This window comes from Magnolia sinica, chromosome 19 (assembly GCF_029962835.1).
Source record: "Magnolia sinica isolate HGM2019 chromosome 19, MsV1, whole genome shotgun sequence".
NCBI classification, from domain to species: Eukaryota; Viridiplantae; Streptophyta; class Magnoliopsida; order Magnoliales; family Magnoliaceae; genus Magnolia; species Magnolia sinica.
The window spans coordinates 15,330,046-15,474,224 of NC_080591.1; the positions used below are offsets into that span (position 1 = coordinate 15,330,046).

At 38.4% G+C, this 144,179-nt stretch overlaps 2 protein-coding genes across 5 annotated transcripts; both read left to right on the forward strand.

Moving 5' to 3' along the window:
* Window positions 1-2,511: 2,511 nt before the first annotated feature.
* Window positions 2,512-68,178, forward strand: LOC131234460 (uncharacterized). 4 transcript variants are annotated; one of them, XM_058231355.1, is made up of 14 exons: window positions 2,512-2,966; window positions 4,153-4,242; window positions 9,366-9,427; window positions 16,820-16,914; window positions 19,297-19,386; window positions 24,059-24,181; window positions 39,563-39,640; window positions 54,649-54,734; window positions 54,936-54,984; window positions 55,260-55,316; window positions 55,389-55,519; window positions 56,671-56,754; window positions 64,278-64,347; window positions 67,122-68,178. In XM_058231355.1, exons 1-14 carry the CDS (start codon window positions 2,716-2,718, stop codon window positions 67,587-67,589), a joined length of 1,734 nt encoding a protein of 577 aa, XP_058087338.1. In that variant the 5' UTR covers window positions 2,512-2,715; the 3' UTR covers window positions 67,590-68,178. The 4 variants fall into 4 exon arrangements, with proteins under 4 accessions (XP_058087338.1, XP_058087337.1, XP_058087339.1 ...); XM_058231354.1 differs by having other exon boundaries at window positions 2,521-2,966; window positions 67,116-68,178; XM_058231356.1 differs by lacking the exon at window positions 2,512-2,966 and adding an exon at window positions 3,756-3,832 and having other exon boundaries at window positions 67,116-68,178.
* Window positions 68,179-78,135: 9,957 nt separating this feature from the next.
* Window positions 78,136-130,892, forward strand: LOC131234802 (uncharacterized). Its single transcript, XM_058231770.1, has 15 exons — window positions 78,136-78,426; window positions 79,616-79,705; window positions 88,547-88,614; window positions 91,927-91,944; window positions 95,262-95,338; window positions 97,695-97,784; window positions 105,017-105,139; window positions 112,148-112,225; window positions 119,300-119,385; window positions 119,587-119,635; window positions 119,911-119,967; window positions 120,040-120,170; window positions 121,329-121,412; window positions 127,279-127,348; window positions 130,112-130,892. Exons 1-15 carry the CDS (start codon window positions 78,176-78,178, stop codon window positions 130,583-130,585), a joined length of 1,746 nt encoding a protein of 581 aa, XP_058087753.1. The 5' UTR covers window positions 78,136-78,175; the 3' UTR covers window positions 130,586-130,892.
* The last annotated feature ends 13,287 nt before the right edge of the window (window positions 130,893-144,179 follow it).

Consider the following 144,179-nt stretch of genomic DNA (forward strand, 5'->3'; position numbering starts at 1 on the left):
TTTTTAATGGTGCCGGTGGACCTAATCATGGGCCACCTCAATGTGTATATTGTATATCTATGCTGTCTATCCCTTTCCAACTCATTTACTACAACAATCCAAAAACATGAAATATAAATCTTAGGCCGACTACATGACGCAAGGAAGGACGTGATGAGGTTAATCACTGTCTTCCTCAAGGATAATTACTTTGAATATACAAAGCTTCCTTACACTCCTCACAAAAACTTCTTGAATCCATGAGGAAAAAACAAGAAAATAAAATTAATATTTATGAAAATTTGTAAATTGATTGATGATTGAAATAAATAAGTTTACAACCCTTTAAATAGGAATATCAAGCCTTGGAAGAAGTTTCGGAATTAAACTACAACTAAAACTCCATAAAATTCGTAACCTACTATAAATAGTAAATTTACTATTTATAGTAAATGTGCTATGTGGGTTAACAACATTATTCTCTTAAATTTTATAAACAATTTTCATGTTGGACGCCACTCCTGAAGCTTAAAGGATAAAGAGTTATAATCAAACTAAAACTTACTATAAATAATAACAATGGAAATAAAATAGATTTTCAACCATTGATCTAATGGAATCTCGCAAATTCGGCATGGGCAACTTGGCATAGCTGGGTTGCTTGGCTGAATTAGCTTTTCTTACGCCAAAATCATATATGATATGTCGAGTAACTCATTCCGGTTTGCAAGATACACCCATTGTAAAATTCTGATAGTTTGAATAATCTCTGCCTCTGATCGGGCTTTCCATAGTCCATCTTGGACATGAAAGTGTCCGCTACACTCTCTACATCACTATGTCACACGAAACAATGGTCATGGACTATTAAATTTTTTTTTTTGGGTCACAAAGGTTTTGTGTGAACTTATCCACAATAAATTGGACGGCAAATAGACATTACATACGCTTGAAGTGGATGTTCAATTATCACTGTTTCGTGTGGTGTGGTTCACTCTAGATTTATATCTACTTTATTTTCAAAGAATCGAGCTAAAATTATCTGAAAAAACCAGATGACTGGCATAGATATACAATGTATGGCCATGGTCCGGTCCCACTGACACTACTGGATGTTGGGTCGCACCAAATTAGGTTATTAAATAAGGCATTGGAATGTAACATTTCTTGTTAATCATCATCAGTATATCGTAAACATTTCTTCTGCTTTATTAAATTGCCATGTTCAAATCAGCGGAGAAGGCGTGACCAATCAAAATACAGGACCATGAAATCCCTGTTCCTATGAAAGAGACTAGCCGAGCTCGACGTCCCCGTGGTTTATTTTATTTTATTATTATTATTCTTTATAAACCAAGTACTTAAAATCGAGGGTTAAACATGATGTACGGAGTGGATTTCAGATACACTACTTAGAGCATGGGATTAGATGGGTTTACGTGGGATGGAATTACCAAAATGTAATGATTACACTGCATCAAGGATTGTCCTGTGATCCCATGACTTAAAGGCCATCTCACTCCATGTCTGGAAACAGATCGGCAACTCATCTTGTCACTACTGGTCATGCTTTGTAGGCTCCATCATGATATATGTGTTCCATCCATGCCGTCCACCCATTCTTCCATGTCATTCTATGGTATGCATCAAAAATGTGTTTGATCCAAATCACGAGTGGACCGCACAGTTGGCCCTAGGGGGTTTTTAATGGTGTACTTCAATCACTACTGTTTTCCCATGATGTGGTCCACCTGAGATTTATATCTATTACATTTTTGGGATCATGCCCTAAAATTATATTTTAAAATGGATGAATGGCAGGGATAAAACACATACATCATGGTGGGGATCCACATAACACCGACCACTAGCCACATGAAACACAGAGTAGGATGGTAGAACCTTTCCAAAGCTCTGATTCGAAGAAGGGGCTTCACAGCCCATAACTTACGATGAGTCCCAGACAGAACATCGCAACCATTGATGGGATCTTATAAACCCACTCTCACCTAATCCCATTTAAACCCATGCCCCAAACACCCCTGATGGATTTTCCCACCCACTGACGCATAAGCAGATGGTAGCTATTCGATAGTACTCTGTGGGCCAAACCATGATAGCTATGCGCTAGTACTATTTGGGCCACACCATGATATATGTGTTTTATCCATGCCGTCCATCCATTTTTTAAAATCATTTTAGTGCACCATATAAAAAACGAGGTAGATCCAAATCTCAAGTGGACCACGCTACAGGAAACAGTCGTGATTGAACACACACCATTAAAAACTTCCTAGGGCACACGAAAGTTTTGAATGAAGCTGATATTTGTCTTTGCCCTTCATCAGGTCTTCGTGACCTAATCAACATTTTAGATGGCAGGTAAACATTACAGTGGGCCGTAGGAAGTTTTTAACAGTGGGCGTTCAATCAACACTATTTTCTAGTCATGGCGTGGTCCATATGAGATTTGAATCGGTCTCATTTTCTAGATCATGAACTAAAATAATCTGAAAAAATGGATGGTCGGCGTGGATAAAACACATATATCGTGGTGGGGCCCACATAGCACTGTCCAGTAGCCACGTGCACGTCTGTCAAGGAGGTTTTGTAGAGGATTCCGGTCCTCTGCCGACGCTCACATCTTTCCTGTCCACCGCACCCACCACACCCATCCCGCCCATTTTTTTTACCCGCGTCTCTCTCTCTCTCTCTCACGTTTTCCAGAACCCTGCAATGGAGTTTACCGAATCTCCGTACGCCTCCGCTACTGATCTCGCATTGCAAGCGGCATCAATTATACCGATTTCCCACTATCTACTGGGATTTATGCTATTCCTTGGGATATTCTTCTACAATTTCCTGGAAATTCATCTCTTCCGAGATCTGATTCGTGGATTTAGGGGAGATGCTGTGTCTTTGACCTTCAATCCTTGCTCAGAGATCTACCATGGCGTTGTTTCCAAGTGCCGGGTTCTTCACGGCAGGTGAATTCCATTGAATTTCATTTTTTTAAATAAATTTTAAATTTTTTAGGGAATTGATATCTACACCCAGCTTGATTGATTTTGCGGATACCCGTTTCCGTTTCGGACATTTGAATGGTACAAAAACGTACTATTTCAATTCCCAAAATGGGAAATCGGCCTTTGCATGTCAATCAGGCTGGGTGTAAATATTTGGTCTCTTTTCAACTTAAGGACTTTACAGGCATCCAAACGACCCCAATAAAACATCTATACATGTTTGAACACAATGGTTAATATACACTCATGATATGTGGGGCCCACCGTAATGTGTATAGTAGATCCAATCTATTCATCATGTGCTTCCCTTGATGCTCTACAAAAACAGCTTGTCCATTATCAAATGGACCACATGAGGGAAGGATGGGACGTCCACCGTTAAAAACTTCTAGATTGCATTTGGGGCCCACTGTGATGGGTGGAAGACATCCAATCCGTTTAGTGTGTGCATGCTTTAATGCTCTCTTAGGGGCCTAAAAAAAATTCTAGTCTTTCTTATGTGATTTGTGGATTTTGGAAGGTTCACCGCCCAAGCTCTATGGTATAAATACCTACTTTATTCATTGTAAACACTTTACAGGCTACCCAAACACACAATCTGTTCACCTGTAAACAGATTACCACATAAAAGCCAAACAGAATAGCATGTAAACCGATTTAAGGTGTAATGTGTTTACAACTAAAAAAATTACAGGCATCCAAATGACCCCGTTTTCTTTCTTCTTTTTTTTTTTTGTTTGGAAATTTGACAATTTTTACTGAGAAATGCGGAGGATGTTTGTGGGAAGAGCATGCGGGTGTGAGATTGAGAGGCCGTTCATCATCAGGTGGGTGCCGCTGTGAACATTCTCTGACTAAAAGATGGGGCTGGATTGCTCATTAGGTGGGCCGAACATTTACCATAATGGATGGTTGGAATAAATGGCTGGTGGTCTATTAGTGATTTTCATGTGTGGTCCGCCTGATGAATGGACTGGCACGATCTCTTGGGTGGGGTTCGTTTACAGCTTGGCCTGCCTGAGGAACGGTCCAATCACTTATGCCATGCTTGTAATTTCCTCAGCAGTGCTTTCTTTTTAACCTTTTTTTTTGGGTAGAGAATGTTGATGTGGTTAATGGTTAATTTCATTTTGGAAATTGAATGCAGGTTTTTGCCAACTCTTTGGCTTTCGAGTCCTCATCTTCAGACGGCTTTTCTTTCTATATTTGGGCGGGCTCCTGTTTGCGGTTACAAGAGGTGAGTTTTGCAGTTTTTATTTTTATTTTCTATTGGTCTTCTGATAATTTCTTTTCATTTCTTTCAATTGTTGAAGTGGCAAAATGCAGGAAAGGTTAGTTTGAGTAAGTCACTCATATTTTGGATTGAGTTATGCTGCAATGCTGAGCCTGATTCTCACCCAGACAGGGTCCATCTTTCAATGACCAAATTGTTTGTCTGGTGGGTCCCTTCCAGAGAGGGCGACGGACTGAAAATCTCTGACATCGAACAATCCCTGCAATCTGATCTTTGGACTTCTCACTGTTTCATACAACTCTGGTTATAATTTGCATACTGACTATTGTTATTATTTTTTTAGATCATTCATTTGGATTTTGTTATGATGGAATTGGGAGTTGATCATCAATAAACCGGGAAATGAACCAAGCCCCCAGTTACGGAAGCAATACCACTGTGTGGGTAGTTGATTGCGTAAATATAATGTGAAATAATCATTTTGTCACCATAGATTTGGATACGTGGAAATAAATAAACAAGTAGACACAAGTTTAATGTGGTTTGTCATAATGCTACTACATTCACATCAAAGCACCAACAAATCATTATCAAATGAGGAGAATACATTATTCAATGATAAAAAAAAAAACAAATCCTCTCACTTCTCTTGACCTTACAACCAGGAGAACCTTTGGGAAAACAACCCCATCTATACTTTTTGCATTACAAAAAGTACGAGAAGAAACACATTGGAGAAAAGCTCTCACCTTGAATAGGAGTGGTAGTGGTGGGTCAGTTTGGGGTCAGCCATGCCCAAGCTGCTTGCCAAACAAGCCAAGAATTCTAGCCCAAACCCAATCAACAAGCCATTACCCTGTGGCCCGGTTGGCCGACCCACCCAAAATTCAACCCAAGCCCAAGCCAAGCCAACCTAATCCATTTAACTGTAATTGGGTCAGGCTCAACTAACCGAAGCAGGCCCACCATGACCCAACTTAGGTTTAAGAATGATATATGAAGATAAGGAACAACTAAACTCATCCTTTGAACATATTGTTCCTTAACTGCTCAACATTTTGTACCGTGAAGCATGGTTGGTGTCGCTCCTTTGATATTTTATTTAAGATATTAGTCTACTCTAATGTCAACAGCCCCAACAACCCACATATACTAAAATCCAAAATATATCATTTGTCCAAAATATTACAGTCCAAAAATTCCAAAATAAACATGCAAAATAGAAAGCAGAACGATCATCGGGCTCTCTAAGCATGATGCAAAAGAAGCATATACAAATGAATGGGATGCGTCAGAATCGAACAACACTCGAGTGGGGGTAGAAAAGAAAACAAAGGTACCTTCCATGACTGCTCCGGATGACTGAGGGTCGGCTTGGGTCATCGCTAATGCTCGAGCTTGACTGGCCTCTCCTGCTGTGGCGGATGTGGCACAAACTGCTGGTGCTGCGGTGGACATGGCACAGACTGCTGGTGTTGCAGCCTAAACTGCTGCTGCTGAACTAGCACCCTCGGTGTTTGGTATTGTTGCTGCCTGGGCAGCTCAAACTGCTTCTCCCTCGGCGGCTGGGGTGGTTGCCCACGCTGCTGGGGTGTGACAGTTGGTCTTATAGCTATCCTACAAAATTTCCCTCTTAGTTTGAGTAGTACACTGCGATCACAGAAAACTCCAGAGGCACAACTCCTATTCTTCGCCCCGCTTGAATTCTATGGGCACATCTTTCTCAATCTCTCTACCCTCATGAAGTATCGAGCCAAGATATAAAAAGTGGTCATTTTAGGAAGCTTCTTGGTCAGCAATCTTAACTAATTCCTTGTTCCCACTCCTATTGTTACTAAAATTGCACTCTATGTACTCTGTTTTAGTCCCACTAATTTTAAATCCTTTAGATTCTAAAGCACCCCTCCATAAATCTAGCTTTGAATTATTATTATTTTTTCGATTTACATTAGAATTTTTTGAAAAGTTTGGAACTTAGAAAAAAACTTTTTCCAACTAATGATTGTAATGATGCATGAAGAGTATTTTCATGCTATGGATGTATAGATTTCACCCATGCATTGATTAAATGCTTTTTTCCAACATTCTTTTATTTTTAGTTATTTTTTTGAGCATTTTATGAATTTTTTATTTTTTTGAAAATAATTTTAGGGAAATGAATCGTATGATAGATCTAGATAAATCTATGTTTATCTACCATTTTCTGCGGGATTGAAATTATTTTTGCATTTTCAATCCATTTTCAGGCATTCATTTTTTTTTTTTTTTAAATTTTTAAAATCTTTTTTCTTTCCAAAATTTCTTTGGGGGAATGATTAGATTTATGTTGTTTAAACATAAATCTAAGTTCTTTAAACATAGATTTACATTTTATAAGCTGTAATTTTATTTTTAACGTATTCTATGCCAAATATATATATATATATATATATATATATATATATATATATATATATATATATATATATATATATATATATATATATAAAATGATAGAAAGAAGACAACGGTTGGCATACGTTTTGTTCTTCCCACATACTTTGCAATGTCTAATAATATTCGGCTACACTTATTTGCTTGCTAAAGTGCAAAGATATTATGAAGTAACTCGTATATATGAGTGAAAATATTCTCACCTGAATACATTTCTTTTAAATTTTCCCATACTTCTTTTGAGGTTTTGAAAAAGAAAACATTTGCACTTGATGGGGACATCACATTACGGACGCTCCTTTGATATGCCCCGAGCCCTAGTGTCCTTGTGGCTAGGTGAGTACCCGTTCGACTCCCGAGGAGCCGAAGATCCCACGTAGCATGTGGGTTGCGTGGAGTATGTTTTTAGACTATTGGATCGTGAGGACTTTACGATTAGATTGTTGGATGCGACTTGATTGTGGCCCGCCATGATCGTGGGCATCTTCAGAGTTCATCGGATAGTCTTGATTTCTTAGGATTATAGTGATTTTTGTTTTGAGCACTTAGTTTACTTTTTAAGATTTTATTTACATGTTTTATTGGTTTTGATGCTTTTATAGGGAGTATTTGTAATTTACAATATGGGGTTAAAAGAAAACATGTTTTTCATTAATGATCTTTTTGTAAAAGACCAACTTTTAGACTATAAAGCCTTAGACGTCCAACCCTAGCCTTTTTTTAAAAATAAAAATAAAAATGTGATGTTAATGAAAAAGCTGCAAGTTCTCTTCTCTTTCTCTTTTGTTAATGGAGAATGTGGTGTGAAACCCCATTCGGTGTGAATCAGAATGAAAATGACCTTGGTGTGAAGCCTTGTTTGTCCATCTCTTCTCTCTTCTTGAGCTCCAAAGGTATTTTCTCTCATCTCTTCTCTCTTTTCCTCTTAAATCTTCTTCTCCTCGATCTTTTTTCCTTTTCTTCCTAAACCCCAGCATCCTCAACTCATCCATAACCCAAACCATCCCAATCTATACCCGAACAAAAAGTCTAGCCGTACGTGTGAATCCGTACGTCCGTACAGACTGTTTTTGTGGACCCCACTTCAGCCCTTTTATTACATCCTTTCTTATTCTTCTTTCTTCAATCAAACTCTAACCTAAAACCCTAGATTCCCCTTTCAAATAAACCCTAATTTCAGATTCCCCAAATTTCCAAACCCTAACCCTAATGTTCTTAAACTTAGAATCCTTTAAAATCCCTTTAGGACTCAGGTGATTCCCTTTAAAATAGTACTACCCTCATGTTTTGGATGGAATTTCTTAATTCCATTGGGCACATTTCGAATTAACATCTCACTAGTTCCTTCTACGAGCATGTGGTAGCCTAGGATTACATGTAATTGCTTATTTGATTAATTGTTTGGTTTATGATGAGGTTGCTGAAATTTCATACTTTTGTTGCTCATGTTTTTAAAATGAAAATCTGATTTCATCTATCATCCTAGGTTAGAAAACCATCCTGCATCAGCACTAATATGCAGTTCCATGCTATTCCATAATAGGGCTCTATTTTGAGCATCTTCTACCACCCGATCTTCATAATCTGTTGAATTTTCAACAGGCTTGGGGAAAGTCAGATACTTTATTACCGTTATTGAATACCTTGCTTCTACTGATGTGTCACGTTGTAAATAATTCACACTGTTAAGTTTGGTCAACGTAATTTGAAGATTCTTAGCATCATTCTTGACATCCATATTTAGGTGAGAAAGAAAAATCAAACACATAGGGAAGAGCTTGAATTTAAACTTACATAACACTTTCCTCAAGAGAGCATATATCAATGGTCGCCACCACACATGAACAAACTGATTGATAACAGATACGAAAAATGGTCGACATTCATTCATGACTTCTACACATACACTTGATCATCAAATCTGGTCATAGATGACTTGTACACGCACACTTAACCTTTAAATCTTGCCATAAATGCACGATGGTTGTATACATAAGTGGGCCTCAAGTACATTCGTGAGACAACTACACAACTCACTGTATGGTGGTTGAACAAGGAGAAAAAAATGATTTGTGTAAATCAGACCTCAAATGATTTAAGATTTCACCTTGGAGAAATAAAAGAAGGAAGAGAAGAGAAAGAAAGTGAAAGAAAGGAGAAGAATCAAGGTACTAGATCAAATTCGTGTTGATACCATGTTCTTGAGAGAGAGAGAGGGAGAGGGTCCCCTAAGTCCTAACGTCTTTATTTTATTATTAGGGCTTCCATAATAAAAGCAAAAGCACAAAAATATCCCTCTATACTTAAGTTGTTACATAAGCAAATAACATGGGCCCAAAACTCTATTTTAACACATATTTCAGCCCAATAATAATGAGAGACCACACGTGAGACTATCACAGTCCACCTGCGAGATCATCACTGTCCATCAACAAATATGTAGGTAAAATATGTTTTTTGTATTCAAAGTTCTACAAGTAGAACCAAGTAGGTGGACCTGATCTGAGTTGGCGCTTGGTATTCATCTTCTGTTTTTAATATGATGTGGCTTCTTACAACTTTTTAATCTCCCTCGTTACAATTTTTTTTTTAGAATAGTTTCTTTGTATTTCTTACATTGAGACCTTAAAGTTTGCTGAGTTGGGGATACCTGTTTTATATGTGCCGACTTCTGAGTATTTATTGTGTCCCAGGCATGTCTTCCATGCATCAGATGGTGGAACTATCGCTTTGGATTGGCTCGTGTTTTCCAATGGTAAAAGTTAAACATATTTTGCCTTAAATAGAATTTGACAATGTTTCACTTTGCAATAACATTGTTGTAAATTTGCATTGACCATTTATTTACTCATAGATAGTTATTGTTTAAATGAATGGATTTCACTGTTTCACAATGCTTGGGACCTCCCATTGACCACTGATTGTGATGCCATAACATGTGAGACTTGTTGCATTTTCTGCCATCCATCATCATCATCATCATCTTATCCCAACTAATTGGGGTTCACTACACGTATCCTGTTCTGCCATTCAACACTATCAAGGACCATATCTTCGGTTAAACTAGAAGTCATCAAGGCTTTGCTTACTACCTCCATCCATGTCTTTTTGGGCTTCCCTTTTCCCTTTTAGAGCCATTCAACTTGAACCAAGTTGGGTTTGATTCCATGCCTCAGTGGTAGATAGAGTGCATTTCAACATTGGGGTCACAAGTTTGAGCCCATATATTACCTAAAAAGAAGAAGAAAAAAAATCGAACCGAGTCACTCCTCAATGGTGCAGTCCTTTGTTTCTGTTGCACATCGCCAAACCATCCAAGTCTACTATCCCTCATCTTGTTACCTATTGGTGCTACTATTAAATTCCCTCAAATGCGTTCGTTTCTAATTTTATCATTCCTTGACTCTCAACTCATCCATCTTAACATCCTCATTTCCGCTAAGCTCATCCTATGAACATGTTGTTTCTTGACTGCCCATATATGAGGAATATATGCAGTCGGTTTCCAGCTTCATGTCTGACCCTATTGGTAGCAGTATTTTCTTTTTTCAGACCTTGGGGTGGTATAGCTGCCTTCACGATACTATGAGAATATGTTATTCCTTGATGGGACGTGTCCTCTTTATGTGCTGCTATCATTTCTTTCCTACATACATTTGTATATATCATGAACCTTACAATTGATATAGACGTCTATTGTTGTTGCTGTACTTCAGTTAGAGGCCATCATCAGGATATATTTTTGAAGTGCCCTCCTCTTCAGTAACTACTAGCCTGTAAGGATGTGGAGCCATTTATTAAAGATGAACAAAATTGTGATTGTTTTAGATGTGGGGATGGATTGAGAAAGGAGGAAAGAGAAGAAAAAGAGGAGAGAGAAAGATAGAAAGAGAATGAGGATTGGGGTTCACACATCCCTACCTCTCTCAAGTCTATTAAATTGTGATTGTTTTAGATGTGTGGACGGATTAGGAAAGGAGGAAATAGAAGAAGAAAAAGAGAAGAAAGGAGAGAAAGAATGAGAGAAAGAGAATGAGGATTAGGGTTCACACATCCCCTACCTCTCTCAAGTCTATTAACATGGTTTTCAACATTTACAAGAATGATATTAATAATGAAAACGAAAATACCCATTACGTCACAAATCTAGATGGGCCTAAAATCGACCATATAATAGTCCACATTCACATTCGATAACACTCCCCCTCAAGTTGGAGCAAATATATCATGAATGCCCAGCTTGATAAAGAGACGATCTAGGTGACTACTACACAAAGCTTTCATAAATATATCTACCACTTGATCTTGGAACTTGACGAACAAGATGCAAATTTCCTTAGTTGCAACTTTCTCCCGAATGAAGTGGCAATCAACTTCGATGTGCTTGGTCCTTTCATGATAGACATGTTTGTTGGGAAAATACGAGGTTGTTTAATTGTCACAATACAACTTCATAGGAACCTTAACTATAAACCCAAGTTCACCCATTAATGTTTTTAACCAAATAATCTCCTATGTTGCATGGCCCATTGCTAGATATTTTACTTGAACACTTTAATGGGCCACACCACTTTACTTCTTAATCTTCCACGTAACAAGATTATCACTTGCAAAAGTACAATAGCCAGATGTAGATTTCCTATCAGCTGGAAAATTGGACCAATCTGCTTAAGAATATCTTTCTACTTGTTCCGCTTGTATAGGATACCATGACTAGATGCTCCCTTTAAATACTCTAGGACATGAAGCACAACCTCCATATGAGGAACATGGGGAGCCTGCATAAACTGACTAGCCATGTTGACAGGATATGTAATATCAGGTTGGGTAATTATTAGTTAAATTAAAATTTTCCACAAGTCGACTATATCTCCCAAGGTCATCAATTAATTCACCAGGATCCAAGTTTCTGATTTGTATCCATTAGACTTTCGGTAGGCTTGGCTCCTAGAAGATCTGTCTCATCCAGTAAATCCATTACATATTTTCGTTGTGACAAGTTGATGCCTACTTTGGACCTGGCTACTTAAATGCCCAAGAAATATTGAAGATGTCCCAAGTCTTTCGTATAGAAATGCTGTTGTAAGAATTTCTTGAATTTTTCAATACCTGTACCATCACTGCTTGTGATAATGATGTTGTCTACATATGCAACTAATACAATAATGCCTATGTTACTTTGCCAAACAAAAGCAATGTAGATTTGCATAGAGGTGAAAAAGAGAAGAAAGAAAGAGAAAAGAAGAAAGAAAGAGAGAAGAAAAGATGGGTTAGGGTTACATGTTCCCACTCCCTTTCTCTTATATGTAAGTAATAAAAAGCAAATATGACAAAAATGCCCCTGATACAATAAACATTATGTCCAACATATCCCAAGCCAAGATTAAAAACACTAAGCAATAAGTGGGCTGTAGGCCTATACTCATAACCGTTAACAGTCTCCCCCAAGTTAGAGCATAGATGTCTTGCATGTCTAGCTTGGAAACAAGTTTGTTGAACTAAGATTTTCCAAGAGCCTTGGTGAATAAATATGTGAATTGATCATAAGATGAAATATAAGGTGTGTGGATATGCCCCTAAGATATCTGGTCTCAAATGAAATGACAATCAACTTCTATCTTGTCTCAAATGAAATGACAATCAACTTTTATATTCTTTGTTCTCTCCTAAAACACAGGATTATTGGCGTTATCTATCACAACTTGATTGTCGCAATGTAAAGACATTGGAACCTCAACTTTGAATCCCAATTCTTCGAGAAGAGTTTTCAACCATGTAAGTTCACAAGTCGTATGTGCCATTGACCTATATTTAGCTTCAACACTTGATCTAGCAACTACGTTCTATTTCTTACTTTTCCACGCAACTACATTACCATCTAGGAAGGTGCAATAATCTGTAGTCAACCTTCTATCATGTTTTGACCTTGCATGATCTGCATTTGAATAACCGTCTATCTGAAGATGATCATCAGGTCTAAATAGGATACCCTTTTCAGGAGAACATTTCAAATACCTGAGGATCCTCATAACTACTGCTAGGTTTGGTGTCCTTGGACTTTGCATGAACTAACTTACCACATTGACTGAAAATGCAAAATCAAGCCTGGTGATGGTCAAATAGATGTGTTTACTAACAAGTCTCTTACACATACCAGGGTCTTTTAACAATTTTCCTTCTTCAGCTTCTAATTTGAGATAGGAGTCCATTGGTGTATCAACCGGTTTAGCACGCAACATCTCTGTCTCTTTCAACAAGTTATAAGTATATTTTCTCTGACATAGATTTATTTTAACTTTTGATCTTGTCAGTTCAATGCCTAGAAACTATCTAAGAAGACCAAGATTTTTGATTTGAAACTGAGTTTGAAGATATGCCTTAAGCTTTTTAATACCCTATAAGTCATCATCATTCACTATAATGTTATTGACATACATAGCTAGTAGTATATAGCCAAAGGTTATTTGCTTTGAGAAGATTGAATGATCTACTTTACTCATTTTTAAGCCCTTGGTGATTGCTTCAACCCATATATAGGGTTGTTTAACCTAGATACTTTAGACGGCTCACCCTAAGCAACATACCTAGGAGGTTGCTCCATATAGACTTCTTTGTGTTGGTCTCCATGCAGGAATGCATTCTTCATATCCCGCTAAAAGAGAGGCCAATCATGATTTGCAGCTACTAAGATAATAACTTGAATCAAATTAAGCTTAGCCACTTGGGATATTTATCCAGATAATCTACCCTATAAACCTTAGTATATCCCTTAGTGACTAACTTGGCTTTCTATGATTAATTGACCCATCAGGCATGAACTTGACTGTGTACACCCATCTCCACTTAACTGGAGTCTTACCTAAAGGGATCTCAGACAGCTTTTCAGTATCATAGGAGTACATGGCTTCCATCTCTCATCCATAGCTCGTTTCCAATTTTCATTGGATAATGTCTCTTGGATTGACTTAGGAATGCATATAACAAACAAAGTAAGGGAAAACTCTCGATAACTTGTCGACAAATCGGTAAAGTTGACAAAGTTAAAAATAGGATGAGTAACACAAGAATGTTTACTTCGGACCACAATAGGAAGATCATCAACAACCTCAGGGGACTAAGAAGAAATAAGAACCCCAGTAGGTGCAGTAGCTGAGTGTGTGGACTAAAGAGGAATAGGTTGTAATGCTTGGTCTTTTCTCCATTTTTTGTAATAAGTCAGTATGAAATCATTCTGAGGTGACAGTGGCATCCTAACATCAAATTCTGAAAGAAATACCTTTGGTAAGGGAGCTTCCATAGATGCGGCTTCAATAATATGCTCATCCTCAATGTAGAATAGAACACATTAAAAGAAGGTTACATCAGCAGTCTTAAAATGCTTCTTCAGAGGGGGGAATAGCACTGATAACCCTTTTGAGCATGACAATATCCCAGAAAAATATACTTAGCGGAACAAGACAAGAGTTTATCTCAACTGGACCCAAATATATGAGCCAAGCAAGGACGACCAAACACTGCGAGGAATGGGAAAAGTTGGTTGATCAGGAAACAACATAGAGAATGTTGTTTTGCCATCTAAAACTGATGAAGGCATCCTATTGATCAAATGACACATAGTAAGAACTGCATCACCCTAGAAGATCCGTGAAACATTCATTCCTAGTAACAAGGCTCAAGTCATTTCCACTAGATGTCTATTCTTGCACTCGACCACCCTATTTTGTTGGGGGTGTATAAGCAGAAGAGGTCTGATGGATAATGCCCTGACTTTGTAAATAGGCTTGAAAATCCTTTGAAACGAAGTCTAAGACAATATTTAACCTAAACATGCACAATTTCACACCAAATTGATTCTTAATTTGAATACTTGAAATACTTCTAACCTATGCTTTATTAGATATAACCAGTCTTTTAAATAGCTACGCTATGTTGCGCATCACTTATGCTACGTAGCATAGCATAGCCTTAACGCTATGTACCTCATGAAAATAGCTAAATTCGCATGTAGCCAACGCTACATGATAATTTGTATACACAACACGTTATGTAGACTATGCTACATAGCTCACATTACAAGTTATCAATCAATGTTGCCAATGATTTGTTACATTTTTCTATTTTGAATAAAAAATAGTTAATTTCAATGCTTTTTGTAAAAATAATATAAATAACAATATTAAATTAGTTTCATTGCTCTTTCTTTACCTTTATACTTAATGATTACTCTTTCCTGTTACTTTAGGTTGCGTTTGGTTGTACCAAATATCATGAAATTTTGTTAATTTCATTATTAATCAGCCTTATTTGGTGAATATCATGAAATTGGAGCAACCAAGTGCAACCTTGATTAAAAATCTAGAAGTAGTGTGTAGCTTATGCAGCTTCCACTTCACGCCTTAGAGGGGTGAACACTACGCTACATGCTATTTGCTGTTTAAAACACTAGATATAACCATGCCATCCTAAAGTAATCATCAATAAAGAGAACAAATTATCTAAAACCTAACAAACTAGGAACTTGAGCCAATCCCCACACATCACTATGGACTAATTTAAATGGAAGATCACTTTATGAATCAATTTTAGATGGAAAATGAATTTTATGATGTTTTACTTAGCTCGCATATTTAATAGTCCAACTTTGACATCTTGGAAGAGATGGGATAAGTTCTGGAGAGGGATGTCCCAAACGATGATGCCATTGAATTACCAAACGTGAAGGAAGCATTGTTGCGCCTACTGGTTCTCTTTCCAAGAAGTACAAACCATTCTTCTCACGACCTCCACCAATAGTCCTACCCGTCTTGAGGTCATGAAACACATAATAAGAAGAAAAGAAGGATATGGAACAATTCAAGAACCTTGTTAGTTTACTTACAGATAAAAGGTTACATGGAAACTTGGGTGCATATAGAACTGATGATACGGAGACTGATGCATTAGGATGAGCAATACCAACTCCAATAACATTAGATAATGTACCATCAACTAAAGTAATCAACATATTTGATGAAACACAATCAAAAGAAGAAAAGAGATTATGATTACCTGAGATATGGTTAGACTCCCCAAAGCCGATGATCCAAGAGGAGGCAGAAGATGATAAAAGACATGCTTTGCCTGATTGAGCCAAAGTGGCTGTAGAGCTAGTGAGAGCATTGGTGGATGTAGAGCCACTAGAAGACAGAAAATGCGCATGTTCCTCTCGTGATAATGAGACAATGATGTGATCCCCACTATGATTAAATGATGCAAGAGTAGCGGGTCTACCATCGGAAGAAGCATCCTCTACTATAAGGGCTCAATTATTCCTTGTGGGTTTTTCATGAAGATCCTAACAATAGTTCACAATATGATTTTCCAAGCCACAATGAGTACACGTACGGTCTCCTCGACGACCACAAGCGCCTCTACTTCTCCCTTTGGAATCTACCTCCTCTACCACCATGGAAAGCACCACGCCCAGCATGTCCACCACGACATCCACGTGAACTAGAATAATTGGATAAAGAGGCCAATGCAGATTTATCAGATGCATTAACATGAACACTATCGAATTCGCTTGCCAATGAGACTCTCTGAAGCCCTGCATAAACCTCAAAAAAGAATATTAGAAGTTTATTTGGGATGTTCTCTTGCACATGAGGGAAGGGTTGGGATTAGCTACAGATCTTTGCTAGATCAGCCTTAGGAATGAAACCACTTGAGGAAGGAGCTGCCTTCAATTTTACCCTCCACCAAGGGTTGGGATTAGCTACAGATCTTTGCTAGATCAGCCTTAGGAATGAAACCACTTGAGGAAGGAGCTGCCTTCAATTTTACCCTCCACCAAGAGTGCTTGCTGATTATACTTGATACCTATTAGGCAATTAACTTGTTTGCTGATTTCTAATAGATGAGAGACAAATATACTTGACACCCAACGTTATGTGCACATTTTGGCTTTTTGGTGGTTATTACATTTAAACTTCTTAGAAGCATGGAGGCTGTTCTATGTGGATGATGATTTAGATGGTTCTGAGGATCTATTGTGTTTTCATTATATTGTACACTCCATAGCAAGCGAAAGAGACTTCATGCCTTTCTTGTATCTGAGAAATATTGCCAGAAATTGAGACAAAATGACTACAGTAATTGCTTTGTGCAGGTTCTATGGTTTCAAGAGGTCCTTCCTTATCTCAAGATGATACAACCCCTATTGTGGTGGTGATCCCTGGACTGACAAGTGACTCTGATGCTTCTGTAAGTTTCATCTTTGATCTTGCCATTGGAATTGTGTCCTCATCCTGCTGCCCTCCTGCATAGATGCCTGTTAGTTGCTTCTAAGAAGCTACAGGTCCAAGTTTAAAAACATAATAAAGTAATTAAGAACTTGCTAATCTGTGTCAACTCAGTGAAGGATCAGGTCAAGTTAAGATGTTATGTGGGTTTGTAAAATCCAAACTACTTTTCAGTACTCAGGAGACTTGGTTTATCACTTGGATAATTTGATTGAGTACTCATAGATATCAAGTACCGAAAGTACAAAAAACGTGAGGTTTTATACTTGAATCAATTGAACACTCTCAATCCACTTGGCTCAAATACTCCCAGATCCTGGTAATCCAAGTCTCTATGAAGATTAGAGTTGCAGTTCCATCATCTTCTCAATAAAGAAAACATTATCTGAGAACTCATCAAAGTCGTGTTATTTTACACCTCTTTAGGGCCTGTTTGATTTTCCATGATACACGTAAATCCTGGTAAATAAGTAATTATTACTTTTTCACCTCGTTTGAAAAGTTGAGAGTAATTCCACCTTGAAAATCGATACAAAAGTGTTGACTTAAATCTGTGGGCCCCACCGTAATGTATATGATATATCCACACTGTTCATCTATTTTATTAGAACATTTTGGGGGATGAGCCAAAAAATGAGGCAGATCCAACACTTAAATGGCCTACATGAAAGGAAACAGTGGCGTTAATTCGTCTACCGTTGAAAGTTATTTCCTTCACTGGGCCCACATTGAGGTTTTTTCATCATCTAACCCGTTCATAGGGTCACACAGATATGGATAAGTGGAAAACACAAATATCAGCTTGATCCAAAACTGTTAAGGGCCCCAAGAAGTTTTTAATGGTAGACATTCAATTCCCACTGTTTCATGTGGTGTGGTCCTCTTGAGCTTTAGATCTGTCCCATTTTTTTGCTCATGCCCTAAATTCAGCTGGCATAACAAATGAATGGTGTGGATAAGTCACATACATCATGGTGGTCCCCACATTGATTTTGTAAATTTCTCGATTTAAGTGTTAAAAAGTAAGTTGTCACATCTGCATTGGGAAAGATGTGGTAATTACCTAGGTAAATAATTATTACCCATTTACATGAGAATTACAGCTGAGCCAAAAAATCAAACAGGCCCTTAACTTTTCTCATCAGACTGTTTGGGCTTGCTGCAACCCATATGGGGCGTTCTTAGTGTTAAGTTAAACTCAAGCTGAATATATTTCTTTCAGACCTTGAGGTTGAATCATGTACTTCTCATTGAATTCTTGAGGAAGAAATTCACTCTACTCAACAGCAGGAATGCATATTGAACCATTATTTAGTAGATTGCCAGTTCCTCAGCATCAGTTCAATGATCATTGCTTATATTCTGCATGATTTAGTGAGCTTTTTACGTTACAATTACTACGTCAGTTAGACTTGTTTGGAACACCCCTCATCCAATTGATATGGGCAAGCTGTCAATGGGCCAGGCTTGGGTCTTCCAAGGCCAGCCTATGGAATGGAAGCTGGGCCAAGTCCGGGCCCAGCTGAGGTCAATATGGACAGGCTGAAGCATGGCCGTGCTAATGATGGACTGCCTGGGCCCTAGCCTGGCCCGGAGCCAGCCAAGCCTGGTCCGAAGACAGGTGACACAGAAACATGGACTTGCGCCCAATGGTATGATGAATGGGCTGTTGAGATTGGTGATTGGACATGCCACATCTCACTTAAGAAATTTGGGGATGTTAGCTAAGTTTTGTAACAAACAGATGTGTCCTTATCTTGCAGGCTCTACATGAATTTTTCATTGTACCCTGAAATGATTAGTGTATTGACACTATGATCAGCTTCTCAGAATTGAATTTAAGCATGCAAATTTTATCAAAGAAAACAGTAGAAACACGCTTACTCGACCGTTACATTTCACATTATCCTAAGACACTAGAACAGCTGATACTACAGAAGAACCTCACAGTCTACTTGAATAATGGAAGCGCACTTGGATTACTTTCAACAACATGCTTTGCCATTTTGTTGTGAACTTCATCTATTTCATTGAGTAGTTTTTATTAAATGTTCACAATTTTTTTTTTCTTTCTTTAAAAGAGACAATTCAGTGGAGTTGTGGAGTACTTTATCATGCTATTGGAATCTTATTCAGTATATAAACAAGCTCTCTACACTCAGCATAGTAATTAGAGATTGAACTGAAATTGTCTGAGATGATTTCCCTTTTGTGGTCCAAACCTTATGCCTATACTAGTTAAACACTTTGGTTGGTCTCAAGATATGCTCGTGATAGTTTTAAAAATTAATTGGTTTATCCTAGTAGGTTGTTTACTCCATTAACATTCTAATATGAGTTGCAGTATATAAAGCATCTTGCGTTCAAGATAGCAAAACGTGGATGGAAGGTTGTTGTCAGCAACCATCGAGGATTGGGCGGCATTTCCATGACTGTGAGTTTCTTTCGATGAATGCTATGCTTATAATAAATGATCATGAAGAGAAATTGCTTTCGAACATGATTTCTTGGGTCAGTGGTGAAATGAATATTAATCCTTGTGTAGCTTCTAACATAAGTGGAATAGATTCCTGCCTTCTGGAGTGATCACTTATCCTTACATAAAGCAAATAAGATTTGAGAATTTGAATATCGTAATGTTTCTCTCTCTTTGAAGGGTCTCTCAAGATGAACTTGCCGCTTGCCAATTGTAACACTGAAAACATTATTGAAAATCTTGGCGATGGAAGTAAAATGATCATATCAGCAGAACTATATTTATGTTTCTTGTGTTCTGTTTTGTATTTCCATTTAGTATTCATGTTTGTAACTGCGCTTGAATGATACTGTTCCGGTTTAGGTCTCCGAAGATTCATTCCTGATGTTGTATTGAGCAAACATGCTCCTTCGAATCTATTTGGATCTTGATAAAGGCATCAAGCTTTAGAGGTTTTTTTATTTTTTTATTTTATTTTTTATTTTTATTTTTAAATCACTGCGTAACGCAATAAAATTCTGATGTTGAAAAGGAGGCATCATTATCCCTAACTGTTTCCTGTGACTCTTCAAAATGCGATCACCTATACTATGAAATATGATGAAACTCCTCTTTTAGATCAGTCCTTCACATCTCTTTAGTTTTTTTTTTTTTGGCTCATCTGTGTGTGCGCCTGCTGCACGCATGTGCTCACCCACGTGTGCATGGACATGTGTTTGCACATGTGTGTGTGTGTGTGCGTGTGTGCTTGACACGAACATGTGGACATGGACAGAACATATCAAATGATGTAGCATAACAAACGAGAGCAAATGAATGTAAGATGTCACAAGTCATAACTCATAAAAAAATGTAGCAGGATGTATGGACATCATCATATAAATACCAGTGCATAGTATGGATATGATAAGAATATGATTAAAATCATAACCAAACTCATGGACTGGGAAGCCAAAGCATTAGGAGTAAGGTGGGCATGGTTGGGGTCTCCATTCATGGCTCAGTGGTAGACTCACAAGAGTTTCAACTCTGAGACCAGGGATCGAGTTCCCGTGTGGTGTGAGTGTGCAGGGTGTGGGTGTGTGCGTTAAAAAAAAAAGGTGGGCATGGTTAATCCTTCTCTACCATTCGAACACATGTCTGCGACAGGCTTTCTGTGAATGTTAGGAGAAATGTCTGACTTGTTTTTATTTCAAAATAAAACATCTTCTAGCAGCTCCTTGTTATCAGTAAATGCTAATGTGGGAAAACTGTTGTTGAGTGAATGCATGCAACTTTCAAGTATGCACGCAAACACACTCATACATGTACAATAGTGAATGTAAATTGAATATTTTTTTGAATTAAATCCCTTTTAAAGTTTTGGTATACTTTTACGATTCAGTTTGAATTTGCCTATAGTCATGGGCAATGTTTTCCATATCGTGATCGCATGATGTATCACACCCTTGATATACAAATACATATCGGTTATTGCATGGGATATATCGGTTATATCGCGTAATGTATCGTTGTTGTTGGGAAACATGGGGAAACATTGGGAAATTGGTTAAATTTTTCAATGAAACTTCATGGATTGTTAAAAAAGACATCAATACACACTTAGAAATCAAAATATCACAAAAAAGTGCACATAAGAGGTTTCCTTTATAGTTTATATAGTCTTGATCTATACGTTCTTTGACTGAACTGATGCAAGTATAGTCAAAAGTCAATTCATTAATTTACTAATGTAAGAAGACATGTATGGAAACACAAGCAATACATTCAAAAGCAAAAGAAGAAGTTGAAAACTAGAAATATACCTGTGAATGATGTGTGTGACTTTGGATTAAACCCACATAGAGTTGCGCATATATTAGGAGCAGAATTTTGAAAATCAAATACTCTAAAATGGGGGCCAATTGACCGCTGATTGAATTGGAATTTTGAATTTTTTAAATTAAAAATTCCCAAATTATCAAGAATCGCTACATTAGATTACATACATGTTTGATTTCATGTTTGGACAGTAAGATTGCAACTGATTTGGGAGAAATTGGGGAAATTTCTTTTTTCTCCAATTATCCGCAAATCAATCCATCTCCCCCAAATCTCGAAACCGAAGTTTCAATTCCATGATTTTTCATGCATGACATAAAGAATCTTGGATTTCTAACAATTTGACATTGATTTCACATGATTTTACAGGAAAAGAAAAAAAAAAAGAAAAAAAGAAAAAGAAAAAAGGATCGAAACTTGAAAATGGTCACCGGATAAAAAACAACTCAAAATCGGCTTAGTTCTTGATTCTGACTCGAAATTTGTGTTTTTCTTTTAGGGATTTAAGAGGAAGGTTGAAATCCACAATAGATCTAGTTAGAAGTGAGTAATCAAGAAAATAATGGTTTTTTTTTTTTTTTTTTGAATTTTCTAAAGTAAGCCCTGGACTTCCCATGTTTTTATGTCGTATCGGTCGATATCGAGAATTTTATAAAACAGACATTGCGATATTTCGCGGTATCTTCAATACTATGTGATACGCTGTGATATCATGTGATGCGAAGAATTTCAGATACTACTTTGGGGTTTCATATTGCCTAGGTGGGATATATATCGTGGGATATATCAACTGATATCATCAATACTGGAAACACTGGTGATGGGCAATGTTTTCAGTTTCAGTATCAACAGATATATTGCACCCTTGGGAAATGGAAACATATCGGGTATCGCATGGGAAATATTAAATCTACCGTGTAATGTATTGTTGTTTTTGGAAAACTTTGGGAAATTGGTCGAATTTTTCAATGAAACTTCAGGGGATGTTAAAAAAGACATCATTACACACTTAGAACTCAAAAGATTACAAAAATAAAATACACAATAAGTTTATTTATTTATTTATTTATAGGATACAAAAGTATGCATTGTCAGATAGAAGCGATACAACTGTATTAAAAATCAGCTCATATAACATAATAAATAAAGAAGTGTTGCTGATGTTAAGATCAGTATACACTCATAAACACAAAATATTAGGCATACATAACATCTGGTCAATCTAATTGTTTTCAAATGAAATTATCTTTAATTAATTTCAATAATTTTTAATTAAATAATATTTCAAAAAGTTTGCCAATTTGTAGATAAGCCTCCAAGCATTCTAATTTGAATTTTCAACCTCTAATTGCAAGTTAAATGGGTGAAAGGGAGGGAATTTTGGATTCCATAGTTTGCCTCAATTTTCCCAAATTTGAAGATTAAAGGTCAAAACCCTTGGTTGAGTATGCAAAACATGCAAATTCATGAATTATGAACTTCATTCCAGTAATTCCAAGGAATTTAAATAATAAAAAACTGTTCAAATTCACAAAAAATCACCAAGTTGGGTTCTGGTACCGCATGCTCTCTGATTTCGATTTCTGACGCTAAATCCCCTTTCCTCTCCAAACAAATTGTAAAGAGTGGTTGAAATTTCCTAAGGAATGTAATGAAAGAAAAAATTTTGAGAAAGAAAACAGATTTTGTGTGTGTGGGATTTTTAGTGATTTTTCCAATATTTTCGCAAAGGGGCTGACACACTTAAGGTATCATTGATTCATTGCAATACATTACTTGTGTTACATTGTGATACATGATGCCTTGTGTTACATAGCGATGCATTGCGATACATTACTTGTGTTACATTGTGATACATGATACCTTGTGTTACATAGCGATACATTGCGATACATTACAATACATAGCGATACATTACTATATATTGCTATATATCCACCAATACTGGGATACAGATAATATTGGCTGATATTGTCAATACTGCAATCATTGGTCATAGGTACATGGGTGACAATGCAGATTCCTTTGTCTGACCCGCCATCACTCATGGCATTTTCAGCATATTGCAATCTCTGACTGTAATTTGATGAAGTATTTTTCTTCTTTTATTTATAGTGTCCTTATAAATCAAGGTTAGAGAGTCTACATGCTTCCTTACACTGCTTGTTAAAGCCATGTACCCAATTGTTCCATTATGTTGTACATCAATATTGTTTCAGTGTAATCATCAGCCTTTCTTAGAAGGTTTGACTAAATCCTGAACCTTCAAGATGTCCTCTGTAAATTCCTCACCATCCGATGAGAAAGTAAGGGATCATAAGAGATGCACCTCATTAAAGCTGATTTGTTGCTTCTTATCAAGATTTTTGTGGACTGCTTGCGACTTGCAATGTTTTGTGAGATAATTGTAGAAAATATCTTCCGTTCAAAAAAAAAAAGAAGTCTACTTGGGAATTTCACATATCCGATGGTTTTTCTTTGTTGCAACCAGGAAAAAAAGGTTTTTGGGTCTGTTTTTTTTTTACTAATGAACTACTTATACAGGTTTCCTGGCATAGTATGTTCCAACTTCCAACATTTGTTAGGATAAATCTAGACATTAGATTTCTGTGCACGTGGTATCACACTAAGTGAGCCTCCTTAAGTGACCCAACCTGCTATTGAAATTTCAGTCAAAATAGGTTATTTTTCCCCGACAAGGAATTCCTAGATGTGGATAACTTTATCCTGGTCAATTTTGAGGTTTGTTAATAAAAAAAGATGCTTTCTTTCTTATGTGTAAGAACTTACCATTTTTCATTTTGGGCAGTCTGATCGCTTTTATAATGCTGGATGGACAGAGGATTTACGAAAAGTTGTTAATCATCTTCATCAAGAACATCCACAGGCTCCTCTATTTGCTGTTGGGACGAGCATTGGGGCTAATATTCTGGTACTGAAGAAACTGCCATGACTGAGTGTTGCATGTTTTTTGTTCAAGACAAATGGCATGAATTATTAATGAAATGGTCTGAAGCTTATTTGAGAAGTGCTACTGTGATAGTGATCTATGCCTTTCTAAGTCAGAAGTTTCAAAATGCAGTAACATAAATTTCTTTCTCTAGGGTTAAAACAAGGTAACTGTTTGTTGACAAATGGTACAATGGTAATTATTTCAACTCAGAATTGTCATAAATTTTCACTCTTTTTTATGAAAAAAAATAATTGTTCTATAGGTGGAATCCCACTCAGGGATCTGGAATCAGTGTCTAGAATTGCTCTACAACTGGCTGGTTTTCTACAGCATAATTAAGCTTCCATTTTGTTCCTCGTCCCTCCATGATGATATAATGATCGAGTCCATTGTGACCCAGGCCTTACCCAATCATAGTTTGGTCTCCAAGGAAAGTCTGCATTTTTATTGTCTTGAACTTTAACTGAAAATTCCTTCAACATAGGTACTGATACAGTGACACGTAGCTTTATTTAGCTGATGGCTCTGGTCAAGACCATAGTTTCCGCTGCATATCCTTTTAATGATCTGATGGATCTGAATAGAAAACATAGAATAAATCTTGCACTGACAAACCAACTGAACTCCATTAAGACAATTTGCAACTTGGACGAAGATACATTTGTGCCGGAGTCTGAGTCAGCTGCACTGACAAACCCGATATTGGTACATCTAGGGCTGTCAATGGACCAGGCTGGTCTGTCAGGCTTTCGAGCCTGGCCCGCTTCAGGCCGGGCTTGGGCCTAAGCCCGTTTATTAATCAGGCCTAGGTTCGTATCATGTCTAAAGAGCCCGTTGGACCAGCCCATTTGTGGTTACAAGGGCATTTTGTCGAATAATATGCATGGTGGGGCATGCTTAATGAACAAACCAGGTCTTGCACAAAAGTGGGTGGCTATGCTCCGGCCAACTCGGGCTCTGACTGTGCATAATTATTATGGCCAGGATTGGGCTTGTTTTCCTTTGGCCCGTCATGTGCCCGGGCTGGGTTTGGACAGACCTTGGCCAGGTTGGAGCCTGGCCTGCTCACAGCCCTGGGTACATTAGTGCATTTATGTGGTTAAATTGAATATATTTCTATTGTTAGTTCATAACAGTATAGAACATAAGTCTTCATAAATACAAATACTTGTAATCCATATAAAATTGTAAGAGACCAGAGTTCCTTCCCTTTTGTGCACTGATACTTGTAATCTTTTTACTTTTCCTTCCTTTCTTTTTTTTTTTTTTTTTTTTAAAAAAAAAAAAAAAAAAAAAAACCTTTTGTTATGAGTGACACTAAGTCAATATCACAAAAGTGAGCTTTTGGTTGTGAGAAGGACAAGAGAGGTGGTGTATTTGGTGCCGTGTTAGGGTATAGGGCTGGTCAATTAATTAACTAACACCTACTTTGGCTTACTGCTATGTGTTGGAAAACATTCTAAAAGTCTATGGGGCCTGGTGATCAAAAGAGTATGTGGAAGATTGTCGGTGTTGAAAGGGAAATATATCTCTTGAGGAGGACCCATTACTCTTAAGCAAAGACCCCTTTTCTGCCATGCCCATATACTGTATTCTGACGTTTCATTGGCTGGCAAATGTCATTATCAAATTGGAAAGGGACTTCTTGTTGCATGGGTTGGAAGATGACTGTTTAATTGGGGAGGTGTGTAGAGCAATGAAGGGGCTTGGTTGTCTATCAAGAGGTCAGAGACTCAAGAGTGTTTGAAGTTTTTGATGGGGTTGGTGAGTAGTTTGATTGGTTGTTAATTTAGGAATTTGAGGAAGCAGGAAGAGGTTCAGTCTATGGGGATCTGGGCTATTTAAGGATTAAGGTTTAGCTAGGATGGGTGGGATAGAAAGGTAATGGAAATGGGAAAGAATGGTAGAGTCTCAAATCAAGTCCTTCAATGAGCATCATTGTGTGTGTGGTGGGAGGGATTGGCTGTGAGAAGTTAATGTGCTTCCTAGAGTTGTTGAGTTTGTTTTTTGGTGGGGAGAAATGAAATCCTTACCATTGATAATTAATGCAACAGGAAGAAGCCCATCATCAATGGCACTGTTTATGCTTGAGCGATGAAGAGACGATTGATCACCTATTCCTCCATCGCCCTTTTGTATTTGTTGTTTGGCGTGGTTTTTTGGCATTTCGATATGGCTGGAGCTATGCCAGTGTTAGTGGCTCATCTTTTCGATGAGTGGAAGGGAAGTCATGCAGAGTGCAGAGGGGAAAGTTGTGGGACCTATGTTTTCTAGCGATCTTGTGGTCAATATGGAAAGAGAGTAACAATAGCACATTTAATAATTGTTCACACATTCTCCCTCTCACAAATGGTTTATTTGTAACAGATGATTACAAGAGATATGAACACCATAAATGAGAACGAGAGATAAAAACACAAAAAATGATAATGAAAGATAAATATCCTCCAAGTATGGTGCTTCATAGGTATATACGGAACTGTGTTGACACATTCATACTAATAACACTCCCCCTCAAGTTGGAGCATGGATGTCATGTATGCCTAGCTTGCCCAAGTATCATGAAGATGAGTACACATCAAATTACTAGTAGATTATTGCTTTTCCGATAATCATGGGATGGATAATCTATGGTCGACGCCATGACATTGTCGTTGGATTATCGCTTTCCTAGGCAACATGGGATGGATCATCTATAGCAGGTGCGACAACATTAATGTTAGATTATCGTTTTCCTTGTCAACATAGGATGTATAATCTATAGCAAACACCCGGATATCACTGTTAGTTCTGCCTTATCGAAATGGGATGGAGCATCTATGGCAAACACCAACTTGAGTATTAAAATTATAGTTTTCCCCCTGTCATCATGGCATGGATCATCTACAACTGGCGTCACGACATCATTGTTAGAGTATTGCTTACCCTATCAACATGGGATGGTTCATATACTACATATCTCATGACTTATGACATCAAGATTATCACTCTCCCAATTATGATGGGATGGATTATCTACATAGATGACATTGATTACACTATTACTGTTAGGTTGTTGCTTTCCCAGTCACTGTGGGAGGGATCATCTACAATGGGTGCCACTGACATCAAACCCTAAGAGGATGGCACCATCTGGACAATGTTTGGATGAAGAATGGATGATGTTTCTTTAAATGATGTCTGGATTGCAGTGTTGGCGTGGACATCATGGCATTGTGATGATGGTGGCATTGAGATGATAGTATTTTGATGTTGCGGAGATGAAGATGGTGGTGTTAGCATGGTGATGAAGATGATAGCCGGTCTCAACAGTGATCAGGCAAGTGCTAAGTGGTTAAGGGAAGTTGGTAAAGGAGAGGATGCCTTACTGGGAAAGTGGCGTGGCTCAAATATGGCTTGAGGGTAGACAAGTGGAGAAATAATTCATATGGAAGTTATGGAGTGTCAGGCGTCTGGAAAGCTATCAACTAGAATGCAATGGCTTTTTAGTCTCTTTATTAATTTGGAGATATGAAACTATCAACAAATTAGATTCAGGGAAGGTAAGTGGTCTATCAACTTTCCTTTATGGAGCAGGTTTGGTGCCCATTACAGCTGGTCAAGTAAGGAGATGAGAGTGTTTGAGGTTTATGACAGGGTTGGCAATAGGGTTGTTTGGCTACGTCTATTTAGGAGTTTGAGAAAGGAGGAAGAGGTTCAGTCAATGGGGCCCTTGGATCTTTTTGAAGATTAAAGTTTTGTTAGGATGGGCGGGATATGAGGGTGTGGAAGGTTGATGTTTGCTGGGCAGCTGATTGTGGAACTTTTTCCAATTTACAAGCCAACTCCGAATTGCTAGGAGAAAGACTAAGATGATGAAGAGATGATTGACACACTAAGATTCATTAAAAAGACAGTAGGAAATGAAATATTTATACTAGAACATAGATCAACAATGCCACAAAACATAAACTAATCTCCATGGAGCACTTGTTGGAATGTGTGGTCAGCTAGAATAGGCATTCTCTTTCTTTTAGTTTTAACTCTAGTTAAATATAACAAATTTTATCAGTTTTTTTTTTTGATAATGAAATTTTATTCAAGAAAGAAAGCCTAAGAAGGGGATCTAAGGTAGATTACTGGCGAAGACCAATACAAAATAGAAAGGGTACACTTATTAAGGGCCTATATGCTTGAGGCCCAAGTTCAACACAATACATATAATTTTACCCTTGTACAAACCTCCAGCACTAACCCACTTCGATTCCGGAAGCACTGATCATCTCTCCCCATAGTGCCCACATGACTGCTAGAAGAGCTAACCTTCATATCAACCTTTCCTTTTTTCCCAACGCCCCCACCCCCTTGCCAAGCTAGAGATAGTCTTTCAATGGACCTTGACATCACCCAAAATACTTTGAAAGCTTCAAAGAATCTCCCCCACACCTCTCTGGTGAAGGAGCCATTGATAAATAGATGATTAATCGACTCTGCGTTCTACATGCACATCACACAAATATTGGGTATCATTGTCTTCCTCTTTTGAATATTATCTATATGAGCACCTTATTCGTACGCACCAACCAACAAAAGCTGTAACTTGAGGGGTGTCATAATACCAAACCTGAAAGTGTTACCAATGCTCTCCCTAGAGAAAGACCTTTGTATCAACCTAAAGAAAGACCAAACTGAAATCCAACCCGACTTTTCCTTTGTCCACACTAACACATCCCTCTCACACAAAGAATGATGATAATATTGAAGCCGTGCCAAAAGCCGAATGAACTTGTTTGCTTCCTATCTATCAAGTTCCTTAGGTATGGAGGAGGCCAAATCACATTATCCTTGGAAAGTGAAAGCAATGAGCAACGTGTGAATTGGTTCCGAAGATAATCTTGCTAACCTCAGAAACTCTTCATGGTATGCCCTTTCTCCAATCCACACATCCTTCCAAAAACAAATCCTCTTCTTGTCACCTAGTGAAAGTCCAATCGCTCCTTAAACTTGTTTGCTAAACCTAGCAACTACTTTCCATAACACTGAAGCCCTATAGGGATGATTCTTTTATCCATCACCCCTATTCCTTAACCTAATTTTTCCTGGCGATCGCTTCCCTTTAAAGCTACCTTCTTCCATACCGAACCTCCACACCCACTTGCCTAACGATGCAAGATTCATGTGCTCCAACTTCCTTATACTTGCTCCTCTTTCCCCATATAATTTATGCACGTCTCTTTTGTTTCATCAAATGAAACTTCTACTTCTCTTCTACGCCTTGCCACAAAATATCTTGTTTCAATCTCTCCAGCCTATCCAAAATAGTCTCTGGACACCTAAAAAGAGATAAAGGTGGCAAATTTGATATGACTTCTTTAAAAAGCGTTGATCTACCTACCAATGAAAGATGCCGAGTCTTCTACCTTGACAATTTCTTTTTTACCCTTTCAAATTATCTCATTGTATAGATGCTTTCCAAGTTTGTTAATGTATAAAGGAAGGCCTACAAATGATGATGGAAAAGACCTAGCGCGACACCCAAATACCTTTGCTAACTCTGCCACCTCCTCCTTGGACATGAGAACCCCTAACATCTCGCTTTTTAGGATATTAACATTTAATTCTAAAACCATTTCAAAACATTTCATGATTTTTCTCAAATTAGTCACCTGTTCTATTGCATTATAAAAAAGGATGTTATCATTGACAGACTAGAGGTGAGAGATCTGGAACACTGCATTCTCCACCCTGAACTCATTGAGAAGACATAGAAAGAGCTTTTTACAACATCTTGCTAAGCACTTCCTCTACCACTATGAACAAGAAGTGCAACAACAACTACCCCCACCACAGGCCTCTCGAAGCCTTGAAGAAACTTTTCGAAGACTCATTAACCAACACTAAGAATTTGGCCAACCGAACACATTCTAGAATCCATGTCCTCCATCTCTGCTTGAATCCCAAATGCCCCGGCATATAGTAGAGAAAATCCCAATCAACATGGTTATGTGCTTTCTTTATGTCAAGCTGGCAAGCTATGTCCTCTTTTCCTTTCCTGTGACGTGAATTGATGCATTCATGGGCTATTAACGCTATATCCAAAATGTGTCTTCCGGTAATGAACGCATGTTTAACACTAGAAATTGCTCTTGCTGGAACCATCTAAAATCTAGATGCCAAGATTTTGTAAGGCCCTTGATAAGGCCGATTGGTCTAAAATCCACTAAACTTTTAACACTTTTTTTGGGATGCTTGCTATGAAGGAAGCCCCTAACTTTGATGCTAAATGACCACTTTCAAGGAACTTCGATGCTATAAAGTCGTCCTTTAAAAACTCTCATAATACCTGAAAGAATGTCATGGGAAATCCATCTGGCCCTGGGGCTTTATCCCAGCCCAACGCTTCTATCGCCACTCTGACTTCCCTGTCCGAAATCGGTTTTCTAAAGTCTCGGCTTCCGCTGTGGATAATTGGTTAAGTGATAAGTTGTCGAGCCTTAGTCGCATATGTGTCTTGCTTGTGAGCAGATTCTTGTAGAATTGGATAATGACATCACAAACCAGAGATTTTTCTTCAAACCTTGGTCTGTCCACCAAAATATTTTAAATCTTACTAGCCCTGGGAGCACTAGCTATGCCTGAAAATGTTTTGTATCTTGTCACTTTCTTTGAGCTATGTTGCTCTTGCTTGCTCCCTCCACTTAGTCTCTTCTTCCTTCAAGCAATTTGTATAATTTAACAAGAGCTTGATCCTTGTGGCTTTTTCCTCCTCTAATAGCTCCTCCCTCCTTAAGATCGAGCGCTTGTATTGCTCAAAGAATAATCTACCTCTAAATTTCACCTCCCTAGCACCTTTTCCTTCCAATTGTTGATCCTGCCTTTAAAATTTTGATTTTCTAGAATAATTTGAAGCCTGCACGTCCCTTCACCCTAAGGGCCTGTTTGGGAGCTTGTAAATGGAGGTAAATAAAGTCCATTTCACAGTTACACTCAAGTCAAGTGTAAATGGAGTCTTCAGTTGTGTTTGGTAGCTGTAAATGACACACACCAAAATCCAAATATTCTGTTTGGATGGGAGTAAAAGGGAGGAATTGTAATGCATTGGAATTATTCAATTTATTCACAATAACATATGTGATATTGCAAATCAGCTTTAATATCCCAAATTAGTGTACGTATGTGATGTTTGACATAATGATTGTAATAAGCCCATTGGAATATATACTTCGGAAAAAAATGAGGAAATTTCTAGCCTCGGGTGGGCCACAGATGTAAGGATAAAAAAAAGCACGTTGCCAATATTTTTTAACCTTCCATTTAGCTGGCCAATGTTTAGACGGTTTGAATCATTCTATTGGTGTGACTTTAGTGATGCACCCGATAATTAGATTGCTTCAGGGTATCATCAGCGTGCCTAGTGTATGGTGGTTTAGGAACGTAGCGACACCTTTGTTTACTTGTGCAACTCTCTAAGGGAGCCAAAAAAGGCATTTTACACCAATTGCTCTCAAATCTCTCCTATTCCCTAGGATTTCAATTCAACCCCATTTACTCCCAATTCTATTTACTCCCATCCAAATGCACCTCTTACCTCATTTACTCCCAATTCCTCCTATTTACTCCCATTTACTCCCATCCAAATGACCCCTAAAGGAATTCGACCATTTCTTCACTAGGTTTGAAAACCCCTCCACTTCTAGCCATGGCAACTCAAACCTAAACAGTCTTAGACCTCAATCATTTTCGTCTACCTCTAGAGTAATCGGTCAATGATTGGATAATTGCCTCGCGAGACCCCTCTAATGCATTAAAGGAAACCTCTCCCACCCAATTTGATGAAAGCCAAAAACCTATCTAGTTTGGTTTTAGCTACCCTTACCCATTTGTCTGGGTGAACTTAACATTTTCCACCGGGATGTCCACGATCTTTATTTCTATAAACTTATTATGAGAAGTCCATGCTTTGGGTAATATGACCCCTATTTAGTTTTCCATACGTGAATCTGACTACGTTGAAATCACCCCCTAAACACCATGGTAACTGCTATCTCTTATGAATTGAATTTAGCTCTACTCAGAGCAAAGCATGGTAGACATACTAGTTTAGCCCATACACTGTTGAAAACACCCACTTGAACCCTGTACTCATGTCCCTTTAATGTAGGGGCATTTTCACATCGAGCTCGAGTGGGGTGGCCCATGGGATGTGGGGGCACACTTGGGGTGGGTAGCCCGCGGAACCCATGTGATTTGGGGCCCGTGTGAGGTAGAGCCCATGTGATTTGGGGCTCACAAGAGGGCGGAACCTATGGATTTGGGGCCCACGAGGAGGATTCGGTCGAGGACCTAACCCATGGATGTGGGGCCTGGGCTATGAGATAAATGGATTAATTCTCCATGCTCTATCAGTTTGAGCTTTTAGAGCAAGTGGTTAATTGTCCTGTATCACCCTTACAACAATTAAAATTGAAAATTGCCCTCTCCACCACTCCTTAACCACACCTTTATGTCCCAAAATACTATAACACCTCTTGGAGATTCCACATCATCAAGAGCCACCCAGTCCCTCCACCAACCATTCCAAATAGGATCAATGATCACATGGTCAATCGACTGAAGCTCAATCTCATGCAAGGTAATTAGCTGAGCCTTGAAATGCTTATAATTTGGGACCTCTTCTTATTGCACCCCAAACCCCTCACATTCCAACTGAGAAGCTTCATTGATTCATCACACTTGCCCGCTCCATAGTTAATTGTACACTCGAGACCTGCTAGTTCTCTTTGCCCCTCAGGAGACTTTTGCAATTGCCTCTGCTGAACAACCTGGGATTTACACATTCCTCCTTCCACAAATTGAAACAATGCGAGAAATCCTTGAAATCTCCAAAAGAGACTCCGACCATCTTGCCGACATGTCTGATAGCATCCTTTATCCACCACATGCCCTAAGCTATTGACACGTGACCCTCTCCCTTTCCTGTCGGAGAAATACTATCCTAGATTGAGGTCCTTTTGCTAATACTTAAATCCTATTATATGCCTATTGTAGCTTGAAGAGGTGGAATATCCAACTTCTCTAGCTGAGACCCACCACTGTGTTGCTGTTCATACAATGCCAAGTCTTCACTACTCCCCTCTGGAAGCTCATCCTCTAGATACACCATGTTCAAAGCCTACTTTGCCCGAGGTATTTTATAATGGTAATGGTGGCTGTAACATCCACCATCGTCACCTTTACGATATAGGTTGTAACAACCATTACAACCCTGCAACAACCATTACAGTCTCTCTCTCTCTCTCTCTTTCTCTCTCTCTCTCTCTCTCTCTCTCTCTTTTAATTGAAAAAAACCTGAAAAATCTTTATCGTCCTTGTAATGGACCGTTACGGCCTTTATGGGGGCGTAACGGGATGTTACGGGTGCTGTTACGGGTCATCTTTTTCCGTAATGGCCATTGCAGCTGTTACGACCCTGTAACTTGTAACAGTTGCCACCATTACCTTTACGTAATAGTCGTTACGGTACACTATAACTTTGCCCCTTCTTCATGCCTCGAAGTTCGACCCATTGCACCACCTGAACTGGAGAATATTTTCATAGGGGAAGTTAATAATAGGGGCTGATCACCATTTGGGGTGGATGGAGGAAAGGCTAGAGTCGTTTGCCGCAAGGGACTGCACTGGCCTTTCCTCGATCCTCGGTTTACTACTCTTGATGGTTGCTGGATGAACTAGGTATTGAAACTCATTGAATTGAGAGTAGATCTCTCGCACATGTGGTGACATAAGTCTTTAACCATATGTGCGTCACAAAAGGGAGACTTCGCACGCATGAAAGGGGGTGTGAGTGCAAATCCTCTAGATTGGATGACCCCTAGAGCACGTGGTAATTGACGCTCCACTTACCCCTTTCACGTCAGTCAACATGTTGCATGTGGCTCGAGCCTTCACCTCCTCACCGATGCGATATGTATCGGTACTGCGTTATGTATCGCATCCTTGGGATACATATATGTATCGGTTATCACACGGGATATATCATTTGTATCTAGTAATTTATCACACTGTTCGGGAAATATAGGGAAACATTGGGAAACTGGTTGAATTTTTCAATGAAACTTAAGGGATTGTTAAAAAAAAACAATAATACACACTTTTAAATCATAACATCTCAACAAAAGAAGTGCACATAATAGGTTTCCTTTGTATAGGGTCCTAAGTTATGTGTTGTCTAACTGAACTAATGCAACTATATTCAAAGTGAATGCATAAATTTAGAGTGTATGTGATGATCATTTTATCAAACACTCCTAAAAACTTCGAAATTAGTCTCAATTGACAGTTGGTTGAAGGGAAATTTTGGAAAAAAAATATATTTTAATGGTTTATTATTATTATTATTTTATTTAAAAATGATTTATATTTTTTGAAAATTGACAAGGACTTGAAAAATCAATAGATCAGCTCTCATACATACTTGATTTCATGTTTGGAGTGCAACGTCGCAAGCAATTTGGGAGAAATTGGGAAATTTTTGATTTTTTTCCCAATTTTCCCCAAATCGGACCACCTACACTCAAATTTCGAAATTAGAGCATATGTGATGATCATTTCATCAAATACTCCCAAATACTTCGAAATTAGTCTCAATTGACAACTGGTTGAAGAAAAAATTTGAAAAAAAAAAACATGGAGAGCATGAAGAACCAATGGTTATCGAAATCAATGCTCCATCTCCGTAATTTTTCATGCAAAACATGAAGAACTAATGAATTTGTAACCATTTGACACTGATTTAGCATAATTTCAAAAAAAAAAAAGGATAAAAAATTGCAAATGCTCACCGGATCGAACATGTGGGATATATCGCCACTACCTATGTGTTTCGTATCACACAAGCAGGATACAAGATATATCGTGAGATATATTGGCCAATATCGTCGATATTTAAAATATTGAGTCAGGCTACATGGCACTCTTTCCTCCACAGTCTCGCCGCCTACCCCTTGTTCCCCAATCATCTTCCCACATTTGGGTTGAGTCTCCGAAGCTATGCCAACCTGGACAGATGTCGGGGCATGTGGTTGGTTCTCTGGCGAAGCCTCACCAAGCTGGACAATTGTCTAGATATGTGGTCACCTCACTTCCATTGCCTCTTCACCAACTACTTGCGAACTACTCTCGTCACATGTGGCCAAACCACCATAAGGTAACCTGTCATAGCATTGAAGTTGTGCTCCATCATCCTTTGTTGCACCTTTGTTACCTTCCTTCTGTTTTGGTTCGACCCCAACCATCGTAGGGCCTGTTTGGTTGGATGTATTTACATGCATTTTCACATAATTACTCTCAATTCAGCAATAAATGTGGGGAATTGTAATTACCACAGGCGTTTGAAAGTGAGGAGGAATTGCCCCTCATGAAATAACACCTTTTTGGAAGCCAAAACTTCGTGGGCCCCACCATGATATATATGTGTCATATCCATGCCATCCATTCATTAGTAAGGATCATTTTCGGGTGTGGGCCCAAAAATGAGGCAGATTCAAAGCTCAAGTGGACCACGATTCAGAAAATAGTGGAGATTGAACGCTAACCATTTAAATGTTATTCCTGTGGTGTGGTCCACTTGATCTTTGGATCTGCCTCATTTTTGGGGCCATACCTTAGAATCATCTGGCCAATTGAATGGATGGTGTGGATAAAACACATACATCATGGTGGGACCCACAGAGTCCTGTCTCATTTTCTGTACCTAAAAGTTGGTGCTGTCGCAGTCATACACCATCCCTTCCCTTAGAAATTCGTATGGTAAGTAATTAATGCTAAAAAGGGTAAACTACACCACAAATCCCATGAATTACATTTTTTCTGCCCCCCCACCCCCTCTAGATACACAAGCATTCTCATCCCAAAAGATGATTGGGGCCGGTGACTGTTTCTTCTTGATAACATACCCTTTGATAACCCGCATCCTTCCATTGCAGGATCAATGGAAGCCACCTCCTTGATACATGATCCCATCGCCGGGAAAGCGTCCTGAAACCAAAATTCCAGTGGCAACTCCCAGATCTGGATCCAAACGTCTTCCCACCCAAATGCCAATCTCTCAACCCATTTACGGAGGAAGGTAATCTGCTTGTCCTTGAATAAATTTCTAGCAAGGATGACTCTGTCCAATTTCTTGTTCGGCCAAAGTCATCCAATCCTCAGAGACATTGAGAGGTTTGAGGATCCTATCTTCGTGTACCAAGCCACAACAATGAGCTAGCCATGCTCCCAAATTTTCAACCAAAGATCGAGCCCTAACCGTCGCCACCAAACTCCATCGCAGGACCTTCCATGTGTTCTCCGTCACTTCAGGTGCACCCTCATCATGGACCTTTGGTGCCATCTCCTTCCAAACCCATCAGCCTTCTTCCCTTTGCATGTCTTCTCCTTTCTTTCTTCCATTCCCCTTGGCCATGGCTATCTCAAATGGCTTATTAACAATTGCATCCCGGTAGGATTTGGATCTTCCCTCGCCATGTCCCCCTGTTCCTGCAGCCTTCTTTGCAGCATCCTTGTTGTTTTGCTTCCTAAAGAGCCAAACCTCCCACCTCCTTCCTTACCTTCTTCTGGCTAGTGGCTTGGTTCACCACCTTCAGGCCACATTTAGGCCTTTTTATTGATAAATCTCCTTCCCCCGAAACCTCTACCATTTGACAGAGCTACTGCTTGATTCACCTCCTCTGTCGTCTCCATTCACACAAAGGAGAACCCATGTATAATCTCCAACCCCCAAAATTGGGGAGTGACTACCTCCATTACCTTCTTGATTTTCCCAAACACCCTGAAGAAATTCAGCTCCGAACATTCTTCCAGGAAACTCTCCACACATAGTGTCAGGAGCCGAGCTCTGAAAAGGATCTGCTTCCCCTTTCCTCCTTGCTGGACTCTATGGGTCTCCTCCTACTGGCCGGAATCCATTCTCCTTCCTTGCCTTCCCCTACTACATCACCTTCTGCAAAAACCTTCCTCTCAGCACACGGAGCTTTGTTCTCCATCACTCTCAGTCTCCGGTCACCATCAGTCATCTCCAATTATCGTCCTTCACCATCCAGGTACACAACTTTTTAAGATGGCACCTTAGATTTCACAAATTTTATCAGATGAAAGACCATTTTGATGACTGGTATCTGTTTAACCCGATTTGGAGTTTTTCTCAAAAAATCATCTTGCAGAAATCCTCAAATATTGTAAATGAGTTGGGTCTTTTAGGAGAACACTAAAGAAAATATTCAACAAAAATATCTTTATTAGAATTCATCTAAGAAAATTGATGCAAGGGAGTTCTCGACTACTAGGGTGTCACGTAGAAATACCAAAACATTCAATAATCAAGGACTTATTTACATTATTCCTAAAGCATGCATATATGGATCTTGGAACTTAAAAGTCAACCTAACTATGAAAGTCGTCATAAGAAGAGCTATATGAACATTGACCTGAATATTGTTATAGTAGTATAGTATCCACCGTTCCTTTGTTTTTGCAACTGATCTTTATTGTTGATCTGATGGGCCAGTGAGTCATTGCTATGTCCAAAAAAATCTCCTAGATGAGACAACCGTAATCCTTCATTGGTGTCCTGATAATAAATGGTCAAGAAAAGAAATACAGGAAGCCCAGTTTAGCAACGTCTACTCTGGATATAGTGGATATCCGAGGACTATTATGAAAAACTCAAGGCTCTTGAGCAAAAAGTTCTAACAGTCCAATTTTTGCCCATAAATTTTCTCTTTTCTCCAGCAAAATCTGATTTTGGAATGTTTAAGACATCCTAAAACGTGATTGGGGAAAGGTGTGACATAATCCAGAAAATCTGATGTGGAGAGTATGTTGCTGGGATTAGGATTTAATCCAGGTTATGCAGAATCCCCTACCCAAGATCCTTGCACCTTTTTTTGTTTTTTTTTTTGCTCAGGAAACACATGCAGAAAACAAAGACAGCTGGTGGACCAGTTCAGTGTACTTTAGCTTCAAATTTAGGCAATTAAATGGCTCTTCTCACAGACTCTAAACTCTTGCTTTGGAATGGTAGACTTTTGGGATTTTATTATTATTGGTTCTCATCAATTGAGATTTCAAAGTAAGAGGGAATAAACTTTGGTTGTACAAGTTAACTCCTTAGGAAATCAACTATTGGCCATCATAGTGGAGAAATGTTACAAAACTAATCTACTTGATGAAAATGTTGGATCAGGATTGGCTCTGTAGTGTCAAGAAAAAATTCATGTCCTAGTGGTGTCCTGAAAATAAAAAAAACATGACACATTGGAAAAAATCAGGTATCAATGACTCTTGGGCTCCATGTTGGCCTTACAGAAATCTTCGTTACCTTGTACTAATAAATGATTAGCGTGGCAACTAATGGATCCTGAATTCTGGATTAAAAACATCACCATTCTATGTGAGATTTGGACTTCAGTGGAAATTTGCTTGTTTTGTTTCTGAACTAGTTACACGATACTTAGCTTCATTTAACATCACACAAGATGTTTGTTCAGTAACATGGGCTTCTCATGTGAATTTGTGAGAATCATGTTCTTACGTGTTTATCACTCAATTGGTCTTTCAGACTGATTTCAACTGAGCAGAGATAGAATTTGGCCTTAGAGATTTCTTTTTTGAATTACTATGCTGGTTTGGAAGCGGAATTGAATTTTCAATTCCCACTGTATCATTTGGTGAAACGTTTATTTTGAACTCTAATACTTGTCATATATTTTGATTTTAGGATCAAAACCTCCAATGTATTATTTGGTAATGAGGAATATGAACTGTTCTGGTTATCAAAGTTCAGAACATGAAGTTCCCTGGTCATCCCTTTTGTACTAGTGGAGCCCATGTTTGGCAAGCCAGACAATTGGTACGAAGGGCCGCATCATGGTTGGGGTATGCCTCTAAAACTTTTCAGATCAGACAATTCTCGCCGTCCCTCTTGTTTTGGACCCTTGTTTTGTTCCCTCCCAAACCTTTTGTTTGTAAGCTACTGATCTAAGGGTTAGAATTGTTTGACTGTGGAGATTTTTTAGTCATCACCCATCCATTGAAGTTCCTTGGATCAGCGGTCAGGATCCCCAAACCATGGGCCATAAATGTACAAACTGGTTCATCATGGCACCAATTACATTCTGATGCATTTCCCTGCCATTGCTCTTTGGAATCATTATCAGTTGTTTCTCAAACACTTTGTTTTTGTGAGCCAATCTGTTACGAAGAAACTGATTAATATGTGGTTCAGTTATTGATGTGAAATTGGTGCACTATGCTTTGTCATGCACTTCGCATAGATAGAGGTCATCGATTTTCTCACTTGTTTAGCTGGATAACTGATTTCAGGTCAAGTATCTCGGAGAGGATGGAGAGAATACTCCTATTGCTGGGGCTGCATCTATATGCTCGCCCTGGGATCTTGTGGTGAGTGAGTTCTGGTAAACTTAAAGTGATGAACATATGCTAATATAACTTGATGCAGGACATGAAATTCAAGTATGATGTGCAAGATTTTCAGGCTTTAGATCACACTAGTTCAGAAACAATTACACAAAATTCCACATCCCACACAAAAGTTCAAACATTCAATCAAGGGGAATCTTATGCGGATCCAGGCCTACACATGCTAGGGCCGGATCAATCAAAATTACAGACCAAACAAGAATCAAAGGAGGGTAAATTCATCCACACACACACAAAAATAATTCCCCCAATCCAAAGGATTCAGAAATTTCAATTCGGGGAACCTTAAGGTTGAAGAAAGGGTATAAAATTGGGGATTTGAGTAATTTAGGGTTAGGTTTAGGGATTTTGGGTGAAAGAGGAGTGAAAGAGAGGAGAGAGACGAACTAGAGGAGTACCGCACGTGTGGACAGCAATAATGGCGCATACGCACATGCGTGTGATCCCGGCCGTACGTGTGTGGGGCCCACTATTTAGAAAAAGGCCACCTTGGCCCTAGTCGGCCAGGGATGGACTCTAAATCTCCCAAATCTCAGCTCGATCCGATGCACGGTTTGTACGTGGTGTTCCGCCAAACTTTCAGCCCTTTAGCAGGGCCAGATTCTGGAAATCTACTGTAGATGGAGAAACGCCTGCAAATATTGATGGATTTGCAGATGAAATGCTTGTAGGAGAAGAAAAATATGGATGGAAGAAGGTGGGGGTGAATCAGAATAGGTGTGGCTTCGCACCACGGTAGTCAGCCCTTCGAAGAAGGGAGGGTTTCGCACCCAATTAGGTTTTCACAACTCAAATAGGAGTATAAAAAACGCAGAAATTTTATTAATCTTTCATTGAGAGGACTACAATGGGTGCCTATTTATAATAAAACCCTATACTCCAAAACTCGCGTCATGTGTGCAACCTATTACTTGGAGTCGAAGTAATAAAAAATAACAACTAATCAAAGCAATCTAAACCATCTATGATATTCCTAATAACAATAATAAGCAAAACTCAAACTACTAGATTAATTAGAATAGTTGGCCACGATCATGAGAACCCATGGTGGGATTCACATGTTATATTCTAGGTTAGTGAGGGGCATTTTTGGGATTTTGCCTTTTTGACTTAAGATATAAGGGAAGAGAGGAGGGGCATGTAGCCCTAATTCACCCTCTCTATTCTCTTTTTCCAGTCTCTCTTTCTCTCTTTTCTATTTCTTTTTGCTTCTACATAATTTTACATTGTGTCAAAGCGGATTTCATTATGGTTTACACAAAGTTCTTGTCTTCTATCTTTTCCATCTCATAAATTTTACTTTTCTCTTTTTCTTTTGCTCTTCATATCTCCCTTGTGTTGAAGTTTCTCCTCTTCCTCTTTGTGTGTGTGTGTGTGTGTGTGTGAGGCCTTTGGAATGGTTCATGTGTGAGAGGGTGAATGCTATGTTCGTGATCATCACTCTAATTTTCGGTAGGAATGTGTGGGCTGATTGTTTCATTAAGAGTGGTGTGTAAATCGTGTGGAGCATTCTTATATTTGGAAGTGTCATCCCTCATTTGTGTAAGCACTGTGGTATTTTATGTAATTTCTTCTAATGGAGATGAATGGTGATTAAAGATGTGGGTTTTTAAATCCATATGATTTTCTAGGGGTTCAAATAACCTTTATAAAGCTAAAGCAAATTATCTCTAGTGCTCTAAATCGATCCAAGTATTTTTAACAGGCAAAGGCAAATTAAAATATTTGATGTAAGTTGGTATAGAAAAGAGAAAAGTAGAAGAAAAGATGAAAAGAAGAGAAAAAAGGAGAGAAGAAACTTCAAAAAAGGGAATTAAGAGCCAGGGTTCACGTTCCCATTTTTCTCTTATATTATTTTATAAATGGATGAAATTACAAAAATGCCCTTAAGTAAATAAAAGTAAAAATTCTGAAAATACCCTATACAAAAACTATGTTTACAAAACATCCCAACAATAAGTGGGTCATAGGTTCATAGCCACTACCATTAACACTCCCCCTCAAGCTGGAGCATAGATGTTTTGCATGTCTAGCTTGGATATTAGTTTGTCGAACTGAGATTTTCCAAGAGCCTTGGTGAATAAATATGCAACTTGATCGTGGGAAGAAATATAAGGTCTGTGGATCTCTCCTTAAGATATCTTGTCCTGAGTGAAATGACAATCAAACTCTATATGTTTCGTTATCTCATGAAACACTAGATTATTGGCATTATGTATCGTAGCTTGATTGTCATATTGGAAAGACATTGGAACTTGAACTCCGAATCTTAAGACTTCGAGAAGAGACTTTAACCATATAAGTTCAAAAGTTGTATGCACCATTGCCCTGTATTTAGCTTCAACACTTGATCTGGCAACTACATTCTACTTCTTACTTTTCCAAGTAACCACATTACCACCTAGGAAGGTGCAGTAACCCGTAGTCGACCTTTTATCACATCTCGACCCTGCATAATCTGCTTCTGAATAACCGGCTACTTGGAGATGGCCATGAGCTCTGTATAAAATACCCTTCCCTGGCGAACATTTCAAATACTTGAGGATTCTCATAATCGTTGCAAGATGTGATATTGTCTGATTTTACATGAACTGGCTCACCACACTAACAGGGAATGCAATATCAGGCCTGGTGATGGTTAAATAAATTAGCTTGTCAACAAGTCTCCTACACATACCATGGTTTTCTAACACTTCTCCTTCTTCAGGTTTAAGCTTAAGGTAAGGGTCCATTGGTGTTTCAACCGGTTTAGGACCCAAGATACATGTCTCTTCCAACAAGTCACAAACATATTTTCTTTGACATAGATTTATGCCCAACTCTCGATCTTGTTACTTGTGAGTGGATGGGGAATCTTTATTTTGAGTGACATTCTTAATAAAGCATCATACTCATATTTAAGAGACGAACAATATCACTCGCCAATGGAACCACAAGTGAAGCTAAGTAATGAACCTTGTCTCCAACAATAGTTTGAAAATCTTTGCCATCTGAAACAATGTTGTCAAATTGGATAAATGATTGTGTGCAATGTGCATGTGCCGTGGGCATATGCAATTGCATTTAAAAAAAAAAATAAAAAAATAACGGGAAAATTTGAAAAAATCTAAAAATTCTAAAAAATTGGAGAAAGCTTCCACAAGTGATTGGATAACTTATTTTACTTATTTCAGGCTTGTTCGAGACTTTAAGTGTTTCATTAAGTTATATATTTAATTTCTTATATTATATTTACATAAATTTTAACAAAATAATCAACAAGCTATTTAATCATTAAAAACTTCGAACATAGAAATTTTATTGATAAATGGAAATTTCAAGTTTCAATTTACAACTTACTAAGTGTAGAAATATAATTTACAAAAAAAGCACAACTTACAAAATAATGAAATATAAAAATAAACATACTAACATAGGCTACTAAATAATACTACAGTAATACACTAATTCTATATACATTGATCTAATTGCCACTGTGACATCTGATCACCACCACCATTATCATCGTTGTCGTCATTAGAGTCGTCTCCTTCTTCGATGTATACTTCATCTTCTTCTATTTCTTCGTCATCTACTTGCACTGGTACTTCATCCACATCTAATGATTGATTTTGACCATCTTCTTCTTCTATTTCCTCAATCTCGTCCATCGCCTGACTGCTACTGCTCACCCCTCCCCCCCCCACCACCCCCCCTCTCTCTACTTCGAGTGGAAGTACTTTCTCTAGGTACCAATCTGAATGCGGCATTGTTGTATAAATTATTTTTTATACATACTTTTATATGAAAGATTTGCATTGTTATTTTAAAGATATTTCATATAGAAGTATAAATTGATTTGCATTGTTATTTTTAAGATATTTCATATAGAAATATAAATCATATAATGCTAAGGATTATAAATCTAATTCTTTTAGCTTGTTTTTATCTGAAAATGGAATTTTGCATAAAACATCGTGTGCCTATACAATAAAACAGTGTCGTAGAATGGAAAAACCATCATTTTGCTTGAGGTGATGCATGCCTTGTCGATTCATATGAATGTTTTAGGAAGATTTTGGATTGATATAGTTTTGACAACAAGCTATTTGATTGATCGAATGCTCTTTACTATTTAATTAGTTAGTGTGTCATGCAATTTTGATTCCAAGCATTCCATTGTTCTCACTGCCCCTAAGGTTTTTAGGTGCGTATGTTTTGTTGATCAGTTGGAGTCGGGCTATGATAAATTAGATCCTAAAGCAGTTAAATGCTTTTTTTTTTTTTTTATTTTAAGGTAATTGCAAATGGGTTATAAGTATTATGGTCCTATATTTTTGTCGAAACCCCCCCCCCCCCGTTGGAAATTAATTAATTTTTTTTTTACCACAAGACTCCTTTTTCTTCGAGGAAATCTGTTTTCAAACTTGCATTGTATTATTTATGAATTGTACTGTATGAGCTCATTTTGGATATGCTTGCATCACTTCTGTCATACAAGCCAATAGTTTAGGATCTTATACCCACACAAGTTATCATGCATAGTTGTTGTTTGTAATCTATTGAGTTCCAAGTGTGTAATCATGTCTCTTTCAACATCAGTGTTTTGAATAGCGATTGTAGGATAGCAGCAGCATGGCTGCAGTGTGATGAGGACATCCGAGCACCATACTAGATGAGGAGGGCTAAGCCAGTCTCCTTATGGCTAGAAGACCATTAGATGGGGCTCACTTGGTCCAATTCACATTCCTAGGCACGTTGAAGACCCACATGCATGTTTGTGCATCTTTGAAGACCCCATACTAGGAAGATGCATGTGGGCTGCATATAGGAGTTTGATGAACATGATGATGAGAACTTTGGATCATCATCATCGTACATCTTGACTGTGGACTCACATGACCTACGAAATAGTTTAGTTGTTTAGATTATTTACATGCTTCGTTATTTTTGGTATAACTTATATTTGTGTTGACATTAGGGAGTTAGGAACAACTTCTAATTTATTAAGCGTCTTTATGTTGAGAATCTTATTTAAGAGTGCCTTTTTGTAAAAGGTGTTTTCTGAAACTATAAAAGACAATAGAGGGTGTGTGGAGCCCTAATGCCATTATTTTGAGAAAAAAAAAATAGCTATGTATTCTCTTCTTCATGTGATTTGAAGAATACTCCTTGTGATTTAGATCTTGGGTACCCCATTCAACGGAGGTGCAAAGCTTTCATTTATCATCTTCCTTCTCTCTTCCTATCTATCCAAAAGATGTATTTTCCCCAAAACTTCATCTCTCTCCGTGATGCAGGACATGGAAAATTAAATATGATATGCAAGATTGCAGGCTTAGATCACACCAATTCAGAAACAATCACACAACTTCCACATCCCACATGAAAATCCAAACATTCAATTAAAGGGGAATCTATGCTGGTCCAAGCCGACACAGGCTAGGACTGGACCAATAAAATTATAAACCAAACAATGTCAAAGGGAAATAAAATCAACTACTCATGCATAAAAATCAGTCCCTAATCCAAGGGATTCCCTAATTTCAATTCAAGGAACCCTAAGGTGATAAAAATGGGCAAATCAATTAGGGATCATGTAATATAGGGTTAGGATTCATGAAAAAACGGCTATGAGAGGATAAAAGAAGATAAAAACCTGAACCAAAAGATGATCCCGCGTGTGCACAACAACAATGGCCCAGACGAACGTGTGTGTGATCCCGGCCGCACGTGTGTGGGGCCCACTATTCAGAAAAAGGCCACCTTGGCCCTAGTCGGCCAGGGATGGACTCCAAAACCTCCAAATTTCAGCTCGATCCGATGTACGGTTTGTGCGTAGTGCTCCGCCAAAGTTTCAGCTCGCCTGCGGGCCGAAATCTGGAAACCTGCTGTAATGAAGAAATCTGATGCAACAAAAGGACAAATTCGAAGTACGGAGGGTGAGGGAAGATGGAAAAAAAGGTGATGGAAGATGGGGGTGAATGAGGATCGATGTGGCTTCGCACCACGGTAGTTAGCCCTTCGAAAAGGGAGGGCTTCACACCCACTTTTGAATTCTTCCACAACTCACGAAGAGAGCAGAAAAATAAAGCAGGAATTTTTTTATTAACTTCAATGAATGAAAAGAACTACAAGGGGTGCCTATTTATAGGGAGAAATCCTATACTCAAAAACTCGCACCATGTGCGACACCTATTACTTGGCGATGAAGTAAACTAAAATAAAAACCAAACAAGAAAATCTAAAGCGTTCACGATGTTCTAAATAATAACAATAAGCAAAACTTAAAATATAAAACCAATCCGACGAGTGGGCCACGATCATGAGATCTCATGGTGGGCTTTTCTTGACTATCGGGCCACTTTTCTGAACCAAAACTTGTCTTCTAGCTAGGAGGCCCTCCCTGGACGTCGTCATCGAGCCAGATCGATGGTGGGGTCCTCCTTCTGCGTATGTACGTGCGTAGGGGTGGTGGTGTGCGGGCGTGCGTGTGCACGATGTCCTCATCAACTCTCCCCGGCTGCGAAGATTTCGCCACTGGCGAAATAAAACTCCTGAACCGCTCTAGGATGTCGGGATCAAGTCTCTGAAGCTCCTCCTCAGTGAGCCACGCGCTGTCCGAAGTTGGGCGTGACTTCCATTTAACTAGGTATTTCTGAAACCCGCCATCCGACGTGGAAATTATCTCATGGTCCAGGATATCCTCTATTTCCTCTCTGGGTGTGTGAAGGCTAGGTATGGGAGGCAGAGGCTGGGATGAAAGGTCGGGAAGAGGCCATGGATCAAAGGGTAAGGTTGGGACATCAGGATGGGTGGGCGAAGGGCCGGACAAAGTATCAGTGGGTCCCTGAAAAGCAACTAGATCCTCCACATTGAATGTGGAACTAATTCCCATGGAAGGTGGAAGATCTACCTCATACGCATTGAGACCGTTTCGCTTTATAATTTTGAAGGGCCCAGCGCTACGCGCGTGTAACTTACGAACGGCCCCTGGAGGGTACCGCTCGGGCCTGATACGGACCATCACAGAGTCCCCAATATTGAACTCTTTGAAACGTCTATGTAGGTCTGCAGAAAATTTGTAATGCTCATTACTAGTAGTGATCTTTCGCCTGATTTCTTGATGCAATGAATGTATGTGATGCGCAAAAGACTCTGCAGACTCTGATGGCCTATGAGACAATGACATGGGGATAAGATCAATAGGTTTCCTAGGCTTATAACCAGTAATGACTTCAAAAGGACTTAGACCTGTGGACCTATTGACAGAACTATTGTATGCAAACTCAGTTATGGGTAGTACGGCGTTCCATGTCCTGGTATGCTCCTCCACTAAACATCGAAGTAAACTCCCTAGGCTCCTATTAACCACCTCAGTCTAGTCATCGGTCTGAGGGTGGTAGGCAGAAGAAAACTGTAGTCTAGTATTCATCATGTGCCACAGTGTCTTCCAAAAGTAACTCATGAATCTCACGTCACGGTCAGACACTATGGTTTTTGGTAACCCATGCAATTTGACAACCTCACTAAAGAACAGCTTGGCAACATGAGAGGCGTCGGAGGTCTTAGAATAAGGAATGAAGTGGGCCATTTTAGAGAAACGGTCCACGACAACGAATATGGAGTCATGCTTTTGAATAGTCTTGGGAAGTCCAAGCATGAAGTCTATACTGATGTCCTGCCAAGGGATGAATGGGACTGGCAAAGGTGTATATAATCTTGTATTCTGTTTTCTCTGCTTTGCCAGTTGACAAGTACGGCATTGCCCTATAATTTTGGCCACGTCCCGCTTGAGGCTTGGCCAATAAAATCTATCCTCCACTAGGGCAATGGTCTTATCACGACCGAAATGACCTGCAACCCCCCCTAAATGTAACTCCCAGACAAGAAAATCGCGAAGGGAGGTGCGTGGTATGCACAAGCGGTCACTCCTAAACAAATATCTGTCCAAAATCAAATACTTACTGTTAGCTCCTGACGGACTCTCTAATAAAGACATATACACAACCCCAAAATCTGGACACTCAGAATACTCTTCTTTGATGCGCTCAAGGCCCGTAACTTCAATGTTCATGGAGTTGAGTAATGCGACTCGACGACTCAACGCGTCGGCAGGCTTATTCTCTACACCGGCCTTGTGCTTAAGCACAAAAGTGTACTCTTGAAGGAATTGAACCCACTTAGCGTGCCTGGGGCTTAATTTCTTTTGAGAGTTCAAGTATCTTAAGGCCTCGTGATCTGAGAACAAGACGAATTCTTGCGGTAATAGGTAATGTCGCCAATGGCGTAGTGATTGCACTACCGCGTAGAATTCCTTGTCATAGGTGGAATATCTTTGCTTCGCCTCATTCGGCTTCTCACTAAAAAGGCGACAGGATGCCCTTCCTGGCTAAGTACTCCTCCTATGCCGACTCTTAAAGCGTCACATGCGACTTCAAAAGCTTTTGAAAAATGTGGAAGTGTAACTGGAGCTACGGTCATCTTGACCTTTATCTCCTCAAGGCCTTCGAGGCGGCCTTTGTCCATCAAACTCTTCCTTTTTTATGCATCGTGATGGGAGCCACAATGGAATTAAGCCTCGAATGAACCGCCTATAAAAGGTGGCTAAGCCATGAAAGCTGCGCACCTCATGAATATTGCGGGGTTCGGGCCAATTAACGATGGCCTTGACCTTCTCGGGATCCGCCGATACGCCCTCAGGCTGACACAATAAAACCTAAGAAGATCACACTACTAGACAAGAACGCGCACTTCTTTAGGTTGGCGTACAACTTCTCGGCCTAAGGATCCCACATACCCGCCTCAAATGGTTGAGGTGTTGCTCCTTAGTCATGCTATAAATCAAGATATCATCAAAGTATACGACCAGGAACTTCCCCATGAAGGGTCTCAACACTTGGGTCATCACACGCATGAAAGTGCTTGGGGCATTAGTTAACCCAAAAGGCATAACTAGCCACTCATATAGCCCATCCTTCGTCTTGAAGGCCGTCTTCCACTCATCACCAGGGCGTATACGGATTTGGTGATACCCACTTTTGAGGTCGATTTTTGAGAAGATAGTAGCATTAGCCATCATATCTAGCATGTCATCAAGACGCGGTATGGGAAATCGATACTTGATTGTAATTTTGTTGATGGCCCTACTATCAACACACATCCTCCATGTGCCATCCTTCTTAGGTGTAAGAAGGGCGGGCACGGCACACGGACTCATGCTCTCTCGAATGAAACCTTTCTCTAGGAGTTCATCAATCTGCCTCTTCAACTCAGCGTGCTCCTTCGGGTTCATTCTGTAATGTGGGAGGTTTGGAGTCCATCCCTGGCCGACTAGGGCCAAGGTGGCCTTTTTCTGAATAGTGGGCCCCACACACGTGCGGCCGGGATCACACACACATCCATCTGGACCATTGTTGCTGTCCACACGCGGGATCATCTTTTGGTTCAGGTTTTTATCTTCTTTTATCCTCTCATAGCCGTTTTTTCATGAATCCTAACCCTATATTACATGATCCCTAATTGATTTGCCCCTTTTTATCACCTTAGGGTTCCTTGAATTGAAATTAGGGAATCCCTTGGATTAGGGACTGATTTTTATGCATGAGTAGTTGATTTTATTTCCCTTTGACATTGTTTGGTTTATAATTTTATTGGTCCAGTCCTAGCCTGTGTCGGCTTGGACCAGCATAGATTCCCCTTTAATTGAATGTTTGGATTTTCATGTGGGATGTGGAAGTTGTGTGATTGTTTCTGAATTGGTGTGATCTAAGCCTGCAATCTTGCATATCATATTTAATTTTCCATGTCCTGCATCAGCCTTAAATCACAAAACTAAAATAAAATAAAATGACAAAGATGTAGATCTAAGATCACCCATTCGGTAAATCATCAGGAAAAACATCACGAAACTCATGTACTACCTGAATGGCCTCAGTGGGTAACTCTACGCTAGTATCTGGTACACTCTCCCTAGTCACAAGGGCGTATATCATCGAGTCCGCCTCCGTCTCTCGCTCAAAGTCTTTGGCATTCAAAATATGGAGTGGTTTGGACTTGGACTTCGACTCCTTCACTTCTTTTGGGCCGCTCACACCACTTTGTGTGGTGAACTCCTTTCCAGTTGTATTCTTGGGTGGTAGAGGATTTAGCTTGACCTTCTTGCCCTCAAACCAGAATGTACACACATTTGAACGACCAAATATGGTAACATCCCTGTCATAGAGCCACGGCCTACCCAGAATGACATGGCCCACATCCATAGGAACAACATCACACCAAATTGTGTCTTTATAAGATCCGAACTGAATAGGGACAAGACAGCGGTGCGAGACTGGAATGGATGTTTCATCAACCCAGGAGACTCTATAGGGCTGAGGATGGGCTTCCAGCTTGCCCAAACGACTCACAGTGCTAGTGGATGCCACGTTGGCACAACTACCACTATCCACGATCATCTTACAGCTCTTTTCCCCACATTTTGCATAAGTGTAGAAGATCGTGTTGCGGCGCCAATCATCAGTGTTCTTGGCTTGAGCTAGGGCACAACGCACAATTGCGAGGGTCAAAGACTCTTGTGCTCCCTCTTCCTCATCACTAGGGGTTCCGACTGGCTCATATTCCTCCTCCTCACTATCACTCTCTGGGGGCACTACTTCTACTTGCCCATCAATAAGGAGTACTTTGGTGCCCTCTCTCGTGCCGCACTGGTGAGCAAAGTGACCAAACCCCTGACACCTAAAACACCTAGTGGCCCCACTTCCACGCGAACTAGACCCGACAATCTCTTTACCCTTATCATCCTTAGGTCTGGGCTGAACATTAGAGGAAGGTTTGTTTTGGAATCCCGTGTTAGGTCTAGCCCCAGAGGGGTTGGCCTTAGTACCAGATTCGCGAAAGTCAAACCGCCTTCCCACAGATGCTTTAAGGTATTGCTCGACATCTAACACTAGTTGGTACAACTGTTCGATAGTGTCTATGTCTTTGGCGAGCAATTCTCTCCTAATGTCAGGACGGAGGCCCATTTTAAAACGAGCAAGGGTGAGTACGGGGTCCTCATCAACCTCACAGCGGGTCGAGTACTCTTCGAATTTCTCAATATAGTCAGCAACACTCATGGAACCCTGTCGAAGAGACTGCCACTCCTCAATCAACCGCATGCGATAAGAGAAAGGGAGGTACTTCTCTTTCAACGTTTCTTTCATTTCTCCCCAATGGACTATTGGAAGTTCCCTCGCTCTTTCTTTTTTTCGCTCAACCGTCGCCCAAAACCTCTTTGCTTGACCCACAAGCTTCATCTTGGCGAATCGGACTCGTCGAGCATCCGACATATCATACCATTCAAAATAGTGGTCCATATCCGCCAACCAATCTAAAAAAGCTTTAGGGTCCAAGTGACCATCAAAAGTAGGAGCATCTACCCTAACTCCCTTGAGGAGTTGTGCATCTGGGTCATATTGATCATGATGTCCCTCACGGGGTGGGTGCACAGGTACGCGCCCATGACCAGCTCCTTGGCCGCCTCCATTCCTTGGTCTAACATCCCGACCAACTGCCTGAGATTGGGCATCCTCCCCAGTGGTGGGGTTTGCCCTGAAGGAGGCCTCTATTTCTTCGAGACGTTTATCTATGTGTTGTTCCAAATGCTTATTCAAGGACTCAACTTGCTGGGCTAACTTGGCCACTGTTTCTTGTAGTTGCTCCATGTTTAGTGTGGGGTGCAAACCGAAGCCGCGACCCGTACGTGTGGGCATACACTGACTTGCTCAACCTAAGGACCTGCTATGACAACTATATGCGTCTAAAAACTAAATGACCCTACGAGACTCTATATGAAGGAGACTACACACTGTTACTAAAATTCATCTATATATGATGGACTGAATGCATGAAGGACTCAAACAAACCAAACCCTAAATATGTGGTGAATTCCCCTATAAGAACCCTAGGCTCTGATACCAAATTTGATGCAGGACATGGAAAATTAAATATGATATGCAAGATTGCAGGCTTAGATCACACCAATTCAGAAACAATCACACAACTTCCACATCCCACATGAAAATCCAAACATTCAATTAAAGGGGAATCTATGCTGGTCCAAGCCGACACAGGCTAGGACTGGACCAATAAAATTATAAACCAAACAATGTCAAAGGGAAATAAAATCAACTACTCATGCATAAAAATCAGTCCCTAATCCAAGGGATTCCCTAATTTCAATTCAAGGAACCCTAAGGTGATAAAAAGGGGCAAATCAATTAGGGATCATGTAATATAGGGTTAGGATTCATGAAAAAACGGCTATGAGAGGATAAAAGAAGATAAAAACCTGAACCAAAAGATGATCCCGCGTGTGGACAGCAACAATGGTCCAGATGGACGTGTGTGTGATCCCGGCCGCACGTGTGTGGGGCCCACTATTCAGAAAAAGGCCACCTTGGCCCTAGTCGGCCAGGGATGGACTCCAAAACCTCCAAATTTCAGCTCGATCCGATGTACGGTTTGTGCGTAGTGCTCCGCCAAAGTTTCAGCTCGCCTGCGGGCCGAAATCTGGAAACCTGCTGTAATGAAGAAATCTGATGCAACAAAAGGACAAATTCGAAGTACGGAGGGTGAGGGAAGATGGAAAAAAAGGTGATGGAAGATGGGGGTGAATGGGGATCGATGTGGCTTCGCACCACGGTAGTTAGCCCTTCGAAAAGGGAGGGCTTCACACCCACTTTTGAATTCTTCCACAACTCACGAAGAGAGCAGAAAAATAAAGCAGGAATTTTTTTATTAACTTCAATGAATGAAAAGAACTACAAGGGGTGCCTATTTATAGGGAGAAATCCTATACTCAAAAACTCGCACCATGTGCGACACCTATTACTTGGCGATGAAGTAAACTAAAATAAAAACCAAACAAGAAAATCTAAAGCGTTCACGATGTTCTAAATAATAACAATAAGCAAAACTTAAAATATAAAACCAATCCGACGAGTGGGCCACGATCATGAGATCTCATGGTGGGCTTTTCTTGACTATCGGGCCACTTTTCTGAACCAAAACTTGTCATCTAGCTAGGAGGCCCTCCCTGGACGTCGTCATCGAGCCAGATCGATGGTGGGGTCCTCCTTCTGCGTATGTACGTGCGTAGGGGTGGTGGTGTGCGGGCGTGCGTGTGCACGATGTCCTCATCACTCCGTCCCTTCCTATCCAAAAGCATCCAAATAATCTTTTTTCTTCAACTTTTCATCATCCAACTTTAAAACCCTAACCGAAATTAACCATTGAGGACCCCAAAATGCCTAACTTCCCTTCATCCAAAAGCTTAATTCCCCTCCACCAATACCTAAATCCATCAATCTCCTTAACCAATTCACCCAATTTATTCCTAATTTAATCTTTTCCCCAAATTCTAAAAAAACCCTAATTCCAAAATTCTTAATTCTCGTGAACCCTAATTTTTCAAATTTCAGATTTTTCCCTTCCTAACCCTAAACATAGAACCTACAAGTTAGTCCCTTGAGTGTGGAACGTGCCTATGCTAAATCGGAAGTTCTATCCTTCCATCGGCCTAATTTTAATTGATTGATGTGATTTCTTAGCATGTGGACATGTGATTTAGGTTAAATCAGATTTTATTTTCTATTCTTTACTCTTAATTATGTGGTGAGTTAGCATCTTTTGTTAATTGAATTACTTTATGAACTCTTTCATAATCTCCATGTTGCATGCTATGATTAAATCATGCGTCCTGTATCACAGTTCTATGTAACACAATCAAATAGCGCAATTGTCATGCTGCGTACGCTATTTGTATCATAATGTATGCTATGCGGCATGTAGAGTGTAGCGGATGTAGGCTACCTAGCAGTTAAAGCTCCAAAATTTTAAGATTTTGGCTTGACACGTTTGTGTTAGTTGAGCACGAATCGAAAGATGGTGGTGACTCATCCTCCTCATATGTAGCAGTAAAGTACATCTATCCAGACCATTCAAATTGTGGGTCTCCTAATGTGGATAGAGTATATTTCTAGAATCACACCTATCAGGCAACTGTAACTATCTTTACAAGTGTACCAACTGCACAACTGAAGAGTCATGGGCATATTTAAATGGTGTAAAACAAATACAAAGCCTAGTTTTATATAAAAAAGAAGACTTTCCATTGTAAAGCCCTTCCCCTTCAACTTCAAGACCTAAACTCTCTACCGCAACTTCACCTATGGCCCACAAAATCACTTTTTGATTCTAGAAATCCACAAAACCATTTAAGAGGAGATTTTGGCTGATCAAACAGCCCTATAAGAAGGCCCATTTGCTGTCTTTTCAAGAGCATTGGAGCCTAAATGAAGGAACCAAAAAAAAATAAAATCAAATCAAATTTCCCTTTTCACGTCTGTACGTTTATGAAGCTCAAAAATTTAGTTTTTTGATTGATTGAATATTTCTCAAGATTTATACAGGTATGATCTTGCCCCTTAAATCTCTTAATGAGTTCTTTTTAATTTCAGATGAAGATTATGGTTTCTTTAAAGATTATTTCAAATTTTTTTTTAAGAGGTTGGTTCCTGTACAATGTTGTAGGATAGGACTGTTCTACAACATTTTCCTATGTGGGGCCTACTGTGGTGTGTGTATGGCATTCAATGCAACCCATCCTACCATCATGTGGGCCACCATGCTTCAATGGAGGTTTTTGGGTCACAACCTATCCTACCACCCTAGAATTCATATTTATAACCCATTTTGGTGGGTGGGGGAAAAGATCTGCAATTGATCTACCTTGGATGTTCCTGAACTTATGAATTCCCTTTGGACAAAATTTTGGTTAATCTGATTTTAAATTTCATTTGGAACTTCAATCAAATCAGCTTCTCTTACTGTTTTTATTTTCCAAAAAAGGGAAAAAATCCTGTTGCAATTTTCATACTGTTCAGAAGATTTTCAAAGCTGGTGATGGTTAGATTCTTCAGTATTAAGCTTTTATGCCTTATTTGCAGGTTTGTGACCGGTTCATAAACCGCAAGCTTGTCCAAAAGCTTTATGGCAGAATTCTCACAATTGGTCTTCAAGGTTTTGCTCAATTGTATGTATTTCCTAACCCTTTACCTGATCTTTTGGACATAAATATATGGTTAACTTGGAGGGTGTGATTTCAACTTATATGGCACTCATGGCGTCTTTTTCCACATTTGTTTAATTGGGTTTAACATTTCTATATATTCAACTCTAGTTCTTAGCCTCATTAATGGTTGTGCATTAACAAAATCTTTAACTTTTATTGCAGACATGAGCCTATCTATTCTCGTCTTGCTGATTGGGAAGGCATTCAAAAGGTTTTCTTCCTTCTCTGCTTTCCGGACTTTGGTTAAAGTGTTAATAGATACTGCGAAACACATCAAATGTGGGGGAAGACTTACTAGTTAGAGGACAAGCGGACTGCAAATTTTATACACGACATCTTATAAAATTGAAAAATTTTGCATTTTGCTTCCCACACTTAATTTAGAAAATGGTTTTATTCAGTAGGCATTGGAATTTGGTATGATATCCAGATTCACATCTTCTGACAAATTTGATCCATCTTTACATTCTTCTGGTGTTATAACAGTCGCGCTCTGTTCGAGACTTTGACCAATATGCTACTTGTCTTGTTGGAAAGTTCGAGGTATCAATGTTTGGCCTTATTACTAGTTTGATTTTTCGTGGAGTTAACTGAAAATGGACTGTGCTTGCTCAGACTGTGGATACATACTACCGGCATTGTAGCAGTGCTAGTTTCGTGGCTAATGTATCAGTACCTCTCCTCTGTATCAGCGCTTTGGATGACCCACTCTGTACAAAGGAAGCCATTCCTTGGGATGAGTGCAGGTGCTGCCATTTTATCATGTTCAGTTTTCTGTTTATGTTATACTTTGTTTTTTATAGGGAATTTTACAAAATAGGACCTCATTAATATGGTATTTACATCCCGGCACCTTTTTAAGTTATGTTTTCATTAAACTCCCTAATTAATCAAGTTATTCTCAAATGGGTACCTTCCGTTAGTTTTCTCCTACTTCCATCATAAAATTTCAGAAAATGACAAAAATGGCCACCAAAAAGTTTCTGGATGTCAATAGCTAGCAGTAGGAATGTATTAGTGCTCCATGAGACTATTATGTATGTGCTTTATTCTTGCCGTCCATCTATTTTTCAAATAATTTCAGAGAATGAGCCCAAAAATGAGGCAGATCCAAATATCAGGTGGACCACACTGTAGGAAGCAGTGGTGATGGACACCCACCATTAAAAACTTCTTGTGGGCTACAAAACTTTTGGATCAAGCTGATATTTGTTTTTCCCCTTCATTTTGGTTGGTGTGACCTTATCAATAGGTTGATGGCAAATGAACATTATGGTGGGCATTACAGTGGGCCCTAGGAATTTTTTAATGGTGGGCGTTCAATCACCACTGTTTACTATGGCGTGGTCCACTTGTGATTTGGATCTGCCTCATTTTTGGGCTCATGCGCTAAAATGATATGGAAAAATAGATGGACGGCGTAGATAAAACACATAAGTCATGGTGGGTACCATGGAGCACCCACCAGTGGTCACATCCCTACTTCAATGCAATGGGCATCCAGAGAAAAACTCTTTTCCATTTTAAAGATTTTTTTTTTTCTAAAATTATAATGACATCTCATTAATAAATTCACCTTTAGGTATCTATTTAATTCTTGTTAAGCAAATTGATCGGCATTTTTCTCATTTTTGGAAAAAAATAAAATCATAGTTTAAACTAATGGAAGTGAGAGAAAACTAATGGAAGGTACCTGTCTGTTTGATAATGAATTTTTTAATGAGGTAGCTTAATGAAACCTTAATTTAAAAAGTTACTGGGATATAAATATCATACTAATGAGGTACTAATTTGTAAAATTCCCTTTTTATATAATGAACTTTGCCGTTTCAAAAAAAATAAAAATAAATTCTAGTTCAGAGTATCAGTCAGAACTGATAATTTTTTTCTTGTATAGGGCAAACAAAAATGTCGTTTTGGCAACTACAACTCATGGAGGACATCTGGCATTCTTTGAAGGGATAACTGCAAACAGATTATGGTAGATTTTTATCCATTCTCAGTAGTTGCTGCAAATTGCTAGCTAGTTTTTATTCTTCAAAATGATGAAATTAAGCTGTGAAGGTGTTCAAGAACCAATTAATTTTGGGGAGAAGGAAATTGCTCTAGAAAAACATTGTTGGAGAGCTATACGATAACAAGATATAGGTTGAGGAAGTGTGCAAATGGATCATAAGAAGGTGAGACATACTCTTTGGAATCCCTAGTGCAGCATCATTCTGAACCCTGGTTCAGCTTAGGAATTCCACGTAAGTCGACTAATTAATGCAAGGAGGAAGGTTTGCCGAAAGGTTCGATTAGAAGAATCATCTGATGGTTAGAAGCCAAGAGAGGGTTCAATGTCTTTCAATGGGTAAGATTCAAGGGTATTCTGCTGATCAAGTGATCTCCTGAAACTTTGGAAGTGCTGGAAGGATGAATCAGGAATGTTTATGTGATCTACCATGTGACAGCAGTCCATGGAATCTTGGAATTTGCGAGGATAAAGATCACCACCTTACAACCTTGTATTGGATCTAGTTCTCCCCCTTTCGAGTAAATCTACAAGGACGCATATAGATCTCCTCAGTCAAATCACCATTTAAAAAAGCATTCTTAATGTCTAATTGATGTCGGGGCCAATGCAGATTGACAATAAGAGAAATAATCACCCGTACAAAGTTCATCTTAGGAACAGAAGCAAAGTCTTTGAGTAATCCTCACCAAAAGTCTATATAAACCTTTAGCCACAAGGTGGGCTTTTTTGTCGAGCTATACTGGCATCAGGATTATATTGGAGAGATTACACCCAACAACTTATGGGATTCTTCCAAGCTGGTAACTCAGTAATCTCTCATTTATGATTCTTTTTAATAACTACCATCTCCTCCTCCATAGGCTTAACACCACAGAAGAGAAATAAGAGATTCCTTAAGATTTTTAGGAATTGTGGTGGAAGAACACTCAAAAGTTGTAAGAAAGGACATGTGCTGAGGAGATGGAGTGATTGGAAACAAAACGTCGAATGGGATGAGAAATACACTGTCTTTTTGCTATTCTAACAGAAAAAGGTAAATCCAATGAAGAGTCTAAATATGGATCAATATAAATAGGCAAACAAGTAGGAACATAGTATTTGTCGGTAGAGGAGTACACTTCATGGTATCATGAGAGATAATAGGAGTGCAAACATCCCTTTCACATACCTTTAAGTTGGACTTAGTGGAATCTGAGGCACCCTCATCTCTAGCATTATCAGGTTTAGAAAAGATGGACATTATTTGATCAGACTCAAGTATAGGAACAGAAGAACCATAGAGTTGTGCTCCCCTTGTCCATCAGGAAAGTATGAAGTGTCTTCAACAAATTTAACATCTATAAAGACAACACATTTTTGTAATTGGATCAAAATATTTATATTCCTTTTGTGATGATGAATATACCTAGAAAATACACTTGCTAGCTCGATTGGACAGTTTATAGACATAATAGACACACCCAAAGACTCGCAATAGAATTCTATAGATAGTGTAGAATGCCAAAAAATATTGAATGGGTAGACGATTAGCAGGCTGTAAGAACAACATCTAACCAAAAAAGATTAAGGAATAGATGCACAAATAAGAAGAGTACGAGTAACTTCTAAAAGATGTCTGTTCTTTCTTTCAACAGTTCCATTTAATTGTAGGGTATATGCACACGTGGTTTGAGAATTAATACCATGCTCTTAAAGATAAGATATCATATTATGGGCAATGTTCGAAATATCGGTATCGCACTATGTATCGCACCCTTGAGATACAGATACGTATCGGTTATCGCACGGGATATATCATTTGTATCGCATAATTTATCGCACTTTTTGGGAAACATGGGGAAACATTAAGGAAATGGTTGAAATTTTTAATGAAACTTTGAGGATTGTTAAAAAGCCCTTAATACACAATTTTAAATCATAACATCTCAAAAAAAATATGCACATAATAAGTTTCCTTTGTATAGGGTCCTAAGCTATGCGATGTTTAACTGAACTAATGCAACTATATTTAAATTGGATGCATGATATTTATAAATATATCATAGTCATGTATGAAAACACAACCAATTCATCGAAAAGCAAAAAGGAATGAGTCAGATCTAAAGCTTGAGTGGACCCCACCACAGAAAACAGTGGAGAGAGTGACTCCCACCATTAAAAATTTCTAAGGGCCACAAAAGTTTTCGATCAAGCTGAAATTTGTTTTTTCCCTTCTTTCATGTCTGTCTTAACTTATAAACAGGTTGGATCTCAGATAAACATTATAGTGGACCTTAGGAAGGTTTCAGCAGTGGGCGTCCCTCTCCCCACTGTTTTCTATGGTAGGGTCCACTCCAGATTTGGATCTGACTCATTTTTTGTCTCATGCCTTATAATGATATAGCCAAATGTATGGACGGTGTAGATACACCGCATACATCATGGTGGGCCCCACAGAACTTGGTGCGTCACTTCAGTAGCCAGTCTGGCTACGCAACTTGTAAGTATCTTCAGCGTCTGGACGCGGATTGCGTACTACCCCCGCCCCTCCTTAGCTTCGAACGGGCAATTCTGTGGGCGGGCCCACTGTGATGTATCTGTACATCCAAGTCGTCAATCCCTTTTCTCAGATTATTTTAAGGCATGAGCAAAAAAATGAGGCAGATCCAATGTTCAAGTGGACCACACCAAATAATAAGCTTGGTTGCATTAAAATGCACAAAGCATTAAATGTCAGTTGCTTTAATGCTAGTGGTCGGTGCCCTATGGGTCCCACCATAATGTATTTATTTCATCCATTTTTACGGATCATTTTAGGGATTAATACCCAAAATTATAGGGATATAAATCGTAGGTGGACCACACCACAGGAAAACAATAATGATTGCATATCCACCATTAAAATCCTCCTAAGGCCCACTGTACTGTTTATTTGACATCCAATCTGTTGATTGGGTCCTAAAGACCCAGATGAAGGGAAGAAATAAATATAAGGTTGATCCAAAGCTTTTATGGCTCCCAAAACGTTTTTAATGGTCAACGCTCATTCAACACTGTTTCCTGTAATGTGGTCCACTTGAGTTGTGGATATGGTTTAATTTTGGGCTCAACACCTAAAATGATCATTAAAAACGGATGGACGGCGTAGACGGACCACATACATTAAATGTGGGCCCAAGTGAGTTTATTGAGTACCATAAGAGCGTATTGAGTAACGCACCAGGCACCGCTTGCATTTTCACGGAAGCGGATTGCGTACTGAGTAACTCGGCGTACTAAGTAAACTCTGTGGGGCCCACCGTCATTCATGCACTGTATCAACTCCGTAAATAAGCTTTATCATATAATTTTAGGGCTTTAAACCAAAATTTAATCATATCCAAAGTTTAAGTGGACCACACCACCTGAAATAGTGTGAATTAAAGTCTACCGTTGAAAAGTTCTCTGGGCCCACAGAAGTTTTCGATCAAGATGATATTTGTGTTTTCCATTCATCCATGTCTGCGTGATCTTATGAACAGTTTGGATGACAAATAAACATCACCGGGGGCCTTAGAAATGTTTCAACGGTGGAAATCATTACTTCCACTGTTTCCTTTGGTATGGTCTACTTGAGCTTTTCATATACTTCAGTTTTGGGCTCAAACCCTAAAATGATCTGGAAAAACGTATGGACGGTGTGGATAAACCACATGAATTTACAGTGGGCCCAACAGAGTTTACTCAGTACACGTCCCGATTTCATTAACCCATCGGCTCGACCCATTTTCACCCATCCGCGCCCCTCTCCTTCACATTCCCTCTCCTTCACGAACGCATGCGTTCTGGAGCAACATTTGCGGCGAGGTTTCCTCAATCCAGCCTGATTTCTCGCTGGAATCTCGGAAAAATTCCCACGTACGCTCTCCAATCAGCGAAGAAAGAGGAAAACGGAAGAAAATTGTGAGAAAAAGAGGGAAAGCGTACTTACTTGTCGAATGGCCCACCTCCGATCACCAATCTTCGCTGCAACCTACAGGTACTCTTCGATTTCTCCTCTTTTTTTTTCTTTTTTTTTTTTCTGATTCATTTTTTTTCGCGCGATATCGCCGATATATTGTGTGATATCGACAATATATCGGCTGATATTTGGATTTTGGGTTTTTTGGTATCTTCCGGGGGTTATCACGAGGGTTTCTTCTCGCAGGGGTGCGATAACGATAATATCGGCCGATAGTATCGATATTTCGAACACTGATTATGGGAAGGATATTCCTTTGTATTATCCATACGAAGAGCACCAATATTCACATTAAATTGATTTTTGACGAAGCTATGAAACACTTTGAAAATTGAGCTAACCTCATCGCTAGTTTTCATCAAATAAATCCATGACATACAAAAAGCATGATCAATAAACTAAACAAAATATTTAAATCCGTTGGCAACAAAGGGATTTGGACCCCATATATCTGAATGAACAAAAGAAAAAAAAAATTCTACCGGATAGTTTTTCTATAGGAGGATAAAATAGACTTATGGTGTTTGGCTAGAACACAAGCCTCACACTATAAGTTGTTGACATCACTAGATTCAACTGATGCAGGTAACAAAGACTGTAAGACTAGGCTTGAGGGATGATCAAACCTACAATGCCAAATATAAAGCTCTTCCTTCTTGACACTAAGACACTCACTAATATGACTTGAAGTGTTTAAATTAAGAACGTATAATCCATCATTCTCATGTCCACCACCAAACAACTTCTTCGTCCTCAGTTCCTAAAAGACACAATGATCGGGATATTGTACTACAATTCAGTTTCTTTATAACCTTACTAAGTGCTAACAAATTAGACGCAATGTTAGGAACCAATAAGACAGGTCAATGAGAACAATGGAGAAATAAAAACAATACCCTTTCCTCCAATAGGTATCGAGCACCATCTGCTAATTTCACAAGACCTAAATGTGGATTTGGAGTAAATGAAGAAAAAGAACAAGATGTACCTTGTCCATGTCCAACACCGGTATTATAAAAGTTTCTGAATCCTGTCAGTAAAGTTGATTTCTCAACTACAGGTGATCCCATAGTTGTCTAACGCTTCTCATCATAGTAAGGCATACACATTGTTGAGTGATAGTGAAGACGGTGATCCAAGAATTTGAGCATGAACAGGTTCAAATTCAGTATTAAGACCTGCCAATAACTCAAAGATCCATTTCTTCTTAATGTTTCTTTCATATGCCTTTGCATCTATAGAATACATAATTCTTGCCACAAACCATGTATCTTGGCATAATAATCAAACATCGAAAGCTCTCCCTATCTCAAATGACTAAATTTTATAAACGCGGGCCATATTGTTCTGACCAGCATACAATTCATAGGCCGTCAACCAAATGTCTCGTGCAGTGGATATCAAAAAACAGATCTTTACTAGCTTATAATTCCATAGAGTTTAATAGCTAGGACATAACCAACAAATTGTTTGATTTCCAATCAACATTTGAGGGATCAATTCTAGGGGGTTCTGATATACTAACATATATATATTCTAGACAATTGCCAGATATCAGTTTATGTGTTGTAATTTGCAAGTGAAGGTTTTCAAAATGAACTGCTCCATTTTGGCGTTGTGGGATCTAAGCCATATATGATTTCAAGTAATTAGGAGAATACCAAATCAATGCTATAACTAGCAATCACAAGAACAGATGTACTAAAAAGAATCCAAAGAATGTCCAAACCCGACCTTAAAAAGAAGGGGATCTTGTGCCAAAAGAAAGACTAAAAATGGGCTTAATGACCTGATTGCTGTCCTCAAATAGGTTGCTAGAACTTAGGGTAGTGTGATAAAGCATCAATACTGATTCTTCCATAATTAGATGAATACGGTTCATAGGAAAAATCAAAATAATAAAGAGCTTCGAGTCAATAGAGACTGAGGAGATTGACTTGGGAACGAATTTGAGTTGGGAGCTCCATTGCAAAGTTCAGGCCTAGCCATTAATGGAGAAGCTATGGGAACAACGGAACCTGTGACTGCAGAATCTTCGATTGAAAATGAATCCTAATTATTCATTGGGTGGAAGTACCCAGAAAATTTGTACTAATAGGAAATTCTAGCAAATCCTAGCTGGAAAAAAAATAATAATAAAAATCTGTCCTAAAAGAAAATTCCAGCAAACCCTAGACGATGCAAACCATCTTATTGTTATTGTTCTTGTAGCTTTCCTTGCTCTGATACCATATCAAAGAAGAAGAAAAAATTGAGAGAAGAAAAAGAGAAGGAAAAAAAAATTTGAGAGAAGAAAAAGAGCCTAGGGTTGGTTGTCCAACCCTTGTTTATGATAAGTGGTGCAATTACATATATGCCCTTAAGACAAAAGTGAGACTATATAGAGAATAGAGGACAAGTAAGGAAATAAGACATGAACTACTAAAGCCTAAAAAACCAAGAACTAAAGGCTGATAACTCACAGGCCTAGCAGGGCCATACACAAGCCCACACACATAGACACCAACAATAAAAGCAAAAGTACAAAAATACCTCCTCTACTTAAGTTATTACTTATTACATAAGCAAAGCGCATAGGTCTAAATTCTATTTTAACACATGTCTCAGCCCAATAATAATGAGCAACCACACATGAGATCATCATGGTCTACCCAACATGAAGATTCCATCATTTTAAGCTTCATCATCATGGATATGCAAACTGAACTAGGCATTGAATATTTTATTATTGCACTAACCTCATATCACTGGGCACTTGTATTGTGAAATTTCCATGTTATTATTATTATTATTATTTTTGAAGATTACATTGGCCTTACATCGTGGATGTGCAAACTAAACCAGGCATTGAATATTTTATCATTGCACGTACCTCATGTCGTTGGGTATTTGTGAGTGATTTGCTCAAGCCAATATTTTTGAGAGAGCATGAATTTACTCTCATACACAATAGATGTTTTCTTTCCATCTGCACCACCTGTTTTCATATTTGATCTTTTCAAGATGATAAATTTCTTTTACGGTTTCTTGTGCGCGCTCGTGTGTTTATACATACATAAATACATGCACGTATTCATTTCATTCATATTCATATATTTGTAGACATGTATAGAGATGTATGTAGGTTCACTATGTGCCTCCTCACTTTCATGCATATATACATGGAGATGCATGCATGCCATGTCAGTTTTTCAAGCGGAGTTGTCGTATCTAACACCCATATCAAGCACTAATATGAATTTGTGTTCATATTGGCAAGATATTAGTTGAAGAGAAAAGGATGCTAGCCCTTGGGCTACCATATGAAGGCAGTTTGTGGAGCTCCCATTGGCTGGTATGGTGGGAAATGGTATTTATCTCATAGGTGCCCACTGAAAATGGATGGGTCCATTCAGTTTGAGCCCTTCGACTTTTCATCTGTGATCCATAACGCACCAACCTGGACCTCATAACTTGTATGTCTTTCTATATGTAGTAAACGTGGTTTATTTTACTCTCATCTTTGCAGGTGGGTGAGAGCTGTTGATGAATTCCTCAGCGTACTCCACTCTAGCCCTTTTATGCACAGAAAAAGAAAGGTGTTGCCTACGACTCTGTTCTTCCTAAAAACAATAATAATGATTAATTATTAAACAAAAATAAAATTAGTTTGATATTAATTATTATTGTCATTGCTGTTTCTGTTTATATTGTAATCATCTTTTAGAATCGTTGTCATCATCATCAATCAATCAAACTATATGCAGCTAGAAAATCAAGGAATACGACTACAGGGAACGTGGGCCAGAGCAAAAAATAAAAATAAAAAGGATTGTGCATATGTGTGTGTATATATAGCATATGCATATGCACTACCTACATGCATAAACGTGTATCATCGATGTCGTTGTCTTAGCCTTTCTAGCAATTTAAGGCTGGCTTTTAAATGGTAGATTGGCAAAATGTTAACAATTAGCTACATGGGCGGTGGGAATGTGTGCAATTGGGTCTTCCTTTAATAAATGATCCTACACAACTAACGTGCACCATAAAATATGGTGCAAGTCACATGTATCATACTTACTAATTTATCTTTCCAACATCAACCAAGTCCTTCTGAAGATTATTTTTACTGATGACCTTTCACTTATGTGAAAATATTACCTAATTGTCCCTATGGAACCACATGTGATCGTTTCTTTGCTGTGGACCTTTTTATTTATGTGAAAGTATGGGTCTGTTGCTAACAGATCAAGCTGATATTGTCACTCATCATCAGAATTATTCTATTTCTAGAATAGTCTTTAGGTGAGTGATTTGAGTATGTACTCTCAATAGTGGCCAACATAGATTCTCTCTTCAATTTCTGTGGTCGATAATGCTACTGTGGGATAAAATTTCCATTCAGGGCCACTGTATTTACTGATTGTCACTTCACAAAGGTTTGTGCTCTTGGTCACCTTCCAGCTCTTTAGTAGCTTGGTTTGCTCAACTTTATTCATTATAAAATTGGTTAGAGCCCAATCCTTTGAAGGCTTGGTGATGATAGTTCAGAGGAAATACATGACTTGAAGGATTTTTCCATATTTTGTTCAATCATGTTGAGTGATGGCAACGAGGTTGCAGACTCCATTGCTAAATATGGAATTTCTGTAACTAGCTTTTTATTGGAACATGGTTTTCCATTCTGGAGTCTCTGTTTTGTCTATGTAACATATATACAGATGTGTGTCAATGTCAAACAAAGTGACTATTAAAAGCTGTTAAAAACAGAATCAGCTGAGTGGACTTGGTACGATCATATTTCATCGAGAGTGAGTCAAAAAAAAAAAAAAAAAGATTTCAAAAAAAAAGAGTCAGATTTAGTTAAGACATTAAAAGCTTGGGGCGGGTTGAATTGACTCAGAAACCTCAAAAATGCTCGCCAGAACCAACTCGACTCACCAAGATCAATCACGTTTATATTTGTATATTATTAAAAATTACCAAGTTTTGACACTCCAGACTCAATATCTCGACCGAGTTACTAGTCTCGACAAGCATTTTAATCAAGTCAAGTTTTCAAGTTTTAAAAGCTATGGTTAAATGTCAAATTTGGCGACACACTCCATACAGATTAAAATAATAGCATATTATTTTGTAATACTGTACTGTAATTATTTATATGTAAAAATATACACGAAATAATAGTCATACCAAAGAATCTAAATAGTAGAAAAGTATCCCAAAAAATACAGAATAAAAATAATTAAATATAACAAATCATCATCATCATCATCAAAACCTTATCCCAACTAATTAAACATAACAAATAAGTTTCTTAGATGGGATGTATCAAAGGGCGTCATGCTAATACGGGCACATGTTGGGACGGTACAATTTCAGAAGAGTTGTCCATGCCACATAGACTACGCGTATTCTCTTTCAGATAGGTGCTAATAAAATTTTGCGTTACCTTTGAACAAAGTTACATAGATTGATCTATTTTCTTTCTTTCTTTCTTTTTTTGTTTTTATTTTTGTTTTTGTTTTATGGTGCAGAAGAAACAGTTGTTAATATTAGAATGCTTGGTTATTAAGACCCTACTATCTTAGATAAGCAGAGGCATCTTCTAAATAAGACTACCAACTATCTCTAGATGAGAAGAGGCATCTTCTAATTAAGACTACCTACAATCTCTACGCAAGCGGAGTTCCACAAATGACATTCGAAATTTATATATAGCTCTCCCTTCACTGCTCAACGATAGAAACAGCTTGCATCTGATATTGGGTGTACCTAATTTTATTATAGTGACCAAGGTTTCTCAAAACTCAACACAGTTTGCTAAAGCAGAAGCCAACGCTTTACAGACTGACTGCTACTTCTAAAAACTTTTGTAAGTTTGGTTCCATAGATATGGACCGACTACCCTCTAGTCTGTAATTTGTACAGGTGGGGCCCATAGTTTGATGATCCCGACTGTTGATATGATGGGCCAAACAATGCATGTATCTCGATGGAAAAAAGAAAGAAAGAAAGAAAGATAAAAGAAAACTTCAATTTGTGACATACAATAGATTGTTAAGAAAGAAATACAGAAGATTTTCACAGCTGCATAAAGACCAAAGATTGCACGGCTAGGATCTTCCATTCTAGGAGATTTCGGGGTGTGGTCCATCCATGGTCAGGCTTATCAGATGAACTGTCTGCATCTCAAACCATGGGCCTGCACTTTTATGAACTGACATCAACTATGCAACATCCTAAGGAACTTTCTAATAGATGCTTTAACACGATTAAAAAAATAGTAATAACAATCTTGAAGCAACCAATTGGGTTTGATTTTCCAACATATGCTTCTCACATTCATTACCTTGCACTGCAGATGCAGACTTCTGGCGTGTATTCCTCTCTGGAATCATTGATCGATAAAAGCCCATATGTAAATGTGATGGAAGATGGAATGGTGATGGCATTGGACAATGACCAGATAAATGAGGAAGCCACGGTGGGCTTATCTGGTGACCAGATAATTCAGGATCAGACAACAAAGGACACAATTGCAAAAACAGACCGAAGGGAAGACACAACAACACAAGTGAACGAAGTTACTGTGCATGACACTGCCCACTCTTCAAATCAAAATTCACAGTTTGATCGTGAAAGTAAGGATCTTCATGATATTATTGCCCCTGTGAGAAAATGCTTGCATCAGCTCACTCGACAGAACGGGCGATCGATGTGGTTGCTTGCATACATTGCCATCGTAACAACCTGGCCATTGGTGGGCTCTGCCCTTCTCATCATCTTTAAGAGAAGGCTGAGAAATGTATTGCCGGCAGCATGGCTCCGAAAATAGAGAGCTTTGTGCAGGTATGATATATTATCTGTGTTAGGGTAACTATAGGGCCCTGATGCATCAGGATACGTAGTGTCTTTGTGTGTGGTCTGTGTAAGCAGGCCCTGTGTTTCTGAACTATTGATCTGATGGGTCTACCATGTATGGAGGATTTTCCAAAAATCCTGTATACCTAATGGTACTTACCCTGAGATTAGTGGCCTGCCAACAGACGGCAATATGATCTGATAAGATTTTTGGCCACTCAATGGGGACCATCAATCAGCATTCTGAGTCACTGAAAGCATCTGGAGATGCCAGGCATCTGAAACCTGTAATTCCTGCATGTAATATGTCATAGTGGCTGATGTAATTATGAAGATTATATAATAAGCATCAGAGGCATCATTTGGAGAGTCATTAATTAGACCTTGGTTGTTGGGATTAAATGTTGGATCATTGATTCAAATATGGTGTTTTGTGCCGAAAGAGTAGTGGTAAAGGGTGCAAATATTTTCATTTGTTATATGAATCATAATGGTTAGAGGTGGATCTTACTATCTTTAAGGATTGGTTCCCATATTAAATCAAATAAACAAAGCTTCAGTCTTGTGATCTCTTTGGAAAAATGTTCATACAGATTTTGTTTCCATTTCAAATTAGGGGTGGCTATGCCGTGCAACCTGATCTGTTGGCGGCTGCCATTATAATGGTTAAAATACAATTGTTTATGGTTACCTATTGATGTCTGTGGTTTAAATATAATTATTAGATTTGAGTCTTTGAAGTATCAAAACTGTATACACGCAGGATTATGGTGTATGGAGAATATCCCCCCCAACAAAAAAAAATAAAAATAAATAAATAAATAAATAAATAATCTCAAATTGGGCCTGTCAAAAGCCTTCAATCACTTACCCTTTTCCTTACAGGGCCAAGGTCTTTTGAACCTTTTATGGTTGGGCTAGTGCCAACCCTGGCCCATTGCAACTCTTAATTTCAATGTGCAACACTTTGATGTCCATAGAATCTTTTTATTTTTTATTTTTAAAGGAGTTTTAAATGCAGAGCATGATATGTGGGGCCCCAACATATAGAGATGTGAATTGCCAGCGAAAGGGCATCCAATGGAAGACGCACCAAGGCATTACAATGCCTTAGATTGGCCTAGTGGTGGGTATCAGGAGGTAAACAATGGTCGAAATCTCCTCACCCTCGTCCACTCCTTAATAGAAGAAAAAAAGGTGGCTTTATTTATATAAAACTTGTTATAATTTCTTATGGAAAGCACCAATCAAAAGACTAACAGTACTACTAAAAATACCAAGGAAAAATCATTTTGGGAGTGGTTCTTAAGTTCATGGAGAGGAAATTTCAGGTGACATTTGTGATACGAACATGTTTTATGGGCACTGAATTTCGTCTAAATAATGGGCGCAGAAATGGAAGTTTCACATTTTAGCAGGTCAACCACTTGATATTCCAACTGCTCATCTAGAGATGCAACCAGTAGAAGTGGAGAAACTATTTGTGGTTCATGCTTTTCGGTTTGACTTGGCGCAGCCTTGATTTTCATATTTGATAGAGGAATGAGGGCCATTTGTTGCTCCGGTCCATCCAGTCGATCTTGACAACTGATTGGCTGCGTTTGTGGGCCTCTCTTGGATCAGGTCAGTTCTACTAATTGTGGATGGCTTGGATGTCCTTATCATTCTTGGATGTCTTTAGTTTGAATCATGTAACACCCATTTGTAGCACACTTTTTTTGGATGGTTGAGGTTGTGATGTAATCTTCCTTGTTTCATCAGCTTTGATGGAAAAAGATTGTCTATTTACTTTCAACTTGGATCACATAATTGGATTGTGTTGTTGCGAGCTATCCTTGTTAGATTTCATGAATTTGATAGTTGGTCTTTTCATTTAGCTCTTAGTTGTCATGACCACACATGAAACGGTAGATATATCACTAATCCAACCATTGGTATAATCATCCATGTTCTTATCTTTGGACACTTAGCTATTCGTTGATGATCAGTCCCTCATTCAAAATTCAATCTACTTTAGATCATGAACTTGGTGGATCCTTGCTGAAGATGGAATCCTTATAGAGATCCCTGACATACGCATTGGGCTCCCACGGCGCTAATATGAATGTCCAGTTTTTCTTAAGCTTCTTGTGAGATTGTGACCCGAGAGAAAAGTAAGCTTGATTGGATTATTGTCATTCATAGGATAGAAAATTACCTTCTCACCATCCTTTTTAAAGGTGTATGTTTTGCCCGTTGATCGTATATGGTGTGGCCCCCATATTTCCATGGATGACCCAACAAAAGATGATAGTTGTCCATTGTGATGACGTTGCACCTCAGGAAAGGCTCACCAACAAGGCTGGACGAGCTTTGGACTTGGAATTATATTTTCATCGTGATGTTGATTTTTTTTTTCATGATTGTAATTATAAGATAATGAACTTTTAAGGCAAGTTGAATTTTATATCATATTTTGGATATTTTTTCATGCCTTGCTTGGATACTTTATGATATTATGATTATTTATCCCAGTTGGTAATTGTACATCTTAAACCAACGCGTACATCTTTAAAAAAATAAATTAAAAGAAAAATAATCCACTCTTGCTTATGGAGAAGATGCGAATCACAGCTAATGGGATCCATCTGAAGATGCACCGAGACGTTCCAACGACCTGGATCAGTCTAATAGTGGGACCCAGGGGATAAACAAGGGTCGAGATCTCCTTACGCCATGCACTCTCTCTTATTAGAGAAAAAGAAAATGATTCATCAAAACACAAGTTGCAAGGCTTTTTTTAAATTTATAAGTTGATGCGGTGCAGACAGATTTCATGGGCATGGAAAAACTATGTTTCCATCCTTAAGGGGCCGTTTGGATGCCTGACGGCAAAAAATGGTTCTTGACAAACCGATGGACGGTGGGAACTCAGACGGGACATTCACATCAGCACTGCCAGGAGGACAATCACAACTTCCAATAATTCGAGATGGCTCCTTCCGGTCTTACGTATAGAGATTTTATGTAATAATCAGGCAAGTTGATATATTTGAAATAAATAACTAAGGTTATGTTTTGCTGTCACCGAAGAATGCTTCTTATACCAGTATGAAAGGCAGTGTTAGTGCTGATTGGAAGTACATAAGTGTGAGCCCTCAAGATCTGATGGTTTACATGATATGATACCTTCACAAAGCTAAAGATGAATGGTTCAGATCCAGCGGCCCGCCTATCCATTACTAGAGAGATGGGTCTAATCACCTATTTGATTCTATGGTATAGATGGCCCCGGATTATAATCTATGGCTTAGATCATCTCAAGGATGGACAAATTTTTATGTACCATTATTCCTCTTTTTTACTCTCGTTATTTCTGATATCTTTTCATGAGAGAGTCTTATCCTATTTATAGGAAAGTGACATGATTAATGATGAGGTTCCGCTAGACAAAGTGATGAATTTGCCAAACGAAGTGATGTGATTCTATTAGACAAAGTGACGGAGTTGCTGGACAAAGTAATGCGTTCAACTAGATAAAGTGAGAAGGTTACCAAATAAAGTGATGGGGTTTTACTAGACAAAGTAACGGGTTCCAGACAAAGCAACGGGGTTCCACTAGTGTAACACCCCGAAAATTGGCACCGGAGTACATAGACTCCGGTTTCGAGTTCCTAGGTGTTAACTTAATAAAATGCACATGCGTCTTCATTCTAATTCATATTAAGTCCGCACACGAATAATCAGAGTTGCGCAATTCAACTTAGCGGAACCAAAGCGAGGCGGAGATAACAAAAATTAATAAATATAAAGCAAACATTTAAAGTACAATTGAAAAGTTGTGTCCGTCCTAATGAGGATTATACAATCACAATATACATACCCAAGATGGTTGAAGTATAAAGTTTTCAGTTTATTCCAAATCTTCTAAAATATAACGGTGGTGGCGCAAGCCAATCTAAGCTTACCCGCCGGGGGCCTCGATAGAATTTACATCAATGATATGTCTGGTTGGTGTTTTAAAACATCGTCCCAGGTGAAAGTAAGTAGCTAACTCAGTGGTTCCATTAGTTCTAAGTTACATATACTATTGACACAATTAGCGCAGTTAATGGTAAACAAGAAATCAAATAATTCCTAAATATTCTTGTTAAATGTGCATATGAAGATATGACATGATACATGCCATTTTCAAATAACACTCTCTCACATGCAACTCTAACCACCTGGTTCGCAAATGACAACACTCTCTCAAACGTGCGACTTCAACGCCTGTTTCACCATATTCTAATCTAATGCGATACGATGAATGATCATGTTAGCCGAGTAATTATTAAGTTCAATTCATCCAGCATATTAGCGAAGCTGGGATACCGACGTTATATCACAAGTCTTTATCCTGATCACATGGCTTGTTGCCGCACATAGCGACTCCTTACCAGTGTCTCTTGATCCAAATTTAAGTGTCACCCATTTATTTCACAAATCAACAATTCCAAAGGTACAATATGATACTTAAATGTATGAGGATCAACTTGATATGAGTCGTCACCTAAACCGAATATGATCACCCAATTCCAAGTTTGTAAAAGCCCACAACACGCTGCCCCGACTGACTGGAGTGCTATTTTCGAAGGGGGTTCGGATCAAATGGCTCACCCCAATCCACGCTTGGACTAAAGCCCAAATGAACAGTGCTGGGGCGTTACGGAGGTGCGGGCTTATCACATAAAACCAAATTACCATAAGGAAAGGGTTCGTCACCCAATTCCATTCGTGTCGTTCGAACGGTACTCAAGCACACAACCATCGGTCGGATAAGTTGACGAGGGTCGTTCGAACAATGGTTTATCACCTCCATCAGTATTCGCTGGTTACTATGGGGAGGCTCGTCACCCTAACATAGGCCGACAGCTCGGACATGGTGTCCCATACCACCATGCCCAGCTCATGAGTCTTAGTGGAATCGTATCGCACTAACGGTTATGAATGGATACATCCATTGGGAACGGAGTATCCTATATTCCATTTAGTCGTGTCATACACTGTAAACATACATGATCAGTCAGCTAGTGGACTAATTTGATTGACCTAGGAGAATCACGACATAACCGACATTGGGTACAAGCAACCCGTGTAGTCCAGCTACTGTCAGTCATCCATATTCAACCCGGGTCGATCAAACAAGCCTAGGGTGACCGCCTTAACTTGGGCCACCACTTGATTTGGGTGATTTATCGACTGACCCAACATGTTAACAATGTTAAGTGTTTTTATGGACTAAACTTTATATCAACAATTATAACGTAAATTTCACTACGCAACTACTCAGGTATTTTATTGAACACATGAGCATCCATAGGGTATTATATTCACTAAAGCATTAAAACAAACATGTGGGCATGTATAAAGTAATACTATCACTTAGGCAATAAATCAAGCATGTGAACATTGACAAATTAACACATTCTACCACTTAGATATTTTATCGAACATGTGAGCATCCATATCCAACCAATAACATATAAAACAATCAAACATGAAATATGAACATGCTAGTTGTTATAACATATTCAACATAAAACATCATTAATTGAGACCCTCAAGGGTTGATAAATGGAAACCTAGAAATAATGATGCAATGATTTGTCCGACTCAAAGCGCTCATAGGATTAGGGTTATAGAAAAAATCCACCAAATCCTAAACAATCACATAAACCATTGAAAGAACTGAAAAACATAACCCAAAAGACTATATTAGAGAGTAGATTCTATTTCTTACCTCCAATCGCCGTCGAGAGAACTCCATAAAAGATATGAGAGTAACAATGTGGATATAGAGAGGGATGAGAGAGTGAATGTGCACAAACCCTCACTCTTCCAAGCTTCCTCTCTCTCTCTTTCTCCTCTTTCTCTTCTCTCTCACCCAAGCTAGGGTATGAAATTCGTATGGGAGAAGGGGGTGCCCGAACGAGGCCCTTATATAGTGCCAGAAGTGGTGTAAATGACCCTATTGACCCTTTATCCATTATATTAACCCTAAGGGAGGTTGTTTCCCACTTATAAGGTCTTTTCGGGGGCCCAATGACTCATCCACGTCAGGAGAAAGGTGCCCCAATATAGGATCTATAGTTTCTTAGAATCGGGCGGTAATCGGACTCTTCGATTAACCATGGGATCCCTACTTACGATGGATGGTCGTTGGTGATCAATCGAGGCCACGACTATACGTTTATGAGCAGGGAAATATTGTTAACTCATACCTCGATTTTGATTACTATCTAACGGCCAGAAAGCCACAATTTCGTGAAAGAGCAGAAAGTTTATTTCACTTAAGTTTCAGACTTCAGCCTAGGATATTTGCGCATTTCAAGCACTCGGCCTCTGATCCAAGTTTGTGCAGTTCTGGGTACTATCTTGATCTCCACCCGCGATAGACGTCAAGCCCAACGAGACAGACATTATTGTATAGTTTCGGAACTAGTAGCCCATTAACGAGCGGTCTAAAGTTTGTTCGGAAAATCGGAGCATTTTTTAAAAGAATTAGGTATCAAGATTTCTTGTACGCAATTATTAGGGTTTAAATTAACTACGTTCATAATGTGGCCTATTTATAATTAGCAAAAACGACTATTCGGTCTTAATAACCCTAAATGGTTGGTTTTTAGGCTAAAGGAGTACCTGAATTGATTTGGTTTGTTTATTAAGATCTGACCCCCCTACTTGTCCCGGCTTTGGGTAGATCTTTCTTTAGTTACGGTTATCTCGATTAGTCAATGATAGATCGGCTGGATTTGGACCTTACATTAACAAATCCCGAGGCTAAGCTCGATGTTTAAGTGATCAGGCGGATTCGTTGGCTTTCTACGGTTCATTGATTGAATTTGTGCGGTCCTTTACTGGTACTACCTATGTATAGGCTCACTTCGAGCGTCAAGAGCCAATAAGCAACAACGTAGGCTAGTCATATAGAAGATTTTCAAGGGTTTTTGGAAATTCAAAATCACAAAAATCCAGCATGTTACAACTAGACAAAGTGACGAGGTTGTTGGATGAAGTGGCGGAGTTCCACTGGACAACGTAACGAGGTTGCCAGACAAAGTGACTTGGTTACACTAGATAAAGTTAAGTGGTTATCGGATAAAGTGACTAGGTTATTGGACAAAGTGACGGGGCTCCACTTGACAAAGTGACATGTTGATGGACAAAGTGACGAGGTTGCACTAGAAAAGGTGAGGAGGTTGCATTAGAAAAGTGATGTGCTTCCACTAGACAAAGGGATTGAGTTGCCAGACAAACAACAGGTTTAACTAAACAAAGTGATGGGGTTGCTAGACAAAGTGATGTGGTTCATTTAGACAAAGTGTCAGGGTTCTATTGGACAAAGTAACAAGATTATCGAATAAAATGTTGAGGTTCTACTAGACAAAAAGTGATGAGATTGTCGAACAAAGTGATGTGGTTCCACTAGATAAAGTAACCATGTTCTACTAGACAAAGTAGCGTGGTTCTACTAGACAAAGTAACGAGATTCTACTAAACAAAGTGACGAGGTTCCACTAGAATAAGTGATGGAGTTGTTAGACAGAGTGACAGGGTTCCACTAGATAAAAAAGCAAGTGACATAGTTCCACAAGACAGTGATGGAGTTAAATGGGAAAAAAAAAACCGATGAGGTTCCACTAGAAGAAGTGAAGGGATTGTTGGACAAAGTGATAGGGTTTCACCAGACAAAGTGATAGCGTTGTCGTGATTCCACTAGATAAAGTGACGGGGTTGCTAGAAAAAAGTGTAGGGTTCCACTAGACAAAGTAATGTGTTGTTGGACAAGGTGACCATGTTTCACTAGACAAAGTGAAGGGGTTGGTGGAGAAAGTGTCAGGTCCCATTAGACAAGTGACGGGGTTTCCAGACACAGTGACGGGTTCTATTAGACAAAGTGACGATATTGTCGGACAAAGTAACGAGTTCCACTAGACAAGGCGATTTGGTTGTTGGATAAACTGATGTGGTTCATTTAAACAAAGTGATGGGGTTTTACTTAACAAAGTAACATAGTTGCCGGATAAAGTGACAAACCTTTACAAGACAAAGTGATGGAGTTATCAAACAAAGCGACTTGGTTCCACTAAATAAAGTGACGGGTTTATAGACAAAGTGATAGGGTTTCACTAGACTGTGATGGGGTTGCTAGACAAAGTAACGTGGTTCCGTTAGATAAAGTAACAATGTTCCACTAAGTAAAGTAACAGGGTTAATTGTCGAACAAAGTAATGGGATTCCATTGACGAAGTGATGGGATTACTAGACAAAGTGATGGGGTTTTGCTTGACAAAGTGATGGGGTTTAGCTAGACAAAGTGATGGAGTTGTCAGACAAAGTGAAGGTAACGCCATATAAAGTGATGGGATTTTCCTATACAGTAATAAGATTATTAAACAAAGTGACAGGTTTGCAAACAGAGTGATAGGGTTCTACTAGACAAAGTGAGGTGATTACCAAACAAAGTAACTTGGTTCCACTAAACAAAGTGCTGAGGTTTTACTAAACAAAATGACATGGTTCCGCTAAACAAAATATAGGAGTTGCTCGACAAAGTGACGAGGTAAATGGGATGAAGTGATAAGGTTCCATTAGACAAAGTGATAGGGTTTCCCGGACAAACTAATGGGCCACTAGACAAAGTGACGAGTTTTCATTAGACAAAGTGATGGGGTTCTTGGACAAAGTGATGGGTTCTACTAGATGAAGTGATGGGATTATCGAAAAAAAGTTATGTGGTTTTACTAGACATGGTGACGGGGTTCCATGAGATTAACTGATGATGTTTTTAGACAAAGTGCTGGATAAAGTGATGAGGTTCCATTAGACAGTGGCGAGGTTGCTAGACCAAGCGACATGGTTCCACTAGACAAAATGACGAGGTTCTATTAGACAAAGTAACAAGTTTCCACTAGACAAAATGATGGAGGCTGCCGAACAAAGTGATATAGTTCCACAAGAAAAAGTGATGGGGTTAAACGAGACAAAGTGACAAAGTGATGGGGTTCCTGGATAAAGTGATATGTTATTACTTAACAAAGTGACAAGGTTCCACTTGACAAAGTAACGGGGTTCTAAATGCAATGATGTGGGGTTCTAAATGCAATGATGTTGCTGGACAAAGTGACAAAATTCCACTAAATAAAATAACAGAGTTGCCGTACCAAGTGACAAGGTTTCACAAGACAGTGATGGGGTTATCGGACAAAGTGACGGAGTTCCACCAGACAAAGTGATGGGTTACATGAGATAAATGAATGAGGTTTCACTTGACAAAGTAACAGGTTGCTAGACGAAGTGAAGGATTTTATACGAAGGTTTCACCTGTGATTAGACATTTTAGAGTGGATTTTATATGGAGGTGAGTGGCATGTGACACCGTGTCATAAGTTCCTCCGCTCAGAAGCTAGGTGGGTGCCACTATGATGTTTGTGAGAAATCCACCCTCTTCATCCATTATCTACCAAAATAGATGAACGGGATGGATTTCATGGATGGTCAAGCTTTATTTTACACAAACATAGCATTGGGTGCACCTAAGCTACTAACCCATTTGCTTGTTTATGTGGCTGTGGTGGACGGGACTTAGATTGCATAGGATTGAATGCACCATTATGATGGATGTGTTTTATCCACTCTGTAATTCCAATTTTGAGGATCATTTTAGCGCATGAGCACAAATTTTAGGCAAATCCAAATCTTAGATGAACCATACTGTAGGAAATAGCGTCAATTGGGCACTCATCATTAAAAGCTTCTTAGGGGCACTGTCAATTGGACTCATAGTTAAAAACTTAGCGGGTGCTACAAAAAGCTCTGGATGAAGCTGATATTTGTATTTTCACTTCATCAATGACTTTGACCTCATCAACACATTGGATGACAACTAAATATTATATTGGCTGTTAGGATTTTTTTTAATGGTACCAAGTGGGACCTAATCATGGGCCACCTCAATGTGTTTATTGTATATCTACGCTGTCTATCCCTTTCCAACTCATTTACTACAACAATCCAAAAACATGAAGCAAATATAAATCTCAGGCTAATCACGTGGGAAAGGACGTGATGAGGTTGATCACCGTCTTCCTCAGGGATAACTACTTCGGATACACAAAGCTTATTTGAACTCCTCACATCGTAACAATAAGAAAAAAAACAAGAAAATAAAAATAATATTCATGAAAATTTATAAATTGATTGATGATTGAAATAAACGAGTTTACGACCCTTTAAATATAAATATCAAGTCAGGAAGAAGTTTTGAAATTAAACTACAGTTAAAACTCCATGAAATCCGTAACTTACTATAAATGGTAAATTTACTATTTATAGTAAATGTCCCACGTGGCTTAACAACATTATTCTCCTAAATTTTATAAACAATTTTCATGTTTTACAGCTGGAAGGATGAAGAGTTAAAATCAAAATAAAACTTACTATAAATAGAAAAAATGGAAATAAAATGAATTTTCGACCATTGATCTGATGGATTTTTTTAACCCACCCTCTCTCTCTCGCGTTTTCCAGAACCCTGCAATGGAGTTTACCGAATCTCCGTACGCCTCCGCTACTGATCTCGCATTGCAAGCGGCATCAATTATACCGATTTCTCACTATCTATTGGGATTTATGCTATTCCTAGGGATTTTCTTCTACAATTTCCTGGAAATTCATCTCTTCCGAGATCTGATTCGTGGATTTAGGGGAGATGCTGTGTCTTTGACCTTCAATCCGTGCTCAGAGATCTACCATGGCGTTGTTTCCAAGTGCCGGGTTCTTCACGGCAGGTGAATTCCATTGAATTTCATTTTTTAAAATAATTTTTAAATTTTGTAGGGAATTGATATCTACACCCATCTTGATTGATTTTACCCGTTTCCGTTTCGGACATTTGAATGGTACAAAAACGTACTATTTCAATTCCCAAAATGGGAAATCGGCCTTTGCATGTCAATCAGGCTGGGTGTAAATATTTGGTCTCTTCACAACTAAAGGACTTTGCAGACATCCAAATGACCCCCCTCAAAAAAAATAATCTGTACATGTTTGAACACAATGGTTAATATGCACTCATGATACGTGGGGCCCACCGTAATGTGTATAGTAGATCCAATCTATTCATCATGTGCTTCCCTTGATGCTCTCCTGTGGCCCTACAAATCGTCCATTATCAAATGGACCACACGACGGAAGTATGGGACGTCCACTGTTAAAAACTTCTAGATTGCATTTGGGGCCTACTGTGATGGGTGGAAGACATCCAATCCGTTTAGTATGTCCATGCTTTAATGCTCTCTTAGGGGCCTAAAAAAATTCAAGTCTTTCTTATGTGATTTGTGGATTTTGGAAGGTTCACCGCCCAAGCTCTATGGTATAAATACCTACTTTATTCATTGTAAACACCTTAGAGGCTACCCAAATACACAACCTGTTCACCCGTAAACAGATTACCACATAAAAGCCAAACGGAATAGCATGTAAACTGATTTCAGGTGTAATGTGTTTACAACTAAAAAAATTACAGGCATCCAAATGACCCTGGTTTTTTTGTTTTTTTTGTCGGTTTGGAAATTTGACAATTTTTACTGAGAAATGCGGAGGATGTTTGTGGGAAGAGCATGCGGGTGTGAGATTGAGGCCGTTCATCATCAGGTGGGTGCTGCTGTGAACATTCTCTGACTAAAAGATGGGGCTGGATTGCTCATTAGGTGGGCCGGACATTTACCATAATGGATGGTTGGAATACATGGCTGGTGGTCTATGAGTGATTTTCATGTGTGGTCCGCCTGATGAATGGACTGGCACGATCTCTTGGGTGGGGTTCGTTTACAGCTCGGCCTGCCTGAGGAACGGTCCAATCACTTATGCCATGCTTGTAATTTCCTCAGCAGTGCTTTCTTTTTAACCTTTTTTTTTTTTTGGGTAGAGAATGTTGATGTGGTTAATCATTAATTTCATTTTGGTAATTGAATGCAGGTTTTTGCCAACTCTTTGGCTTTCGAGTCCTCATCTTCAGACGGCTTTTCTTTCTATATTTGGGTGGGCTCCTGTTTGCGGTTACAAGAGGCGAGTTTTGCAATTTTTTTTTTTCTATTGGTCTCTGATAATTTCTTTTCATTTCTTTCAATTGTTGAAGTGGCAAAATGTAGGAAAGTGTAGTTTGAGTAAGTCACTGATATTTTGGATTGAGTTATGCTGCAATGCTGAGCCTGATTCTCACCCAGACAGGGTCCATCTTTCAATGACCAAATTGTTTGTCTGGTGGGTCCCTTCCAGAGAGGGCGACGGACTGAAAATCTCTGACATTGAACAATCCCTGCAATCTGATCTCTGGACTTCTCACAGTTTCATACAACTTTGGTTATAATTTGCATACTGACTATTGTTATTATTTTTTTAGGTCATTCATTTGGATTTTGTTATGATGGAATTGGGAGTTGATCATCAATAAACCAGGAAATGAACCAAGCTCCCAGTTGCGGAAGCAATACAACTGTGTGGGTAGTTGATTGTGCAAATATAATGTGAAATAATCATTTTGTCTCCATAGATTTGGATACGTGGAAATAAATAAACAAGTAGACACAAGTTTAATGTGGTATGTCATAATACTACTACATTCATATCAAAGCACCAAAAAATCATTAGCAAATGAGGAGAATACATTATTCAATGATAAAAAAAACAAATCCTCTCATTTCTCTTGACTTACAACCAGGAGAACCTTTGGGAAAACAACCCCATCTATACTTTCTGCATTACAAAAAGTATGAGAAGAAACACATTGGAGAAAAGCTCTCACCTTGAATAGGGGTGGTAGTGGTGGGTCAGTTCGGGGTCAGCCACGCCCAAGCTGCTTGCCAAACACGCCCAAGCTCTCACCTTGAAAATTTAGGTTAGACTTTTGAACCTTAATTCCTGTAAAAATCCCTTAGAGTTGGGAGAAAATCAAGAAGCTCAAATGTTAGGCTCCCTGGAAGATTGAACTTAGAAATAATCTTAGGTTCCTTTGAGAATTTCAGGTTAGTCATTATTGAACTTGGGAACTAACCCTAGGCATCGTTGAAAAACAAATATCTACTATGATGTTCGTAACGCTAAACAAGGATGTTCCTTATATATAACGTTCAAATGAAATTTTCTAGAAATTTAGGATATGAATTTTCCTAAGATTTCATGGTTAGGAATGACGTTATCGTAATCATCAACCAAATGGATCGTACGTAGATTTCGTAGGACCCGCCACGTTGTACGTTAGATTGCACATAAGCACTCCTTGACTTGAGAAATTGTACGAAGAATTAAAAATTTTAACTTCCTAGCACGTCTCCTTTCCTATAAATAATATTTCCTGTAAATCCTAGCACATGAAATTAAGTAGAGGTGAAGTTATGGGATTTTGGGTAGGTTTTCAATCCTAAGCTGCACATATCAGGATTAGATTTGAAATCCTAAGTGAGTTTAGAAATCTCCAACTCAAACTTCATTTAGAAATCCTTGTCTTGAGACTTTCAGGTAGTACTTAGATAATCAGAGTGCTCATTGGAAGCGTAATGGGCCACAGTCTTATTCGTTATGAAAATAAATGGTCAAATGATATTTCCCGTGAGCTTAGAGTAATCGGGGTCACGGATTGATGGAATCATGTTTATGCGATGAGTATGCGGTTTGACCTAAATTCTAAGTCCTAGCAAGTCTCAATGATCTCAATGCCCTGATCAAGCAAAGGATCGAGATTTAGTAGGATTATGAATTGATACTAGTAATCCTCTGTTCTACGTAGGCAAAGGATCGAGATTTAGTAGGATTATGAATTGATACTAGTAATCCTCTGTTCTACGTAGGCAAAGGATCGAGATTTAGTAGGATTATGAATTGATACTAGTAATCCTCTGTTCTACGTAGGCAAAGGATCGATGTATCGGACTTAAACCCACTACAACCAATTGTCCATGGTAGCCCGAACACGGGAAACCAAAAAATTGTATTGTACTTTAGATATTGGGAATTATCATTAAAGGTAAAGGGAAATAAAAGTAAAGATAAGATATTAGTATTGGCCTCCCAAATGAACTCGTAATCTTAGTAAAGGAAATAGGACATTTTGATGTAGATAAGCATTAGAATAATTCCTCAATTGTGGGTAATACCAGAATGATTTCTAACCTTTAGAGGAAATCGATATGCTAGACTAGACACTCGAGGGTTTTGGCAAATTTAGATATATTTTGTCAGGAATATATATTGCGATTTCACAACTAGGCATATATGAGATAGCGTAACCCTTCTACTTATACCATTAACAATTAGGGCGAGTGTTATCAAACCCCGATGGTAAAACCTCTTTAAGGGGGGTTAGACGTAATGACTCATGTTGTAGTAGTAAGTCATGGGCGCTCGCGCGCACAAATAAACTTAAACTAGTGTCACTCACAATCGTAGTTGAAGTGTTAAGTTCTAGCCCAAACCCAATCAACAACCCAATACCCTGTGTCCCGGTTGGCCGACCCACCTAAAATTCAACCCAAGCCCAAGCCAAGCCAAGCCAACCTAATCCATTTAACTGTAATTGGGTCAGGCTCAACTAACCCGAGCAGGCCCACCACAACCCAACTTAGGTTGAAGAATGATATATGAAGATAAGGAACAACTAAATTCATCCTTTGAACATATTGTTCCTTAACTGCTCAACATTTTGTACCATGAAGCATGGTTGGTGTCACTCCTGGGATATATATATATATATATACATATTTAAAAGCAACTAAAACTGCATTAAACACGAGAGAAGGGAAACAACGACAGGAAAAAGAAAAGGGGAAAGGACAACAAAACAGGAAAGAAGGGAACAAATCTGCTGAGATAGCAGACACCCCCTGACTGCCTAAAAAACTAAAATCAAAGTTACTTAAATCCTTAACATTAGAAGGCCATTCAATCACCAAATTTTTAGCCCTAGATCCCACCATCTTAAATAAAGAGGAAACATCATTAAAACATCTTTCATTTCTTTCTTCCCAGACAGCCCACCAGATAGCAATAATGGTCATGCGCCAGATGATAGACTTGACCTTCCCGAGATTGAGACCATTCCAAGCAGAGAGCAGATTGGCGGCCGATTGAGGAGCACACCAACTCACCGAAAATCTCTGATAAAGCTTAGTCCGAATTATAGACATGAAAGAGCACTGAACTAGCAGGTGATTAACTGATTCGGCCTCACGCATACAACACAAGCAAATATTAACAATTTGCATGCCTCTCTTAACCAGATTGTCAACCGTAAGAATTCTATTGTGACCCGCAAGCCAACCAAAACAGATGAACTTAGGGGGAACGGGGTACTTCCAAATGAACGGAGCCGCGTCATGCGAATGGAGCATCACAGGATAGGAGGCGGCGTAGAGAGACTTGATGGAAAAAGAACCCAATTTCTCTAGCAGCCATACAAGGCTGTCTGGCTGATTGCGGAGAGGAGCGGTCATAAAGATGCATTCCTGGAGAGCCGCGAACTCCGAAGCTTCACTATCATCGAGGTTTTTGGAACATCTAATGTCCCAAACAATTTGGGCTGGCGTGAGAGAATAACAGCTGTTGATGAGGATATCTTTCTCAGGTGCCAGCCAGTAAATTTGCGGAAATTGGTATTTAAGAGGTTTCTCCCCAATCCATAAATCTTCCCAAAACCGAATAGAAGACCCATCTCCCAACGCATAGCTGCTGTTCTGAATGATTGCATTTTTTGCTTTAAGAATCCCTTTCCAAATATGGGAGGCCTTATAGTATGAAGAATCTTTTGGCCACCAACCCCCATGAGAGGAGCCATACTTACGCTTCACAATCAAAGCACAAAGAGCATCCTTTTCAGAGGCGAGTCTCCAAGACCATTTCCCTAAAAGTGCCGAATTCATCACTTTCAGATTCTTCATGTTAGCACCACCTTCCCTGAACAGCTTACAAACTTCGTTCCATTCTAACAAGTGAATCTTCCTCTGATTCTCTTTACCAAACCACAGAAAATCTCTTCTAATTTTATCTATAGACTTGCTATAGACTTGAGAACTGGCCCAGGACATCTAAACAGCGACATGAAGTAGAGGGGAAGGCTAGAAAGGGCTGCTTTAATCAAGGTCAGGCGACCGCCCATAGATAAGTAACGGCATTTCCAAGAGGCCAGCAACTTTTGGAACTTGCTAATTATCTTGTCCCACAGATGTCGACGGCGGACCCACGGTCAGAGGAAGACCAACAAAAGAGGTTGGAAATGTGTCAACATGACAGCTAAGCGAGCCTGCGAAGGCCTGGAGAGACTGAGGGGGAACATTGATACCCAACATCTTCGATTTAGACATATTGATCCTAAGGCCAGAGACCGCTTCAAAGCAGCGCAGAGCAATGAGAAGGTTTTCGATACGCTTTGTTGAGGCTTCCGAGAAGATGAGAGTGTCGTTCGCGAACTAGATGTGAGTAAGGGGGTTGGCTCCTGGGATATTTTATTTAAGATATTAGTCTACTCTAATGTCAACAGCCCCAACAACCCACATATACTAAAATCCAAAATATATCATTTGTCCAAAATATTACAATCCAAAATTTCCAAAATAAACATGCAAAATAGAAAGGAGAACATCATTGGTCTCTCTAAGCATGATACAAAAGAAGCATATACAAATGAATGGGATGCGTCAGAATCGAACACACTCGAGTGGGGGTAGAAAAGATAACTAAGGTACCTTCCACCACTGCTTTGGATGACTGAGGGTCGGCCTGGGTCATCACTAATGCTCGAGCTTGACTGGCCTCTCCTGCTGTGGCGGACGTGGCACAAACTGCTGGTGCTGAGGTGGACGTGGCACAGACTGCTGGTGCTGCAGCCTAAACTGCTGCTGCTGAACTAGCACCCTCGGTGTTTGGTACTGCTGCTGCCTGGGTGGCTCAAACTGTTGCTCCCTCGGTGGCTGGGGTGGCTGCCCACGCTGCTGGGGTGCGACAGTTGGTCTTATAGCTATCCTACAAAATTTCCCTCTTAGTTTGAGTGGTACACAGCGATCACGGAAAACTCCAGAGGCATAACTCCTATTCTTCGCCCCGCTTGAATTCTATGGGCACATCTTTCTCAATCTCTCTACCCTCAAGAAGTATGGAGCCAAGATATCAAAAGTGGTCATTTTAGGAAGCTTCTTGGTCAGCAATCTTAACTAATTCCTTGTTCCCACTCCTATTGTTACCAAAATTGCACTCTATGTACTCTGTTTTAGTCCTACTAATTTTAAATCCTTTAGATTCTAAAACACCCCTCCATAAATCTAGCTCTGAATTATTATTATTTTTTCGATTTACATTAGAATTTTTTGAAAAATTTGGTACTTAATTTTTTTTTTAATTATTTTTTTATTTTTCCAACTAATGATTGTAATGATGCATGAAGAGTATTTTCATGCTATGGATCTATAGATTTCACCCATGCATTGATTAAATACTTTTTTCCAACATTCTTTTATTTTCAGTTATTTTTTTTTGAGCATTTTATGAAATTTTTATTTTTTTGAAAATAATTTTAGGGAAATGAATCGTATGATAGATCTAGATAAATCCATGTTTATCTACCATTTTCTGCGGGATTGAAATTATTTTTGCATTTTCAATCCATTTTTAGGCATTCAAATTTTTTAAAAAATCTTTTTTCTTTCCAAAATTTCTTTGGGGGAATGATTAGATTTATGTTGTTTAAACATAAATCTAAGTTCTTTGAACATAGATTTACATTTTATAAGCTGTAATTTATTTTTAACGTATTGTTGCCAAATTTTTTTATTTTTTTTTAGAAAACCAGATTGGGAAATGAAAACTTATTGTTGTTTGAGCAAAAATCTACGTTGTTTAGACATTAGATCCACCATCTGTGAGCTGTAATTGTTTTTTAATTTTTAATTTTTTAATTATGTAATTTTGACAATCTCATATATATATATATATATATTGTATTCTTTTCAAAAATCAATTTAGGGAAATGGATGTATGGATGAAATGGTAGGTTGAATACATTCATTTTCAATATATATATATAGGTGTTTACTATTATGATTTGAATCATTTCATCGTCCAATAGTTGATTGATATCATATTAGTAATATACGATATCTATTTAATCTTAAAAAAAATATAATCTATGATATCTATTTATGACATATCTCAACAGTTTATGCCTAAAAACTCAACATCATAGCTTATAGTAGGTTAACCCGACATATAGTATGCTTACCAAAGAATGATCCGATACACCTTTGTATATATGGTCAAAACACACAAAAGAAATAAAAAAATAAAAAAAATAAAATAATAGATTCAGTTGACAAGGGTTGGCATGCATTTGGTTCTTCCCACATACTCTGCAATGTCTAATAATATTCGCCTACACTTATTTGCTTGCTAAAGTATTATGAAGCAACTCGTATATATGAGTTAAAATTTTCTCACCCGAATATATTTCTTTTAAAATTTCCCATACTTCTTTTGAGGTTTTGAAAAAGAAAACATTTGCACTTGATGGGGACATCACATTACGGACTCTACTTTGATATGCCCTGAGCCCTTGTGTCCTTGTGGCTAGGCGAGTACCCGTTCGACCCCCGAGGAGCCGAAGATCCCACGTAGCATGTGGGTTGCGTGGAGTATGTTTTCAGACCATTGGATCGCGAGGAATTTACGATTAGATTGTTGGATGCGACTTGATCGTGGCCCGCCATGATCGTGGGCGTCTTTAGAGTTCATTAGATAGTCTTGATTTCTTAGGATTATAGTGATTTTTGTTTTGAGCACTTAGTTTACTTTTTAAGATTTTATTTATATGTTTTATTGGTTTTTATGCTTTTACAGGGAGTATTTGTAATTTACAAAGTAGGGGGTTAAAAGCAAACATGTTTTTCATTAACGATCTTTTTGTAAAAGACCAACTTTTAGACTATAAAGCCTTGGACGTCCAACCCTAACCTTTAAAAAAAATAAAAAAATAAAATGTGATGTTAATGAAAAAGCTGCAAGTTCTCTTCTCTCTCTTGTGTTAATGGAGAATGTGGTGTGAAACCCCATTCGGTGTGAATCAGAATGAAAATGACCTTAGTGTGAAGCCTTGTTTGTCCATCTCTTCTCTCTTCTTGAGCTCCAAAGGTATTTTCCCTCATCTCTTCTCTCTTTTCCTCTTAAATCTTCTTCTCCTTGATCTTTTTTTCCTTTTCTTCTTAAGCCCAAGCATCCTTAACCCATCCATAACCCAAACCATCCCAATCTATACCCGAACAAAAAGTCTAGCTAAACGTGTGAATCCGTACGTCCGTACAGACTGTTTTGTGGACCCCACTTCAGCCCTTACATCCTTTCTTATTCTTCTTTCTTCAATCAAACTCTAACCTAAAACCCTAGATTCCCCTTTCAAATAAACCTTAATTTCAGATTCCCCCACTTTCCAACACTAACCCTAATGTTTCTAAACTTAGAATCCTTTAAAATCCCTTTAGGACTTAGGTGATTCCCTTTAAAATAGTTCTACCCTCGTGTTTTGGATGGAATTTCTTAGTTCCATTGGGCATATTTCGAATTAACATCTTACTAGTTCCTTCTACGAGCATGTGGTAGCCTAGGATTACATGTAATTCCTTATTTGATTAATTGTTTGGTTTATGATGAGGTTGCTGAAATTTCATACTTTTGCTGCTCATGTTTTTAAACTGAAAATCTGATTTCATCTATCATCCTAGGTTAGAAAACCATCCTGCATCAGCACTAATATGCAGTTCCATGCTATTCCATAATAGGGTTCTATTTTGAGCATCTTCTACCACCCGATCTTCATAATCTGTTGAATTTTCAACAGGCTTGGGGAAATTCAGATACTTTATTACCGTTATTGAATACCTTGCTTCTACTGATGTGGCACGTTGTAAATAATTCACACTGTTAAGTTTGGTCAATGTAATTTGTAGATTCTTAGCATCATTCTTGACGTCCATATTTAGGGGAGAAAGAAAAATCAAACACATAAGGAAGAGCTTGAATTTAAACTTACCTAACACTTTCCTCAAGAGAGCATATATCAATGGTTGCCACCACACATGAACAAACTGATTGATAATGGATACGAAAAATGGTTGACATTCATTCATGACTTCTACACATACACTTGATCGTCAAATCTTGCCATAAATGCACGATGGTTGTATACATAAGTGGGCCTCAAGTACATTCGTGAGACAATTACACAACTCACTGTATGGTGGTTGAACAGGTAGAAAAAAATGATTTGTGTAAATCAGACCTCAAATGATTTAAGATTTCACCTTGGAGAAATAAAAGAAGGAAGAGAAGAGAAAGAAAGTGAAAGAAAGGAAAAGAATCAAGGTACTATATCAAATTCATGTTGATACCATGTTCTTGAGAGAGAGAGAGGGAGAGGGTCCCCTGACGTCTTTATTTTATTTTTAGGGCATCCATAATAAAAGCAAAAGCACAAAAATATCCCTCCATACTTAAGTTATTACATAAGCAAAGAACATGGGCCAAAACTCTATTTTAACACATATTTCAGCCCAATAATAATGAGAGACCACACGTGAGACTATCATTGTCCACCTGCGAGATCATCACTGTCCGGCAACAAATATGTAGGTAAAATATGTTTTTTGTATTCAAAGTTCTACAAGTAGAACCAAGTAGGTGGACCTGATCTGAGTTGGCGCTTGGTATTCATCGTCTGTTTTTAATATGATGTGGCTTCTTACAACTTTTTAACCTCCCTCGTTACAATATGTTTTAGAATAGTTTCTATGTATTTCTTACATTGAGGCCTAAGTTTGCTGATTTGGGGATACCTGTTTTATATGTGCTGACTGCTGAGTAATTATTGTGTCCCAGGCATGTCTTCCATGCATCGGATGGTGGAACTATCGCTTTGGATTGGCTCGTGTTTTCCAATGGTAAAAGTTAAACATATTTTACCTTAAATAGAATTTGACAATGTTTCACTTTGCAATAACATTGTTGTAAATGTGCATTGACCATTTATTTAGCCATAGATAGTTATCGTTTAAATGAATGGATTTCACTGTTTCACAATGCTTGTGACCTCCCATTGACCACTGATTGTGATGCCATAACATGTGAGTCTTGTTGCATTTTCTGCCATCCGTCATCATCATCATCATCATCATCTTATCCCAACCAATTGGGGTTCACCACACGAATCCTGTTCCGCCATTCAACACTATCAAGGACCATATCTTCAGTTAAACTATAAGTCATCAAGGCTTTGCTTACTACCTCCATCCATGTCTTTTTGGGCTTCCCTTTTCCCTTTTAGAACCATTCAACTTGAACCAAGTTGGCTTTGATTCCATGCCTCAGTGGTAGATAGAGTGCATTTCAACATTGGGGTCACAAGTTTGAGCCCATATATTACCTAACAAGAAGAAGAAGAAAAAAATCAAACCGAGTCACTCCTCAATGGTGCAGTCCTTGGTTTCTGTTGCACTTCGCCAAACCATCCAAGTCTACTTTCCCTCATCTTGTTTCCTATTGGTACTACTCTTAAATTCCCTCAAATGCGTTTGTTTCTAATTCTATCATTCCTTGACTCTCAACTCATCCATCTTAACATCCTCATTTCTGCTATGCTCATCCTATGAACATGTTGTTTCTTGACTGCCCATATATGAGGAATGTATGTAGTTGGTTTCCAGCTTCATGTCTGACCCTATTGGTAGCAGTATTTTCTTTTTCCAGACCTTGGGGTCGTATAGCTGCCTTCACGATACTATGAGAATATGTTATTCCTAGATGGGACGTGTCCATCTTTATGTGCTGCTATCATTTCTTTCCTACATGCATTTGTATATATCATGAACCTTACAATTGATATAGACGTCTATTGTTGTTGCTGTACTTCAGTTAGAAGCCATCATCAGGATATATTTTTGAAGTGCCCTTCTCTTCAGTAACTACTAGCCTGTAGGGATGTGGAGCCATTTATTAAATATGAACAAAATTGTGATTGTTTTAGATGTGTGGATGGATTGAGAAAGGAGGAAAGAGAAGAAGAAAAAGAGGAGAGAGAATGAGAGAGAGAATGGGGATTGGGGTTCACACATCCCTACCTCTCTCAAGTCTATTAAAATTTCATTGTTTTAGATGTGTGGACAGATTGAGAAAGGAGGAAATAGAAGAAGAAAAAGAGAAGAAAGGAGAGAGAATGAGAGAAAGAGAATGAGGATTAGGGTTCACACATCCCCTACCTCTCTCAAGTCTATTAACATGGTTTTCAACATTTACAAGAATGCCATTAATAGCAAAAATGAAAATACCCATTATGTCACAAATCTAGATGTGCTTAAAATCGACCATATAATAGCCCACATTCACATTCGATAACACTCCTCAAGTTGGAGCAAATATATCATGAATGCCCAACTTGATAAAGAGACGATCTAGGCGACTACTACACAAAGCTTTCATAAATATATCTACCATTTGATCTTGGAACTTGACGAACAACATGCAAATTTCCTTAGTTGCAGCTTTCTCCCGAATGAAGTAGCAATCAACTTCGATGTGCTTGGTCCTTTCATGATAGACATGGTTGTGGGCAAAATGTGAGGTTGTTTGATTGTCACAATACAACTTCATGGGAACCTTAACTATAAACCCAAGTTCATCCATTAATGTTTTAACCAAATAATCTCCTATGTTGCATGGGCCATTGCTAGATATTTTGCTTGAGCACTTTAATGGGCCACACCACTTTACTTCTTAATCTTCCACGTAACAAGATTATCACTTGCAAAAGTACAATAGCCAGATGTAGATTGCCTATCAGATGGAAAATTAGTCCAATCTGCTTAAGAATATCTTTCTACATGAAGATTATTCCGCTGGTATAGGATACCACGACTAAATGCTCCCTTTAAATACTCTAGGACATGATGCACAACCTCCATATGAGGAACATGGGGAGTCTGCATAAACTGACTAGCCATGTTGACAGGATATGTAATATCAGGTTGGGTAATTATTAGTTAAATTAAAATTTTCCACAAGTTGACTATATCTCCCAAGGTCATCAATTAATTCACCATGATCCAAGTTTCTGATTTGTATCCATTAGAGTTTCAGTAGGCTTGGCTCCTAGAAGATCTGTCTCATCTAGTAAATCCATTACATATTTTCGTTGTGACAAGTTGATGCCTACTTTGGACCTGGCTACTTAAATGCCCAAGAAATATTGACGATGGCCCAAGTCTTTCATATAGAAATGCTGTTGTAAGAATTTCTTGAATTTTTCAATACCTGTACCATCACTACTTGTGATAATGTTGTCGTCTACATATGCAACTAATACAATAATGCCTATGTTACTTTGCTAGACAAAAGCAATGTAGATTTGCAAAGAGGTGAAAAAGAGAAGAAAGAAAGAGAAAAGAAGAAAGAAAGAGAGAAGAAAAGATGGGTTACGGTTACATGTTCCCACCCCCTTTCTCTTATATTTAAGTAATAAAAAGCAAATTTGACAAAAATGCCCTTGATACAATAAACATTATGTCCAACATATCCCAATCCAAGATTAAAAACACTAAGCAATAAGTGGGCTATAGGCCTATACCCATAACCGTTAATAGTCTCCCTCAAGTTAAGAGCATAGATGTCTTGCATGTCTAGCTCGGAAACAAGTTTGTAGAACTAAGATTTTCCAAGAACCTTGGTGAATAAATATGTGAATTGATCATAAGATGAAACATAAGGTGTGTGGATATGCCCCTAAGATATCTGGTCTCAAATGAAATGACAATCAACTTCTATCTTGTCTTAAATGAAATTGATGCAGGACACGAAAATTTAAATATGCTATGCAAGAGTTCAGGCTTTAGATCATACTAGTTCAGAAACAATCACACAAAATTCCACATCCCACAAAAAGTCAAGCATTCAACAAGGGGAATCTATGCGGGTCCAGGCCTACACATGCTAGGGCTGGATCAATTAAAGTTATAGACCAAACAATGCTCAAAGGAGAGTAAAGTCATCCACACATGCATAAAAATAGTTCCCCAATCCAAGGGATTCACAAGTTTCAATTCGGGGAACCCTAGGTTTGGAAAAAAGGGGCAAGAAATTGGAATTTAAGACGATCTAGGGTTAGGGTTAAGGGAATCAGGTAAGAGAGGAGTGAAAGAGAGGAAAGAGTGAACCTGAAAAAAGCCCGTGTGTGTGGACAGCAGGCTGGGCCTGACGCACGTGTGCAGAGGGCTGTCCGCATGTACGTGGGGGCCACGAACCCAAAAACCCCCTCCTTGGGGCTGATCAGCTACGGTTGGGCTACAAACCCTCTACGTTTTGGCCCGATCTGATGTACGGTCCGTGCGTGGTGCTCTGTCCAAGTTTCAGCCCTTCTGCAGGGCCAGATTCCAGAAATCTGCTGTAGAGAAGGAACGGCTGCAAAATAATGATGGATTTGCAGGTGGAATAACTGTAGGAGAAGAGAAATGTGGATGGTAGAAGGTGGGGGTGAATCGGGATGGATGTGGCTTCGCACCACGGTAGTAGCCCTTCGAAGAAGGGAGAGTTTCGCACCTAATTAGGCTTTCACATCTCAGAGAGGAGCAAAAAAACACAGAAATTTTATTCAATCCTTAATGGGCAAAAAAGACTACAAGGGGTGCCTATTTATAATAAAATCCTATACCCCAAAACTCGCGCCATGTGCGCACCCTATTACTTGGAGATGAAGTAATAAAAAATAATAACTAATCAAAGCAATCTTAACCGTCTATGATATTCCTAATAACAATAATAAGCAAAACCCAAGGTACTAGATTATTTAGAATAGTGGGCCACAATCATGAGAACCTATGGTGTGATTCATATGACGATTGGATCCACTCCAATGAACCAAAACGCAGTCCTCTAACTAGGAGGCCCTCCCAGGACGTCGTCATCGATCTAAATCGATGGTGGGGCCCTCCTCCTCCTTGCGTACGTGCGTAGGGGGGGCATGCGTGTGCGCGTAATGTCCCCATTAGAAATGACAATCAACTTTTATATTCTTCGTTCTCTCCTGAAACACAGGATTATTGGTGATATCTATCGCGACTTGATTGTCGCAATGTAAAGACATTGGAACCTCAACTTTGAATCCCAATTCTTCGAGAAGAGTTTTCAACTATGTAAGTTGAAAAGTCGTATGTGCCATTGACCTATATTCAGCTTCAACACTTGGCCTAGCAACTATGTCCTATTTCTTACTTTTCCAAGCAACTACATTACCACCTAGGAAGGTCTATCATGTTTTGACCTTGCATGATTTGCATCTGAATAACCGTCTATCTGAAGATGATCATGAGGTCTAAAAGGATACCCTTTTCAGGAGAACATTTCAAATACCTGAGGATCCTCATAACTACTGCTAGGTTTGGTGTCCTTGGACTTTACATGAACTTACCACATTAACTGAAAATGCAAAATCAAGCCTCATGATGGTCAAATAGATGTGTTTACTAACATGTCTCTTATACTACCAGGGTCTTTTAACAATTTTCCTTCTTTAGCTTCTAGTTTGAGATAGGAGTCCATTGGTGTATCAACCGGTTTAGCACCCAACATCTCTGTCTCTTTTAACACGTTATAAGTATATTTTCTTTGACATAGATTTATTTTAACTTTTGATCTTGTCACTCGAATGCCTAGAAACTATCTAATAAGACCAAGATTTTTGATTTGAAACTGAGTTTGAAGATATGCCTTAAGCTTTTTAATACCCTATAAGTCATCACCATTCACTATAATATTATTGACATACATAGCTAGTAGTAATCTTCTTTGAGAAGATTGAGTGATCTACTTTCCTCATTTTTAATCCGAAAGATACAACCATGCTACTGAATTTCTCAAACCAAGCCCTTGGTGATTGCCTCAACCCATATATAGGGTTGTTTAACCTGGATACTTTAGACGACTCACCCTAAGCAACATACCTAGGTGGTTGCTCCATATAGACTTCTTCGTGTTGGTCTCCATGCAAGAATGCATTCTTCACATCCTGCTAAAAGAGAAGCCAATCATGATTTGCAGCTACTAATATAACAACTTGAATCGAATTAAGCTTAGCCACTTGGGAAATGTATCCAGATGATCTACCCTATAAACCTTAGTATATCCCTTAGTGACTAACTTGGCTTTCTATGATCAATTGACCCATCAAGCATGAACTTAACTGTGTACCCCCTTCTCCATTTAACTGGAGTCTTACCTGAAGTGATCTCAGACAACTTCTAAGTATCATAGGAGTAAATGGCTTCCATCTCTTCATCCATGGCTTGTTTCCAATTCTCATTGGATAATGTCTCCTAGATTGACTTAGGAATGCATATAACAAACAAGGTAAGGGAAAACTCTCGATAACTTGTCGACAAATTGGTAAAGTTGACAAAGTTAGAAATAGGATGAGTAACACAAGAATGCTTACTTCGGACCACAATAGGAAGATCATCAACAACCTCAGGAGACTAAGAAGAAATAAGAACCCTAGTAGGTGCAGTAGCTGAGTGTGTGGACTGAAGAGGAATAGGTTGTAATGCTTGGTCTTTTCTCCATTTTTTGTAATAAGTCAGTGTGAAATCATTCTGAGGTGACAGTGGCATCTTAACATCAAATTCTGAAGGAAATACCTTTGGCAAGGGAGCTTCCATAGATGTGGCTTCAATAATATGCTCATCCTTAACGTAGAATAGAACACATTAAAAGAAGGTTACATCAGCAGTCCTCTACCATTGGAAGAAGCATCCTCTACCATGAGGGCTCAATTATTCCTTGTGGGTTTTCCATCAAGATCCTAACCATAGTTCACAATATGATTTTCCAAGCCACAATGAGTACACGTACGGTCTCCTCGATGACCACAAGCACCTCTACTTCTCCCTTTGGAATCTATCACCTCTACCACCATGGAAAGCACCACACCTAGCATGTCCACCAGGACATCCACGTGAACTAGAATAACTGGATAAAGAGGCCAATGCAGATTTATCAGATGCATGAACATGAACACTATCGAATTCACTTGCCAAGGAGACTCTCTGAAACCTTGCATAAACCTCAAAAAAAATAAAAAAATAAAATTAGAAGTTTATTTGGGATGTTCTCTTGCACATGAGGGAAGGGTTGGGATTAGCTACAGATCTTTGCTAGATCAGCCTTAGGAATGAAACCACATGAGGAAGGAGCAGCCTTCAATTTTACCCTCCACCAAGAGTGCTTGCTGATTATACTTGACACCTATTAGGCAATTAACTCGTTTGTTGATTTCTAATAGATGAGAGACAAATATACTTGACACCCAACATTATGTGCACATTTTGGCTTTTTGGTGCTTATTACATTTAAACTTCTTAGAAGCATGGAGGCTGTTCTATGTGGATGATGATTTAGATGGTTCTGAGGATCTATTGTGTTTTCATTATATTGTACACTCCATAGCAAGCGTAAGAGACTTTATGCCTTTCTTGTATCTGAGAAATATTGCCAGAAATTGAGACAAAATGACTACAGTAATTACCTTGTGCAGGTTCTATGGTTTCAAAAGGTGCTTCTTTATCTCAAGATGATACAACCCCTATTGTGGTGGTGATCCCTGGACTGACAAGTGACTCTGATGCTTCTGTAAGTTTCATCTTTTATCTCATCACTTGCCATTGGAACTGTGTCCTCATCCTACAGCCCTCCTGCATAGATGCCTGTTAGTTGCTTCTAAGAAGCTACAGGTCCAAGTTTTAAAACATAATAAAGTAATGAAGAACTTGCTAATCTGTGTCAACTCAGTGAAGGATCAGGTCAAGTTAAGAGGTTATATGGGTCTGTAAAATCCAAACTACTTTCCAGTACTCAGGAGACTTGGTTTATCACTTGGATAATTTGATTGAGTACTCATAGATATCAAGTACTGAAAGTACAAAAAAGGTGAGGTTTTATACTTGAATCAATTGAACACTCTCAATCCACTTGGCTCAAATACTCCCAGATCCTAGTAATCCCAGTCTCTATGAAGATTAGAGATGCAATTCCATCATCTTCTTAATAAAGAAAACATTATCTGAGAATGGCTCATCAAAGTCGTGTTATTTTACACCTCTTTAGGGCCTGTTTGATTTTCCATGATACATGTAAATCCTGGTAAATAAGTAATTATTACTTTTTTACCTTGTTTGAAAAGTTGAGAGTAATTCCACCTCGAAAATCGATACAAAAGTGTTGACTTAAATCCGTGGACCCCACCGTAATGTATATGATATATCCACACCGTTCATCTATTTTATTATAACATTTTGGGGCATGAGCCAAAAAATGAGGCAGATCCAACACTTAAATGGCCCACACGAAAGGAAACAGTGGCGTTAATTCGTCTACCATTGAAAGTTATTTCCTTCACTGGGTTCACATTGAGGTTTTTCATCATCTAACCCATTCATAGGGTCACACAGATATGGATAAGTGGGAAACACAAATATCAGCTTGATCCAAAACTTTTACAGGCCCCAAGAAGTTTTTAATGGTAGACATTCGATTCCCACTGTTTCATGTGGTGTGGTCCTCTTGAGCTTTAGATCTGTCCCATTTTAACAAATGAGTGGTGTGGATAAGTCACATACATCATGGTGGTCCCCAAATTGATTTTGTAAATTTCTCGATTTAAGTGTTAAAAAGTAAGTTGTCACATCTGCATTAGGAAAGATGTGGTAATTACCTAGGTTAATAATTATTACCCATTTACATGGGAATTACAGTTGAGCCAAAAAATCAAACAGGCCCTTAACTTTTCTCATCAGACTGTTTGGGCTTGCTGCAACCCATATGGGGCCTTCTTAGTGTTAAGTTAAACTCAAGCTGAATATATTTCTTTCAGACCTCGAGGTTGAATCATGTACTTCTCATTGAATTCTTGAGGTAGAAATTCACTCTACTCAAAAGCAGGAATGCATATTGAACCATTATTTAGTAGATTGCCAGTTCCTCAGCATCAGTTCAATGATCATTGCTTATATTCTGCATGATTTAGTGAGCTTTTTACATTACAATTACTATGTCAGTGTTAGACTTGTTTGGAACACCCCTCATCCAATGGATCTGGGCAAGCTGTCAATGGGCCAGGCTTGGGTCTTCCAAGGCCAGCCTACGGAATGGAAGCCAGGCCAAGTCCGGGCCCAGCTCAGGTCAATATGGACAGGCTGAAGCATGGCCGTGCTAATGATGGACTGCCTGGGCCCTAGCCTGGCCCGGAGCCAGCCAAGCCTGGTCCAAAGACAGGTGACACGGAAACATGGACTTGCGCCCAATGTTATGATGAATGGGCTGTTGAGATTGGTGATTGGACATGCCACATCTCACTTAAGAAATTTGGGGATGTTAGCTAAGTTTTGTAAGAAACAGATGTGTTGTTATCTTGCAGCCTCTACATGAATTTTTCATTGTACCCTGAAATGATTTGTGTATTGACGCTATGATCAGCTTCTCAGCATTGAATTTAAGCATGCAAATTTTATCGAAGAAAACAGTAGAAACATGCTTACTCAACCGTTACATTTCACATATCCTAAGACACTAGAACAGCTGATACTACAGAAGAACCTCAGTCTACTTGAATCATGGAAGCACACTTGGATTACTTTCAACGACATGCTTTGCCATTTTGTTGTGAACTTTATCTATTTCATTGAATAGGTTTTATTAAATGTTCACATTTTTTTTTTCTTCAAAAGAGACAATTCAGTGGAGTTGTGGAGTACTTTATCATGCTATTGGAATCTTATTCGGCATATAAACAAGCTCTCTGCACTCAGCATAGTAATTAGAGATCGAACTGAAATTGTCTGAGATGATTTCCCTTTTGTGGTCCAAACCTTATGCCTATACTAGTTAAACACTTTGGTTGGTCTCAAGATATGCTCATGATAGTTTTAAAAACTAAATGGTTTATCCTAGTAGGTTGCTTACTCCATTAACATTATTATATGAGTTGCAGTATATAAAGCATCTTTCGTTCAAGATAGCAAAACGTGGATGGAAGGTTGTTGTCAGCAACCATCGGGGATTGGGCGGCATTTCCATGACTGTGAGTTTCTTTGGATGAATGCTATACTTATAATAAATGATCATGAAGAGAAATTGCTTTCGAACATGATTTCTTGGGTCAGTGGTGAAATGAATATTAATCCTTGTGTAGCTTCTAACATACGTGGAATAGATTCCTGCCTTCTGGAGTGATCACTTATCCTTACATGAAGCCAATAAGATTTAATAATTTGAATATCATAATGTTTCTCTGTCTCTCTCTGAAGGGTCTCTCAAGATGAACTTGCCGCTTGCCAATTGTAACACTGAAAACATTATTGAAAATCTTGGCGATGGAAGTAAAATGTTCATATCAGCAGAACTATATTTATGTTTCTTGTGTTCTGTTTTGTATTTCCATTTAGTATTCATGTTTGTAACTGCGCTTGAATGATACTGTTCTGGTTTAGGTCTCCGCTGTTCTGGTTTAGGTCTCCGAAGATTCATTCCTGATGTTGTATTGAGCCAAGACGCTCCTTCGAATCTATTTGGATCTTGATAAAGGCATCAAGCTTTAGAGTTTTTATTTTATTTATTTATTTTTTAAATCACTGCATAACACAATAAAATTCTGATGTTGAAAAGGAGGCATCTTTATCCCTAACTGTTTCCTGTGACTCTTCAAAATGTGATAACCTATACTATGAAATATGATGAAACTCCTCTTTTAGATCAGTCCTTCGCATCCCTTTAGTTTTTTTTTTTTGGCTCATCTGTGTGTGTGCCTGCTGCACGTGTGTGCTCACCCACGTGTGCATGGACATGTGTTTGCACATGTGTGTGCGTGCGTGCTTGACAGGAACATGTGGACATGGACAGAACGTATCAAATGATGTAGCATACCAAACGAGAGCAAGTGAACGTAAGATGTCACAAGTCATAACTCGTAAAAAAATGTAGTAGGATGTATGGACATCATCATATAAATACCAGTGCATAGTACGGATATGATAAGAATATGCTTAAAATCATAACCAAACTCATGGACTGGGAAGCCAAAGCATTAGGAGTAAGGTGGGCATGGTTGGGGTCTCCATTCATGGCTCAGTGGTGGACTCACAAGAGTTTCAACTCTGAGACCAGGGATTGAGTTCCTATGTGGTGTGAGTGTGCGGGGTGTGGGTGTGCGTTAAAAAAAAAGGTGGGCATGGTTAATCCTTCTCTAACATTCGAACACATGTCTGCGACAGGCTTTCTGTGAATGTTAGGAGAAATGTCTGACTTGTTTTTATTTCAAAATAAAACATCTTCTAGCAGCTCCTTGTTATCAGTAAATGCTAATGTGGGAACACTGTTGTTGAGTGAATGCATGCAACTTTCAAGTATTCACGCAAACACACTCATACATGTACAATAATGAATGTAAATTGAATATTTTTTTGAATTAAATCCCTTTTTAAGTTTTGGTATACTTTTACGATTCAGTTTGAATTTGCCTATGGTCATGGGCAATGTTTTCCATATTGTGATCGCATGATGTATCACACCCTTGATATACAAATACATATTGGTTATTGCATGGGATGTATCGGTTATATCGCGTAATGTATCGTTGTTGTTGGGAAACATGGGGAAACATTGGGAAATTGGTTAAATTTTTCAATGAAACTTCATGGATTGTTAAAAAAGACATCAATACACACTTAGAAATCAAAATATCACAAAAAAGTGCACATAAGAGGTTTCCTTTATAGTTTATATAGTCTTGATCTATACGTTCTTTGACTGAACTGATGCAAGTATAGTCAAAAGTCAATTCATTAATTTACTAATGTAAGAAGACATGTATGGAAACACAAGCAATACATTCAAAAGCAAAAGAAGAAGTTGAAAACTAGAAATATACCTGTGAATGATGTGTGTGGATTAAACCCACATAGAGCCACGCATATATTAGGAGCAGAATTTTGAAAATCAAATACTCTAAAATGGGGGCCAATTGACCGCTGATTGAATTGAAATTTTGAATTTTTTTAAATTAAAAATTCCCAAATTATCAAGAATCACTACATTAGATTACATACGTGTTTGATTTCATGTTTGGACAGTAAGATTGCAACTGATTTGGGAGAAATTGGGGAAATTTCGTTTTTCTCCAATTATCCGCAAATCAATCCATCTCCCCCAAATCTCGAAACCAAAGTTCCAATTCCATGATTTTTCATGCATAACATAAAGAATCTTGGATTTCTAACAATTTGACATTGATTTCACATGATTTTACAGGAAAAGAAAAAAAAAAAAAGAAAAAAAAAGAAAAAGAAAAAAGGATCAAAACTTGAAATGGTCACTGGATAAAAAACGACTCCAAATCGGCTTAGTTCTTGATTCTAACTCGAAGTTTGTGTTTTTCTTTTAGGGATTTAGGAGGAAGGTTGAAATCCACAATAGATCTAGTTAGAAGTGAGTAATCAAGAAAAAGAAAATAGAATGTTTTTTTTTTTTTTTTTTGGAGAAATAACTGCAATTTTCATTAAGGAACAAAAGAAAACAAGAAGGGGAAGGACCCGTTGATATAGCGGACCTCACCCCTATCTAAAAAAAGAAAAGTTACAAGAGGACAAGTTAACAACATTTGCCGCCCATTCAAACATTAGTTGGTGAACCCTTTTAAGGATGACCTCCACCGAGTTTGAAACATTCCTGAAACATCTGTTATTTCTTTCTTCCCAAACTGCCCACCAGACGGCTAAAAGAGACATTCTCCACACCACCACCATATCTTTACTCAAAGACACACCATGCCAAGCTGCAAGGAGTCTATCCGTAGAGTGCGGAAAGGACCAAGCTACCGCAAACGAGGACAACAGGACTGACCATACCTTTTGGAAGAAAGGGCAGTGAATAAATAAGTGGTCTATCGTTTCTTCATTTGCCATGCAGCAAAGGCAAATATTTGATAATATCATACCCCTTTTCCTTAGATTGTCAACCATCATGACCTTTCTTCTCCCCACTAACCAGCCAAACACTGAAATCTTGGGCAGCACTTTGTATTTCCACACTTTGGCTGTCCTTACCTCATCCGCAAGCGCTGATTTTTTGCCAATGCAAAGATATAAGGACTTCACCGAAAAAAGGCCCTTCTTATCCGGACGCCAAACTAGCCTATCATTTTGAAGGATGTCAGGATGCCAATTGCCGATGCGATCTAGAAGAGCTGCAAAATCTTCAATTTCCCAGTCGTGAAAATTCCTTCTACAAGGCGGATGCTATACCACTTCGTTCTCATGCACCAAATAACAATCAGCGACCACGATGGATCTGTTTGGGGCCAGGCGATAAATGGAGGGAAAATCCTCCTTCAGGGCTGCATTACCAGCCCAAATATCTTCCTAAAATCTGATCTTATCTCCTTTACCTATAGAGTACCCTATCCTGTTGCGCACTTCCTTAGCACCCCTCTCCATAGAGAAGTTCTATAGGAGGGAGACTCCTTAGACCACCAGCCCTCGGGCGTGCACCCATATTTTCCTTTGATTAGCTTGTTCCAAAGCGCCCCTTCTTTGGACCCTAGTCTCCACCATCACTTGCCTATTAGGGCCCGATTCATATCTTTGAGATTTCTAACACCAGCCCCATCTTCCTGATACTGCTGACACACCTCCTTCCAGTCGATTAAATGAAATTTCTTCTTATCCTCCATCCCGTGCCAAAGAAAGTCCTCTCTTAATCTTTCCAAAATCAAAAGAATCTTAACTGGACACTTGAAAAGAGACACGAAATATAGCGGGAGATTAGAGAGAGCTGCTTCTATCAAAGTAAGACGCCCTCCTAATGATAGATATCTGCATTTCCACCTGGGTAAGTAAGATTCGAACCTATCTATCACTTTGTCCCATAGACCCAACGGAGGTTTGCCGATGCATAACGGAAGACCGACGAAGGAAGTCGGAAGAAATCCCGTAGCACAACAAAAAAAAATCAGCATACACTTTAGATTCGGCCGCATTCAAGTTGACACCAATCATCCTTGACTTTGACAAATTCACTTTAAGACCCGAAATCACTTCAAAACAACAGATAGAGGTGCGAAGATTACCGACTTTATTGAGATCTGCCTCACAAAATAAAAGGGTGTCGTCTACAAATTGAACATGGGAAATGAGGAAGTCCATGCCTTTCACCTTGAACCTGCCAATAATACCTTCTTCCTGCCCTTTCCCTAACATGCTTGAGAGGGCCTCACCTACTACAAGAAATAGGAAAGGGGAGAGAGGATCTCCTTGCCACAAGCCGCTTGAACTCTTGAAGAAACCTTTTGGGGACCCATTTACAAATATTGAGAAAAAGCTGACCCTATGCATTCTTTCATCCACGATATCCACTTGGTCCTGAACCCCAACCTATGAAGCATGTACAGGAGAAACTGCCAATTGATGTGATCATAGGCCTTCACTAAATCGAGCTTGCATAATAGGCCCTCGGCTCTAGATATATGACTTGAATGAAGACATTCGGCTGCAATGAGAGCGCTGTCAATGATTTGCCTCCCTGGAATAAATGCGCTTTGATTGTGGGAGATAATTTTGCCTAAAACCCCTTTCAACCGAGAGGCCAAAACTTTGGCCAGAATTTTATAGGGCCCACCCAACAGACTGATTGGCCTATAGTCTTGCAACGATTCCGCTCCTCGAATCTTAGGAATAAGCACAATAAACGATGCCCCCATCACTCTTGACAGCTTGCCGTTGATGAAGAACTCCTTTAAGAAAGCCATTAGATCGTCCTTTAGCACCTCCCAGAAGTGCTGATAAAATGAGATCGGAAAACCATCAGGACCGGGAGCCTTATCGCCTCCCAGCTCCTGAACTGCAGCTTTAACCTCCTCGGTTATAAACTCCGCTTCTAGAGTTGACGCTTCCAGCTCAGAGATACGCTGGAATGATAGAAATTCCAGGGTCGGTCTGCTCCAACATTCTGCCGAAGAAGATTTCTGTAGAAGGAAATGACCTCCTCAGTAATTCGGTTCTTCTCTTCTATCCTCTCTCCATTCACCACCAGGCTACTGATCTTGTTTTTCCTAGCTCGCGCACTAGCCAGGGAATGAAAATATTTAGTATTTTTGATTTTTCTAAAGAAAGCCCTGGACTTCCCATGTTTTTGTGTGGTAAAACAGACATTGTGATATTTCGCGGTATCTTCAATACTATGTGATACACTGCGATATCATGTGATTCGAAGAATTTCAGATGCTACTTTGGGGTTTCATATTGCCTAGGTGGGATACACAATATATCGTGGGATATATCAACTGATATCATCAATACTGGAAACACTGGTGATGGGCAATGTTTTCAGTTTCAGTATCAACAGATATATTGCACCCTTGGGATATGGAAACATATCGGGTATCGCATGGGAAATATCAAATCTACCGTGTAATGTATTATTGTTTCTGGAAAACATTGGGAAATTGGTCAAATTTTTCAATGAAACTTCAAGGGATGTTAAAAAGGACATCATTACACACTTAGAACTCAAAAGATTACAAAAATAAAATACACAATAAGTTTTTTTTTTTTTTTTTCAGGATACTAAACTATGCATTGTCAGATAGAAGTGATGCAACTGTATTAAAAATCAGCTCATATAAAATAATAAATAAAGAAGTGTGGCTGATGTTAAGATCAGTATACACTCATAAATACAAAATATTAGGCATACATAACATCTGGTAAATCTAATTGTTTTCAAATGAAATTATCTTTAATTAATATCAATATTTTTTAATTAAATAATATTTCAAAAAGTCCATCAATTTGTAGATAAGCTTCCAAGCATCTTTATTTGAATTTTCAACCTCTGATTGCAAGTTAAATGGGTGAAAGGGAGCTAATTTTGGAATCCTTAGTTTCCCTCAATTTTCCCAAATTTGAAGATCAAAGGTCAAAACCCTTGGTTGAGTACGCAAAACATGCAAATTCATGAATTATGAACTTCATTCTACTGATTCCAAGGAATTTAAATAAGAAAAAACTGTTCAAATTCACAAAAACTCACTAAGTTGGGTTCCGGTACTGCATGCTCTCTGATTTCGATTTCTGACACTAAATCCCCTTTCCTCTCCAAACAAATTGAAAAGAGTGGTTGAAATTTCCTAAGGAATGTAATGAAAGAAAAAAATTTCAGAAAGAAAACAGATTTTGTGTGTGGGATTTTTTGTGATTTTTCCAATATTTTCGCAAAGGGGCTGACCCAGTTAAGGTATCATTGATTCATTGCAATACATTACTTGTGTTACATTGTGATACATGATACCTTGTGTTACATAGGTATGCATTGCTTTTGTTACATTGTGATACATGATACCTTGTGTTACATAGCGATACATTACAATGCATAGCGATACATTACTATATATTGCTATATATCCACCAATACTGGGATACAGATAATATTGGCTGATATTGTCAATACTGCAATCATTGGTCATAGGTACATGGGTGACATTGCAGATTCCTTTGTCTGATCTGCCGTCATTCATGGCATTTTCAGCATATTGCAATCTCTGACTGTAATTTGATGAAGTATTTTTCTTCTTTTATTAATAATGTCCTTATAAATCAAGGTTAGAGAGTCTACATGCTTCCTTACACTGCTTGTTAACGCCATGTACCCAATTGTTCCATTCACATCGATATTGTTTCAGTGTAATCATCAGCCTTTCTTAGAAGGTTTGACTAAATCCTGAACCTTCAAGATGTCCTCTGTAAATTCCTCACCATCCGATGAGAAAGTAAGGGATCATAAGAGGTGCTCCTCATTAAAGCTGATTTGTTGCTTCTTATCAAGATTTTCATACTGCTTGCGACTTGCAATGTTTTGTGAGACAATTGTACAAAATATCTTCCGTTCAAAAAAAGAAGTCTACTTGTGAATTTCACATATCCGATGGTTTTTCTTTGTTGCAACCAGGAAAAAAAGGTTCTTGGGTCTGTTTTTTACTAATGAAATACTTACAGGTTTCCTGGTATGGTATGTTCCAACTTCCAACATTTGTGAGGATAATCTAGACATTGGATTTCTGTGCACATGGTATCACACTAGAGTGAGCCTCCTTAAGTGACCCAACCTGCTAGTGAAATTTCAGTCAAAATAGGGTTATTTTTCCATGACAAGGACTTCCTAGATGTGGATAACTTTATCCTGGTCAATTTTGAGGTTTGTTAATAAAAAAAGATGCTTTCTTTCTTATATGTGTAAGAACTTACCATTTTTCATTTTGGGCAGTCTGATCGCTTTTATAATGCTGGGTGGACAGAGGATTTACGAAAAGTTGTTAACCATCTTCATCAAGAACATCCACAGGCTCCTCTATTTGCTGTTGGGACGAGCATTGGGGCTAATATTCTGGTACTGAAGAAACTGCCATGACTGAGTGTTGCATGTTTTTTGTTCGAGACAAATGGCATGAATTATTAATGAAATGGTCTGAAGCTTATTTGAGAAGTGCTAGCACAATAGTGATCTATGCCTTTCTAAGTCAGAAGTTTCAAAATGCAGTAACATAAATTTCTTTCTCTAGGGTTAAAACAAGGTAACTGTCTGTTGACAATTGGTACAATGGTAATTATTTCAACTCAGAATTGTCATAAATTTTCACTCTTTTTATGAAAAAAAAAATTTGTTCAATAGGTGGAATCCCACTCAGGGATCTGGAATCAGTGTCTAGAATTGCTCTACAGCTGGCTGGTTTTCTACAGCATAATTAAGCTTCCATTTTGTTCCTCGCCCCTCCATGATGATATAATGATCGAGTCCATTGTGACCCAGGCCTTACCCAATCATAGTTTGGTCTCCAAGGAAAGTCTGCATTTTTATTGTCTTGAACTTTAACTAATAATTCCTTCAACATAGGTACTGATACAGTGACACGTAGCTTTATTTAGCTGATGGCTCTGGTCAAGACCATGGTTTCTGCTGCATATCCTTTTAATGATCTGATGGATCTGAATAGAAAACATAGAATAACTCTGGTAATATTGTGAAACAACTGAACTCCACTAAGACAATTTGCAACTTGGACGAGGATACATTTGTGCCGGAGTCTGAGTCAGCTGTACTGACAAACCCGATATTGGTACATCTAGGGCTGTCAATGGACCAGGCTGGTCTGTCAGGCTTTCGAGCCTGGCCCGCTTCAGGCCGGGCTTGGGCCTAAGCCCATTTATTAATCAGGCCTAGGTTCATATCATGTCTAAAGAGCCCGTTGGACCAGCCCGTTTGTGGTTGCAAGGGCATTTTGTCGAATAATATGCATGGTGGGGCATGCTTAACGAACAAACCAGGTCTTGCACAAAAGTGGGTGGCTATGCTCTGGCCAACTCGGGCTCCGACTGTGCATGATTATTATGGCCAGGCTTGGGCTTGTTTTCTTTTGGCCCGCCATGTGCCCGGGCTGGGTTTGGACAGACCTTGTCCAGGTTGGAGCCTGGCCTGCTCACAGCCCTAGGTACATTAGTGCATTTATGTGGTTAAATTGAATATATTTCTATTGTTAGTTCATAACAGGATAGAACATAAGTCTTCATAAATACAAATACTTGTAATCCATGTAAAATTGTAAGAGACGAGATTTCCTTCCCTTTTGTGCACTGATACTTGTAATCTTTTTACTTTTCCTTCCTTTCTTTCTTTTTTTATTTTTATTTTTTATTTTTTAAACCTTTTGTGATGAGTGACTCTAAGTCAATATCACAAAAGTGAGCTTTTGGTTGTGAGAAGGACAAGAGAGGTGGTGTATTTGGTGCCGTGTTAGGGTCTAGGGCTGGTCAATTAATTAACTAACACCTACCTTGGCTTACTGCTATGTGTTGGAAAACATTCTAAAAGTCTATGGGCCTGGTGATCGAAAGAGTATGTGGAAGATTGTTGGTGTGGAAAGGGAAATATATCTCTTGAGGAGGACCCATTACTCTTAAGCAAAGACCCCTTTTCTGCCATGCACGTGGTAATTGACACTCCACTTACCCCTTTCACGTTAGTCAACATGTTGTATGTGGCTCGAGCCTTCACCTCCTCACCGATGCGATCCTTAGTCCAGCTAGTGTTTGAAATATCGGTACCGCGTTATGTATTGCATCTTTGGGATACATATACGTATCGGTTATCGCACGAGATATATCATTTGTATCTAGTAATTTATCACACTTTTTGGGAACTATGGGGAAACATTGGGAAACTGGTTGAATTTTTCAATGAAACTTCAGGGATTGTTAAAAAAGACAATAATACACACTTTTAAATCATAACATCTCAACAAAAGAAGTGCACATAATAGGTTTCCTTTGTATGGGTTTCTAAGCTATGTGTTGTCTAACTGAACTGATGTAACTATATTCAAATTGAATGCATAACATTTAGTGTGTATGTGATGATCATTTTGTCAGACATTCCTACATACTTCGAAATTAGTCTCAACTGACAGTTGGTTGAAGGGAAATTTTGAAAAAAAATATTTTAATGGTTTATTATTATTATTTTATTTAAAAATGATTTATATTTTTTGAAAATTGACAAGGACTTGACAAATCAATAAATCAACCCTCATACATACTTGATTTCATGTTTGGAGTGCAACATCGCAAGCAATTTTGGAGAAATTGGGAAATTTTCGATTTTTTCCCAAATTCCCCAAATCGGACCACCTACATTCAAATTTCGAAATTAGAGCATACGTGATGATCATTTCATCAAATACTCCCAAATACTTCGAAATTAGTCTCAATTGACAACTGGTTGAAGAAAAAATTTGAAAAAAAAAACATGGAGAACATGAAGAACCAATGGTTATCGAAATCAAAGCTCCAACTCCATGATTTTTCATGCAAAACATGAAGAACTAATGGATTTGTAACCATTTGACATTGATTTAGCATAATTTCAAAAAAAAAAAAAAGGATAAAAACTTGTAAATGCTCACCGGATCGAACATGTGGGATATATCGGCACTACCTATGTGTTTCGTATCGCACAGGCGGGAGACAAGATATATCGTGAGATATATTGGCCGATATCGTCGATATTTAAAATATTGAGTCAAGCTACGTGGCACTCTTTCCTCCACAGTCTCACCACATACCCCTTGTTCCCCAATCATCTTCCCACATGTGGCTTGAGTCTCCGAAGCTATGCCAACCTGGACACATGTCAGGGCATGTGGTTGGCTCTCTGACGAAGCCTCACCAAGCTGGACAATTGTCTGGATATGTGGTCACCTCACTTCCATTGTCTCTTCACCAACTACATGTGAACTACTCTCGTCGTCACATGTGCCCAAACCACCATAAGGTAACCTGTCATAGCATTGAAGATGTGCTCCATCATCCTTTGTTGCACTTTTGTTACTTCCTTCCGTTCTGGTTCAACCCCAACCATCTTATGGCCTGTTTGGTTGGGATGTATTTACATGCATTTTCACATAATTACTCTCAATTCAGCAATAAATCTGGGGAATTGTAATTACCATAGGCGTTTGAAAGTGAGGAGGAATTGCCCTCATGAAATAGCACCTTTTTGGAAGCCAAAACTTTGTGGGCCCCACCATGATATATATGTGTTATATCCATGCCATCCATTCATTAGTAAGGATCATTTTTGGGTATGGGCCCAAAAATGAGGCAGATTCAAAGCTCAAGTGGACCACAGTTCAGAAAATAGTGGAGATTGAACGCTAACCATTTAAATGTTATTCCTGTGGTCTGGTCCACTTGATCTTTGGATCTGCCTCATTTTTGGGGGCATACCTTAGAATCATTTGGCCAATTGAATGGATGGCGTGGATAAAACACATACATCATGGTGGGACCCACAGATTCCCGTCTCATTTTCTGTACCTAAAAGTTGGTGCTGTCGCAGTCATACACCATCCCTTCCCTTAGAAATTCGTATGGTAAGTAATTAATGCTAAAAAGGGTAAACTACACCACAAATCCCATGAATTACATTTTTTCTGCACCCCCCTCTGGATACACAAGCATTCTCATCCCAAATGATGATTGGAGCCGGTGACTGTTTCTTCTTCATAACATACACTTTGACAACCCGCAGCTTCCCGCATCCTTCCATTGTAGGATCAATGGCAACCACCTCCTTGATACATGATCCCATCGCTGGGAAAGCTTCCTGAAACCAAAATTCCAGAGGTAGCTCCCAAATCTGGATCCAAACGTCTTCCCACCCAAATGCCAATCTCTCAAACCATTTACGGAGGAAGGTAATCTACTTGTCCTTGAATAAATTTCTAGCAAGGATGACTCTGTCCAATTTCTTGTTCGGCCAAAGTCATCCAATCCTTAAAGACATTGAGAGGTTTGAGGATCCTATCTTTGTCTACCAAGCCACAACAATGAGCTAGCCATGCTCCCAAATTTTCAACCAAAGATTGAGCCCTAACTGTCGCCACCAAACTCCGTTGCAGGACCTTCCATGCGCTCTCCGTCACTTCAGGTGGACCCTCATCATGGACCTTTGGTGCCATCTCCTTCCAAACCCATCAGCTTTCTTCCCTTTGCATGTTTTCTTCTTTCTTTCTTCCATTCCCCTTGGCCATGGCCATCTCAAAGGGCTTATTAACAATTGCATCCCGGTAGGATTTGGATCTTCCCTCGCCATCTCCCCCTGTTCCTGCAGCCTTCTTTGCAGCACCCTTGTTGTTTTGCTTCCTTAAGAGCCAAACCTCCCACCTCCTTTCTTACCTTCTTCTGGTTAGTGGCTTGGTTCACTACCTTCAGGCCACATTTAGGTCTTTTTATTGATAAATCTCCTTCCCCGAAACCTCCACCATTTGACCGAGCTACTGCTTGATTCACCTCCTCTGTCATCTCCATTCACACAAAGGAGAACCCATGTATAATCTCCAACCCCCAAAATTGGGGAGTGACTACCTCCATTATCTTCTTGATTTTCCCAAACACCCTGAAGAAATTCAGCTCTGAACATTCTTCCGGGAAACTCTCCACATATAGTGTCAGGAGCTGAGCTCTGAAAAGGATCTGCTTCCCCTTTCCTCCTTGCTGGACTCTACGGGTCTCCTCCTACTGGCCGGAATCCATTCTCCTTCCTTGCCTTCCCCTACTACATCACCCTCTGCAAAAACCTTCCTCTCAGCACACTGAGCTTTGTTCTCCATCACTCTCAGTCTCTGGTCACCATCAGTCATCTCCAATTATTGTCCTTCACCATCCAGGTACACAAATTTTTAAGATGGCGCGTTAGATTTCACAAATTTTATCAAATGAAAGATCATTTTGATCACTGGTATCTGTTTAACCTGATTTGGAGTTTTTCTCAAAAAATCATCTTGCAGAAATCCTCAAATATTGTAAATGAGTTGGGTCTTTTAGGAGAACGCTAAAGAAAATATTCAACAAAAATATCTTTATTAGAATTCAACTAAGAAAATTGATGCAAGGGAGTTCTCGACTACTAGGGTTTCACGTAGAAATACCAAAACATTCAATAATCAAGGACTTATTTACATTATTCCAAAAGCATGCATATATGGATCTTGGAACTCAAAAGTCAACCTAACTATGAAACTCGTTGTAAGAGGTGCTATATGAACATTGACCTGAATATTGTTATAGTAGTATAGTATCCACTGTTCCTTTGTTTTTGCAACTGATCTTTATTGTTGATCTGATGGGCCAGTGAGTCATCGCTATGTCCAAAAAAGTCTCCTAGATGAGACAACCGTAATCCTTCATTGGTGTCCTGATAATAAATGGTCAAGAAAAGAAATACAGGAAGTCCAGTTTAGCAACGTGTACTTTGGATATAGTGGATATCCATGGACTATTATTAAAAACTCAAGGCTCTTGAGCAAAAAGTTCTAACAATCCAATTTTTGCCCATAAAGTTTCTCTTTTCTCCAGCCAAATCTGATTTTGGAATGTTTAAGACATCCTAAAACGTGATTGGGGAAAGCTGTGACATAATCCAGAAAATCTGATGTGGAGAGTATGTTGCTGGGATTAAGATTTAATCCAGGTTATGTAGAATCCCCTACCCAAGATCCTTGCACTTTTTTTTTTTTTTTTGTTTGTTTGTTTGTTTTCTTGCTCAGGAAACACAGGTAGAAAACAAAGTCAGCTGGTGGACCAGTTCAGTGTACTTTAGCTTCAAATATAGGCAATTAAATGGCTCTTCTCACAGACTCTAAACTCTTGCTTTGAAATGGTAGACTTTTGGGATTTTATTATTATTGGTTCTCATCAGGTATCAATGACTCTTGAGTGTCAAGAAAAAATTCATGTCCTAGTGGTGTCTTGAAAATAAAAAAACATGACACATTGTAAAAAATCAGGTATCAATGTCTCTTGGGCTCCATATTGGCCTTACAGAAATCTTTGTTACCTTGTACTAATAAATGATTAGTGTGGCAACTAATGGATCCTGAATTCTGGATTAAAAACATCACCATTCTATGTGAGATTTGGACTTCAGTGGAAATTTGCTTGTTTTGTTTCTGAACTAGTTACACGATACTTAGCTTCATTTAACATCACACAAGATGTTTGTTCAGTAACATGGGGCTTCTCATGTGAATTTGTCAGAATCATGTTCTTATGTGTTTATCACTCAATTGGTCTTTCAGACTGATTTCAACTGAGCAGAGATAGAATTTGGCCTTAGAGATTTCTTTTTTGAATTACTATGCTGGTTCGGAAGCGGAATTGAATTTTCAATTCCCACTGTATCATTTGGTGAAACGTTTATTTTGAACTCTAATACTTGTCATATATTTTGATTTTAGGATCAAAACCTCCAATGTATTATTCGGTAGTGAGGTATATGAAGTGTTCTGGTTATCAAAGTTCAGAACATGAAGTTCCCTGGTCATCCCTTTTGTACTAGTGGAGCCCGTGTTTGGCAAGCCAGACAATTGGTACGAAGGGCCGCATCATGGTTGGGGTATGCCTCTAAAACTTTTCAGATCAGACAATTCTCGCCGTCCCTCTTGTTTTGGACCCTTGTTTTGTTCCCTCCCAAACGTTTTGTTTGTGAGCTGCTGATTTAAGGGTTAGAATTGTTTGCCTGTGGAGATTTTTTAGTCATCACCCATCCATTGAAGTTCCTTGGATCAGCGGTCAGGATCCCCAAACCATGGGCCATAAATGTACAAACTGGCTCATCATGGCACCAATTACATTATGATGCATTTCCCTGCCATTGCTCTTTGGAATCATTATCTGTTGTTTCTCAAACACTTTGTTTTTGTGAGCCAATCTGTTACGAAGAAACTGATTAATATGTGGCCCAGTTATTGATGTGAAATTGGTGCACTATGCTTTGTCATGCACTTCGCATAGATAGAGGTCATCGATTTTCTCACTTGTTTAGCTGGATAACTGATTTCAGGTCAAGTATCTTGGAGAGGATGGAGAGAATACTCCTATTGCTGGGGCTGCATCTATATGCTCGCCCTGGGATCTTGTGGTGAGTGAGTTTGGTAAACTTAAAGTGATGAACATATGCTAATATAACTTGATGCAGGACATGAAATTCAAGTATGATGTGCAAGATTTTCCGGCTTTAGATCACACTAGTTCAGAAACAATTACACAAAATTCCACATCCCACACAAAAGTTCAAACATTCAATCAAGGGGAATCTTATGCGGATCCAGGCCTACACATGCTAGGGCCGGATCAATCAAAATTACAGACTAAACAAGAATCAAAGGAGGGTAAATTCATCCATACACACGCACAGAAATAATTCCCCCAATCCAAAGAATTCAGAAATTTCAATTCGGGGAACCCTAAGGTTGAAGAAAGGGCATAAAATTGGGGATTTGAGTAATTTAGGGTTAGGTTTAGAGATTTTGGGTGAAAGAGGAGTGAAAGAGAGGAGAGAGACGAACCAGAGGAGTACTGCACGTGTGGACAACAGTAATGGCGCATACGCACATGCGTGTGATCCCGGCCGCACGTGTGTGGGGCCCACTATTTAGAAAAAGGCCACCTTAGCCCTGGTTGGCCAGGGATGGACTCTAAAACTCCCAAATCTCAGCTCGATCCGATGCACGGTTTGTACGTGGTGCTCTGCCGAAGTTTCAGCCCTTTTGGCTAGATTCTAGAAATCTACTGTAGATGGAGAAACGCTTGCAAATATTGATGGATTTGTAGATGAATTACTTGTAGGAGAAGAAAAATATGGATGGAAGAAGGTGGGGGTAAATCAGGATAGGTGTGGCTTCGCACCACGGTAGTCAACCCTTCGAAGAAGGGAGAGTTTCGCACTCAATTAGGTTTTCATAACTTAAATAGGAGCAGAAAAAATGCAGAAATTTTATTAATCTTCCATTGAGAGGACTACAATGGGTGCCTATTTATAATAAAACCCTATACCCCAAAACTCGCGTCATGTGCACAACCTATTACTTGGAGTCGAAGTAATAAAAAATAACAACTAATCAAAGCAATCTAAACCATCCATGATATTCCTAATAACAATAATAAGCAAAACTCAAACTACTAGATTAATTAGAAGAGTTGGCCACGATCATGAGAACCCATGGTGGGATTAACATGTTATATTCTAGATTAGTGAGGGGCTTTTTTGGGATTTTGCCTTTTTGACTTAAGATATAAGGGAAGAGAGGAGGGGCATGTAGCCCTAATTCATCCTCTCTATTCTCTTTTTCCAGTATCTCTTTCTCTCTTTTCTATTTCTTTTTGCTTCTACATAATTTTACATTGCGTCAAAGCGGATTTCATTATGGTTTACACAAAGTTCTTGTCTTCTATCTTTTCCATCTCATAAATTTTACTTTTCTCTTTTTCTTTTGCTCTTCATATCTCCCTTTTGTTGAAGTTTCTCCTCTTCCTCTGTGTGTGTGTGTGTGTGTGTGTGTGTGTGTGTGTGTGTGTGAGGCCTTTGGAATGGTTCATGTGTGAGAGGGTGAATGCTATGTTCGTGATCATCACTCTAATTTTCGGTAGGAATGTGTGGGGTGATTGTTTCATTAAGAGTGGTGTGTACATCGTGTGGAGCATTCTTATATCTGGAAGTGTCATCCCTCATTTGTGTAAGCATTGTGGTATTTTATTTAATTTCTTCTAATGGAGATGAATGGTGATTAAAGATGTGGGTTTTTAAATCCATATGATTTTCTAGGGGTTCAAATAACCTTTATAAAGCTAAAGCAAATTATCTCTAGTGCTCTAAATCGATCTAAGTAATTTTAACAGGTAAAGGCAAATTAAAATATTTGATGTAAGTTGGTATAGAAAAGAGAAAAGTAGAAGAAAAGATGAAAAGAAGAGAAAAAAGGAGAGAAGAAACTTCAAAAAAGGGAATTAAGAGCCAGGGTTCACGTTCCCATTTTTCTCTTATATTATTTTATAAATGGATGAAATTACAAAAATGCCCTTAAGTAATAAAAGTAAAAATACCGAAAATACCCTATACAAAAACTATGTTTACAAAACATCCCAACAATAAGTGGGTCATAGGTTCATAGCCACTACCGTTAACACTCCCCCTCAAGCTGGAGCATAGATGTTTTGCATGTCTAGCTTGGATATTAGTTTGTCGAACTGAGATTTTCCAAGAGCCTTGGTGAATAAATATGCAACTTGATCGTGGGAAGAAATATAAGGTGTGTGGATCTCTCCTTAAGATATCTTGTCCTGAGTGAAATGACAATCAAACTCTATATGTTTCATTATCTCATGAAACACTAGATTATTGGCATTATGTATTGTAGCTTGATTGTCATAGTGGAAAGACATTGGAACTTGAACTCCGAATCCTAAGACTTCGAGAAGAGACTTTAACCATATAAGTTCAAAAGTTGTATGCACCATTGCCCTGTATTTAGCTTCAACACTTGATCTGGCAACTACATTTCACTTCTTACTTTTCCATGTAACTACATTACCACCTAGGAAGGTGCAGTAACCCGTAGTCGACCTTTTATCACATCTCGACCCTGCATAATCTGCATCTGAATAACCGGCTACTTGGAGATGGCCATGAGCTTTGTATAAAATACCCTTCCCTGGTGAACATTTCAAATACCTGAGGATTCTCATAATCGTTGCAAGATGTGATATCGTCTGATTTTACACGAACTGGCTCACCACACTAACAGGGAATGCAATATTAGGCCTGGTGATGGTCAAATAAATTAGCTTGTCAACAAGTCTCCTACACATACCATGGTTTTCTAACACTTCTCCTTCTTCAGGTTTAAGCTTAAGGTAAGGGTCCATTGGTGTTTCAACCGGTTTAGGACCCAAGATACATGTCTCTTCCAACAAGTCACAAACATATTTTCTTTGACATAGATTTATGCCAACTCTCGATCTCGTTACTTGTGAGTGGATGGGGAATCTTTATTTTGAGTGACATTCTTAATAAAGCATCATACTCATATTTAAGAGATGAACAATATCACTCGCCAATTGAACCACGAGTGAAGCTAAGTAATGAACCATGTCTCCAACAATAGTTTGAAAATCTTTGCCATCTGAAACAATGTTGTCAAATTGGATAAATGATTGTGTGCAACGTGCATGTGCCGTGGGCATATGCAATTGCATTTAAAAAAAAAAGAAAATAAGGGGAAAATTTGAAAAAATGTAAAAATTCTAAAAAATTGGAGAAAACTTCCACAAGTGATTGGATAACTTATTTTACTTATTTCAGGCTTGTTCGAGACTTTAAGTGTTTCATTAAGTTATATATTTAATTTCTTATATTATATTTACATAAATTTTAACAAAATAATCAACAAGCTATTTAATTATTAAAAACTTCGAACATAGAAATTTTATTGATAAATGGAAATTTCAAGTTTCAATTTACAACTTACTACTTAGTGTAGAAATACAATTTACAAAAAAAGCACAACTTACAAAATAATGAAATATAAAAATAAACATACTAACATAGGCTACTAAATAATTCTATAGTAATACACTAATTCTATATACATTGATCTAATTGTTATTGTGGCATCTGATCACCACCACCATTAGCATCGTCGTCGTCTCCTTCTTCGACGTATACTTCATCTTCTTCTATTTCTTCATCATCTGTTTGCACTGGTACTTCATCCACATCAAATGGTTGATCTTGACCATCTCCTTCTATTTCCTCAATCTCGTCCATCGCCTGACTGCTATTGCTCACCCCCCCTCTACTTCGAGTGGAAGTACTTTCTCTAGGTACCAATCCAAATGCGGCATTGTTATTTTTAAGATATTTCATATAAAAGTATAAATTATTTTTTATACGTACTTTTATATGAAAGATTTGCATTGTTATTTTGAAGATATTTCATTTAGAAGAATAAATTGATTTGCATTGTTATTTTTAAGATATTTCATATAGAAGTATAAACCATATAATGCTAATGATTATATGTGCAATTCTTTTAGCTTATATTTATCTGAAAATGGAAATTTGCATAAAACATCGTGTGCCTATACAATAAAATAGTGTCGTAGAATGGAAAAACCATCATTTTGCTTGAGGTGATGCATGCCTTGTTGATTCATATGAATGTTTTAAGAAGATTTTGGATTGATATAGTTTTGACAACAGGCTATTTGATTGATCGAATGATCTTTACTATCTTAATTAGTTAGTTTGTCATGCAATTTTGATTCCAAGCATTCCATTGTTCTTGCTGCCCCTGAGGTTTTTTGGTGCGTATGTTTTGTTGATCAGTTGGAGTCAGGCCATGATAAATTAGATCCTAAAGCAGTTAAATGCATTTTTTTGTAGCTAATTGCAAATGGGTTATAAGTATTATGGTCTTCTTCTTTGACGACTATATTTTTGTTGAACCCCCCTGTTGGAAATTAAGTTTTTTTACCACAAGACTCCTTTTTCTTCGAGGAAATCTGTTTTCAACTTGCATTGTATGATTTATGAATTATACTGTATGAGCTCGTTTTGGATATGCTTGCATCACTTCTGTCATAAAAGCCAATAGTTTAGGATCCTATACCCACACAAGTTATCATGCATACCTGTTGTTTGTAATCTATTGAGTTCTAAGTGTGTAATCATGTCTCTTTCAACATCGGTGTTTTCAATAGTGATCGTAGGATAGCGGTAGCATGGCTGCAGTGTGATGAGGACATCCGAGCACCATACCAGATGAGGAGGGCTGAGCCAGTCTCCTTATGGCTAGATGACTATTACATGGGGCCCACTTGGTCCAATTCACATTCTTAGGCACGTTGAAGACCCCCATGTATGTTTGTGCATCTTTGAAGACCCCACACTAGGAAGATGCATGTGGGCTGGATATAGGAGCTTGATGGACACGATGATCAGAATGTTGGGTCATCATCATCGGACATCTTGATTGTGGACTCACATGGGCTACGAAATAGTTTAGTTGTTTAGATTATTTACATGCTTAATTATTTTTGGTATAACTTATATTTGTGTTGACCTTAGGGAGTTAGGAACAACTTTTAATTTATTAAGCGTCTTTATGTTGAGAATCTTATTTGAGAGCGCCTTTTTGTAAAAGGTGTTTTCTAAAACTATAAAAGAGAAAAGAGGGTGTGTGGAGCCCTATTGCCATTATTTTTAAATAAAAAAGAGCTGTGTTTTCTCTTCTTCATGTGATTTGAAGAATACTCCTTGTGATTTGGCGCTTGGGTATGGTATGATTCCATTCCCCATTCAACGGAGGTGTGAAACTTTCATTTATCATCTTCCTTCTCTCTTCCTGTCTATCCAAAAGATGTATTTTCCCCAAAACTTCATCTCTCTCCTTCCCTTCCTATCCAAAAGCATCCAAATAATCTTTTTTCTTCAACTTTTCATCATCCAACTTCAAAACCCCAACCGAAATTAACCATTGAGGACCCTAAAATCCCTAACTTCCCTTCATTTAAAAGTTTAATTCCCCTCTACCAATACCTGAATCCATCAATCTACTTAACCAATTCACCCAATTTATTCCTAATTTCATCTTTTCCCCAAATTCTAAAAAACCCTTGATTCCAAAATTCTCAATTCCCATGAACCTTGATTTTTCAAATTTCAGATTTTTCCCTTCCTAACCCTAATCATAGAACCTGCAAGTTAGTCCCTTGAGTGTGGAACGTGCCTATGCTAAATTGGAAGTTCTATCTTTCCATCGGGCCTAATTTTAATTGATTTATGTGATTTCTTAGCATGTGGGCATGTGATTTAGGTTAAATAAGATTTTATTTCCTATTATTTACTCTTAATTACGTGGTGGGTTAGCATCTTTTGTTAATTGAATTACTTTATGAAGTCCTTTACAATCTCCATGTTGCATGCTATGATAAAATCATGTGTCCTGTATCACAATCAAATAGCGCAATCGTCATGTTGCGTATGCTATTTGTATCATAATGTAGTGTGTGGCGGATGTAGGCTACCTAGCAGTTAAAGCTCCAAAATTTTAAGATTTTGGCTCGATACGTTTGTATTAGTTGAGCACCAATCGAAAGATGGTGGTGACTCATCCTCCTCATATGTAGCAGTAAAGTACATCTATCCAGACCATTCAAATTGTGGGTCTCCTAATGTGGATAGAGTATATTTCTAGAATCACACCTATCAGGCAACTGTAACTATCTTTACAGGTGTAACAAGTATATAACTAAAGAGTCATGAGCATATTTAAATGGTGTAAAACAAATACAAAGCCTAGTTTTATATAAAAAAGAAGACTTTCCATTGTAAAGCCCTTCCCCTTCAACGTCATGACCTAAACTCTCTACCGCAACTTCACCTATGGCCCCCAAAATCACTTTTTGATTCTAGAAATCCACAAAACCATTTAAGACGAGATTTTGGCTGATCAAACAGCCCTATAAGAAGGTCCATTTGCTGTCTTTTCAAGAGCATTGGAGCCTAAACGAAGGAACCAAAAAAAAAAAAAAATCAAATTTCCCTTTTCACCTCCATACGTTTATGAAGCTCAAAAATTTAGTTTTTTGATTGATTGAATATTTCTCAATATTTATAGAGGTATGTTCTTGCCCCTTAAATCTCTTAATGAGTTCTTTTTAATTTCAGATGAAGATTTATGGTTTCTTTAAGGATTATTTCAAATTTTTTTAAAGAGGTTGGTTCCTGTACAATGTTCTAGGATAGGACTGTTCTACAACATTTTCCTATGCCTACTGTGGTGTGTGTATGGCATTCAATGCAACCCATCCTACCATCACGTGGGCCACCATACTTCAATGGAGGTTTTTGGGTCGCAACCCATCCTACCACCATAGAATTCATATTTTATAACCCATTTTGGTGGGCGGGGGAAAAGATCTGCAATTGATCTACCTTGGATGTTCCTGAACTTATGAATTCCCTTTGGACAAAATTTTGGTTAATCTGATTTGAAATTTCATTTGGAACTTCAATCAAATCAACTTCTCTTACTGTTTTTATTTTCCAAAAAAGGAAAAAAAATCCTGTTGCAATTTTCATACTGTTCAGAAGATTTTCAAAGCTGGTGATGGTTAGATTCTTCAGTATTGAGCTTTTATGCCTTATTTGCAGGTTTGTGACCGGTTCATAAACCGCAAGCTTGTCCAAAAGCTTTATGGCAGAATTCTCACAATTGGTCTTCAAGGTTTTGCTCAATTGTATGTATTTCCTAACCGTTTACCTGATATTTTGGACATAAATATATGGTTAACTTGGAGGGTGTGATTTGAACTTATATGACACTCATGGCATCTTTTTCCACATTTGTTTAATTGGGTTTAACATTTCTATATATTCAACTCTAGTTCTTAGCCTCATTAGTGGTTGTGCATTAACAAATTCTTTAACTTTTATTGCAGACATGAGCCTATCTATTCTCGTCTTGCTGATTGGGAAGGCATTCAAAAGGTTTTCTTCCTTCTCTGCTTTCCAGACTTTGGTTAAAGTGTTAATAGATACTGCGATACACATCAAATGTGGGGGAAGACTTACTAGTTAGAGGAGAAGCAGAGTGCAAATTTTATACACGACATCTTATAAAATTGACAAATTTTGCATTTTGCTTCCCACACTTAATTTAGAAAATGGTTTTATTCAGCAGGCATTGGAATTTGGTATGATATCCAGATTCACATCTTCTGACCAATTTGATCCATCTTTACGTTCTTTTGGTGTTATAACAGTCGCGCTCTGTTCGGGAGTTTGACCAATATGCTACTTGTCTTGTTGGAAAGTTCGAGGTATCAATGTTTGGCCTTATCACTTGTTTGATTTTTCGTGGAGTTAACTGAAAATGGACTGTGCTTGCTCAGACTGTGGATACATTCTACCGGCATTGTAGCAGTGCTAGTTTCGTGGCTAATGTATCAGTACCTCTCCTCTGTATCAGTGCTTTGGATGACCCACTCTGTACAAAGGAAGCCATTCCTTGGGATGAGTGCAGGTGCTGCCATTTTATCATGTTCAGTTTTCTGTTTATGTTATACTTTGTTTTTTATAGGGAATTTTACAAAATAGGACCTCATTAATATGGTATTTACATCCCGGTACCTTTTTAAGTTATGTTTTCATTAAACTACCTCATTAATCAAGTTATTCTCAAATGGGTACCTTCCATTAGTTTTCTCCAACTTCCATCATAAATTTTCAGAAAATGACAAAAATGGCCACCAAAAAGTTTCTGGATGCCAATTGCTAGCAGTAGGAACGTATTGGTGCTCCATGAGACCCACTATTATGTATGTGCTTTATGCTTGCTGTCCATCTATTTTTCAAATAATTTCAGAGAATGAGCCCAAAAATGAGGCAGATCCTAATATCAGGTGGACCACACTGTAGGAAGCAGTGGTGATGGACACCCACCATTAAAAACTTCCTGTGGGCTACAAAACTTTTGGATCCAGCTGATATTTGTTTTTACCCTCATTTTGGTTGGTGTGACCTTATCAACAGGTTGATGGAAAATGAACATTATGGTGGGCATTACAGTGGGCCCTAGGAATTTTTTAATGGTGGGTGTTCAATCACCACTGTTTACTATGGCGTGGTCCACTTGTGATTTGGATCTGCCTCATTTTTGGGCTCATGCTCTAAAATGATATGGCAAAATGGATGGACAATGTAGGCAAAACACATAAGTCATGGTGGGTGCCATGGAGCACCCACCAGTGGTCACATCCCTACTACAATGCAATGGGCATCCAGAGAAAAACTCTTTTCCATTTTAAAGATTAAAAAAGAAAATAAAATTATAATGACGTCTCATTAATAAATTCACATTTGGGTATCTATTTAATTCTTGTTAAGCAAATTGATTGGCATTTTTGTCATTTTTGGAAAAAAAAATAATCATAGTTTAAACTAATGGAAGTGAGAGAAAACTAATGGAATGTACCCGTCTGTTTGATAATAAATTTTTTAATGAGGTAGCTTTATGAAAACTTAATTTAAAAAGTTACTGGGATGTAAATATCATACTAATGAGGTACTATTTTGTAAAATTCCCTTTTTATATAATGAACTTTGCTGTTTCAAAAATAAAAGTAAAAATAAATTCTAGTTCAGAGTATCAGTCAGAACTGATAAATTTTTTCTTGTATAGGGCAAACAAAAATGTCGTTTTGGCGACTACAACTCATGGAGGACATGTGTCATTCTTTGAAGGGATAACTGCAAACAGATTATGGTAGATTTTTATCCATTCTCCGCAAATTGCTAGCTAGTTTTTATTCTTCAAAATGATGAAATTAAGCTGTGAAGGTGTTCAAGAGCCAATTAATTTTGGGGAGAAGGAAATTGCTCTAGAAAAACATTGTTGGAGAGCTATACGATAACAAGATATAGGTTGAGGAAGTGTGCAAATGGATCATAAGAAGGTGAGACATACTCTTTGGAATCCCTGGTGCAGCATCATTCTGAACGCTGGTTCAGCTTAGGAATTCCATGTAAGTCGACTTATTAATGCAAGGAGGAAGGTTTGCTAAAAGGTTCGATTAGAAGAATCATCTGATGGTTAGAAGCCAAGAGAGGGTTCAATGTCTTTCAATGGGTAAGATTCAAGGGTATTCTGCTGATCAAGTGATCTCCTGAAACTTTGGAAGCGCTGGAAGGATGAATCAAGAATGTTTATGTGATCTACCATGTGACAGCAGTCCATGGAATCTTGGAATTTGCGAGGATAAAGATCACCACCTTACAACCTTGTATTGGATCTAGTTCTCTCCCTTTCAAGTAAATTTACGAGGACACATATAGATCTCCTCAGTCAAATCACCATTTGAAAAAGCATTCTTAATGTCTAATTGATGTAGGGGCCAACGCAGATTGACAATAAGAGAAATAATCACCCGTACAGAGTTCATCTTAGGAACAGTAGCAAAGTCTCAGAGTAATCCTCACCAAAAGTCTATATAAACCTTTAGCCACAAGGTGGGCTTTTTTGTCGAGCCATACTTAGGGGTGCACATTGAACAGTTGGAACCGTGTAACTGGACCAGAATCGTTGGATCGGTCCGGTTTGGTCCGGTTATAGGGTGCTAACGGTCTGGTTCCAGTTCCAAAATTCCCAGAATCGTTGATTACAGATCGGTTCCGGTTTAGGGCCCTGTAGAACCGAACCGAACCGTTGATCCGAACCGTAGATCCGAACTGTGGATTCGAGCTTTAATTTAAAACAAAAAATAAAAAACCCTAAAGGCTTTAGCGCCCCCTGCCCTCTTGCCCCTCTCATTGAGCGCCCTGCCCCTACGGCCCTGCCCTCTCGCCGACGCTAACTGAGGACTGCCGCCCTCTCTCTCTCTCTCTCTCACTCTCTCTCTCTCACGTTGGGTTTCTCCTTGTTCTTCTGCTAGAGAGAACCCATGTGGACAGCGTGCGCTGTTCATCTTAAGGCCCCATCGTCAGGTGGACGCTGTCCACAGTTTGGGCCCACCTTTAATAGCCGGCGCTGCCTCGTTTTACAGGGACCATTTATTTTGTAAATCAAAGGCTGCCGTCTTCGACATGGAGTACACGAGGTGGCTTGAGGAGCACCATCGGTGCAAGAACACTTACAGGAGAATGAGCTGAGGATCTTCGTCGACAATTGCCTCGCCCACTACGACCAGATGTTGAGCTTGAAAAGCATGGTGGTGAAATCCGACGTCCGGAACCGTGGAACTGATCTGGAACCGAACCGGTTTTCACGGTCCGGTTCCGGTTCGGTTCTAGGGTGCTAACGGTCCGGTTCCGGTTCCAAAAATCCTAGAACCGTAGGGAACAGTTCGGTTCTGGTCTTACCCCAAAACCGGACCGAACTGAACCGTGCGCACCCTTGGCCATATTGGTATCAGGATTATATTGGAGAGATTACACCCAACAACTTATGGGATTCTTCCAAGCTGGTAACTCAGTAATCTCTCATTTATGATTCTTTTTAATAGCTACCATCTCCTCCTCCACAGCTTAACACCACAGAAGAGAAATAAGAGATTCCTTAAGATTTTTAGGAATTGTGGTGGAAGAACACTCAAAAGTTGTAAGAAAGGACGTGTGTTGAGGAGATGGAGTGATTGGAAACAAAACGTTGAATGGGATGAGAAATACATTGTGTTTTTGCTATTCTAACAGAAAAAGGTAAATCCAAGGAAGAGTCTAAATATGGATCAACATAAATAGGCAAACAAGTAGGAACATAGTATTTGTCGCTAGAGGAGCATGCTTCGTGGAATCATGAGAGATAATAGGAGTGTGAACATTCCTTTCACATACTTTTAAGTTGGACTTAGTGGAATCAGAGGCACCCTTATCTCTAGCATTATCAGGTTTAGAAAAGATGGACACTATTTGATCAGACTCAAGTATAGGAACATGAAGAACCATAGAGTTGTGCTCCGCTTGTCCATCAGGAAAGTATGAAGTGTCTTCAACAAATTTAACATCTATAGAGACAGCACATTTTTGTAATTGGATCAAAATATTTATATTCCTTTTGTGAAGACGAATATACCAAGAAAATACACTTGACAGCTCGATTGGATAGTTTATTTCTACGAGGATTAGTGTTATAGACATAATAGATACACCCGAAGACTCGCAATAGAATTCTATAGATAGCTTAGAATGCCGAAAAATATTGAATAGGTAGACGATTAGCAGGCTGTAGGAACAACATCTAACCAAAAAAGATTTAGGAATAGATACACAAATAAGAAGAGTACGAGTAACTTCTAAAAGATGTCTATTCTTTCTTTTAGCAGTTCCATTTAATTGTAGGGTATATGCACACATTATTTGAGAATTAATACCATGCTCTTAAAGATAAGATATCATATTATGAGGAGGATATTCCTTTGTATTATCTATATGAAGAGGACCAATATTCACATTAAATTGATTTTTGACCAAGCTATGAAACACTTATGAAAATTGAGCTAACCTCATCGCTAGTTTTCATCAAATAAATCCATGACATACAAAAAGCATGATCAATAAACTAAACAAAATATTTAAATCCGTTAGCAACAACGGGATTTGGACCCCATATATCTGAATGAACGAAAAGAAAAAAAAATTCTACCGGATAGTTTTTCTATAGGAGGATAAAGCCTCACACTATAAGTTGTTGACATCACTAGCTTCAACTGATGCAGGTAATAAAGACTGTAAGACTAGGCTTGAGGGATGATCAAACCTACAATGCCAAATATAAAGCTCTTCCTTCTTGACACTAAGACACTCACTAATATGACTTGAAGTGTTTAAATGAAGAACGTCTAATCCATCATTCTCATGTCCACCACCAAACAACTTCTTTGTCCTCAGTTCCTAAAAGACACAATGATCAGGATATTATACTACAATTCAGTTTCTTCATAACCTTACTAAGTGCCAATAAATTAGATGCAATGTTAGGAACCAATAAGACAAAGGTCAATGAGAACGATGGAGAAATAAAAACAATACTCTTTCCTCCAATAGGTATCGAGCACCATCTGCTAATTTCACAAGACCTAAATGTGGATTTGGAATAAATGAAGAAAAAGAACAAGATGTACCTTGTCCATGTCCAACACCGGTATTATCAAAGTTTCTGAATCCTGTCACTAAAGTTGATTTCTCAACTACAGGTGATCCCATAGTTGTCTAACGCTTCTCATCGTAGTAAGGCATACACATTGTTGAGTGATAGTGAAGACGGTGATCCAAGAATTTGAGCATGAACAGGTTCAAATTCAGTATTAAGACCTGCCAATAACTCAAAGATCCATTTCTTCTTAATGTTTCTTTCATATGCCTTTGCATCTATAGAATACATAATTCTTGCCACAAACCATGCATCTTGGCGTAATAATCAAACATCGATCTCTCTCCCTATCTCAAATGACTAAATTTTATAAATGTGGGCCATATTGTTTTGACCAGCATACAATTCATAGGCCGCCAGCCAAATCTCTCGTGAAGTGGATATCAAAAACCAGATCTTTACTAGCTTATAATTCCATAGAGTTTAATAGCTAGGACATAACCAACAAATTGTTTGATTTCCAATCTACATTTGAGGGATCAATTCTAGGGGGTTCTGATATACTAACATGTATATATTCTAGACAATTGCCAGACATCAGTTTATGTGTTGTAATTTGCAAGTGAAGGTTTTCAAAATGAACAACTAACTGCTCCATTCTGGCGTTGTGGGATCTAAGCCATCTATGATTTCAAGTAATTAGGAGAATATCAAATCAATGCTATAACTAGCAATCACAAGAACAAATGTGCTAAAAAGAATCCAACGAATGTCCAAACCCGACCTTAAAAAGAAGGGGATCTTGTGACTAAAAATGGGCTTAATGACCTGATTGTTGTCCTCAAATAGGTTGCTAGAACTTAGGGTAGTGTGATAAAGCATCAATACTGATTCTTACATAATTAGATGAATACGGGTCATAGGAAAAATCAAAAAAATAAAGAGCCTCGAGTCAATAGAGACTGAGGAGATTGACTTGGGAACGAATTTGAGTTGGGGAGCTCCATTGCAAAGTTCAGGCCTAGCCATTAATGGAGAAGCTATGGGAACAACGGAACCTGTGACTGCAGAATCTTCGATTGAAAATGAATCCTAATTATTCATTGGGTGGAAGTACCCAGAAAATTTGTACTAATAGGAAATTCTAGCAAATCCTAGCCGGAAAAAAAAAATAAAAAAATCTGTCCTAAAAGAAAATTCCAGCAAACCCTAGACGATGCAAACCATCTTATTGTTATTGTAGCTTTACTTGCTCTGATACCATATCAAAGAAGAAAAAATTGAGAGAAGAAAAAGAGAAGGAAAAACAAATTTGAGAGAAGAAAAAGAGTGTTGCCTAGGGTCGGTTGTCCAACCCTTGTTTATGATAAGTGGTACAATTACATTTATGCCCTTAAGACAAAAGCGAGACTATATAGAGAATAGAGGGCAAATAAGGAAATAAGAAATAAACTACTAAAGCCTAAAAAACCAAGAACTAAAGGCCAATAACTCACAAGCCTAGCAGGGCCATACACAAGTCCACACACGTAGACACCAACAATAAAAGCAAGTACAAAAATACCTCCTATACTTAAGTTATTACTTATTACATAAGAAAAGTGCATAGGTCTAAATTCTATTTTAACGCATGTCTCGGCCCAATAATAATGAGCAACCACACGTGAGATCATCATGGTCTACCCATGTGATCATCACGGTCCAACATGAAGATTCCATCATTTTAAGCCTCATCATCATGGATGTGCAAACTGAACTAGGCATTGAATATTTTATTATTGCACTAACCTCATATCACTGGGCACTTGTTTTGTGAAATTTCCATGTTATTGTTATTATTTTTGAAGATCACATCGGCCTTACATCGTGGATGTGCAAACTAAACCAGGCATTGAATATTTTATCATTGCACTTACCTCATGTCATTGGGTATTATCGAGTGATTTGCTCAAGCCAATATTTTTGAGAGAGCATGAATTTACTCTGATACACAATAGATGTTTTCTTTCCATCTGCACCAACTGTTTTCATATTTTGATCTTTTCAAGATGATAAATTTCTTTTACGTTTTCTTGTGCGCGCTCGCATGTTTATACATACATAAATACATGCACGTATTCATTTCATTCATATATTTGTAGACATTTATAGAGATTTATGTAGGTTCACTATGTGCCTCCTCACTTTCATGCATATATACATGGAGATGCATGCATGCCATGTCAGTTTTTCAAGCGGAGTCGTCGTATCTAACACCCATATCAAGCACTAATATGAATTTGTGTTCATATTGGCAAGATATTAGTTGAAGAGAAAAGGATGCTAGTCCTTGGGCTACCATATGAAGGCAGTTTGTGGAGCTCCCATCGGCTGGTATGGTGGGACATGGTATTTATCTCATAGGTGCCCACTGAAAATGGATGGGTCCATTCAGTTTGAGCCCTTGGACTTTTCATCTGTGATCCATAACGTACCAAACCTGGACGTCATAACTTGTATGTCTTTCTAAATGTAGCAAACGTGGTTTATTTTACTCTCATCTTTGCAGGTGGGTGAGAGCTGTTGATGAATTCCTCAGTGTACTCCACTCTAGCCATTTCATGCACAGACAGAGAAAGGTGTTGCTTACGACTCTGTTCTTCCTAAAAACAATAATGATGATTAATTAGTAAACAAAAATAAAATTAGTTTGATATTAATTATTATTCTCATTGCTGTTTCTGTTTATATTGTTATCATTTTTTAGAATCGTCGTCATCATCATCAATCAATCAAACCATATGCAGCTAGAAAATCAAGGAATACGACTACAGGGAACATGGGCCAGAGCAAAAAATAAAAATAAAAAGGACTGTGTGTGTGTGTGTGTATAGCATATGCATATGCATATGCACTACCTACATGCATAATTGTGTATCATCAATGTCGTTGTCTTAGCCTTTCTAGCAATTTAAGGCTGGCTTTTAAATGGTAGATTGGCAAAATGTTAACAATTAGCTACATGGGCAGTGGGAATGTGTGCAATTGGGTCTTCCTTTAATAAATGATCCTACACAACTAATGTGCACCATAAAATATGGTGCAAGTCACATGTATCATACTTCCTACTCATTTATCTTTCCAACATCAACCAAGTCCTTCTGAAGATTATTTTTATTGATGACCTCTCACTTACGTGAAAATATTACCTAATTGTCACTATAGAACCACATGTGATCGTTTCTTTGCTGTGGACCTTTTTATTTATGTGAAAGTATGGGTCTGTTGCTGACAGATCAAGCTGATATCGTCACTCATCATCAGAATTACTCTATTTCTCCAATTGTCTTTAAGTGAGTGATTTGACTATGTACTCTCAATAGTGGCCATCATAGATTCTCTCTTCAATTTGACTGTATTTAATGATTGTCACTTCGCAAAGGTTTGTGCTCTTGGTCACCTTCCATCTCTTTAGTAGCTTGATTTGCTCGACTTTATTCATTGTAAGATTGGTTAGAGCCCAATCCTTTGAAGGCTTGGTGATGATATTTCAGAGGAAATACATGACTTGAGGGTTTTTTTCGTATTTTGTTCAATCATGTTGAGTGATGGCAATGAGGATGCAGACTCTATTGCTAAATATGGAATTTCTGTAACTAGCTTTTTATTGGAACATGGTTTTCCATTCTGGAGTCTCTTTTTTGTCTATGTAACATGTATGCAGATGTGCGTCAATGTCAAACAAAGTGACTATTAAAAGCTGTTAAAAACAGAATCAGCTGAGTTGACTTGATACGATCATATTTCATCGAGAGTCAGAATTAAAAAAAATTAGAAAACAATTTTTTTTTTTTAAAAAGACAAAGATTTAGTTAAGACTTATTAAAAGCTTGGGGTGAGTCGACTTGACTCAGAAAACTCGAAAATGCTCGCCAAAGCCAACTCTACTCATCAATATCAATCATGTTTATATTTGTATATTATTAAAAATTACCAGGTTTTGACACTCCAGACTCAATATCTCGACTGAGTTACTAGTCTCGACAAGCATTTTAATCAAGTCAAGTTTTCAAGTTTTAAAAGCTATGGTTAAAAGTCAAATTTGGCGACACACTCCATACAGATTAAAATAATAGCATATTATTTTGTAATACTGTACTGTATTTATTTCTATGTAAAAATATACAAGAAATAATAGTCATACCAAAGAATCTAAATAGTAGAAACGTATCCCAAAAAATACAGAATAAAAATAATTAAATATAACAAATCATCATCATCATCATCATCATCATCATCAAAACCTTTTCCCAACTAATTAAACATAACAAACAAGTTTCTTAGATGGGATGTGTCAAAGGTTGTCATGCTAATACGGGCACGTGTTTGGACGGTACAATTTCGGAAGAGTTGTCCACACCACATAGACTACACATATTCTCTTTCTGATAGGTGCTAATAAAATTTTGCATTTCCTTTGAACTAAGTTACATAGATTGATCTATTTTCTTTTTTTCTTTCTTTTTTAATTTTTTTTTTTTTTAATTTTTTTTTTTTTAATTTTTTTTAATTTTTTTTTTGTTTTTGTTTTTTGGTGCAGAAGAAACAGTTGTTAATATTAGAATGCTAGGTTATTAAGACCCTGCTATCTTAGATAAGCAGAGGCATCTTCTAAATAAGACTACCAGCTATCTCTAGATGAGAAGAGGCATCTTCTAATTAAGACTACCTACAATCTCTAGGCAAGCGGAGTTCCACAAATGACATTCCAAATTTATATATAGCTCTCCCTTCACTGCTCGACGATAGAAACAACTTGCATCTGAAATTGGGTGTACCTAATTTTATTATAGTTGACCAAGGTTTCTCAAAACTCAACACAGTTTGCTAAAGCAGAAGCCAACACTTTACAGACTGACTGCTACTTCTAAAAACTTTTGTAAGTTTGGTTCCATAGATATGGATCGACTACCCTTTAGTCTGTAATTTGTACAGATGGGGCCCATAGTTTGATAATCCCAACTGTTGATATGATGGGCCAAACAATGCATGTATCTTGATGGAAAAAAGAAAGAAAGAAAGAAAGAAAAAAGAAAACTTCAATCTGTGGCATACAATAGATTGTTAAGAAAGAAATACAGAAGATTTTCACAGCTGCATAAAGACCAAAGATTGCACGGCTGGGAGCTTCCATTCTAGGAGATTTCGGGGTGTGGTCCATCCATGGTCAGACTTGTCAGATGAACTGTCTGCATCTCTAAACCATGGGCTATGCACATCCTAAGGAACTTTCTAATAGATGCTTTAACACTATTAAAAAAATAGTAATAACAATCTTGAAGCAACAAATTGGGTTTGATTTTCCAACATATGCTGCTCACATTCATTACCTTGCACTGCAGATGCAGACTTCTGGCATGTATTCCTTTCTGGAATCATCGATCGATAAAAGCCCATATATAAATGTGATGGAAGATGGAATGGTGATGGCATTGGACAGTGACCAGATAAATGAGGAAGCCATGGTGGGCTTATCTGGTGACCAGATAATTCAGGATCAGACAACAAAGGACACAATTGCAAAAACAGACCGAAGGGAAGACACAACAACACAAGTGAACGAAGTTACTGTGCATGACACTGCCCACTCTTCAAATCAAAATTCACAGTTTGATCGTGAAGGTAAGGATCTTCATGATTTTATTGCCCCTGTGAGAAAATGCTTGCATCAACTCACTCGACAGAACGGACGATCGATGTGGTTGCTTGCGTACATTGCCATCGTAACAACCTGGCCATTGGTGGGCTCTGCCCTTCTCATCATCTTTAAGAGAAGGCTGAGAAATGTATTGCCGGCAGCATGGCTCCGAAAATAGAGAGCTTTGTGCAGGTATGCTATATTATCTGTGTTAGAGTAACTATAGGGCCCTGATGCATCTGGATACATGGTGTCTTTGTGCGTGGTCTGTATAAGCAGGCCCTGTGTTTCTGAACTATTGATCTGATGGGTCTACCATGTATGGAGGATTTTCCAAAATTCCTGTATACATAATGGTACTAACCCTGAGATCAGTGGCCTGCAAACAGACGGCAATATGATCTGATAAGATTTTGGCCACTCGATAGGGACCATCAATCAGCATTCTGAGTCACTGAAAGCATCTGGAGATGCCAGGCATCTGAACCCTGGTAGTTGGTATCATTTGGACAGTCATTAATTAGACTTTGGTAGTTGGGATTAAATGTTGGATCATTGATTCAAATATGGTGTTTTGTGCCGAAAGAGTAACGGTAAAGGGTGCAAATATTTTCATTTGTTATATGAATCATAATGGTTAGAGGTGGATCATACTATCTTTAAGGATTGGTTCCAATGAAATAAACAAAGCTTCAGTCTTGTGATCTCTTCGGAAAAATGTTCATACAGATTTTGTTTCCATTTCAAATTAGGGGTGGCTATGCTGGGCAACCTGATCTGTTGGCGGCTGCCATTATAATGGTTAAAATACAATTGTTTATGGTTACCTGTAGATGTATGTGTGGTTTAAATATAATTATTAGATTTGAGTCTTTGAAGGATCAAAATTGTATATACGCAGGATTTATGGTGGATGGAGAATATACCTAAAAAATAAAATAAAATCTCAAATTCGGCCCGTTAAAAGCCTTCAATCACTTTACCATTTTCCTTATAGGGCCAGGGCCAAGGTCTTTTGAACCTGTTTTGGTTGGGCTAGTGCCAACCCTGGCCCATTGCAACTCTTAATTTCAATGTGCAACATTTTGATGTCCATGGAATCTTTTTTTTTTTTTTTTTTCAAGGAGTTTTAAATGCAGAGCTTGATATGTGGGTCCCCAACATATAGAGATGTGAATTTCCTGCAAAAGGGGATCCAATGAAAGATGCACTGAGGCGTTCCAATGGCGTGGATTGGCCTAGTGGTGTGTCTCAGGAGGTAAACAAGGGTCGAAATCTCCTCACCCTTGTGCACTCCTTGTTAGAAGAAGAAAAGGCGGCTTTATTCACATAAAACTTGTTATAATTTCTTATGGAAAGCACCAATCAAAAGACTAAAAGTACTACTAAAAATACCAAGGAAAAATCATTTTGGGAGTGGTTCTTAAGTTAATGGAGATGAAATTTCAGGAGACATTTGTGGTCCGAACATGTTTTATGTGCACAGAAATACGTCTAAAAAAATGTGCGCAGAAATGGAATTTTCACATTTTAGCAGGTCAGCCACTTGATATTCCAACTGCTCATCTAGAGATGCAACCAGTAGAAGTGGAGAAACTATTTGTGGTTCATGCTTTTCGGTTCGACTTGGCGCAGCCTTGATTTGCATATTTGATAGAGGAATGAGGACCATTTGTTGCTCCGGTCCATCCAGTCGATCTTGAAAACTGATTGGCTATGTTGGTGGGCCTCTCTTGGATCAGGTCAGTTCTACTAATTGTGGATGGCTTGGATGTCCTTATCATACTTGAGTGCGAGAAAACTAGGCCTTTAGTTTGAATCATGTAACACTCATTTGTAGCATACGTTTTTTTGGATGGTTGTGGTTGTGATGTAATCTTCCTTGTTCCATCAGCTTTGATGGAAAAAGATTGTCTATATACTTTCAACTTGGATCACATAATTGGATTGTGTTGTTGCGAGCTATCCTTGTTAGATTTCATGAATTCGATAGTTGGTCTTTTCATTTAGCTCTTAGTTGTCATGACCACATATGAAACGGTAGATATATCACTAATCCAACCATTGGTAGAATCATCCATGTTCTTATCTCTGGACACTTCGCTATTCGTTGATGATCAGTCTCTCATTCAAAATTCAATCTACTTTAGATCATGAACTTGGTGGATCCTTGTTGAAGATAGAATCCTTATGGAGATCCATGACATACTCATTGGGCTCCCACGGCGCTAATATGAATGTCCTGTTTCTTAAGCTTCTTGTGAGATTGTGACCCGAGAGAAAAGTAAGCTTGATTGGATTATTGTCATTCATCGGATAGAAAATTACCTTCTCACCTTCCTTTTTTAAGGTGTATGTTTTGCCCGTTGATCGTATACGGTGTGGCCCCCATATTTCCATGGATGACCCAACAAAAGAAGATAGTTGTGCATTGCGATAATGTTGCACCTCAGGTAAGGCTCACCAACAAGGCTGGACGAGCTTTGGACTTGGAATTATATTTTCATTGTGATGTTGATTTTTTTTTTTTCATGATTGTAATTATAAGATAGAATGAACTTTTAAGGCAAGTTGATTTTTATATCAGATTTTGGATATTTTTTCATGCCTTGCTTGGATACTTTATGATATTATGATTATTTATCCCAGTTGGTAATTGTACATCTTAAACCAACGCGTACAACTTTTTAAAAAATAAAAATAAAAAAAATAATCCACTGTCGCGTATGGAGAAGATGCGAATTGCAGCTAATGGGATCCATCAGAAGATGCACCAAGACGTTCCAACGACCTGGATCAGTCTAATAGTGGGACCCAGGGGATAAACAAGGGTCGAGATCTCCTTACCTCATGCACTCTCTCTTATTAGAGAAAAAGAAAATGATTCATCGAAACACAAGTTGCAAGGGTTTTTTTTATTTATAAGTCGATGCAGTGCAGACAGATTTCATGGGCATGGAAAACTATTTTTCCATCCTTAGAAGTGCACAGAAAAAGTGTGTATTTTAACAGCTCAACCATCTGATATTCAAACTGTTAATCCAAAGATGCGACCATTTAGCACCGAAAAGATTATTTCGTTATCACATGCTTCATATTGGATACAACCATCTCATCGGTTAATTGAATCAGGTCCGAACTAAACTTCGGATTGTGATTATCTGAACCATACCATATATTTGTCTTTTGCATGGTTCTTGAATCTACACCCTTAAAACCAAGGATCACATGTTATTTTAGGTTACAGAATATGGCTAGCTAGTATGAACATCAATCGGAACCATCCAAGTATTGGAAATATCTAAAAAATCACACAATCAGATAATTATAAGCAAATTAAAGGTAGCCTCAAAATGGACGGTTATGATTTTTCCATTTTATTTTACTCGCCAAACTTTAGTTCCAGTCGTTTAGAGAAAATTTTCTCAAGTTAACAAACAAATCACCGAATATGAGGCTCTCTCATCAGCAGTAGCTGGGGTTGATCTTTGGAGTTGGACCACTTAGATTGGATAGGTTGTGATGTGTACCATGTCTCAGTGCATGCATACGAATCATACTGGCACCCTTGAGATGATCCATGGTTGCTAAATGCTAATATGTTGAGTTTCTTACGATTGGGACCAGTTTTTGATGATCCAAATCGTTGATATGATAGGTGTCAGATAACGTTCTGATCTATTTACCTGCTCACATTGCATGCTTGTTTGTCTAAGTAGAGAGCGGATTAGGTGTTACCTGGGTAACATATCAATGGGTGATGGAACTCTTGAATCAGGCAACCCCATTGACATGATTATAGCAAGCCATAGCTGAGTTGCTAGCCATTCAGATTCAAAATTGGCGTATTCTCTTTTCTCTTCTCCAAAGATATAATTGTTACAGGGGTGCACATGGTTCGGTTCGGTCCGGTTCTGGGGTGAAACCGGAACCAAATCGTTCCCAAGGGTTCCAGAAGAACTAGAACTGGAACCGGACTGTTTGCACCCTAAAACTGAATTGGAACTGGATGTTAAAAACTGGTTTGTTCCGATTCAGTTCTACAGTTCTGGGTTTTTTTTTTTTGTAATAATTCAGCCCAATTATGTCCAGCAATCTAAAATTTCATAACCAAATAAGAGTATATTTTGATTCATGATACATGTAAATTGATGGCCATAATTTTGTGGTTTAGTTTGAATTATTTCTATTCAACATAAGTATTTTATCAGTAATTTCTAACTGGATGTGTATCATTCATAATATTCTGATAGTGCCTGTATTTTTATTTGAAATTTAAAATAAAGCTTACTATCTCTTGCAAAACTCAACTGATTGGATGGTATTCTAAGAAAACAAGAAGCAAATGCTCATCTACAAAAGCGAGGAATCATGGTCAATTTCTCTCTCAATCATTGTAGGAGTTGTTCTGTTCATGTTAGGGCTATTGGAACCCTTCATCATCTCTCTTGCAAATCTCTATCTGATTGTATTGTATGCGAAGAAGACAAGAAGCAAATGCCCATCTACAAAAGTAGGGAATTATGTTCAATCCCTTTCTCAATCATTATAGGAGCTCATTCTGCCCATGTCACAAATATTGGACATTTGGGTGTTACTCTCAACGGCTTGTGTAGTTGAATGTGAGCCATTGATAATATCTTTTCAATTTTTTTACCCACACGCCCACACTACAAGGGCACCTGATCCCTAGTCTTAGTGTGGAAATAGAGCACATCTAGCCATGGAGCTAGACCCGACAATCTCTTTTCAATGGTCCATGCTCATCTATACAAATTGATGATTAAGAACCATTTAGAATAAGTTGAGAATATGACCATTTCCACGTGACCCTGATTTGCGACCTATGCAAAAATAACTCCTCAGTGCTGGACTATTTTTTTTTTTTTTTTTTTCTTGAATTAACATTGCACCCATCCTGTTTGATAGATGCACCCTTTCTTTTTATTTTATAAGTGATGCAATAATACAATTTTATATCACTGTGTTAGCAAATAGAAAGAAGGGTGAGTGTGAAATTATGTCCCGTTCTCTATTCTCTACCCTACAAGTTCTCATTTTAGATTTTCTACTTGTGGCCCTCCACCTGATGTGAACATTAACATACATGGAGTTAACTTTTGTTTAAACCGAGTAAGAGAGAGAAAAAAAAAACTTTTCAAACACATGTTGGGGAGCTGCATAAGCAAACCCTAGATTTGAATCACACGATGATGAGCAAACACAAACAAAGCATGCACAAGTACACAAGTTTTAATGTGGAAAAAACCCTAGCGGGAAAAATCATGGCACAAAGCGACAACAATCAATATAAAAATAAAAAAGTACAAGAGATAAAATAACTTACATGCAGAAAACCTTCATTTTCTCCTCTCTAAACCCTAGAAACGTTTAAGCCCTGATTAGTATGCCATAATTTCACAATTACACCCATATATATAGCATAATACCTAAAATAGAAAACTAATCGCGCAATTATGTAAAATTACGCGCACCGTCAATCTAACCATCAATCAATTGAGCGGTCCTCAATCGTTGGAGCACCACATGTTTGATCGCTCGAACATGCTCAAAACTGTCGAGAGAGATTACAAGTATTTTCGAATTCCGTTGATCGATCGATTTGACAGTTTAATCAATCGAGACTATTCAAAACGGTTCAGAGACTAATCTGTATAATTCGGGGTGCTCTCGATCGATCGATTGAGCCCCTATTTCATGTACAGATTAAAGACATCTGACAACAACACACACTTCGGGTTAACTAGTGTGTAAGACATTTGATCATTTCAAAACATGGACAATATCATAAAAATTACATGAAAAAAAGTCAGGTTGAGTTAAGAATAAGATGGGACACACCCTTAATACGAGTAGAATATTAGTTATCCATTATTTTGATGTTATAACTCTCCGACTAGATCAGGTTGATTTTTTTGCTAGGTGATGATGATTATGTGGATTATCTTTTGAATGGCTCTGATACAGTAGTACCTGTAGATGACCCACTTTGATGAACCGAGTACGTCGATCTGAACCATGAACCAAAAGCAACTTGAACTGCAAAATTTAGGAACCAACAGTCCAAAACGTATCTTAGCACATGTTTACCCAGGGCTTCTTTGGGACCATCCAAACAACAAAAATTGGCCAAACAGGCCATTGCTTTCCACTACTGGTACCTTTCGACCAATCATAAACCATCAAGGGGCACCGGGGATCACAAAAGAACGGGCAACGTGTACAAAAGTGGGAGTCACTAGGTAGTGAAAACCCAATTTTCGCTATCATAGACAAAGTCAACCAACTTTCTAAAATATTGCGGACGAATCCTTAAGCTAGGCACATCAAGATTCAAGCAACCCAACAGAAATTAGCACTAGGTGCTTAAAACACTTTTTCCTGTAATATATATTGAAATTACAAGGTTACCATCCCCCTAGCCAATTAATAGGTGTGATGTGTCCAACAATCAATCAAATCATTGCAAAAGGTGTTTTTTCCCCCAAAACTTCTTACAATTTCCAAAATTGTAGTGGCTTACTTATAATACATAGAAAAAAATGGTTCTTGACAAAGCGATGGACGGGGGGAGCTCAAACAGGACATTTACATCAGCACTGCCAGGAGGACAATCACAACTTCCAATAATTGGAGATGGCTCATTCCGGTCTTACATATAGAGATTTTATGTAATAATCAGAGAAGTTGATATATTTGAAATAAATAACTAACGTTGTGTTTTGCTGCCACTGGAGAATGCTTCTTATTCCTACTAGCACAATAAACAGTGTTAGTGCTGATAGGAAGTACAGAAGTGTGAGCCCTCAAGATCTGACGGTCTACACGATATGAAACCACAAAGCCAAAGATGAACGGTTCAGATCTAGCGGCCCGCCTATCCACTACTAGAGCCGATGGGCCTAATCACCCCTTTGATTCTATGGTATAGATGGCCCCGGATTACAATCTATGGCTTAGATCGTCCCAAGGATGGACAAATTTCTATGTACCATTATTTCTCCTTTTTAGTCTCGTTATTTCTAATATCTTTTCATGAGAGAGCCTTATCCTATTTATACGAAAGTGACAGGATTAAATGAGGCAAATTGATGAGGTTCCGCTAGACAAAGTAACGGATTTGCCAAACAAAGTGATGGGATTCTATTAGACAAAGTGACAGGGTTGCGGGACAAAGTAATGGGTTCAACTAGATAAAGTGAGAAGGTTACCAAATAAAGTGATGTGGTACCTCTAGATAAAGTGACGGGGTTTTACTAGACAAAGTAACGGGGTTCCAGACAAAGTGGCGGGGTTCCACTAGACAAAGTGACGAGGTTGTTGGATGAAGTGACAGAGTTCCACTGGACAAAGTGATGAGGTTGCCAGACAAAGTGACTTGGTTACACTAGAAAAAGTTAAGTGGTGTCAGATAAAGTGACTAGGTTATTGGACAAAGTGACGGGGCTCTACTTGACAAGGTGACATGTTGATGGACAAAGTGTCGAGGTTGCACTAGAAAAAGTGACATGCTTCCACTAGATAAAGGGATTGAGTTGCCAGACAAACAATAGGTTCAACTAAACAAAGTGATGGGGTTGCTAGACAAAGTGACGTGGTTCATTTAGACAAAGTGCCAGGGTTCTATTGGACAAAATAACAGGATTACCGAATAAAATGATGAGGTTCCACTAGGCAAAAGGTGATGAGATTGCCAAACAAAGTGACGTGGTTCGACTAGACAAAGTGACCGTGTTCTATTAGACAAAGTATCATGGTTCTATTAGACAAAGTGACGAGATTCTACTAGACAAAGTAACGAGGTTCCACTAGAATAAGTGATGGAGTTGTTAGACAGTGATGGGGTTCCATTAGATAAAAAAGCGAGTGACATAGTTTCACAAGAGAAAGTGATGGAGTTAAATGGGAAAAAAAAAGAAGCAAAAACGTGTTCTGAATGACTTCCTAGCAGGTGGACAGTCGGGAAAGGGCTCATCAATGATGGTTATAAGTTCAGGGAAGGAAAGGCCGACGGTTTCTAGCCGTCGGCGTTATATATATATATAATATATATATATATATATATATATATATATATATATATATATATATATAGAGTCATGCTCCCCTGCGCACCTACGCACGTGCGCACCTTTGCACACGTGCCATGGGTGTCTAATCTGAACGGTCCATGTGATGCAGAATCCCATAAAAACCTATGGGAGAAATTTTCACCCCGATCTAATATTCTGGTGGGCCATAGCAAAGAGAAATGCAAATCAAGGGAGGAAACTGTTTTCATTTTTCATGGCCCATCAAAGTTTTAGATCAAAGTAAAACTTGGGTCGTGGGGGTTTCAGGAGGTGCTGCTTCACATGAACGGTTCAGATTTCGGATCCAAATCACGTATGATGGGTTCTCAAAAAAGTTCGTACGTAGTACGTACGAACTGGTTCGCAGGTGAGCGTTTCCCTATATATATATATATATATATAATTGTGAGACATCCATCAATCTTATTATTAGACTAAAATACATAATTACAATTGGAAAATGAATGTGTCAGTATACATGATAACTCCCGTAACAAAACAATAACTCTAATGATTTCATTGCTACTGTTTAGCTTTCCTCTTGATCCCAAAACGCCATGCGCCAAGTGGCGGAAGAGGTTGAAGGCCTTGCAACTCAGGGTCGGGCCTTGACCTGTACAGAAGTTTGCTATCGTCCATCTTTCTGAAGGTTATCGAAATCCTGTAATCGAGTAAAAGAGAAGGCTTTGATAATATGGAACTTTTTAGTCATAATTCTAGAACCCACTGACTCAACTCAAAACTTGTCTGAGTCAACTCAACTCAGCTAGACTTCAAGCTGAGTTACTGGGAAAAACTCTGTACCGGGCATGCATCTGCTAGACTTGGAGAGACTTGTCGAGTCGAATTAACATGACTATGTGAGACCTCAACCAAGGGAGGCAATGAATTTAACCTGAGAGGTATGCCATATATGTAACGTTGATGCTTTCTCATGTTATGTATTACTTAGACCGGGTTTAGCTGAACATCAAGTGGAGTCAAGTTTTTTGGGTTTTTAAACTATGGTCACGGTTTGCATAGGGAATTAGAGCAGGCCAATCTCCCACCATCCAAAGATGGTTGCCATGAATCCCAACGTATTTTGGGATGGGGCATCCACTTTTGGAATATGTGGATGGTGGGAGAAAGGTGTGCACCAACTATGATTGTACAGTGTGCACAATAAGGACCATTAAAAAGAAATACCTCTTGGCAGGGACAGCTGGCACGCAGTGTTTAGCGACATCTGCACCATTCCCGCTTAATATAAGCACTGATCTGCAAGAAAAAATGACAATGATGATTATAAGTATGAAATTGAATGTATAATAGACAAAATTCAGAAGAAAAAAAAAAAACTCTCATCACTATGGCTTTCATAATATGGAACTTTTTAGTCATAGTTCTAGAACTAACTGACTCGACTCGAAACTTGTCTGAGTTAACTCAACTCAGCTAGACCACAAGCTGAGTTACTGGGAAAAACTCAGTACTGGGCCTGAATCAGCTGGACTTGGAGAGACTCGTTGAGTCGAATTGACATGACTCTGCGAGACCTCAACCAAGGGAGGCAATGGCTTTAGCCAGAGAGGTATGTCATATATGTAATGTTGATGCTTTTTCGTGTTATAACTTGGAAATAGATTAGGTTTAGCTGAACATCAAGTCGAGTCGAGTTTTTCAGGTTTCTAAACTATGGTCATTGTCTGCATAGAGAATTAGAGCAGGCCAATCTCCCACCATCCAAAGATGGTTGGCGTGAAGGCATTCACTTTTGGAATATGTGGACGGTGGGAGAAAGGTGTGCACCAGCTATGATTGTACACTGTGCACAATAAGGACCATTAAAAAGAAATTGAGCAAGGCAAACATGAAATTCAACGAGGCAAACAGGAAATTCAACGAGGAAAACATAAAATTCAACGAGGCTCAAAGGAAATTGAGCGAGGCAAACATGAAATTCAATGAGGCAAACAGGAAATTGAGCGAGGCAAACATGAAATTCAATGAGCTCAAAAGAAATTAAGCAAGGCAAACATGAAGTTCAACGAGGCAAACAGGAAATTGAGGGAGGCAAACATGAAATTCGGCAAGGGAAACATGAAATTGAGCGAGGCAAAGATGAAATTCAATGAGGCTCAAAGGAAATTGAGCGAGGCAAACATGAAATTCAACAAGGCAAACAGGAAATTGAGTGAGGCAAACATGAAATTCAATGAGGCTCAAAGGAAATTGAGCGAGGCAAACATGAAATTCAATGAGGTAAACAGGAAATTGAGCGAGGCAAACATGAAATTAAACCAGGTAAACAGAAAATTGAGCGAGGAAAACATGAAATTGAGCGAGCTTCAAATGAAAGTAAGTGAGTTTTGCATGAAATTGAACGAGCAATACATGAAATTGACTGAGTCTCAAATGAAATTCAATGAGCCTCACATGAAATTGACCGAGCCTAACATGGAATTGACCGAACTTCACATGAAATTGAACGAGTAGTCGGTCAATCATCATCGACTTAGGCTCGTCTCAATTTCGACAAGTTCTAGGTAAATTTTCGTGAGTTCTTCTTCAATTTCGAGGGAGCAATGGTTAAGTTTGACTGAGTACCCTCAGTGAATCACTAGCTGAATTTGCACAGGTAGTCGGTGAATTGTCGTTGAATGCAACAAGAATACATTCATGATATTTTTGTCACTGTAAACTTGACCTTTAACCCACTAGCTTTTTTTAAGATCAGTACCTCCCTCAATCGTAGTACCAATCAAATCCAAGTCGAAGAAGTTGAGGAAGGGTGCTTTGGAGTGAAAGAAGATTTAGAACCTTTTGAAAGATTGCAGAAAACCCAAAAGGAGATAACCCAAAATATTTGAAGTGTGTAAATGCAACCAGTTTGAAGGATTCAACGTGGCCCTGAGCAAGATGGAAAAGGGTAGATGTAGAATGATAACACCTAGAGGTTCAATGGAGATTTTAGTAAGAAAAATGATAAAAATAATGTGCCTACATGGGTTTTGGGTTATAAGGAGTGAAAGGACTATATCTCATAAAGCAAAGGGCATGTTCATCTTCAAATAGTGTGTCCGTACATAATTGGTTTAGTCTTGGAAAGTAAGTTTTGGAGCATTCAAAAAAGACGCTGAGTAAAAGGTGGGATTTACAGTCGGAAATTTCTCCCATATATATATATACACCAATTGTAACCATATACCATATGGATACACAAACATATATGGTAATGATATCCTAGTTCATAAATAATTTTCATGAGAATTCATCCCATGTGATGTGTGCACACATTCATCACCTTAAGAAATCCCTTAAGCCCAAACTTAGTTGGGCCACAGTAAAGGGAACAAAGTAGGAGGGGACGTCCATCCTTATTTTGACCGGGGCCCATTTGAATTGCAAAAAGGTATGATTATTTGCAATGTCCTTCATCCAAGCTAGAGGAAGGGTTTATATGCCCTATATTAATTACATATACACAACAAGGGGATGAGTTTTGAAATAGTTCTTATGGATTATCATCAAAATCAGTTCCTACAAAAAAAATATATTGGTAATTATCTCCTAGGAACCAGTCTGTTAATAACTTTTGTGAGAAGATCATTTTAAAAGAGTAGGTAAAACACATTTTAGACCTTAAATCAGTAAATTTTACATTTTATAATAGTCATACATTGTTATATGTTTGTAAAAAAAAGTTTAAACCTTACCTTATTGTTTCTTTTCTTGCCATAGTGGTGATGCATACGGCAATTATACATAGAACATAAGTCAAATTCTTTTTTAATGGAACAACAATTATACACAGAATATAACTCAAATTCTTTTTTAATGGAAATAGAGCTCAAGTTAAACCATTTCAATCATATGCCTCGGTATACATGAACCATTAAAAAATGTACTAAATGCATGATCCTATAATTGACCTAGTGGTGTAAATTAATGAAACAGACATGCTTTGGACAAAAAATAGCCTCCACTCCAAATTTAACAAACAGATTTCTAAAAGTTTAGCATGGTCAGATCAATCTCGTTTATCTATTTGTAGACGTGTGTCTCATGTGTCACATGTACATACATACTAACATGTCACAAGTGAGACCTTTTTCATCTTGAAGCACCTCATATGTGCTCTATCTAGCCTTCCAATCGCCCCACATGCACCACATGTGTGCACAAACCACATGTGCTATTATACATTTTCTGGCACATCACATAAGCCAAATATGTCATTATACATCTTCAGATACACCACTTAAGCCAAATGTGCCATCGATCATCTTCAAGTGATGCATGTGACATGGTGCTGGTATTAATTTATGCATGCCCTACATGTTCATATGTGTCAATGTTTCAAATGTGTACAAGTGCCACATGTGCTTATATATTCATCCTTATTACAAAGTTTTTGACAACAACATTTTGAAAACAACTTATCCTGATAAGTTGTACCTAGTTAGATGTGTTAAGAGTAACATATATGTATAAAACTTTGATAGTAACCAAACAAGCCTTTATTTTTGGTTTAGATTCGATTAGAATATCTTACCAAGTTTGTGTGGTCTGGTTTGTGGTTTGATGATTTATAATAGAATTTGAATATAGAATAAGGTAGCATTCAAGTCCAAATTAAAACTTACTAACAAGTCTTGATTTGTAATTCTTTCAGAGTCTGTCTACCAAATAAGGCTAGATTATTAACCATACCTCAAATATGGATTAGATCCAATGAACTCAGTTAAAATGGATGGTTACCCATTCACAACCCTAAACTCATCTTATTCAACTTTTATTGTTATCCCTCACCAATGAAACCTCAACTATGGCCAAAATTTCATCAAATGACTGGGAACTAAATCAAATGCATTTACTCCCTGAACGAACCATTGATAGTGGAAATACATGAACGCAATCATTGCTCCTCCTTGAATGCGAATATGGTATTGGTGTACTGAATGATAGACATGTAATTTGATATTTTGAGGAAAATTTTTATTCACAGTTGCTCCTAACATGCTCATCCCACTGTATTTGAAAATAAGGGAATGCTGATATTCACTACAAGAAAATGCTCTTTTACCGACGACATAATTCGTCGTTATTTTATCTTTTTTCATCGGTAATTATTATTATCGACGAAATATGTCGTCGAAAAGATCATTGTGATAAGACCGTAGCTAGAGGCTTTTTCCGACGAAATATTACTTCGTCGGTAATGGTAAAACAAATACCGATGAAAAACATCGTTGAAAAAATATATTACTTTTGGTAGGAAAAAACAATATATTTCATCGGTAAACACAATTTATACCGACGAAATATTTCGTCGGTAAAACTGTGGATTAATAACACCGGCGAATATGTTTGTCGGCATAAGGCAGCTATTACCGACGAATTCTTTTGTCGGTATATCTCATATATAGATCGATTTGTACCTATGAAATATTTTGTCGATATAAACTATTACCTACGAAATATGTTCGTCGATACTATGAAATATTTTGTCGGTATAAACTATTGCTGTTCACTCCCCAAGTATAGGGTTGTGATGTAGTAATAAACTCGGTAAGACCAAGGTCGAATCCACAGGGACTGAAACTTGTACGTTATCTGAAACCAAGTAGAACTAGAACTAGACTAAGATGTGATCTAAACCAAATAGAATTTGATGAATAATGGTGAGGGATTAAT

Coding starts and splice junctions, on each gene's coding strand:
- LOC131234460 (XM_058231354.1), top strand. CDS start 2,716: ATGGAGTTTACCGAATCTCCGTACGCCTCCGCTACTGATCTCGCATTG. Junction 9,428..16,819: donor TTGGCTCGTGTTTTCCAATG/GTAAAAGTTAAA, acceptor TGCTTTGTGCAG/GTTCTATGGTTTCAAGAGGT. Junction 19,387..24,058: donor TGGGCGGCATTTCCATGACT/GTGAGTTTCTTT, acceptor CATTTTGGGCAG/TCTGATCGCTTTTATAATGC.
- LOC131234802 (XM_058231770.1), top strand. CDS start 78,176: ATGGAGTTTACCGAATCTCCGTACGCCTCCGCTACTGATCTCGCATTG. Junction 79,706..88,546: donor CCTGTTTGCGGTTACAAGAG/GCGAGTTTTGCA, acceptor ATTGTGTCCCAG/GCATGTCTTCCATGCATCGG. Junction 105,140..112,147: donor GCATTGGGGCTAATATTCTG/GTACTGAAGAAA, acceptor AACTGATTTCAG/GTCAAGTATCTTGGAGAGGA.